The sequence below is a fragment of the Notolepis coatsorum genome, assembly GCF_963971535.1.
Source record: "Notolepis coatsorum genome assembly, chromosome: 2".
In the NCBI taxonomy this organism is placed as follows: domain Eukaryota; kingdom Metazoa; phylum Chordata; class Actinopteri; order Aulopiformes; family Paralepididae; genus Notolepis; species Notolepis coatsorum.
The window spans coordinates 73,969,286-74,088,871 of NC_140166.1; the positions used below are offsets into that span (position 1 = coordinate 73,969,286).

Consider the following 119,586-nt stretch of genomic DNA (forward strand, 5'->3'; position numbering starts at 1 on the left):
TAAGGCACTGTAAGGCTACTGTCCTGCCTCACTTCCAGTGATGAAGCTAAGCTATGCTAACGGAGCATCTATTCCCAAAGCTAAAATGCACGCACAGAGACAAAAAAGGTATGTATCTTCTTGTCTAACTCCAGGGAAGATGTTAAATAAGCTAATTTCCCAAAATAGTGGAGTTATCCTTTAAGAATCAGACATTTCTAATAGTTCCCAAGTTCTACTGTCGTTAATTCTCCAGCTGCAGTAAGCAGTCCATGGCCTTGGTTGTAGAGCCTGATGGCCACTGACACAAAGGACTGGCCAAGGCGTTTAGAGGAGTGTCAGGGTGGTATGAGTCTGTGGCTGAACGTGCTCCTCATCTTGACTAGCTCCTCATAGAAAGGGTAGGAGGGGTTCTCCAGGTTAGCGACCAGCTTCTTTATCATCCTTCTTTCTGCCACCACCTTTAGTTTGACCAGCTCAACTCCCACTACAGAGCTAGCCTTCCTCACCAACTTGTTCACTTTGTGTCCCTTGAGTTGATGTTACCCTCCCAGCATACAACGGCAAAAAAGAGGATGCTGGCTACTATATTGGTAAAACTACTGCAGCAGTCTATTGCACACATTGAAGGACCTGAGTCTCCTCAGTTTAAGGTATGCTTAAGGTCCCCCGAGTACAGTCTGAATTTGTAAAGTCAGCCTTTTATTTTAATGCCCGAACTGCTTGGAATGATTTCCAACACACTTTAAAAACCCATACTCTAAACTATCTACAATTTAAAATCATGATCACAAACCTCCCTGCTCCAATATGTAAGCTTTATTTATATTTCATGTGTTTTGTCTTTTATTCTATATGTAACTGTTTTAACAGATTTCTTTCTTTATTTTTTATCTGTGGTTTGACCTATTTATTTTTACTTGCCTGTAACTTGACATAATTGAAAATTATGGCAACTTCAATGATTTTTTTCGAGTGGAAATAAAGGTTTGAAATCAAATTAAAGTAAATAATGGCACTTAAATATCACAATGGTTATTGAATAAACTTTTTTAGATTATAAATCAAATTCCCCATTCTGACTCTCTTGGGCAAAATAATATTTTCTCTTTTCAGTGTATCCGCACTAAGAATCTTGTTTCTCAGATGTCAGTTTGAAGCAAAAATCAAAAGCCTTCTGTTACATAGAAACTTAAAAAACGTGATCTTCCTCATCTTCTTCTCAATGGAGGAGTTCCATAAAGCTGCCATGAGGTCAGGAGGGTCATGTGAGGAGTCCATGATGCAGTGCAGTCGACTGTAATGTGGATGCCTTCTAGCCATTACCTTCCTGTCTTGGTAACACTTGCCCTAGTGTCTCAATAGTTTGAGCATGGACCACACATATTGAGCATTTCGAGGGGGAAACAGAACAGAGGCAGATAAAATGCTGATGTAAGGACTGCCACATCGCCAGGATGTTGCTAGCTAACAAGTTATGGTTAGTTGGTTACCGGTGCTGTACTTACGGTAATGTTGCCAAAGACAGGGCGGTAATGGCTAGAAGGCATCCACAGTACAGCCGACTGTGTTGCATTTTGAACTCCTCACATGACCCACATGACGTCACGGCAGCTTCATGGAACTTGACCATTGCTTCCGTCAAGTTTGGTGGCTGGAAATACTCCCATTATTTTCTGAACGTTATCATTCATCACGTTCAGTCATTCCGTTTATTCACCAACTTCCTTACACTTTTGCCCTTTTGACCACGTCACCCAACTCCAAACCAGAGCTGCCACTCCTGATGTGTTTCAAGGAATCCATCCTGTCATGCCTTAATCTCTCCATCAGAACATTGGCCATGATCCATTCATTTTTGCGGTACAGTTGTTTAATACCGGCAATAAATCATTGTAGACAGCAATTGACGACAAACATGCCTGTTTTGTAATGCTGCTCTTCTGCTTTGGAACATTGGCCAGGAGCCATTAATTGTTGAGGTATAGTTGTTTATCACATGCAATTACCCACAAACATGCCTGTTTTGTAATGCTGCTCTTCTGCTTTGGAACATTGGCCAGGAGCCATTAATTGTTGCGGTATAGTTGTTTATCACATGCAATTACCCACAAACATTCCTGTTTTGTAATGCGGCTCTTCTGCTTTGGCATTTCAAAATTAACATAGGTATTAGTTTATCTATGAAGCCATTGTCAGAAAGCTACTACCTTATATCACAACGATGATGAGGGTCTGATACCCCATCTGTCATAATATATATGTAAAAATAAATACAGGCAATAAAACATTTAATCTGAATATAAACTATAAATAATATTCAACGGTATACACAAAGGTGAAGATGAGGGTCTGTATTCCCTACTGGCCATAATATACATTATAGTCTGTGTAGGGTTTAGTGGTTAAGAATCAGACATTTCTAATAGTTCCCAAGTTCTACTGTCGTTAATTCTCCAGCTGCAGTAAGCAGTCCATGGCCTTGGTTGTAGAGCCTGATGGCCACTGACACAAAGGACTGGCCAAGGCGTTTAGAGGAGTGTCAGGGTGGTATGAGTCTGTGGCTGAACGTGCTCCTCATCTTGACTAGCTCCTCATAGAAAGGGTAGGAGGGGTTCTCCAGGTTAGCGACCAGCTTCTTTATCATCCTTCTTTCTGCCACCACCTTTAGTTTGACCAGCTCAACTCCCACTACAGAGCTAGCCTTCCTCACCAACTTGTTCACTTTGTGTCCCTTGAGTTGATGTTACCCTCCCAGCATACAACGGCAAAAAAGAGGATGCTGGCTACTATATTGGTAAAACTACTGCAGCAGTCTATTGCACACATTGAAGGACCTGAGTCTCCTCAGTTTAAGGTATGCTTAAGGTCCCCCGAGTACAGTCTGAATTTGTAAAGTCAGCCTTTTATTTTAATGCCCGAACTGCTTGGAATGATTTCCAACACACTTTAAAAACCCATACTCTAAACTATCTACAATTTAAAATCATGATCACAAACCTCCCTGCTCCAATATGTAAGCTTTATTTATATTTCATGTGTTTTGTCTTTTATTCTATATGTAACTGTTTTAACAGATTTCTTTCTTTATTTTTTATCTGTGGTTTGACCTATTTATTTTTACTTGCCTGTAACTTGACATAATTGAAAATTATGGCAACTTCAATGATTTTTTTCGAGTGGAAATAAAGGTTTGAAATCAAATTAAAGTAAATAATGGCACTTAAATATCACAATGGTTATTGAATAAACTCTTTTAGATTATAAATCAAATTCCCCATTCTGACTCTCTTGGGCAAAATAATATTTTCTCTTTTCAGTGTATCCGCACTAAGAATCTTGTTTCTCAGATGTCAGTTTGAAGCAAAAATCAAAAGCCTTCTGTTACATAGAAACTTAAAAAACGTGATCTTCCTCATCTTCTTCTCAATGGAGGAGTTCCATAACGCTGCCATGAGGTCAGGAGGGTCATGTGAGGAGTCCATGATGCAGTGCAGTCGACTGTAATGTGGAATTGGGGTTGTGAATGTCTGAGTCCTGGACCAACCGAACCGGGCGGAGGGTTGCCGGCTGGTCCCACAGGACCGGGGGAAGTGTTACAGTACCCCGCCCTCGAAGGTCGACTCCCAGGCGGCCTAGCAGGCCCCCCGGGAACGGGAAGGGTGGGAGGGACGGAAGCCGCATCGGCGAAGAGGTGCGGGGGGAGGAAGGGGGGGTCGAGGGACGGGGCTCGCGGGAACTGGGTCAGGAGGAGGGGGCTGACGAGGAGGACTGGAGCAGGGAAGGATGGAGGGTAGAGGCGACGGCTCCGGAGTGGGACCTGGGGCTGGGGTCTCCTCGGCGGCGAGACCCACCGCCAAACCCCGAACCGGAGGCTCCCTGGCGGCAGGACGCGGTGCAGGACCCCCGACCGGGGTCCCTCTGGCAGCGGAATTCGGCGTCGTCCTCCAGGTCTGCCATGGTGGTGGCTCGTCCTCCGGAACCTCCCAGGGCTGAGGAGACCTTGACCAGGCCAGCGAGGAAGACCTGCGATCCTGGGAACCCCGTCTCCCCCTGGGGCTGTGGCGTCGAGATCCGCGCCCCTTCCCCGACACTCCCCTGCGGACCAGACGACTCCCCACCCAGGGATCCAGCACAGGAGTGGCCGCGGCGCAAGCACCCGTTGTCATCGGCGCCGCTGGCCCGGCCACTGCGTCCCATGGTGCCAGACCCCGAGCGGTCGCCTGGTCGGCACACAGGACCGAAGCACCCAGGATCCCGAGCGCAAAGCTCGCTCCGTCTCTCCTCTCTGCAGGGTTCAGGTTCGGCTGGTTCATTCTGTTACGAGTGCGCTTACTCGGCATGGTGAACCCAGGTAGCAGAGTGAATACGAAGAGACGACGTGGTGACGATAACTGTGTTTACTCACAGAACAGGATACACGACTGACAAACACAGGTAACATTTAGACAATGAACCAGTAAGTCTCTGCTGGTCCAGACACTTGATATACAAACACTAATTAGAGACAAAAGGTCATTACAAACAGGACACAGGTGTGGTAGACAAAACGAACAGAACATAGAGCACAAGGGGAAAACAATAACAAAAGAACAAACTGAGACCTACAGACTAAAACACCTTTACAAAACACAGACAGGGAAACACAAATCTAACACAATGGAAACAACAATGACAACATAGACAATTAACATAACAAACATAAATGGCAGATGATAATGTTAATTAGGTGTGTGAGCTGATGCCAGATCTGCCACATCTGGCTCAGCCCACCGGTTGCCAATGTTGTGTTGTGAAGGGTATTGATGGGGGGTTGTGAATGTCTGAGTCCTGGACCAACCGAACCGGGCGGAGGGTTGCCGGCTGGTCCCACAGGACTGGGGGAAGTGTTACAGCTTTGCTGATCTTCGAACGGACAGTGTGCCTCGTAATGACGTTAGTGCTTGGTCGCAAACCATTTATCAGGTTTTTGAATGATGGCAACTCATCAACACTAAGGTTGGAGTCCTTGAACTATGTATTTTTTATGTAGATAGGGCCATGGATGCTCGTCTTGTCCATCCAGTACTTTGTACTTTGTAGGTCTGCATTTTAAATGTAAGGAGTAAAAAATATGTTTTTTTCTCTGAAATGTAATGGAGTTAAAGTACAAAGTATACAAACCTAATAATACTAGAGTAAAGTACAAATCCCCCAAAACAGTACTTAAGTATTGTAACGAAGTACAATTACTCAAGTACTTTACACCCCTGCTCACAGTGATAGCGTTTAACGGTCGGAAATCTATGCAAGGGCGGAGTCCTCCGTCCTTCTTCTTCACGAAGAAAAAACCTGCTGCCACAGGGGAGGAAGAAGGACGGATAAGCCCCGACGCCACAGACTCACGGATATACTCCCGCATTGACTCCTTCTCAGGAATAGAAAGGTTATACCCCCCCTGTTAAGATATTCTGGGAAGAAGTAACCACACAATTATCAGAATTTTTATTTCTGACCATACCTGTACTGCCTTCCGTATTGTTGTTGAATGATGTTTCTCAATTAGCAGCCACTATACAGCTAAAGAGACTAATTTTGTCCGGTCTTACGGCTGCTAAAAAGCTGATAGCATCACGCTGGATTCAACCGGATAAAATGTGCCTGAAGGTATGGGTTCTTACTTATCTCGATGTGATTTATCTAGAGATATCTACAGCACGAATTTTAGGTGTCAATGAAGCCAGCATTGCAATCGGGTTAGAAGTGGTGGAGAAAATAAAGGTTAGCATATGAATTGTAATCCTTGGTTAAAAACGAAATAATGAATGGATTATCCAAGGGGGGTCCTGAGGGGGGGGGGAAGAAGAGCGAGCAAGAGCATATGTATGTATTGTATTGTATTGCAAGTATGTATATATCTCGTAAACTACATCTATATTGATTCAAATATTGGAATGTATAATCCTGTGATTTATTGTTGATATTTACTGTTAATACTTGTATGTTTGGTTGTATGCCATGTCAAAAAAATTATAAAAAAATGTGTTCACAAAAAAAGAAAGGTTATACAACCAATGAGAAGGAAGGGGGGCTCCGGGGAGGAGCTCAATGGCTATGTCATAAGGACGGTGAGGAGGCAGAGACAAGGCGCGCTCCTTGCTGAATACCGCGGCAAGGTCACAATACTCCAGGCAGGGGAACACCCTGGAGATCCGGAGACGCGGGGTTGGATTTTGGACCATGGGGAGGAGTCGAGGCTGAGCGTAAACAGTTGGCATGGCAGGCCACACTCCAACCGAGAATTCTCCCAGTGGACCAACAAATATGAGGGTTGTGAAGTTCCAGCCAGGGGCGACTGAAAGGGTTGAAAATCAGGAGCTAAGGGGGGGACAAATATTTAATAAAGATAATGTTGATAGCGGCCAGAAAAGCAATAACGAGACTGTGGTACAAGGAAGACCCACCGACAATAGCACAATGAGTAGGAATAGTGGAAGAGATACAGGATATGGAGAGGATAACACACATGCTGAGGTTACAGGAAGAGAAATTTGGAGAAAGATGGGGTAAGTGGGAGGATTACAAGGGGAACGAAAACGACATCACAGAGGAAGAACCAAATACACCACAAGAGGGCGAAGGGTAAAGGAGGAAAGAGGTTCAAAGAGGGTCTCTGAACCCATGTCACACATTTAATGTTTTGTAATTTCATTTTGGTTTAAGGTATGACAACTGTTTTATGTTTTTTATTTGCTTAAGTCAGTATTTTTTATTTTTCGTCTTTTGGGTATAATTTTTTTTTATTTATTATTCATGTCTGATTAAGTGTTGTTGATGTTATTGTATATGTCGTGTTGTTTGTCTATAAATGTTTAATAAAAAATGTAAGTTTAAAAAAAAAAAAAAAAATATCAGGAGCTGGGTTCTTTAATGGCAGAGACTCGGATCAAAGAAAGTGGACACGAAGACAGAAGTTGCTTTGTTAGCAAGAAGATTTGGTCGTTTACTGGGTTCTGAAGGTTGCATGAAAAAATACAAACAGATCGATCTGGACTCAATAATGACAGTAGCAAGCTCTTCGCCGAGAAGCAGGATATCAGAATGAGTGCCCAAGTCTTGTGTCCTTCTGGTATTTATCAGCAGTTTGTCCTACCAGATAGAGGTTTGGTAACAAATGGTATGACAGGTCTGATCATTAAAGGCATGGTTCACGCTTGTGATATTTGAGGACATGCCGGTGTTCTGCGGAATCCTACTCCCTCCTCGAAAACTGCTGCCGTAGCGCGACTCGCTAGACGCGTCTGCAAAATTCCACTACTCTGCTGACAACTCCTGCCGGTGACGTCAGTGCTGCGAAATTCCACTACTCCCTCCTCGAAAACTGCTGCCGTAGCGCGACTAGGGTGACCAGATGCAAAAAGTCCAAAAGTGGGACAACAGTAAGATTTTGGTGGGACAAAGTGGGACAACAGTAAGATTTTGGTGGGACAAAGTGGGACAGATAGATAATGTAAATTTTTGTATTAGAATAACTGCCATGGTCTTCACTGAATAGATTTAAATCAAAGGTTAAAGGTTAAATCAAAATAAATACAAATTAAATACCACCTAACATCTGTTTTAAATATTCAAACGTCATCACTTGACAGGAATGTCTTGTGTTTGATATTCCCTGTTAACACAGAACTAGGGAAAACAGTGTAGTATAATACAAAAATAATAATACAAATAAATTGTGTTTCTATATTAGAATAACTGCCATGGTCTTCACCGAATAGATTTAAATCAAAGGTTAAAGGTTACCACAGTCGGCTGACCTGTATGAATGGGAGTGTTGTACTGTGTGATAGACACTTGTTATCTCAGCTGCAGTGACCTTGTCCGTCTGGCTATCATTGTTTGGTTTAAAAAGAAACGTATGTTTCTTTTTGGTGAGCCACTTTCAAGTGAGACTCACGTCCACTGTGGCGCTTCAAGTCGTATTCTCCTCCATGCGCAATTGAAAATGAACTATGACACAAAACACAGAAAGCCTGCTGCGGATTGCCTGCCATCTGCCTCACCCAGTCATGTGTCGTTTGCCAGTCTTGGTTGTAACTGCAGGTCCGTTTATTTTTACTGCTTTCCATCTTGAACTAGTTTGCTTGTAATGTTGTTGTGTTTTTTTTGACCAATCAGATTTGCGATATGAGGTAGCGTCACGACTCAGTCTCAGTCACGTCACAAGCAGGCAAGCAGCGCGCTAAAGTACTATAACCAATCAGAGCAATGTGTGTGGACAAGAGGCGGGTTGCTACGTTTACTGTCTGTAGGGAGGGGCTTTTAGACACATGTTTTTTTTGGCTTCGAAAAGAGGGACATCCTCTCAATATGAGGGACGCGGGACATTTGGTCAAATGGTGGGACAGTACAACCAAAAGGGGGACACCTGGTCACCCTAAGCGCGACTCGCTAGACGCGTCTGCAAAATTCCACTACTCTGCTGAGAACTACTGCCGTAGCGCGAATCGCCTATATCTTTGGACAGCTGGGTGACGTCACCCTATAGTTCACTCCGAATTCCAACAGGTGTACCGACATTTTATCATCTACAAATACATTCGGATGATATTGTTTAAGATATATCAACAAGACTCAACAAGACGTTCGTCAGCAAGGTGGCAGAATATTGTAGAGTGAACGATTGTGGGTCATGCGCATGCGTGCGCAAGCACAGGAGCGCTGTCAGCAGAATTCAGCAGAGTAGTTGTTTTTAATCTAATTGTTAATACATATATATCGCTATCAAAGAATGCTCCCACTACAGAATCATTTTATATGACCTCACTACTCACTCCATGTATACTGTATGCATATGGTGAGCATATTTTTATACTCTATCATAACATTTTTATGTAAGATTTCTGGGGTAAGGTATTTCAATACACCAATATATCGCTATCAAATAAACTCAGAATTCAGGGAACAAAACTGTTGCTTTTAACCATGGATTTATTTATATACACTCCATGTATACTGTATGCATATGTTGAACAAAAAAAACATTGAACAACATGTTATCAGTTATCAACATTCAAACTTATTTACAGTATTTATTTACAGTTTTGATTGTACAGTTGTACAGTTCCCCCCCCCCCCCCCCCCACCCAACCTCCTCCAATGTACAGTTTCTACGTCAAATGTATATATACTCTCTTTTCTGGACTCTTTTGGTATCACAAACAGTACTCAAATTTGAACATCTGGTATGTCATAAATGTCTAGATGTAGCAGTACTGTCTATCTGTATGTTGTGTATGTCATATATGTCCTGATTAATTGAAAATGGGGGACCCTGATGTAAACTCTCTGGTCTGCATCCCCTTATTATTGTGTGTATTGAGCCGTACTGTACTGTAGTCTGTACCCATTCTGCAATATACTGTATCTTAGTCTGGGACAAGCCTAGTGTATAATATACACTAGGCTTGTCCCAGACTAAGATACAGTATATTGCAGAATACAGTATACACTACTGATGAAGAGTAAGATACAGTATATATACACTAGAGCTGTCCCTGACTAAGATACAGTATATATACACTAGAGCTGTCCCTGACTAAGATACAGTATATATTGATGGAATTGATGAGTCTCTGTGCTATTTTATTCTAGATTTTCTCTCAGACAGAGAACAAGTGGTTAAAGTAGGTAATTTGTTCTCTAGTTCCAGGACCTTGAACACCGGGGCCCCCCAGGGCTGTGTTCTCTCTCCTCTGCTCTACTGTCTATACACCAATGACTGTGCCTCCCACTCTGATTCTGTTCGATTTTTTAAATATGCGGATGACACAACAGTAGTGGGACTAATTAAGAACGGGGATGAATCGGCCTATAGAGCTGAAGTCGATAGCTTTGCTGTATGGTGCAAGGAGAACGACCTGCTTTTGAACATCTCCAAGACAAAGGAAATTATAGTTGACTTCCGGCGCGGGGAGGCAGTCCACCCTCCTCTGTACATAAACGGCCAGCAGGTGGAGAGGGTGGACAGCTTCAAATTCCTCGGCATCACCATATGTGATAATTTAAAATGGGAAGTTAACACCAGCCTCATAATTAGCAAAGCCCACCAGAGGCTCCACTCCCTGCGCCAGCTTAAAAAGTTTGGCGTGTCCAGGGAGGCGATGCTCAGTTTTTATAGAGCCACTGTAGAGAGTGTCCTTACCTTCTCATTGACTGTGTGGTACGGAAACACCACCGTCCATGATAGGGGACATTTAGAACGTACTGTACGCACAGCGTCAAAAATCATTGGCTGTGAGCTCCCCTCTGTGGCCTCCATTTATGCCACAAAAATCCGGCGGAAAGGGGAAAAGATGATCAGGGACCCTTCTCACCCTGCTTACGACCTATTTAACCCCCTTCCCTCTGGCAGAAGACTCCAAAGTCTCAGGTGCAGGACATCCCGAGGACATCCCGAGGCTGTCCGTCACCTGAACTCGAGTACAAATGTACAGGCACTTTGCACAACAAGGGCTAGCACCAGCCAACATACACTTTAAGGCAATATGCACTTTAAAACTGGTACACTGAGCAATTTATTTTAGGTATTGTAGCATTTTTTCTTTTTAATTGTTTGTGTAAAACTCTTTATTGTGGGGATTGTACTCTTGTGTTTTTATATTGTATTCTTGTGTTTTTATATTGTACTCTTGTGTTTTTATATTGTATTCTTGTGTTTTTATATTGTATGTTTTTAACATTGTCTGTACTGTACGTGGCACCAAGACAAATCCCAATCAACAGTGTTGAAATGGCAATAAAGTTTCTATCTATATCTAAACAGATACTCTTAAGGTTCCAGTTTGATATCCAGGACCACCAACTCAACAGTATGGAGAGAGTGTCGACTTTGGTCTGCATCCCCTTAACAATTGGATGTATTGAGCCGTACTGTAGAAAGACATTTACTGCACAAATAGTTGGAGCCACTTGTGTCGTCAAATTGGGCACATTCAAAATGTGCCCACCTACTGCACGAATCACACTGCACCTACCGGAAAAAAATCAATTAAAAGAGCATTACTGTAGGTAAATAAAACTCTACAATGAGATTAATGATATGGTAATATGCACACACATTTGTGAGTCAATTAATAATCCAAAACATTTTGATGTTATACTTTACTTACCATTCCAACCATGCTCTCATCAGCATCACATTGCTCGAAGGAGCACACCACGCAGTAAGCCTCTACATTCCCTAGAAACAAAGTTTTTCACAAGGTTTTAACTGTAGCAACTCTTAATTTAATTTGTGAGTAAGAGAACAAATGCATTTCACCAAGTATTCACAAATCAAAAACCTCTCAAGTACATGACCCACACAGACTGATCACCTTTGTGTCTGAGGTGATGGAATTTGCATGGATTTTGACTAAGAAAATATTTTGATGTCACTGCTTTCATGCAGTGTTTGATGCACTGACCTGCACACTGAAGCAGTGCACAAGCGAGTTCAAAGCGTGCCTTCTGAACAGCTTGTGCAGATGTCTGGACAGCAGTGATGTCTCCCTCCCTCTCCAGATACTCTTCTGCAAACTGCAAAATGGCATTTTAGCTGGCAACAGTAATTTCAGTTACTTATAAATGCCTATAACATAAGTACAAAAATGTTTACCATCAACACTAAAACCCCACAGCTGCTGCAATCTTGCTGCCTGTTGTGGTGCATTGTTTGCACTGTCCACTGTGCTCCCTGCTCTCCACGGCCTGTCGTCCTAAAGAAATTCCTAATTATTGTTAAAAAAAAAGAATGAAAAGTAGACAGGAAATCAGGGATATTCTCATTACAAAAGCAAAAGCTTCCATTTTGCAAAGGTCATCTTAAAATCTGACCAATCTGTCTTGTAAATTGAAACTTCAACACAAGCACTGTTCATGGGAAAACGGGAGGGTTGACAGGTATGGCACTTACCTCCAGTTGCGTAGTAATCTACGTGCATAGGCATCTTCATCTCCCATCGGATCTATCAGCACAAGTGCCTTAACTGACATGTTGACCATCTAAAAAAGTTTAGTACATTCATGTTATTCTCTCATCACATTACAGCATTTATATTTATTTAGCAGATCCTTTTATCCAAAGTGATTGGATTCTACTGCATCAGAGGTCAATTGAAAGCAATACATGCAAAAATAGGCCTCATGGAAAAAATATTGCACTGTAAAATAAGCAAAGAAAGGTAAACCACTAAAATCCAGTGACTCCCAAAGTTGACAGGGCACATCCACATTTCTTCCCCCGGAAACTTCATCTGAGGAATGGGTTTTTAAGACAAAGTTATTGGTATTGATAATCAATGCTTCTAAATAACTGACAAATAAATTACCTTTCCGAGACACTTGAATCTTCCAGAAAACAGTGACGTTGCAACACCAGCACACAGATGGTGAACAGGTTTCTGTTAAAAACAATTAAAATGTATGCCAAATTAATCAGAATCAGATTGATTTAGCCAGGTAGGTTTTCACACATTTGTACGGAGGGTAGGGGGGGTTCCCAGCTTCACATGCTGCTTCCTGTCAGTCAGACAGGAAGTCAATGATCCACCTGCAGGTGGAGTCAGGCATGTGCACCTGGGAGAGCTCGGCCTTCAGCCGGGTCAGTAGTGTCCCGTTGTCTTTCAAATCATTATATTATAGTGCAGGAAACATCTAACAATATAATTTCTACTTGCCTGCTGTTTTCCAACCAGGGTGAGCATGTATGCATCAATGACCTGCATTGCAGAAAAATATTATTAATAGTAACAATAATAAATAAACAATTTAAAATTGTCTTACATTTTCAACAGTGCAGTTTAGTCTCTTACTTCATCAGACAGCCACTCTGTTCCATGCAGCGTATGGAAAGATGAATCAAACAGTTTATATGGTCCAATGACTGCTTCCACCTGGCCGTGAACTCCTGCAGCCCACAGCATTCTAACTGAAAACACAACATAACCACAGATATACTTTTATTTATATTATTAATCTTTTTTTATTATCGCCGTACTATTACTGTTACATGGGCAAAAGTATATGGACACCTGAATGCCAGGGATGCACCGATCCAACTTTTCCAGTCCCGATACTGACACTAGTACCTGGGCTTTGGGTATCAGTCGAGTAATAAGTAATACACTGTATCCCTCACTGTGTGGAAGAGACTGGAATCATTATTTTATGTGTAAGGCAACATCATGTTCGACTTAAACATTGCTTTCCTAACTTTTTAAAACAAAAAAATCTAATAAATACATACTGTAGATACAAATGTACTGAATTGTTATTTATTAAAATTATAATAATAATAATAATAAATACCAGATCGGCCCATTGTCACCGATACCTGAACCAGCTATTTTGAGTCAGTATGGGACCCGATATCCAATATCAGTATTAGGGATGTCAACGGTTAATCAACAATATCCATCAACATCCGAATAATAGTGAGCTATAGGGGATAGGATGCTTGCTCTTGTCTGATCCCCATGAAGATCGGCCATGTCAGAGCTCGAGAGTAGTTAGGCTCGCTGACCCAAGTGGGATACCATCACATGTTGTTAGGCTCTCTGACCCAAGTGGGATACCATCACATGTTGTTAGGCTCTCTGACCCAAGTGGGATACCATCACATGTTATTAGGCTCTCTGACCCAAGTGGGATACCATCACATGTTGTTAGGCTCTCTGACCCAAGTGGGATACCATCACATGTTGTTAGGCTCTCTGACCCAAGTGGGATACCATCACATGTTGTTAGGCTCTCTGACCCAAGTGGGATACCATCACATGTTGTTAGGCTCTCTGACCCAAGTGGGATACCATCACATGTTGTTAGGCTCTCTGACCCAAGTGGAATACCATCGCAGCTTTACAGATTCTAGCCCAATGGGGTTGCAATACACTAGGCAAAATGGAGAGAGAAAATAAAAAGGGACAATTTTGGTTGATTAATTGATAGTTAACGTTGTCGATGATCAAGTAAGGAAAGTCTAACCGTTAACATCCCCAATCAGTATCGGCCAACAGGCCAACATGAACAGTTTGAACAGGCCAAATACCCTTCATGCAAAACGTGGGTAGGCCAAACAAATGACCAACAGGTCAGAACTCAGTAACTACAGTTTAAGTTTAAGTTTATTTGGTTCCCCATTAGCCACAGCAGTGCTGGGGCTATTCTTCCTGGGGTCCATAACACGTAAAATACAGTTACAGACCTTTTTCTTGTATGCTCTCCTCTTTGAATGAGGAATCTTGTGGATTCTATGTTATTAATCACATACACAGTTATACAACATGAATGTGAAATGTAAACTTTACATAAACTGCATAAAGGAGGAATACATTAAATAAACATTGAACAAGGGCATTATATTCAAGGCAGATGCAGGCTTTTCATGTAGTGATTTTGCTTTACCTCTATTGCGACGTCATCTTTTCGGGGGGCAACATGAATAACTGAAGGCCTCTGTGGCATCTGTGGCATGGACATTCCTTCAGTTTCAAAATCCTCTCCCATGGTACAAGAGGAAAATGCATTGCTCTTCTCTTGGACTGGCGTGTGCGATTCCTCACTGGGGACTGGCGTGTGCGATTCCTCACTGGGGACTTCCTCACTGGGGACTGGCGTGTGCGATTCCTCACTGGGGACTTCCTCACTGGGGACTGGCGTGTGCGATTCCTCACTGGGGACTTCCTCACTGGGGACTGGCGTGTGCGATTCCTCACTGGGGACTTCCTCACTGGGGACTGGCGTGTGCGATTCCTCACTGGGGACTGGCCTGTCATCATCCTGGCTCCTTCGGTACGGCTTGATGTGGTCTACACTGTATTTTGTTTTTAAAATAGCCCCCTCCGAATTGGCCAGTGTAACTTTCTTGCCACATATTTCTTGAATGAGATAAGGTCCAGAAAAATCAGGCTCCATTCTTCCTCCCTTCCTTCCCCGCTTCCTCACATTAAAGAGAAGCACCTCATCTCCAGCCTGAAACACAGTATTTTTGTACTTTTTTTGTACCCGTTTCGCATAGGCCGCAATCTGCTTTTCCTGAGCCTTGGAGATGTTTTCTGTTACTGTTTTCTTTACAGTCTCCATGGACTTCCTTTTTTCTTCCAAATATTTTCCATAAGTCCTCTCCTCGGGAAGAATTATGGTGGAAAGCTGAAATGTAAAACAAGTATTACTGGTAATTATCCAGCTGAATATGATTAAAACATAGCCAAGCCATTATGATTATTTAAGCCATATATATTAAGCCATTATGATTATTTTTAAAGGACTCCAGAAACAAACTGACCGGCATGTCAACAGGAACCTCAGAGGGGAACACTGCCTCCCTCCCATACATCAGGAGAAAAGGGGAGTGTTTCGTGGTGGTCTGGATCTTTGACCTTAAAGAAAATAAGGTAGCATCCAAGAACACATCCCAGTTGTCCTGCTTCTCATTTACCAATTTGGTGAGAGCTCTAAGATGTATAATAAGAGATAAACAAACTAAATTAAGCCTGTCTCAGAAATGGTTCAAAATGTCTTGCTCCCAACCATGCACTGCATACCATTGATATACCAACTGATATTATTAACATATTCCTTCCCTCCATGGAAGGAACCGCTCCCTACGTAGATATAAAGGGATCATTCTAAGGTAACAATTTATTTTTATTTTCATGGGATTATACACTAATTAATAACTTGCCGCTTTGTTGTGGTTAGTCTTCTCATCCAGGCCATTGGTTTGGGGATGATAGGCAGCTGTGACGCTTCTTGCTATAGCCAGGAGACTGCAGAGGCTGCTGTTGAGCTGAAACATGAAACTGTTTACAGTAAAAAGAAAAAAAGCACAAAGGAATCATTCCTGAATTGTATTTACTACAATAGTATTTAAAAAGTGCACATACTTCATTTACAAATTCTCTTCCCTGGTCAGAGAGGATCCTTTGTGGACAACCGTGTCTATAAACCATAGAGCAGATGTGCCGTGCCACTTCAGCTGCTGTTTTGCTCTTCAGTGGGAAAGCCTCGACCCATTTAGAGAAGTAGTCTGTGGCTGTGAGTATATACTGGTACCCATCCACAGTCTTTGGAAGAGGCCCAGTGAGGTCAATGCCTATAAGCTCCCAGACAGCAGACACCTATCAAGGTAAAACAAATATTTACTTTAACATTTTCAATACTTCTTTATTAATAGCTGTTGTATAATATCAATACCACTATACACAATTACCTTTATACACTGTAACGGCTGTGTAGCTGTCAAAGATTTCCCACTTTTCTGGCAGCTATCACATTCCGAGACCTTTAAGAAACTATCTGTTAATAGTCATGCACTCCTCAGGTGCAAGCCTAGTTGGCTGAATGCAAATCAGAATCTGAATCTAACACAAAACACCTCAAACACATACCCAGTTGTCAATATCAATGGTCATGCCAAGCCAGTAAAATCTCGAGCACATTGCAGTGCGGGTTTTCAGCTGTCCTGTATGCCCACCCATTGGAGAGGAGTGGTACTCTTTGAAGAGTCTTCGTCCATCCTCTTTGGATTTGACTGCTCTTCTCTTTTCAAAGAAGAGCTCTCCTTCTGCAGTGAACAACTATAATCATTAAAGAGTTATCTTACCAAGACACTTGTTACATTTGATATGCATTGTAGATACTCACCTTTTACTGTGAATTTGGAGGAATACCTTCTTAGGTTCAGTTTCTGGGATTTATCAAACCCGTCAGGGTATATTCCAAATGAAATAAAATTGACCACCTCGGTCCACCGATTCTCCATTGCTATACAGACCAGGGTCGGGATAAGTATTATTAACACACAAGTGATTTTTGATGCATAAAAAGTGATATTATTAACACACAAGTGATTTTTGATGCATACAAAAGTGATTTTAAAACAAGATAACGCTAAACTCAGGCCTATATCTTTTTACAGCTGCGTGTTACAGCTGGATGTCGTCAGCTGGATATCGTCATCGTCACATTTTGGTGTACGACATTTTATCATCTACTTTATACATGCTTTATACATTCTGCTGCAAAGCCAATTACATGCAAATATTTACATGTTTATACAGTAATAAGTTATGTATGTACAAATATGTTTTAAGATATTGCTCACCATCAACAAGTCAAACAAGACGTTCGGCTGCAGAATATTGTAGCTGAAAACGAGTGGAAAGGGATTGTGGGTCATCATGCGCACTACAGCTGGGTATTACAGCTGGATGTCGTCATCGTCACATTTTGGTGTACGACATTTTATCATCTACTTTATACATGCTTTATACATTCTGCTGCAAAGCCAATTGCATGCAAATATTTACATGCTTATACAGTAATAAGTTATGTATGTACAAATATGCGGTCCACCTGTTCTCCATTGCTATACAGACCAGGGTCGGGATAAGTATTAATAACACACAAGTGATTTTTGATGCATAAAAAGTGATAATATTAACACACAAGTGATTTTTGATGCATACAAAAGTGATTTTAAAACAAGATAACGCTAAACTCAGGCCTATATCTTTTTACAGCTGCGTGTTACAGCTGGATGTCGTCAGCTGGGAGTCACATCGTCACATTTTGGTGTACGACATTTTATCATCTACTTTATACATGCTTTATACATTCTGCTGCAAAGCCAATTACATGCAAATATTTACATGCTTATACAGTAATAAGTTATGTATGTACAAATATGTTTTAAGATATTGCTCACCATCAACAAGTCAAACAAGACGTTCGGCAGCAGAATTTTGTAGCTGAAAACGAGTGGAAAGGTGTTGTGGGTCATGCGCATGCGTGCGCAAGCGCAGGAGCGCTCGGCAGTAGAATTCTGCAGGGAGTAGGATTTTGCAGAACACCGGCTCATCTAGCACTTTAGTGGCTTTCTGCTGAGTCAGAGATTAAATATAATGGCAGAAAAAGGGATGATTTTGTACTAGAGGGTTCTTGTAATAAAGGTTATTGTAATATAGAGTAGCAGAGTTTGAGATTGATTCTATCTATCAAGTCTAAGTGTTAATTTTATAGGGATCGGATCATCTATTTAAATAATAACATAGGGTGGGATTTAGATGACAGCATGTGTCCTGGCTCTCTGCTTAATGCCAAGTCAGCAAGTGTGATCATCCTGCAGGCCAGTTTGTCTATTCTTAAACTGCCTGATCTGGTCAAGTCAAGCTTCTCTAGTTCTATGTAATATATTAATTAACCATGATATATTATGGAGTAATCTATTGGGCAAATCTATGTGACAAATCTAAACTGTATGTTCCTATGTATATTTTTAGGGACTGGAAGGGTCTACAAATTCTCAGTGGTCCCAGGACCCATATTAGGGACCAGAGTGATTTTAGATAGTAGAGCTAGTTTTAGATAGAAGATTCTAGAAAATACTGGATATAAATCTATCAGAATCTCCACCATGCCGTTAAAGGCTCCCGTCCATGTGCGCGCTATCGATGGACGCAACCTAGCTCCGTTGACCCATGGCACCCCCTCCATTTCGCTCACGGTGTCAGGTAATCACTCGGAGAGTATTCGTTTAATTTTTTTGTTCCGCACCGCCACTCCCCTTATTGTGGGTCGTGTTAGTATAAAACTGAGTTCTTTGGATTGCCAGGAGACGAAGGTGAAGTAAATCGATGGTATTTATTGACACAGGAACACAGAGAACGAGGAACAGTCCTGGAGACCACAGCCCTCCATGGGGACTCCGTGGCTCTAGAATGATGACACAACCATGCTTTTATACTATGTGGGTTCCAAATTTAGCGAGCCACTGGTTAAAATGGATGATCAGGCTTGGTCGTATATGGTAGTCTGATGAATCTGGTTTCACTGGCCTGTGGCCGGAGGACGATAGAGCCATGCATGCACATTAGGTCACACAGGTCATCAGGTCAATGTATTTCTATTCCTAAGTGCCTGGTTGGCGTCGTCACTCGACCCTACAGTCCAGAGTGGGGGAGATTATGCTCTCACCAGAGGAGCTAGATAGAAGAGCTTAGAAGATATTAGATATTAATGATTATATTAATGAAATATCTATCAACTCCCAGCTGTCTAACCAGCGCTGCATCAATGACACACACATCCGCCCCGGAGTCAATCATAGCGCCTATTGATAACGACTCCTGTGCCCACGCCAGCATGACTGGAAACAGTCTATTAAGAGGGGTTCTCCGCAAATTGGATACCACTTGACTCACTAGCACCCCTCGAGTTAGTGAGCCGGATCTTTTGGCAGCGATGGGCAAGCATGGACCCGGTGCCCCGTCCTCCCACAATAAAGACACAAACCGCCCTTTAAGCGAAACTCACGCTCCTCTGAGGTAAGGCTTGAGCGACCCAATTGCATGGGTTCCTCCTCTCTACGTGAAGAGGAAACAGGAGCGTTACAGGAGGCGGCCCTGGATAGCTGGGCCGACGGTGGCCTGGTGGTGACACCCAATTATATTTACCTATTAAGCCAAATGATTCCTCCCAATTACAAAACCTTGAGGCCTGCTTGCTTGCCGTCAAAAAGTGGATGTTGCAAACCGTTCTACTCCTTAATGCAGATAAAACTGAGATGTTATTTGTTGGCCCCCCAAACCACAGAGGCCTGTTCAGGACATCTCCCTCAACTTTGATACTTGTCATGTATCCCAGAGCTCCACCATAAAAAACCTCAGAGTAATTTTTTATTCCTCCCTCTCATTTAATGCACATATAAAAAAAAAAATCACCAAAATTGCCTTCTTCCATCTTCGTAATATCGCAAAGATTCGCACCATTTTAACTCTGGCTGATGCTGACACCCTGATTCATGCTTTTGTCTCATCACGTCTGGACTACTGTAATGCACTTTTTTCAGGCCTACCTAATTCAAGCATCAAAAATCTTCAACTCGTGCAAAATGCGGCTGCACGGATACTAACTAGAACTAGAACATTTGATCACATCACACCAGTTTTGTCCACCCTACACTGGCTTCCTATTCAAGCCCGATCTGACTTTAAAGTGCACCGCTCTATCTATCCGATCTCATCTCCCGATACTCGCCCGCTCGTGCTCTGCGCTCACAAAATGCGGGGCTTCTATCGATTCCTAGGGTTAAAAAGAAATCCGCCGGCTTAAGACCCATCTTTTCTCCCTCTCCTTCAACCTACCCTGATCTCACCTGGTCGGGGACTGACCTTTAGATTAATCTGTCTAGTTTAGTTAGGATGTCTATTTTCTCCCATCTCTGCTTTTCCGCAGCACTACAAACATGGGAACTCTCTAACCCCCCCCTTGCCCCCCCCCCCCCCCCCATCTCCCTGAGTGCCTGTCTCGTAGTGCTGACCAAGGTGATGGATGTCTCGGGGTCTTGGCCAAGATTGCAGAGACTGCTCTACATGCACCACCGAGGCCACGGATCAGCTCCTTACCGTCTTCTGTCCGTGGTCTGTCAACATGGTTTGTGGTCTGTCAACGTGGTTTCATTGCTGGGTTAAGTACTTCTATTCTATTCACATATATGCTTACTTCATATATCTACTCTATTCACATATACCACTTGTATCTATTGCTATGTCCGCCCACTACAATCACGCGAGCTGTCTAACGCCTGTCCCGTCTCCCTGTGAGTTGCTGTCCAGGAGTGTTGACCGGAGTGTCGGACGTCCCGTAATGAAGGCCGGGAGGATGCGACCCTCTCTGCGTGCCCTCCTGTCTCCCTGTCTCCGGCGGTCTCGTAGTGGTGACTGGAGTGCTGGACGTCCCGCGATGATGTCGGGGAGGTTGCGACCCTCTCTGCGCCGCCCCCTATCTCCCTGTCTCCGGCTGTCTCGGAGCGATGACCGGAGTGTTGAACGTCCCGTGATTAAGACGGGGAGGACGCGGCCCTCTTTGCGCCGCCCCTGTGCCTCAAATAGATTCGCTATCAGCTCTATCTTTAATCTTTCAAAATGTTCAGTTGCTATCGCTATCAGCTCTCTTTAATTTTTCAAAATGTTCAGTTGCTATTGCATGCACTCATCTGTGTTTCACTACACACATGAGTGCATGCTTACCAACTGTTAGTCTGCAACACTACTTTCACCGACATCTAAGAAGGGAGATCCCCCCTTGAATGGCCCTTCTAAGGTATCTCTCCTCCACACGCATTTTTCCCTATTGTTAGGTTTTAGTGAGTTTTTCCTTACCTTCGCGTGGGGTATGTCTGGGAGTGCTTGCATTCATTCATTTATTTGCATTTATTTTAAATTTGTTGGACCTTATGGTGTTCTTGTTTTGTTCTTGACTTATTGTTATGTTTCTTCTTGACTTGTTTAAAGAAGACGTGTCCGGCTCATGGGGACATTAACGTGTGTTGTCGGGCCTTACAAATAAATTTGATTTGATTTGGTGTATGCAGGTCGGGGCCTGAGTTAATGAAGTGTGTGTTAACCCCGAAAAATGTGTGTGGTAGCAGATTATGTGTGTGTATTTAATATGTGAATAAAGTCTTACTGTGTTGAAAAATATGTAGTGGAATAGGTTGCTTCAGCCACGCCGGGGAGAAACAATAACGGATCCCGAGGGGATAACGCGAGTGACTTGGCGAGGCGGGGGGAGAAAATAACACAGGAATATAACGGGCGGATGAACGCGACAAGTGTCCGAGACAGCGTCCTCCAAAACTAGACGGAAGAGAAAAAAAGACACGATATTAGTTGACCAGTAAACATCTACCAACGCTGGAGGGGAGAGAAGAAACGAGGTTATGATAAACAAACATAGGCATTGAACACGCGCATCAAACAATGAGGGTTAGGTAACAGAATATTGAATGAACAATACAACGAGAATTAAGGCGCAACAAACCTACTGTTCCTACAGAACGAACTCGCATCGACTGCTGGGCTGGTCAGGCGTTTATAGTCCGGGAAGAGGCAGCATTCTGATTAATCATCAGAAACAGCTGTGAGACGGGAACGTCTAGACTAGAGAGACGTGCACCTCGAGGTTGAGTAACCACGCCACACATTCTCAGGGGGGAGCCAACAGGCTGCGGTCCCTGCTCAGATACGGTCCTCACAACACAAGTTCCATGAAGCTGCCGTGATGTGTGCAAATCCATAGAAGACCCGGTCATAGCGATCTCGCTAGACGCGGAGAAGGCGTTCGACCGCGTAGAGTGGCACTTTCTCTTCGCAGTTCTACAAAAAATGTGCTTTGGCCAAAATATGCTATGGATGATCCATATGCTGTACCTTAACCCTACAGCCAAGATACACACCAACTCCGAGGTTTCACCTCCTTTCCCTCTAATGCGTGGTACTCGCCATGGTTGTCCCCTTTCCCCTATACTTTTTGCGCTGGTAATCGAACCCCTGGCTATTGCAATAAGTTCACATAACTCTATCAGTGGGATCAAAGTGGGTCTCGAGAGCCATATCATCTCTTTATACGTGGATGAAATAGTCCTGTTTCTTACCAATCTTTACTCATCCATGCCTCCCCTTACGGAGCTACTGTCAAAGTATAATGTAATCTCAGGCTACAAGGTTAATGTACAAAAAAGTGTGGCCATGCCCCTTAACTCACTAGCAGAAAAACTAGGTCCAATTTCCCCTTCCAGTGGAACTCACAATTTGTAACATATTTGAGTCTAAAGATCCCTAACCACAGATAAAATTGTCTTACTAAATCATGACCGACTACTTAAAAAAGTGGAGAAGGACCTAGATAGATGGATGCAGCTACCTCTCTCGCTAATCGGACGTGTGAACTGCATTAAGATGAACATCCTTCCTAAATGTCTCTACTTCTTTCAAACCCTCCCTATATCTATACATACAGTAAGAACTTCTTCAAGAAATTACAAAGGATAATATCTGCATTCATATGGAGGAGGAAGGTCCCTAGAATTAAAATTAAAACCCTATAAAATTCCTCCCAGTGTGGAGGACTGACACTTCAGGACTTCCAACGTTATTACTGGGCTACACAAGCAAGGGCTCTATGGGTTTGGTAGAATGAGTCAACTAATTCACCTGCTTGGAGGCAAATAGAACAATGCCATACGATGGACGTACTGCCATTCCTTTTATCCGGTCGTACCACACCCTGAAGAATAGCTCAGATAACCCATTTATTAAACACACAGCAAGAACATGGTTTGAGATTCAGACACATCTTGGTAGCTTTATTGCACTTCACAGGAATACTCCCTTCCATACCAACCCAGCTTTACCAGAATCACTTAGAGATGGCATTACCAAGAAGTGGCACACTCAGGGAATTCAAACTTTTGGGGACCTCTATGAAAATAGCATACTTATGTCCTTTGAACAGTTATGCAGCACCTTCCACCTTCCAACTACTAATTTCTTCAAATAGCTACAGGTCAGACACTTCATAGGTAGAGGTCAGGGAGGAAGCTCCACTCTCCCAAAGCCCCTCCTCATTGATGATATTCTAAAAGGAGTTATTCACCCCAGAAGCATCCTATCATTAACATATAATGACATATAATGATAAAATAATTTATTTTTAGAGCATTTAGAGCCTCGGAACCTCTGCTGCATTTACAGTAGATTCACTTTTAAAACGAATCTTAAATTGTTTATAAATGGTTTTTAACACTGTAAAGTAATTTTTTGTTTTTGTTTTACACTAATGTAATTTTAGCTATCTTAATTGTTACAGTAGTTTTATTATGCATTGAGTGTACTGACTTTTAATAATTTAGTTTTTGCAATAGTGATTGTTTTTGTATGTTTTTTGTGTGTGTGGACCCCAGGAAGACTAGCTGATTGCTATCGCACCAGCTAATGGGGATCCCTAATAAAATCAAATCAAATTAAATATAATAGAATTTTGGCCTTTACTGAAATAATACCCCTAAAAACAAATGGGAGCAGGACCTGGACTGTACCTTTGAAGAAGATGAATGGGAATCACTATGTGTGAGTCCCCATTATCCTTTTCATAGATAGATAGATAGATAGATAGATAGATAGATAGATAGATAGATAGATAGATAGATAGATAGATAGATAGATAGATAGATAGATAGATAGATAGATAGATAGATAGATAGATACTTTATTAATCCCCTTGGGGAAATGCAGGTATCCTGTACTGTTTTTTTTTCTTTTTGAATACTGTTTTGGAATCTACATTTTTGTATTTTTTTGTAAAGCTAATTTTGAAAACTACAAGGGTGAATAATACTGTTTTGCTTGCTTCTTTATTTTTTTTTAGAATACTGTTTTGGAGTCTACATTTTTTAATTTTTTTGGTAAGAATATAGGACAGGCACATATAAGCACTATGCTTCAGTCTGTACCTTTTCAGTCACTGTAAAAATCAAATATTGATAAATGATGGTGTATATTGTATTGTGTGAGATGATGACTGAAAAAATAAACTACTACTACTACTACTACTACTACTACTACTACTACTACTACTACTACTACTACTACTACTACTACTACCACCTCAGTCAGTTGACAGACAATATAAAGCTATAAAAAGGACAACCAATACAACAAACAAACAATGAAGGTCAGCGCTGATGTTTAAAAAAAGGTTCCAATGATGGAACATATATGCATATGTACTGGGAATGCCCTCCTGTTGAGGTCTTCTGGGAAAACGTTACCTCTCAGCTATCAGAGATTTTCGCTTTGACCATACCAACCTTGCCTTCTGTATTATTGTTAAATGATGTTTCTCAATTGCCGATGTCGGTACATGTAAAGAGACTCATTTTGGCCGGCCTTACGGCTGCCAAAAAGCTGATTGCTTCACGCTGGATACAACCAGATAAGTTATGTCCGAAGGTATGGATTCTCACCTATCTTGATGTGTTATATCTGGAGATATCCACTGTACGAGTTTTAGGGGTTAACGAAGCAAATATTGCTATCTGGTTGGCAGCGGTTACAAAGCTTAAAGAGCGCATATAACGTTCAATTGCTAGATAATCTATTGTATATAATGTATTTAACTCACGTTGAGGTCCGGGGGTGAGTGGGGGGGGGGGGGGGGGGGGGGAGCAGAGCGAGCGAGTGCCATTGTCCACTTGTGTTTTTTTTTCTTTTCTTTTTTTGTTATTATTATTGTTATTATTATTATAATTTTTTCTCTTCTCTTGTAATTTTAATGATGTATATTTTCGGGACCCCCCTCTGGCTGTGGGTCTGGTGGCCGTGGGCTCTGACTGGGGGGGGGGCGTGGTTGGGGGTCTCTGCGGGTTGAAGCATTAAAGTGGCGTGGTGCTTTGGCCCGTGGGGGCGCCGGACTCCGGGTCCTTCGGGGTTGGGGTTCGCAGCTGCCGGGCCTGGGGATGGAGGGGGCTCAGGAAGCCTTATACTTTGTGACAGCTTATTTGAACTGGATATGTATGCAAATGTATATTCTGTCTAATTTAATGTCTAATAATTTTGGTTAGTTTATGTTTTGGATGTCTTTTACGTATTATTGTTATTATTGTGTTGTGAGTTGTGATGTTTCATGTTTGAAAAATGAAAAAAAAAAAAAAATTGATCACAAAAAAAAAGTTCCAATGAATAAGTAAATAAATGGTGATCACTATTGCACAGATAATTCAAAGTAAAATCAATTGCTATATACAATTACACAAATTAAAAATGAATTGCACATTGTCCAATGGGGGGGGGGGGGGGGGCTATCATTGTAGTTTGCCTCATTTTCATTTTTAGTCGAGTTACAGGCAAGTTAAAATAAATAGGTGAAAACACAGAATAAAGAAAGAAATCTGTTAAAACAGTTACATAGCATAAATAGGACAAAACACAGATACAAAAATAAAGAAAGAAACCTGTTAAAACAGTTACATATAGAATAAAAGATAAAACACATGAAATATAAATAAAGCTTACATATTGGAGCAGGGAGGTTTGTGATCATGATTTTAAATTGTCCATAGTTTAGTAGAGTATGTATTTTTAAAGTGTGTTGAAGATCATTCCAAGCAGTTTGGGCATTAAAATAAAAGTGTGAGGATTGGTTCTTTCCCCGCCACACGCTTCTTGGGGTGCTGTGATGATTGGTCCGTTGCCTAACGCACACTTCTAGGTTAAGTATCAATTACCATCACGCACCTGATGTGTGTGCTAATCAGCGCCCCAGAGGGCTTTATATACCTGGACCTTCTTTCTATCGATGTCGGGTCGTTCTGGAATACAACTGCATTTGCCTGCTTTTTCCCCGTTGCTGTTCCTGGTCTACTTTCTCTCCAGGACCTTTCTGTGGAGGACCGCTGTTGAGAACCTTGTTCCCCGTTTGGAGCTGCGCCTCGTTTACCCGCTTTACGCGTTGCGCTTGGGTGAGTGGAACCAAACCCCTCTGGATTATTCTGATTGTGTGTTTTAGAAGAGACACTGAAGATTTCGTTACCCCTCTGGATTATTCTGATTGTGTGTTTTAGAAGAGACACTGAATATTTCGTTACCCCTCTGGATTATTCTGATTGTGTGTTTTAGAAGAGACACTGAAGATTTCGTTTTGTTTGCACTGACTCAGCTAAATTGTGTGTTGTGGGGAACACTGAAGACGGTCACTGTCAATTGGTTCTGGACACAGCTAAGGGAGGAGGGAACCACACTGCCTCCGTGTTTCGTTGGACTGTTTCTGATACCTCTCTCTCTCCGTTTTCCACCTTGAGTTAAAGCTGGGAGTATCTGCAGAGCCGCTACAACGTCACATGCCAATTTCCCACCGCTATCACCAGGAGGATTCTGCAGAGCCGCAGATGACTCTGCCGAGGGCAGTCTCCCTGTTTGTTTGATAATTGTACTTTACCCTTTTTTGACTCTGTAAATAAATACGCCCTAGTATTTGGCTAACTCTGAACTACCTGTCTGTGCCGTTGCGTTTGAGGTCGGTTACAAACCATAACAAAAAGGCTGACTTTACAAATTCAGACTGAACTCGGGGGACCTTAAGCATGACCTCCGTTTCCATCAGGGGAGTTGATGTGGACATGGTTGAGGTGTACAAATACCTCGGTGTGCACATCGACAACAAACTTAACGGGTCAAAACATGCAGAGGCACTGTACAAGAAGGGCCAGAGCTGACTCTACTTCCTCAGAAGGCTGAGATCCTTCAATGTCTGTACAAGGATGTTGAGGATGTTCTATGAGTCGGTGGTGGCGGGCGCCTTCTTGTACGCTGTGACCTGCTGGGGCAGCGGACTGAGAGCAAAGGACACAACCAGGCTGGATAAGCTGGTCAGGAAGGCCAGCAGCGTTGTTGGGGTGGAGCTGGACTCTCTAGCGAGGGTGGCGCAGAGGAGGAGCCTTGCTAAGCTCCAGGCCATCAGGGAAAACCCCACCCACCCACTATACACAGACTTGGCTGACAGGAGGAGCATGTTCAGTGCTCACACTACCCAAATGCAGCACTGAACGGCACAGGAAGTCCTTCATTCCAACAGCCATCAGACTATACAATGCATCACTGTGCCTCACTGCATCACTGAGCACAGAGTGGCAGCTCAATAGTGGCAGGAGACTAGCGGCCTCCAGGCTCCACGACAGGGGGCAGCGACGGCTGCCAGACATTGACCTAGGACTAATAGGAACCCAAGGAGGACAATAACACTACCTGATGCATACTGTGTGACACTGTGAATATATATTTCAGTTAGTTAGATAGTTAATTATATTGACCAATCTGTTTACACTGCTGTGTTGTGTTTTACTACCTGTACCCCCCCCCTTCCCCCATGCTCAGTATATTTTTACTGTATTTATTTACTGTATATTTTATTTCATTTTTATTCTATTTTACTCTACTCTTATCCTAGGCAACTTGATTTGATTTGTGTTATTATTCTAATTCGTGACCTGTCCTGTCTAAATGTTTAAATGTTGAGCGATTTGCAGTGTCAAATTTCACACGGGGTAATAAAAGTATTTCTATTCTATTCTATTCTATTCTATACCTTAAGCTGAGGAGACTCAGGTCCTTCAATGTGTGCAATAGACTGCTGCAGTTGTTTTACCAGTATATAGTAGCCAGCATCCTCTTTTTTGCCGTTGTATGCTGGGAGGGTAACATCAACTCAAGGGACACAAAGTGAACAAGTTGGTGAGGAAGGCTAGCTCTGTAGTGGGAGTTGAGCTGGTCAAACTAAAGGTGGTGGCAGAAAGAAGGATGATAAAGAAGCTGGTCGCTAACCTGGAGAACCCCTCCTACCCTTTCTATGAGGAGCTAGTCAAGATGAGGAGCACGTTCAGCCACAGACTCATACCACCCTGACACTCCTCTAAACGCCTTGGCCAGTCCTTTGTGTCAGTGGCCATCAGGCTCTACAACCAAGGCCAAGGACTGCTTACTGCAGCTGGAGAATTAACGACAGTAGAACTTGGGAACTATTAGAAATGTCTGATTCTTAACCACTAAACCCTACACAGACTATAATGTATATTATGGCCAGTAGGGAATACAGACCCTCATCTTCACCTTTGTGTATACCGTTGAATATTATTTATGGTTTATATTCAGATTAAATGTTTTATTGCCTGTATTTATTTTTACATATATATTATGACAGATGGGGTATCAGACCCTCATCATCGTTGTGATATAAGGTAGTAGCTTTCTGACAATGGCTTCATAGATAAACTAATACCTATGTTAATTTTGAAATGCCAAAGCAGAAGAGCCGCATTACAAAACAGGAATGTTTGTGGGTAATTGCATGTGATAAACAACTATACCGCAACAATTAATGGCTCCTGGCCAATGTTCCAAAGCAGAAGAGCAGCATTACAAAACAGGCATGTTTGTCGTCAATTGCTGTCTACAATGATTTATTGCAGGTATTAAACAACTATACCACATGAATGAATGGCTCATGCCCAATGTTTTGATGGAGAGATTAAGGCATGACAGGATGGATTCCTTGAAACACGTCAGAAGTGGCAGTTCTGGTTTGGTGACGTTGTCAAAAGGGCAAAGGCTGCGAGTGTAAGTTGGAAGTTGGTGAATAAACTGAATAACTGAAAGTGATGAATGATAACGTTCAGAAGATAATGGGGGTATTTCCAGCCACCAAACTTGACAGAAGCAATGGTCAAGTTCCATGAATCTGCCGTGACGTCATGTGGGTCATGTGAGGAGTTCAAAATGCAACACAGTCGGTTGATGCCTTCTAGCCATTACCGCCCTGTCTTTGGCAACATTACCGTAAGTATAGGACCGGTAACCAACTAACCATAACCTGTTAGCTAGCAACATCCTTGCGATGTGGCAGTCCTTACATCAGCATTTTTTTTTTTTTTTTTTACTTTGGCCATTCCGCTGGCTCTTTTTTGCGTTTATCGCATTTACTCTGGTCAAGGATGACCGACAGAAACAGGCTGAATGGGGTACAGATGGGGGGAAGACACTCTGGGAAAGGCACGGCTGCAGTCCGGGATTCGAACTCGCTAAACCCCAGATCCGTGACGAGCACGGTTGTCCCCGGCGCCGAAATAGCGCTCGAGGTACGCGGTGAGCTACTGGAGCTCCCCTTACATCAGCATTTTATCTGCCTCTTTTCTATGTTTCCTCCTCGAAATGCTCAAATATGTGTGGTCCATGCTCAAACTATTGAGACACTACACTGTAAACCCGCATGTTCAAAATAATCAATTAGTTTGAGTAGGGTATACTCAATATTCTATGAAAGTTCTACTAACTTGAAAGTTTTGAGTTCGTGTGACGTGTTCTTATGTTTTGAGTAAATAAAACTCATAGTTTTTGATTGACTTGGAACTATTCACTTATTAAGTAAGTATAATGTAAAAGCATAACTTAAGTACAACTTAAGATAATTAAGTAGATACAGACTCTAAACCGCATTATGTTTTGAGTAAATAAAACTCATCGTTTTTTATTGACTTGGAATTATTCACTTATTAAGTAAGTATAATGTAAAAGCATAACTTAAGTACAACTTAAGATAATTAAGTAGATACAGACTGTAAACCGCATTATGTTTCGAGTAAATAAAACTCATAGTTTTTGATTGACTTGGAACTATTCACTTATTAAGTAAGTATAATGTAAAAGCATAACTTAAGTACAACTTAAGATAATTAAGTAGATACAGAGTGTAAACCGCATTATGTTTTGAGTAAATAAAACTCATCTTTTTTGATTGACTTGGAACTATTCACTTATTAAGTAAGTATAATGTAAAAGCATAACTTAAGTACAACTTAAGATAATTAAGTAGATACAGACTGTAAACCGCATTATGTTTTGAGTAAATAAAACTCATAGTTTTTGATTGACTTGGAATTATTCACTTATTAAGTAAGTATAATGTAAAAGCATAACTTAAGTACAACTTAAGATAATTAAGTAGATACAGACTGTAAACCGCATTATGTTTTGAGTAAATAAAACTCATAGTTTTTGATTGACTTGGAACTATTCACTTATTAAGTAAGTATAATGTAAAAGCATAACTTAAGTACAACTTTATTAACAGATTGCAGAATGGGTATAGAGGTGTGATAGGTGTGATATGTGTGAGAGGTGTGATAGGTGTGATAGGTGGGATTGGTGTGAGAGGTGTGAGAGGTGTGATAGGTGTGATAGGTGTGAGAGGTGTGAGAGGTGTGAGAGGTGTGATAGGTGTGATAGGTGTGAGAGGTGTGAGAGGTGTGAGAGGTGTGAGAGGTGTGAGAGGTGTGAGAGGTGTGATAGGTGTGAGCGGTGTGAGCGGTGTGAGAGGTGTGATAGGTGTGAGAGGTGTGATTGGTGTGAGAGGTGTGAGAGGTGTGAGAGGTGTGAGAGGTGTGAGAGGTGTGATAGGTGTGATAGGTGTGATAGGTGTGATAGGTTGGTATCTATGACCTGTGCCTGTATGCTAGCATGACATGGTTGGTATCTATGACCTGTGCCTGTATAGCATGACACTGTTGGTATCTATGACCTGTGCCTGTATAGCATGACACTGTTGGTATCTATGACCTGTGCCTGTATAGCATGACACTGTTGGTATCTATGACCTGTGCCTGTATAGCATGACACTGTTGGTATCTATGACCTGTGCCTGTATAGCATGACACTGTTGGTATCTATGACCTGTGCCTGTATAGCATGACACTGTTGGTATCTATGACCTGTTCCTGTATAGCATGACACTGTTGGTATCTATGACCTGTGCATGTATGCTAGCATGACACTGTTGGTATCTATGACCTGTGCCTGTATGCTAGCATGACACTGTTGGTATCTATGACCTGTGCCTGTATGCTAGCATGACACTGTTGGTATCTATGACCTGTGTCTGTATGCTAGCATGACACTGTTGGTATCTATGACCTGTGCCTGTATGCTAGCATGACACTGTTGGTATCTATGACCTGTGCCTGTATAGCATGACACTGTTGGTATCTATGACCTGTGCCTGTATGCTAGCATGACACTGTTGGTATCTATGACCTGTGCCTGTATGCTAGCATGACACTGTTGGTATCTATGACCTGTGCCTGTATGCTAGCATGACACTGTTGGTATCTATGACCTGTGCCTGTATAGCATGACACTGTTGGTATCTATGACCTGTGCCTGTCTGCTAGCATGACACTGTTGGTATCTATGACCTGTGCCTGTATGCTAGCATGACACTGTTGGTATCTATGACCTGTGCCTGTATGCTAGCATGACACTGTTGGTATCTATGACCTGTGCCTGTATAGCATGACACTGTTGGTATCTATGACCTGTGCCTGTATGCTAGCATGACACTGTTGGTATCTATGACCTGTGCCTGTATGCTAGCATGACACTGTTGGATCTATGACCTGTGCCTGTATGCTAGCATGACACTGTTGGTATCGATGACCTGTGCCTGTATAGCATGACACTGTTGGTATCTATGACCTGTGCCTGTATGCTAGCATGACACTGTTGGTATCTATGACCTGTGCCTGTATGCTAGCATGACACTGTTGGTATCTATGACCTGTGCCTGTATGCTAGCATGACACTGTTGGTATCTATGACCTGTGCCTGTATAGCATGACACTGTTGATCTATGACCTGTGCCTGTATAGCATGACACTGTTGGTATCTATGACCTGTGCCTGTATGCTAGCATGACACGGTTGACCAGTATCTATGACCTGTGCCTGTATGCTAGCATGACACGGTTGACCAGTATCTATGACCTGTGCCTGTATGCTAGCATGACACGGTTGACCAGTATCTATGACCTGTGCCTGTATGCTAGCATGACACAGAGAGAGAGAGAGAGAGAGAGAGACAGAGACAGAGAGAAAGTGAGAGAGATGTTAATAAAGTTTTCAATCAATCAATCAATCAATCCGGGCCTGTGACGTCACTGTACCCATTCTGCAATCTGTTAATAAAGTTTTCAATCAATCAATCAATCAATCCGGGCCTGTCACAGTCACTGTACCCATGATTTCAATAAAGGAATATCTTATCTTATAAAAAATATATTTTCCACTAATTTCTATGTTTCAACATTAGTGTGATGATGTCTGCATGAAAACATGCAACCTGCATGTTTCCCAGATAGCAAAAGACATTCATTAAATGTTGGATTTTGGTCAGATTGGTTATTTTTGGTTGAGGTTGAAAAAGCTATGTTGATTCAATATTTAATTTTATACAACGGCATGCAAATTTCTCGATTCTGATTGGCCATTCACACGTCTTTATTGGCAACAATCCACGGTCCTGGGCTCAGGACCCGCCCACAACCAAATCACATAACCCTCCCCGGCTCACTCCGGGAGAAAACAGGATCGCGGACAACAAATGGTTATGTTGAAAGCACCATAACGACTAAATATGAAGCGATTCTGTCAAGGGGAATGTGTTAGTCCTTTAAACAATGTTGGATGATGTAATTGATGGGTCTTGACTCAATCTAGAACAAAAGAAAAATCGCGGATTGATTGATAGATTAATTGATTGATTTAAATTTCTTCCTTCCTACTTTACTGACTGCAGCGTTCTCTCTCACTGTCCGACGCTGGCGTACCCACAAACACACACACACACATACACACACACACACACACACACACACATACACACACACACGCACACACACACACACACACTCCTGTCTGCAACAGCGGGGGAGTCAGACTGAGAGAGAAGCAGCGCTGTTTTAAGTGAGCATGGTCTATTGAATTGATTGATTGGTTGATTGCTAATTTTATTACTGTACCCCTGGTTTCCAACTGGTTAAGTTTAGGCTAAAAGAAATAAATAAAAAAATAGGGCGAAGAAAACGTTTTTTTCCTATAGGGCAAAGAAAACGTTTTAATAAATTTTCAATCAATCATTCCAATAATACACAGTTGGATGTGTTAGTTGGTTGGATGCACTTCAAGCTGCTTCCACATGAGGCAACTTCTCTCAATCATTCCAATAATACACAGTTGGATGTGTTAGTTTGGTTGGATGCACTTCAAGCTGCTTCCACATGGAGTTGTGGGAACTACTTTTTCTGGCGGATGGTTTTTTCAATAAATCTTCGATTAATGTGTGTTTATTGTATAGAAATAAGGTTGGATGAATCTGGCAGTTGTATAAAAGCTTTACACCACGTGCAGTCGTGATTTGTGACCAATAAACCATGCCTAGGGGGGTCTAACGACCCTCGGCTGCGCCTCGGGCCTAACAACCACCCCTAGGCATGGTTTATTGGTCACAAACCACTCCTGCGTGTGATGTAATGCTTAAACAGATACCATTTCAACATTTGAAAAACTGTTGTTGAATCAATTTAGTATAGATTCCCCCTCCCCTCCTCCCCTCCTCCCCCTCCCCTCCCCTTCGAGAGGGTAGTCCTAAGCAACTCGCGAGACCTAGAAGATCTCACAGGACTTGAGGTATTCAAACGTAACTTGGCGTTGGCGCGATGGTGTCTTCACTACTGGCTTGACAAATAGTCTGAGCCAAACTCCTTGGTAAGTCATTGACAATATAATGTATTATGCCATTCACATACCATAATCTTGCTGTCATCGTTTGACTACATGCTACTTTGTGAATTATTACCGTGGTGGCAACTAGTAGCCAGTGCAGAACGAAGCTTGTTAGCATTGTTAGCATTATTAGCTAGCATGCTAGATAGTATACTAGTTAACTGGTAAGTGAGTTCTTATGGGAATAGTATGATCCCGTTCAGATACCATCACCGGGCTGTTATCGTTTGACTAAATGTTATCTCTGTGCCGTGGCAAATAGTTTGGAGCTTGTTTTAGCAAATAGTATTGCATATTATTACAGTAGCTAGCATGCTACTAACGTTAGCTAGCTAGCATGCTAGCTAACGTTAGTCTGCCATTTTGTTTCGTGATTAAAATGTACGTTTTTAATAGTTACATAAGCATTGTTGTAACTAGTGACCTGTTCCACCCCAGGTGAAAATCTGCATAAAATGTATACCTAGGTAAATGGAATATTGCTCCACTTCTACAAGGGCTATTTGCATATTCTTGGTATCTAGGAACATCTATGGACCTCAATGAATGTATTCTCAGTGTCAGAAATATTGTGTCTATTACTAGGCTTGCTTAAATTGTGATGAAACAAAGGAAAATATGAATTATGATTTTTCTTTTCATCTTTGACAGTGAATAAAACCATGATAATAATGACCAAACTTAAAAAACTGCCACTGAGCTCATTCAGTACCCTCTTGAGATCATGTGTACAAAAGATCTAAGGAAATTGATAAAGGGAAGATGATCAAACTGAAGGTTCTGTATATACAGTACTGAATTCTCCCATCCGGACCAATGCAATTTGAAATATTATTATAGAATATAGAATATATGCTTATACATTACCTTATTATAGCCAATTAGCACATTTATATATATATATACATATAGTATATTTCAAATGGCCGAGTTCAATTTGGATATAGTATCACCAGGCGTGCATAATAACAGATACTGATATTTACTGTAATCGACTGTACTATTTTATTTCCCCCACAGTGTAACCATTTTGAAACTAATTTCAGATCTAATTATTCCTACATGGTAACAATAGTGTGGAGAAACTGACTGCGTTTCAATATTTGTCAAAAACGTTACCTTTTGTAGCTTATTATCGCGAATCATAACAATTATTGATATGATTCATTCAGAACGCTGAACTTTGAACCACCATAGTATGTGACAGGAAGTGTAGATCAGAGAAATTTCAACGCAGGCCGATAGCTAGCGATCTCCTCTACAAAATGGCCACAAGTAAACTACAATTCCGATGGTTCAACATTTCCATTTCCGGTTCCGGGTCAGAATAGACGATCGCAAATAGAAAACTTAAAATGATATAAGTACACTTTTAACCTATTGCTAAACTATTGCCAACCTAACGTTTTACATTCTACATGTATTTGTGACATAGTAGTGATGTTTATACTTGAAAACGGTTGATTTTAAAATCACTAATTATTTTCATCTTCATAAAAATATGCCTATATGATAATAAGGTCAAAAGGGGTCGGTACCGACCCCGTCGAGTGGAACAGGTCAAATACTTTATTATAGTTCAATTGTGTTAAACTTGGGACACAGCCATGGCTCTATATTTTATTTCGTTTTGTATGTGAGGCATTTTAGCTTGAAGTTGTTGTGTTGCATTGTGGGTCTTCAGCACAAAGGAATCCCTTGCTGAGGGTAAGATGGTTTTCTGTCTGCTCAGACTCAGAATACTTAATTAACATGATCTGTGCTTCATAAAAAACAGATATTGTTTATCTGGTTTTGGTTATTTTGCACAGTAAATACTTATTCAGGCCTACCTGCAATTCAGAATTTAATCCAGCAGGGCGGCAGTGAATAGTTATTTTATTAATCGATTATTGTGTCTTTATTCACTCGTTGTGTAATTGACCAGTTTATATTCTGTATTTCATATTCTGTATATGTTAATAATGACGCTTTCTGTGTTGTGTTTATGACTACTCCTTAGGTCCTTGAGCTGCTGTCTGTCGACCGGACCACATCTGTCCACTGTCCATCTACCTGCAGTCTGGTCACAACGATACAGTCCTACTCTCAGCATACAAGATCGATGGTCTGCTGCTGCTGACTCCCAAGCGATTCATTCAAGTTTCCATAGCACAATGGCAGCTGCCTCCCCACAACCCATGATTCTTCGTGTTGTTGAGACAGACCGGGCTAGAAAATTAAAACTCAGTTCACGACCCGCCTCTGTTGATGCACTGATCAAGATTATAAAAGAACAGTTGGAAATAGACCTTGACTTCAGTTTGCTGTATGAAGATCCAGACTTTGATGGGAAACTTACTTCCCTTGATGACATTACGGAATTGCCACAAAAAGCTGTTGTGCACATTTCACTTTCGCTCGACTCCAGCTCTCTCGCATCTACTGATATACTTTCAGATATGTCATCTCCAGAACGTTGATATACTTTCAGATAGGTCATCTCCAGAACGTCTAAGCAGATGGCCTCCAGGTCCTTTTCCAGTTCCTACATTTGCATTCGATGTTGAGCTGAAACTTAGAGACGGAAACAACGAATTTGAGAAGAACAAGAGACACCTTAAGTTGACAAGAGACCTAAAGCACGACATCTTAGAAAAGCTTGCATCTACAATGTATGCTTTCAAGGCTTATCCAAGTGATAAAGAGATAGCAGTGGCTTCTGCGGCTCTTGTCGCCAAACATCCCTGCTTGAAGGAAGCAGGATCTGAGACCGGCTGCAATGGATGGAAGAACAGCATCAAATTCAAGATGGGCAATTTCAGGAACAAGCTGAGACGGGCAGGATGTGAGGAGGTCACTGTAAATGCTGGAAAAAGAGGTAGAAGCAATCCTGATGGCGAACCTTCACATTCCAACATTAAAAGACCCAAGCGAGCAGAAGTAAACTTCCTACCCAACTATCCCCAAGGAGAGGATTCTTTGAGGCTTGAGCAGCTGAAGAAGTCAAGAAGACTGAGAAGAACCTGCCCCTCATTAGAAAGCTGATGCAGACCACATTTGCCCTGCGCCGACAGACCATAGTGAAGTCCAGCCCACCAGTGAAAGAGCTCATGGACCTCTGGCCTGCTCTCAAAATGGAGTCTGAGGTAATATAGATCAGCTCTCTTTCCTGTGTTAACATTTGGCACATTCTGTGTGTTTTAAAGTGAAACTTGTGATTCTTAAGCCTGGTTTATATACTCTAGCGGCGCATCTGCGTGTGTGTTCTGTGCGCCCCCGTGAGCTAGTCATCAGCGACCGATTCCGCAAAGCATGTAATGACATGGTTGACCAGAAATCCCACCGTCATGCTCTGAAGCCCAAACAAAGTAAGAGATCCACCAAGTTGAAGTGACTAATTGATGTTGATATACTATATTGTCCTGCTGTTTTTAAATATAGGTGTATGCAGAGTTCCAGCTGATTGCCAACCAGAACCTGCCCAACACATTCTACGCTGAGCTTGACCGCCATCTTCCTCGACTGATGACGTTATTCAGACAGAAGGCGTCCAAAACTGGGAACACGGCAGATGCTTTGTCTCACATTTAAAAAAATCCACGATGAACAGGTGAATAGATTATTATACATGTCATAGGTCGAACCTCTGTAACATTGAACAGGTTCAATGATTCAAATGAGCTTTTGAATTTTACAATTAGTCCACCATTGTGTTTGCCATTTTTCTGGTTGCATTAAAGATGTGAACATGTTATTTGTGGACATATCTGATTGGACTGTTTAAAATCGGCTTTGTTCAGTAAACATTTCCATATAATACAATTCTTTTTTTCTTCTTAATCTTACATCTTAATAGGAAATCCATGATGTTCACACCAGGCGTACCACTGTTCTCCATGCCCTGCCTGTGTATCTGCATGAGGAAGTCTCTGGATTTTTCAAAACCTGCACAGTGAGTCCGAGTGAAAATAATTTACAGTACAACTGTATATTAAGTGAACAGTTAATCAAAATGCTAAGTATCAGTCTTCCTTCCTTCCAGGTCTCCCTTGTGAAAGAGATATTTGATCTCGACGGGACTAACCTGGTTAAATAAAAATAACCTTCACCAAAAAAATAGTTCTAACTAAAATATAAACAACTTACAAACACAACTCCATATACTTAGCTTTGTGCTGCACTTTGTAGAAACCATGGATTTATTTGTGATTATTATGTCTCTTTCATTCCTTCAGGACACGCCTGATGAGCCACAGCTTCAGGGTGTTGCAGTGGCCCTCCTTACTGTCATCAGTGACCATGACACAAGTCCAGTTCACTACCAGCCTGTGACAATCTCTGATTGGTGATTCCTTCCTGGTAATGTTTGGACTAATCTATGCACTACACCTCAGCTACCCCAAGGGACTTACCAACACTTTTGAATTAATTCAGAAGATTTTACTAGGTCTAGAAGCTGGTAAACTGTTGCCCAGGTTGCAGACTCTCAAGAATGACTTGATAATGCAATCATTTTTTTTTCTTCTGATTTTTCAATGGATTTTCTCCCCGTCCCAATTAGTCGTTGTGCCAATATGAACTGGTCAATTACACAACTAGAGTGAATAAAGACACAATAATTGATTAATAAAATAACTATTCACCATTAGCTGGACTCAGTTCCGTTTCACTTGAATGAATCGCTTGGGAGTCAGCAGCAGACCATCGATCTTGTATGCCGAGAGTGGGACTGTATCCTTGAGACCTTGTAGGCAGTAGTATACTGCCCTGTCAAGGGCTAACCGCAGTAACTTGAAAAAAGTAAAAATTTAGTTATGAGTGAAATTGACCTCGTCAATAAATGTTTTATCTTGTGACCAAATTTCAGATGTTAATGTCGCTCAGTTTTGGAGATATGGGGTTTTAAAAACTGCAGTAACTACAAAATCACTCAAAACCCAGGCAGACCGCAGTAACTTCCAAACAGTGAAAAATGGCTTTAAAGTGTTTTGACTTGCCATCCAAAATGTGTTATAGGTAAATAGATGATAGTACCCAGATTTAACATGTATTAATGAAGTAATCTTTAGGCATACAAAAATATGACATAATTATTTTAATTAACCCCAAAAAAGCAGATATTGCATTCTGCTGCACGATTTCCTTAAATAATTATACAGGTAATGTACAGGCAAAGTGCAGTAACTTCAAATACAATGTTGTTTTCCCTCCAGCTTTCATAACTTAACCTAGCCATTTTTAAAATGAAATTTAATACCTGAATATATTGGAATGATGATGATCCAAATAAAATGGCTAGGTGAAGTTATGAAAGCTGGAGGGAAAACAACATTGCATTTGAAGTTACTGCACTTTGCCTGTACATTACCTGTATAATTATTTAAGGAAATCGTGCAGCAGAGTGCAGTGTCTGCTTTTTTGGGGTTAATTAAAATAACTACGTCATATTTTTGTATGCCTAAAGATTACTTCATTAATACATGTTAAATCTGGGTACTATCATCTATCTACCTATAACACATTTTGGATGGCAAGTCAAACAGTTTCACTGTTTGGAAGTTACTGCGGTCTGCCTTGACAGGGCAGTATAGTTAGTGTACTGTATAGTGTTCTTAGTACAGAGTACTGTATTGTTCTAGTTATCATTCTGCAAACATAGCCTGCTCTAAATGACGGATGGTGCCTCTGACATTCTGACTAACTCTTTCAATGAAAACACCATCTTGTTCCATGATACATCATGGAGCAAATACAGCTGCATTTCCATATGTAGGTATGTGCACTATTAACAGTATTGCCAGCTGTATAGCATGTAATGTGGATTGGTATTTTGGTTCCACATTGGCAGGACCCAATATACAGCACAACGTTTGTGAATTTTACATGTGCCAAGCGGATTGACAATTTTCAGATAATCTATAAATTTTATTCTGTACTGTACATAGATACACTGTGTTATCCCAACGGTCACAATAGTTGCCGTCAACATGTTTGCTCATTCTATGACCACACTATACAAATTTGAGTAATTCAGCCAGGATGTAAACGGCTCTGGTCATGTGCACTGCACATATTGAGACCCTTTATTATTTCAATATTTGCTGGAAATACATTGATACATCATTCAGTAACATTTTCAGAGCCTTATAACAAACATTATTACACTATTGTGACCAGTGGGATTAAATGTGTAATATACATTACATTGTATGTACATGTTATAACATGCATGTATTTATTTTCTATATATATTTTCTATATATATATTTTCAATTTTAACATTGCCATACTGTTGGGGAGGGCAACACAATGTTTTTGTAAGATAAATAGATGTATACTCTTTGAATAGAAATAAATATAAAGAGTTTGAAGTTGTAACAATGTTTTTGTAAGATAAATAGTTTCGATGAAGAACAAAACCTCCTAAATGCATACAAAAAAAGGGGAAAACTTCATATCTGCACTTTGCGAGGCACTAATACCTGGTCGGTATTGTTAACATACGTGTAATATAGTCCAAAACAGTGTATACTGTGTTTACAGTGTTATTGTACATTGCTAACATACAGATTATATATGTATACTCTTTGAATAGAAAAAAATTAAAGAGTTGTTTGAAGTTGATATAATGTGCTTGTGTAGTTATTTTTCTGTTAACTTATTCACATGGATTTTAAAACTGAACCTTAAGTTATAGTAACTGCAAATATTTGAGTTGATTAACTTAAAAATTTGAGTTGATTAACTTAAAAGAAATGAGGCATTAGATTGCCTCAATGTCTTTGAGTTATGTTAACTTAATCACATGGATTTAAGGTTGAACCTTAAGTCACAGTAACTGAACATATTTGAGTTGCCTCCACTTGAGAACCTTAAGTCACAGTAACTGAACATATTTGAACTGCCTTAACTGAGAACTGTAAGTCACAGTAACTGAACATATTTGAGTTGACACCACTTGAGAACCTTAAGTCACAGTAACTGAATATATTTGAATTGCCTTAACTGAGAACTGTAAGTCACAGTAACTGAACATATTTGAGGTGACTCCACTAGAGAACCTTAAGTCACAGTAACTGAACAGATTTGAACTGCCTTAACTGAGAACTGTAAGTCACAGTAACTGAACATATTTGAGTTGACACCACTTGAGAACTGTAAGTCACAGTAACTGAACATATTTGAGGTGACTCCACTAGAGAACCTTAAGTCACAGTAACTGAACATATTTGAATTGCCTTAGCTGAAAACTGTAAGTCACAGTAACTGAACATATTTGAGTTGCCTCCACTTGAGAACCTTAAGTCACAGTAACTGAACATATTTGAACTGCCTTAACTGAGAACTGTAAGTCACAGTAACTAAACATATTTGAGTTGACTCCACTTGAGAACTGTAAGTCAGAGTAACTGACCATATTTGATTTGACTTAACTGAGAACCTTAAGTCACAGTAACAGACCATATTTGAGTTGCCTTAACTGAGAATTGTAAGTCTTAGCCAACTGAAAACATTTGAGTTTATCAACTTAAAAAAATTGAGGCATGGGATTGCCTCAATTTTTTGAAGTTCTGGAAACTTATTCGGGTTTACAGTGTAGGGCAAGTGTTACCAAGACAGGAAGGTAATGGCTAGAAGGCATCCACATCAGGCACGTGCACACATAGAGGCCAAGGGGTGCCTGAGCACCTGCCTTTGAGCCTCATCAAAAAAGTGCCCTTTTTTTTTTTTACTGTTACGCATATAGACTGCCCTTCCAACTGAAAAATGTCAGGATAGAATCAAAATATTAGGTAAAGAGAGAGAGATGCCCCATATTCCATTGCAGTTTGCACGGCCTCCTCAGCATGCCTCTCCGCGGACCTATATATTTTATGCATAGCGTGGGTGGTGATGATGATCATGATAGAAACCGCTGTTGAATGCTGGTATTACACTCATTGAGGGACACAAAGAAGTCAAGTCCGATGGGATTTGGGAATCTCAAATACAAATCGGGATTGGAATAAAAAATGCATTTATATTAAACAATACAGAATATACAGCACTTCTTGGGGTCTGTAGGGTAAGCACTTATTCCCTCCCCCCTGAACATTTATGGAGATGTATGGGCCTTTTAAGTCAGTGATAAAAGTGTCTTTCAAGGATAAGTGAGCTCCTGCACTGATTATTATAGTTCAATATTCAATATTTGATCACCAAAACCCCCCAAAAAGCATAAAAAGCCCCCCCCCCCCCCCCCCCCCCCCGCCCGAAAAGGGCCCTTAAAAAAATCGGCTTGCACGCTATGCGTGCTCGGTTAAAACACACAGGTAGGGCCTATAGTGCCCTTTTCTTTTTTTAAAACTTATATTTTTTAGCGTTTATCGCTTTTCTGGTCAAGCATGACCGACAGAAACAGGTTGAAAATGGGATGTAGAGCAGGGGAAGACATTCTGAGAAAATGACGGCGGGTCCGAGAATCAAACTCGTGTCCCCCAGATCCGTGACGAGCACGGTTTTCCCCGACGCAGAAATAGCGCTGAGATATGCGGTGAGCTATGGGAGCTCCCCCTATAGTGCCCTTTTAAGCCTTGGAGCACCTGCCCCTCTAAAGTCCTGTGCACGTCCCTGCCTGGGTTCACCATGCCGAGTAAGCGCACTCGTAACACAAAGCTGCTCAACCATGAAAGAGAACGTCACTCACTGCTGCTATGAGTGAAGTTGAATGGATCGCGACAACAACAGATTGCTGGACAGCCCGACGAAGAAGTTTCATTGGGGTAACCACTCACTGGATCAACACTGAAAGCTTTGAAAGGCATTCTGCTGCAGAAGACTGAAGGGCTCCCATACTTTCAATGTTTTGGCCAGTGCCTTAAACGACATTCACTTAAGAGTACAAAATCCGCATTATGCTGTGGTTAATATTGTGATATTATTCAGGGTATACTCCAGTATTCTGTCTTTAATATTGTGATATTATTCAGAGTATACTCCAGTATTCTGTGGTTAATATTGTGATATTATTTAGGGTACCCCAGTATTCTGTCTTTAATATTGTGATATTATTCAGGGTACTCCAGTATTCTGTCTTTAATATTGTGATATTATTCAGGGTACTCTAGTATTCTGCCTTTAATATTGTGATATTATTCAGGATAATCCAGTATGCTGTGGTTAATAGTGATATTATTCAGGATACACCATTCTGTTTTTAATATTGTCATATTATTCAGGATACTACAGTATTCGGTCTTTAATATTGTGATATTATTCATGCTGTGATGTGAATGCCGTCCATGTTAGTTTACCTTCAATGGAGAAGTGCATTAAATAATTTTAATGCAAAAAAAAGTGTCCTCTGTTCTTTCATTTCAGCATGGTCTATCACAGAACACATTCCATTGTGGGCAGAGTGTATGCTTGGTTTCATTCCAGCCTTGTCTAAACACCAGCTGATGATTTCACTAATTGGCTCACCTCTTCAACTAACTCACCTGGTGCAATGTATAGTTAAAATGAAAACTTGGCCGATGATGGAATGAGTTTGAGACCCATGGTCTATCCCTTTAAAAGAACATTTTACTTTTACTTTTTAGTACTTAAGTACATTTAAAAGTAGGACTTTTTTACTTTTACTCAAGTGTGTTTTTAGCCAGATACTTTGACTTTTACTTGAGTCAGATTTTGAGACAGTAGCCATACTTTCACTTAAGTATAATTTCTGGGTACTTTTTACACCCCTGTTTGTTACGATACGATACGATACGTGGTGGTAGAACCCAAGGCAGCAGGAAGAATAAGCAGGGAGAAGAGGCAGGAGTCGATGATCACAATTCAGAGTGTTTACTCAAAAGTATATACGAGTACAACAATAGGCACAGCCGTGCTGACACTTACTATAAACCAAACCTAACCAGAAAACGGACATAACACACGAAAACAAAGATGAGAAAAGAGAAACTAATATACACTTACTTTTGGACAGAGCAACACTAATAGGACGAATGTTTGATACATACAGCACAGGAACAACGACAGGACCAGGTAACATGAAGGAATGTCTCCACACCCAGGTGAGGGCAAGCCACACATAAATAGCAACCCTAATTACTAATTGCCCCCAGCTGGGGGGAGACACAGCACAGAGCAAAACAACACACTACCAATAATAATCAATACGTCAAACAACACTACACAGGGAAACCAATTTACACCAGAGTGGGGGAGTTCAACAACAACAACATACACTGTGACATCCCATTAATCATTCCATTAATTACAGTCAGCAAGTGAGTGATGACATGTATTAACAGTGTCTGAACCAACTGGCTCGTCTGGCCACAAGAGGAAGGTAGAGGAGGTAGTAGACCAATGTTAGGAGGTAGGGGACCAGGTAGGCGACCATTGTCAGGAGGGATGAAATGTTCACCGTTATTCATATAGCCGGCCCTGGGAACGTTACACCTGTTATAGCTCTACAAACAAGGTTACGGATCCCTATCTAGTGGTGGCGTCGCTACAGACTAATGGCTGGCACTGAAAATGTTAAAGTCTTCAGGGTATTCTTGCATACCAGAAAGGTGATCCGGTACAAGAATCTTGTTTGTTGGTTGACTTTTTTTTATTACATTGGTTGCCATTTTATCACAGGAAAGATTTGCCTCTAGGATGGAGCCCACGTATGTAATTTCATCTTTCCTTGCGACAATATTGCCACCCACTGTAACAGAGAAGCCATTGGCCTTGCAGAGTTTGTTATTTGAACCAAAGAGAATGGACTCTGTTTACCCAGGTGTAGTGATAGTTTGTTATCTGCGACTGCTCCTCTGTCCTGGCACGGCCAGGGTGAATGAATGAATGAATGAATGAATGAATGAATGAATGAATGAATGAATGAATGAATGAAAACTTTATTTAACAGATTGCAGAATGGGTACAATACAGTACGGCTCAATACATACAATTGTTAAGGGGATGCAGACCTGAGAAAGACGTTTGTCTTGTTTCCATCAGGGTCCCCCATTTTCAATTCATATAGACATTTATGACATACACAACATACATGACATTTATGGCATAGGGACATATAGGTATTTAGTACTGATACATTTGTGACATAAACGGTATTCAAATATACAGTACTGTTACCCCTAGATCCTGACAGAGTATATACATATGATGGGGAGGGGACTGTACATTTGGAGGGGGTGGGTGGGTGGGTGGGAGAGAAATATACATACGGCGGGGAGGGGATATATACATGCGGTGGGGAGGAGACTGTCTATTAGGAGGTGGTGGGGGTTTTGGGCATTTACGGTGGCCAGTTTCGAATTGCAGCCTCCCGTAGGTGCTCTTTAATCTCTCTCTCTTTTGAATGTGGGCAGGGATTCACATTCCTTTACAGCTTTGGGTAGGGCGTTCCACATTGTTGTGGCATAATTGCGAAACGTGTGGTGGAGAGGGTGGCTGTCATTGTTCATGGTGGCTTGCAGCTTCCGCATCTCCACCTCAACCCCCAGTGAGTTAACACTCCTGCCAAGGACTCCTGCCAAAGCATTCTTTACCAGCCTATACAACCACCCGGTGTCCATGGCTGACATGTTACATCCCCAGCAGACTGCAGCATAAAAGACAATGCTTGCCACCACTGATTGGTAGAACATGTACAGCATGTCACTGCACACATCAAATGACCTGAGCCTTCTCAGAAAAAACAACCAGCTCTGTGCCTTCCTGTAGACTAGAGGAATGTTACTAGCTATGTATTGTTAGTTGGTTACCGGTGCGGTACTGATGTTAGAGTTGCCAAAGATGGGACGGTAATGGCTAGAAGGCATCCTCATTACAGCCGACTGCGTTGCATTTTGGACTCCTCACGTGACATCACGGCAGCTTCATGGAACTTTACTTGACCATTGCTTCCAACAAGTTAAGAGGGTGAGCGTTTTTACAATTTGACATTTGTTTGGGTAAGTCATCGGAATTAGCATTTTAAATTACATTGACCATGTGTTTTGACCTTAAAATGTACTTCAATTAATTATTCCCCATGCCCTAGATAATTCTGTCGATGTGGCTTAGTTCCAGAGTTATGGCTGCTTTTTGCTAAATTACCTTGATATTACATTTTACCTTGACAATGACCTTGAAACAGAAAAAGTATCCCTCACACCTCAAAACATAGAAGTTGTATTATACAATGATATAGTACTAACAGGAGCAGAGATATGACATTCTCTTTTTCTGATGGCAGTTACCCCCAACTTGTATGCAGTGATTTGAAAACCGTACGCTCAACCCAACACCACTAAATTGCACTAGAGGATAGATAGAGGCGCTTGTCCCTGGTTTTATAATAAAATGGCAAAAAGATAAAGAGGTTGTGGCGTTAGGAAAACGCCATTTGGCTACAGTTGTGTGGAAATAGCCTGTTGCTATTTTATGTTACTGTTTAATGGTGTAGACTGTTGTCACTGAGGCTCAGTGCTTTTTCCTTTTTTTCTTTCTTTCTTGAGCACGTGCAGTAGGCTACCTTATCTGCTCAGGGTGGATATAAAAATTTGACGATGATGAATGATGATGAAGACTTTATTTCAGACTCAAGGTCCATATTACACATATACAAAACAACAACAAGAATACAATAACAAAAGAAACAAGGCCAACAACATAGATTAAAATACGTCATAAAGGCATCAATTCCAATGTTTCCACAAATCAGAGGAGTACCTTGTATTTTACATCACTAATGGCACCTACAGTATTATCTTGTTTTCTTACTCTAATAATCGACACATACATTTAAACATCAAGTTCCTCAGCAGAGCATGGAAGGTGGGGACATTTCACAAACAAATAGCTTGCACTAGTCCGTCTTGGGAGCTTAAGGAGGATCCTAAATGCATCATTATATGCTACCTGCAGTTTTTTCATTTTTGCTGTGCTATAATTACACCAGATGTGTGCAGTATAAAATGGAGTAGGCTACAATAGGCTCTGAACAGGTTTATTTTCACATTGTCTGTACACATATAACATCTTCGTGCCAGCATATTGGCCTGTGTGTACAGTTTGCAGCCCTGTTACTGCACATCAACATCATCACACATGTCATCAGTGATATTGTGACCCAGATATTGCACACTCTTCACCACATCTAGAACGCAGTCAGACAGCAAGAAGGAGGGGAACTTTAGATTCTGGTCCTCCTTATTTTTCACTATCATAACAACACTCTTGTTGGGGTTGAATTTGATATCATGTTGTATACCATACACAGAGCCGATTTTAAGCAATTGCTGTAAACCAGCACTATAGGGGGACAGTATGACTAAATTATCAGCATAGATAAGATGGTTGATAAGGCTCTCCCCCACCATACATCCAGTCTTATATTCCCTTAGTTTAGTGGAGAGATCATCCATACTGTATATACATTGAACAGGAAGGGAGACAAAATCCCACCCTGTCTTACTCCATTACCCACATTAAAATTAGCTGAGAGTTACCCCATTTAACTTGTATAAGCTGATGGGCATACCAAAATGGTAAAATCCTAAATATGACTTTAGGAACCCCTCTTTGGGACAGTTTATGGAACAGTATGTTATGATTTATTCTATCGAATGCCGTAGAGGCATCCATAAAGCATATTAAGAACATTGTAGAGTTCTGTCTTCTATACTTGGCTACCATTTCTTTTAAAGCATATATGCACATGTCTGTTCCATGTTTTTGTTTAAAGCCCAACTGATTATCACTGGTGAGAATGTACATTTCTGTTCTATACAATAAGATGCTCTCCAGCACCTTAGATAGTATGCTGGCTAATGCAATTGGCCGATAGTTGTCTTTGCTGTTAATTTTACCTGTCTGCTTCTGCACTGAGGCAGTTCTGCTTAAGGCCAACATTGTTAGTTCAAACTGTTCACACTGGTTAACCTTTATGATGGCTATAGTTGTGTGGAAATAGCCTGTTGCTATTTTATGTTATTGTTTGATACTGTTTAACACTTTGATTACCACTGGTGAACATGGTAAAACGCAGGGGTGTAAAGTACTTGAATAATTGTACTTCGTTACAATACTTAAGTACTGTTTTGGGGGATTTGTACTTTACTCGAGTATTATTAGGCTTGTATACTTTGTATTTTATTTTTTTATTATTTTTTAAACAAACATATAAACAAACATGACAACACACGATAAGATATACAAGCATTAATTGTCAGGGCACATCCAATGAGATCACATTTTAGTTAGTTGTCTTATATAAGATATACCCCTAATACCTGTTATCTAAAAAACCTACACACATATGCTCCAGCTCGAACCCCCCCCTCCCGGACCCCACCTTGAGAAGTACCTCCACTATCCCTCGCACCTAACCAGACACTACCATTATAAGCTAGCTTTTATTCTCTCCACCACTTCTAACCACATTGACATTTTGGATTCATTGAGACCCAGAATTCTTGCTGTAGATATTTCATGGTAAATTACATCGAGATATGTAAGAAACCAAACTTTACGGCACATTTTTTCCGGTTGAAACCAGCGTGATGCGATCAGCTTTTTGGCTACTGTGATACCCGATAAAACCAATCTCTTTAGCTGTGGATTCACTGCAAACTCAAAAACATCATTCAATAGTAATACCGAGGGGTGTACAGGTATATTCCAAGATACGAGTTTTGATATTTGTTGGGTCACATCTTTCCAGAATGCCTTAACTGGTGAGCAGTCCCAATACATGTGCATAAATGTCCCTTCGTCCCCATTTGTACATTGGGTGCATTTGGAATCTTGTTTAAGCCCCATTCGGCACAGTCTTATAGGAGTCAAGTATGTCCTGTGAATATAGTTAAGATTGATTTGTTGATGATCCGGGTTCCTTGATGTAAGTCGGACATTTGCCCAGGCTCCTTGCCAATCAAAGTCATTTTCCAGGTCTGGTATATCCCTCCTCCAGACAGAGTCTAGTTGGAGGGTTTCATACGAGGACGTTAGTAATTGATGATAAAATTCTGAAACAAAACCTCTCGATGTCTCTCTTTCGTAGAAGAATTTGTGGTATCTGTGGTGTTCAATTGGTCTGTCTAATGGAACACCATGAGACTTCAAACATAGCTCTAACTGTTTGTAAAAAAGCCATGTGGACTTGGTGAGATTAAATTTTTTGCGTATTTCTTTATCACTACAAAAACCCTGTTTGTTAAAAACATCCCCTAATGAGTGTATGCCTTGCTCTTCCCATATAGGGAATATTATAGGTCGTTTTCCAATTAAGAGTGCATTGTTATTGAATAAGGGAGTATGATTGTGCCATTTTTGTGGGTTAGGATTTTTTTTTTGTGATTCACGCCATATCCGGATCGCATGAGTAATTATGGGGCCAAATTTTCGTTCACAGTGCTTGATTGGTAGTTTAGTGTATGCTATGTCCTTCAGTCTATGTGGGGCTACTATGTTTTCTTCTAATTTTCTCCAGGATACTAATGCTTGGGAGTCAAACCATGTTGTCAATGGACTTAATGTGTACGCCTTAAAATATAGGAAAAAATCTGGAAATGCCATGCCACCATCTGCTTTATTTCTCTGTGCGGTGGATCTTTTTATACGTGGTGGTTTGTTATTCCAAATAAATTTGTATGTGGAGGAGTGTAATCTTTTCCAGTAACCCTCTGGAGGGGGTAACGGTAGCATTGAACTGAAGAAGTTGATTTTAGGTAGTACATCCATCTTAACTATTGATATCCTTGCTTGTACTGTGTTTTTAAGTTTTGCCCATCTATCAAGGTCGTCTTTGATTTTGTTTTGGATTTTTGTGTAGTTGTGCTTCACCGTTTGTCTTATGGTGGGGAATATTTCCACTCCCAAGCATCTGAAATGTTTTACCATCGGTATCTCTCCTGGGAGGGTTGTATCTTTTTTTGCAGGGGTGTTAAGTGGAAGGAAAGCCGACTTCGGCCAATTTATCTTAAATCCCGATAAATCACCAAAGTCCTCAATCAACTTGAGCAGATGAGGCAATGTGGTGTTGGGGTTTTGCATGAACAATATTACATCGTCCGCATATAAACTAATTTTTTGTTGTGTGCCCTTGATTACGATTGGTTCTATGGATTGGGATTGTCTTATATATTGTGCTAAAGGCTAGTATACTTTGTACTTTTACTCCATTACATTTCAGAGAAAAAAAACATACTTTTTACTCCTTACATTTAAAATGCAGACCTACAAAGTACAAAGTACAAATCTCACAGGTCCAACCATTTTAATTAGTATATTTTAATTGTTTATCTGGCCGAACTAACGTTAACGACCGCAGGTAAACAGCCAATAAAATCCCCATCAATGGAAAATGAACTTGCCCATACCCATGCTGATTGGCCCTTGTGCAACACTAGAAAGCGGGGATCTTTGATTAAACACCTGCTATCAGAAGAATAGACAGTCTTTAATATTGTGATATTATTCAGGGTACTCCAGTATTCTGTTTTTAATATTGTGATATTATTCAGGATAATCCAGTATGCTGCCTTTAATATTGTGATATTATTCAGGATAATCCAGTATGCTGTGGTTAATATTGTGATATTATTCATGCTGTGATGTGAATGTCGTGCATGTTAGTTTACCTTCAATGGAGAAGTGCATTAAATAATTTGTATGCAAAAAAAAGTGTCCTCTGTTCTCTCATTTCAGCATTGTCTATCGCAGAACACATTCCATTGTGGGCAGAGTGTATGCTTGGTTTCATTCCAGCCTTGCCTAAACACCAGCTGATGATTTCACTAATTGGCTCACCTCTTCAACTAACTCACCTGGTGCAATGTATAGTTAAAATGTAAACTTGGCTCACAATGGAATGAGTTAGACCCCTGGTCTATCCCTTTAAAAAAATAAATAAAAAAATTACTTTTACTTTTTAGTACTTAAGTACATTTAAAAGTAGGACTTTTTGACTTTTACTCAAGTGTGTTTTTAGCCAGATACTTTGACTTTTACTTGAGTCCGATTTTGAGACGGTACCCATACTTTCACTTAAGTATAATTTCTGGGTACTTTTTACACCCCTGGTAAAACGTGGTTAAATGCCACCACCCACTTCAATGATAGCGTTGTGAACGCATAATCTCTGTCTTAAATTATGGCTATGTGTCTAATCTGCCCGTCGTTTATCAATGACTTGTTTGCAGTCAACATTGTCGAAATGGATTGTTTTTTAATCGGTTCATTTACGTTTTATAGCATTTTGAAAAGCCCTCGTTTTTCAGGAAAATATATAGATTCCGTGATAAACGGCATTTACTGGAATATTCTGGCATACACAAAAACGTTGTAATTTTTCGGCCTATTTATGAATAGTTTTCAAATAAACGCTAGATTATCGATAGTATATGTGTACTTATGCACGCTATAGAAGCGATCTGAAATATCGATTCTCTCATTTCCTGATCAGCGCGCACACACAGACACACACACACACACACATATGGGACACGTTGATATATCTGTGGAAAAAAGCTCTGATTACCCCAAGACTGGTAAAATAGATTCCTTACCTCAGATCAGATGTTATCCAAAAAGATTATTCCAATTCCTGATCGCCGTTCCAAATATCGATCGCGTTTATTGATTCAGCGTTGGGTACTCTAAATATATATTCCACACGTTTTCCGGGCCGGCAATCAACTTGGGTCTCCTTAGTTGGCTTGACGGAGACTTTATACTTGATGACATCACAAATTTGAATATTGATTCTCTGGTTTATCGCTTTAGGATAGAGTGGCTCATGTTATATTGATTGACATTTCCTAAGCCATGGCAATAAGTATGATGAATTGAAAATGGGGGACCCTGGTGTAAACAAGACGAAAGTCTTTCTCTGGTCTGCATCCCCTTAACAATTGTATGTATTGAGATGTACTGTACTGTACCCATTCTGCAATCTGTTAATAAACTTTTCAATCAATCAATCAATCAATAACATATTGGAATTGTTAATTTGGGTGGTATAGTGAAAGGGTTAACCCAGCTCTGTCTCCCATTGACCTGTAATGGTGGTATCGGAATGAAAAGGTCTAATACTTTTGATTTGAATGACTGTGACCCCCACCCCCACGCCTATCATAGAAACTAAGGTGCTGTCAGCCTGTCAAAATGCATCTGGTTCTGTCTGGCGCTGGTCACTAACCTGCAGTAATACATGTGTTTTACATTCATTCAATGATGATGAATGTGATGAATGTGATGATGAAATGATGAATATAGTAGACAGTTATACCATGAAAGGTTTATAGGATAGTTTATTGCACAATGTGATCAAACACTGAACAAAATGAATAGAAAAATCTAAATGTACAAAAAAAATCTTCTTCAAAGATGCATGTAAAGTGAATGACTGTAGCTCCTTCATATATTAATAATTTTAACTAGTATCATCATTCTTCATTAGCAACTGCATTTCACTGTAAATGTTTAACATGCTTGAAGACTTCACTTCAAATTACAATACATTAGAACTAAATCATTGTTTATTTGCAATGTACCACTTCATTGTACAGTACAATTTACATTCAAATATATATTGTATTACATAAAAGAGCAGCACAGTGTACATAAAAGAGCTTACCCTTCACTTCATATTCCCTGAAACTAATACCACACTTGCTGGGTGTAATGCAAAGATGTGAGAAAATGTTCATGCAATGTTTCACTTTTTACTTAATTATTTCTTAAGTGATATTCTTCATAATATGTTGCCCTGAGTGAGGAAATGAGGAGAGGTTGTCAGTGTTCTATACATCTGAGGAGCAGAAACAGTAGGGTTTGGATGGCGGAGGAAAGTAAATGGTAAATGGTGCATTTATATAGCGCTTTTATCCAAAGCGCTTTACAATTTGTGCCTCACATTTTACCCATTCACTCACACATTCACACACAGATGGCAGAGGCAACCATGCAAGGTGCCAACCTGCTCATCGGGAGCAGTTAGGGGTTACGTGTCTTGCGTAAGGACACAAGACTGTCTCCAAGGACACTCCGACATGCTACCCAGGAGGAGCGGGAATCGAACCGGGAACCTCCGGATTACCAGACGACTGCTCTACCTCCCGAGCCACTGTCGCCTCACAGCATGCTGTTCTTCACTCGGTCGAAGATCTGTCGCACTTTGGCCGAGGGGACACATCCTTCCCTCACGACGGTTATGGTCCCTGTGGAAGTAGGTCATATGAGTGAGACGGTGGGAAGAAATCGGGGTTTGTTCGTTGCACCTTTTCTTTATTTCTGGAATTTGTCATTTGATTTGTTAGGAATGTCACCGTAGGAGAGATTCTACATTTACACATAGATTTACATTTTGTCATTTAGCTGAACGCTTTTATCCAAAGCAACTTACAAGTTCTGTACAACAGGTCAGCAGGAAGGGTACAACTTTTACAGCTGAGTAACAATGTTCATCAAACAATGCTGAAACTTGGGTGCTGCAGTGTTGAGTGCATAGTAGTAGAGAGTAGAGACATATTAGTATAGTAGGTAGTAATATAGACAAGGAAGATTAATTAGTAGAAGAGTGCATGATAGTAGAAGACAGTAAGGTTAGTATATATTTTTTCTTCTTTCATTTCAGATATTGAGTGAAGAAGTGTGTTTTTAGTCGACGGCGAAAAAATTGCTGTGTTATAGGCTGTCCTAAATGTGGTGGAAAGTCCGTTCCATCATTGTGGAGCAAGGATCGAGAATAGGCGGCTTCTCTTTGATTCTATCGCACCTTCATCGATCTTCACACAGTTGATGACGGTGGAGGCCACCACCTCGTTGGATTCCCCGTCACACAGGACGCCCTGGATCTTGTGTCCCAGCCGGCTGCAGCAAACACAGACGATCACAGATATTATACACCATGCTGATACACACTACTACACCCTTGACACTTTGATAATGTACACAAGACACTGGAATTACACGTAATGCCAGTGCATAAAAAACATTTGTCACAGTTCAGATGAATCTCCTTCAGTGCAACTCCCGTGAGAGTATCTCAATTGACTTATCTCAAGCCCTGCCCTCTTTTCTTGATCCTCCAATCACAACTGTTGCTCTGTCTGTCTGTTTACATGGGCAATAACTATCAAAATAATGCAATAACACTTTCTTGTTTACAAACTTAGTCTCTGTGTGTTCATAATTGATCAAGGTCGAACATAGATAGAAAACATATTTTTGATCTACGTTCCATCAGTATTTTTGTCCCTTCCCTCTGTGATTTTTACAGTTTTTTTTCATTGTCTTAAGTATGTAATATGTAACATAATGTTTTTGTTTTTGAAAACAGTTTGCTGAACTGAATAACAGCGGACGGGAGCAGCTCACCTGAGGACCATGTCGTGGTGTGTGCTGTCTGGCTCTCCACTGGGATTGGCTGAGGTGATGGCTAGGGGTCCAGTGATGTCACACAGGTGCGCGGTCACAGTGTGGTTAGGGACGCGGATCATAATGCTGTCCACGGTCCCAACTCGGTCATAAGCTGCCCCTACACCTATATAAATATATATATATACAAGACCAATTAATACTATATATACAAGACCAATTAATACTATATATGAATATATACAAGACCAATTGTATATATAGTATACAGTTAGGTTACAGACCAAGTAAAGGACACACATTATGGGAACACGCCAACATTATGGGAAATGCGCTTACTGTCTTCTCCAGAGACTGATAACAAGTTCCTCTCTGTGTGTTCAGTAGAAAGCTATCCGGCTGCAAGCTAGCCAAGCTTAGCACAAATGAATGGAAGCGGTTATGGACCACTAGCCTAGCTGGTCCGTCTCCACTTCCATTAATTTGTGCTAAGCTAGACTAGCTTGCAGTCGGATAGCTTTCTACTAAACGCACAGAGAGGAAATTGGTATCTGCCTTCTTGTCTGACTCTGGAGAAGATGGTAAGCGCATTTCCCATACTGTTGCTGTGTCCCCTTTAAGCATGGGCAGTCCACTCTAGCCATTGTGGCCTGTGGTGTTTACCCAGTCTATAGAGCCAGTCTGTGGTGTTTACCCAGTCTCTAGAGCCAGTCTGTGGTATTTAGCCAGTCTATAGAGCCCGTCTGTGGTGTTTAGACAGTCTATAGAGCCAGTCTGTGGTGTTTAGGTAGTCTCTAGAGCCAGTCTGTGGTATTTAGCCAGTCTATAGAGCCAGTCTGTGGTGTTTAGACAGTCTCTAGAGCCAGTCTGTGGTGTTTAGCCAGTCTCTAGATCCAGTCTGTGGTGTTTAGCCAGTCTGTAGAGCCAGTCTGTGGTGTTTAGCCAGTCTCTAGAGCCAGTCTGTGGTGTTTAGACAGTCTCTAGAGCCAGTCTGTGGTGTTTAGACAGTCTGTAGAGCCAGTCTGTGGTGTTTAGACAGTCTGTAGAGCCAGTCTGTGGTGTTTACCAGTCTCTAGAGCCAGTCTGTGGTGTTTAGCCAGTCTGTAGAGCCAGTCTGTGGTGTTTAGCCAGTCTCTAGAGCCAGTCTGTGGTGTTTAGCCAGTCTATAGAGCCAGTCTGTGGTGTTTAGCCAGTCTGTAGAGCCAGTCTGTGGTGTTTAGCCAGTCTATAGAGCCAGTCTGTGGTGTTTAGCCAGTCTCTAGATCCAGTCTGTGGTGTTTAGCCAGTCTCTAGAGCCAGTCTGTGGTGTTTAGCCAGTCTATAGAGCCAGTCTGTGGTGTTTAGACAGTCTATAGAGCCAGTCTGTGGTGTTTAGCCAGTCTCTAGAGCCAGTCTGTGGTGTTTAGCCAGTCTCTAGAGCCAGTCTGTGGTGTTTAGCCAGTCTGTAGAGCCAGTCTGTGGTGTTTAGCCAGTCTCTAGAGCCAGTCTGTGGAGTTTACCCAGTCTCTAGAGCCAGTCTGTGGTGTTTAGCCAGTCTCTAGAGCCAGTCTGTGGTGTTTAGCCAGTCTCTATAGCCAGTCTGTGGTGTTTAGCCAGTCTGTAGAGCCAGTCTGTGGTGTTTAGCCAGTCTCTAGAGCCAGTCTGTGGTGTTTAGCCAGTCTCTAGAGCCAGTCTGTGGAGTTTACCCAGTCTATAGAGCCAGTCTGTGGTGTTTAGACAGTCTCTAGAGCCAGTCTGTGGTGTTTAGCCAGTCTCTAGACCCAGTCTGTGGTGTTTAGCCAGTCTCTAGAGCCAGTCTGTGGTGTTTAGCCAGTCTCTAGAGCCAGTCTGTGGTTTTAGCCAGTCTATAGAGCCAGTCTGTGGTGTTTAGCCAGTCTCTAGATCCAGTCTGTGGTGTTTAGCCAGTCTGTAGAGCCAGTCTGTGGTGTTTAGCCAGTCTCTAGAGCCAGTCTGTGGTGTTTAGCCAGTCTGTAGAGCCAGTCTGTGGTGTTTAGCCAGTCTCTAGAGCCAGTCTGTGGTGTTTAGACAGTATCTAGAGCCAGTCTGTGGTGTTTAGACAGTCTGTAGAGCCAGTCTGTGGTGTTTAGACAGTCTATAGAGCCAGTCTGTGGTGTTTAGCCAGTCTCTAGAGCCAGTCTGTGGTGTTTAGCCAGTCTCTAGAGCCAGTCTGTGGTGTTTAGCCAGTCTCTAGAGCCAGTCTGTGGTGTTTAGCCAGTCTCTAGAGCCAGTCTGTGGTGTTTAGCCAGTCTATAGAGCCAGTCTGTGGTGTTTAGACAGTCTATAGAGCCAGTCTGTGGTGTTTAGCCAGTCTGTAGAGCCAGTCTGTGGTGTTTAGACAGTCTGTAGAGCCAGTCTGTGGTGTTTAGCCAGTCTGTAGAGCCAGTCTGTGGTGTTTACCCAGTCTGTAGAGCCAGTCTGTGGTGTTTACCCAATCTCTAGAGCCAGTCTGTGGTGTTTAGACAGTCTATAGAGCCAGTCTGTGGTGTTTACCCAGTCTCTAGAGCCAGTCTGTGGTGTTTAGACAGTCTATAGAGCCAGTCTGTGGTGTTTAGCCAGTCTCTAGACCCAGTCTGTGGTGTTTAGCCAGTCTCTAGACCCAGTCTGTGGTGTTTAGCCAGTCTCTAGAGCCAGTCTGTGGTGTTTAGCCAGTCTCTAGAGCCAGTCTGTGGTGTTTAGCCAGTCTCTAGAGCCAGTCTGTGGTGTTTAGACAGTCTATAGAGCCAGTATGTGGTGTTTAGCCAGTCTGTAGAGCCAGTCTGTGGTGTTTAGACAGTCTCTAGAGCCAGTCTGTGGTGTTTAGCCAGTCTCTAGACCCAGTCTGTGGTGTTTAGCCAGTCTCTAGACCCAGTCTGTGGTGTTTAGCCAGTCTCTAGAGCCAGTCTGTGGTGTTTAGCCAGTCTCTAGAGCCAGTCTGTGGTGTTTAGCCAGTCTGTAGAGCCAGTCTGTGGTGTTTAGCCAGTCTCTAGAGCCAGTCTGTGGTGTTTAGACAGTCTCTAGAGCCAGTCTGTGGTGTTTAGACAGTCTGTAGAGCCAGTCTGTGGTGTTTAGACAGTCTGTAGAGCCAGTCTGTGGTGTTTACCCGTCTCTAGAGCCAGTCTGTGGTGTTTAGCCAGTCTGTAGAGCCAGTCTGTGGTGTTTAGCCAGTCTCTAGAGCCAGTCTGTGGTGTTTAGCCAGTCTATAGAGCCAGTCTGTGGTGTTTAGCCAGTCTGTAGAGCCAGTCTGTGGTGTTTAGCCAGTCTATAGAGCCAGTCTGTGGTGTTTAGCCAGTCTCAAGATCCAGTCTGTGGTGTTTAGCCAGTCTCTAGAGCCAGTCTGTGGTGTTTAGCCAGTCTCTAGAGCCAGTCTGTGGTGTTTAGCCAGTCTCTAGAGCCAGTCTGTGGTGTTTAGACAGTCTATAGAGCCAGTCTGTGGTGTTTAGACAGTCTGTAGAGCCAGTCTGTGGTGTTCAGCCAGTCTGTAGAGCCAGTCTGTGGTGTTTACCCAGTCTGTAGAGCCAGTCTGTGGTGTTTACCCAGTCTCTAGAGCCAGTCTGTGGTGTTTAGACAGTCTATAGAGCCAGTCTGTGGTGTTTACCCAGTCTCTAGAGCCAGTCTGTGGTGTTTAGACAGTCTATAGAGCCAGTCTGTGGTGTTTAGCCAGTCTCTAGACCCAGTCTGTGGTGTTTAGCCAGTCTCTAGAGCCAGTCTGTGGTGTTTAGCCAGTCTCTAGACCCAGTCTGTGGTGTTTAGCCAGTCTATAGACCCAGTCTGTGGTGTTTAGCCAGTCTCTAGACCCAGTCTGTGGTGTTTAGCCAGTCTCTAGAGCCAGTCTGTGGTGTTTAGCCAGTCTCTAGAGCCAGTCTGTGGTGTTTAGCCAGTCTCTAGAGCCAGTCTGTGGTTTTAGCCAGTCTCTAGAGCCAGTCTGTGGTGTTTACCCAGTCTGTAGAGCCAGTCTGTGGTGTTTACCAGTCTATTGAGCGAGTCTGTGGTGTTTAGACAGTCTGTAGAGCCAGTCTGTGGTGTTTAGCCAGTCTGTAGAGCCAGTCTGTGGTGTTTAGCCAGTCTCTAGAGCCAGTCTGTGGAGTTTACCCAGTCTCTAGAGCCAGTCTGTGGTGTTTAGCCAGTCTCTAGAGCCAGTCTGTGGTGTTTAGCCAGTCTCTATAGCCAGTCTGTGGTGTTTAGCCAGTCTGTAGAGCCAGTCTGTGGTGTTTAGCCAGTCTCTAGAGCCAGTCTGTGGTGTTTAGCCAGTCTCTAGAGCCAGTCTGTGGAGTTTACCCAGTCTATAGAGCCAGTCTGTGGTGTTTAGACAGTCTCTAGAGCCAGTCTGTGGTGTTTAGCCAGTCTCTAGACCCAGTCTGTGGTGTTTAGCCAGTCTCTAGAGCCAGTCTGTGGTGTTTAGCCAGTCTGTAGAGCCAGTCTGTGGTGTTTAGCCAGTCTCTAGAGCCAGTCTGTGGTTTTAGCCAGTCTATAGAGCCAGTCTGTGGTGTTTAGCCAGTCTCTAGATCCAGTCTGTGGTGTTTAGCCAGTCTGTAGAGCCAGTCTGTGGTGTTTAGCCAGTCTCTAGAGCCAGTCTGTGGTGTTTAGCCAGTCTGTAGAGCCAGTCTGTGGTGTTTAGCCAGTCTCTAGAGCCAGTCTGTGGTGTTTAGACAGTATCTAGAGCCAGTCTGTGGTGTTTAGACAGTCTGTAGAGCCAGTCTGTTTTGTTTAGACAGTCTATAGAGCCAGTCTGTGGTGTTTAGCCAGTCTCTAGAGCCAGTCTGTGGTGTTTAGCCAGTCTCTAGAGCCAGTCTGTGGTGTTTAGCCAGTCTCTAGAGCCAGTCTGTGGTGTTTAGCCAGTCTCTAGAGCCAGTCTGTGGTGTTTAGCCAGTCTATAGAGCCAGTCTGTGGTGTTTAGACAGTCTATAGAGCCAGTCTGTGGTGTTTAGCCAGTCTGTAGAGCCAGTCTGTGGTGTTTAGACAGTCTGTAGAGCCAGTCTGTGGTGTTTAGCCAGTCTGTAGAGCCAGTCTGTGGTGTTTACCCAGTCTGTAGAGCCAGTCTGTGGTGTTTACCCAATCTCTAGAGCCAGTCTGTGGTGTTTAGACAGTCTATAGAGCCAGTCTGTGGTGTTTACCCAGTCTCTAGAGCCAGTCTGTGGTGTTTAGACAGTCTATAGAGCCAGTATGTGGTGTTTAGCCAGTCTCTAGACCCAGTCTGTGGTGTTTAGCCAGTCTCTAGACCCAGTCTGTGGTGTTTAGCCAGTCTCTAGAGCCAGTCTGTGGTGTTTAGCCAGTCTCTAGAGCCAGTCTGTGGTGTTTAGCCAGTCTCTAGAGCCAGTCTGTGGTGTTTAGACAGTCTATAGAGCCAGTATGTGGTGTTTAGCCAGTCTCTAGACCCAGTCTGTGGTGTTTAGCCAGTCTCTAGACCCAGTCTGTGGTGTTTAGCCAGTCTCTAGAGCCAGTCTGTGGTGTTTAGCCAGTCTCTAGAGCCAGTCTGTGGTGTTTAGCCAGTCTCTAGAGCCAGTCTGTGGTTTTAGCCAGTCTCTAGAGCCAGTCTGTGGTGTTTAGCCAGTCTCTAGATCCAGTCTGTGGTGTTTAGCCAGTCTCTAGAGCCAGTCTGTGGTGTTTAGCCAGTCTGTAGAGCCAGTCTGTGGTGTTTAGCCAGTCTCTAGAGCCAGTCTGTGGTGTTTAGCCAGTCTGTAGAGCCAGTCTGTGGTGTTTAGCCAGTCTCTAGAGCCAGTCTGTGATGTTTAGACAGTCTCTAGAGCCAGTCTGTGGTGTTTAGCCAGTCTGTAGAGCCAGTCTGTGGTGTTTAGCCAGTCTCTAGAGCCAGTCTGTGGTGTTTAGCCAGTCTATAGAGCCAGTCTGTGGTGTTTAGCCAGTCTGTAGAGCCAGTCTGTGGTGTTTAGCCAGTCTATAGAGCCAGTCTGTGGTGTTTAGCCAGTCTCTAGATCCAGTCTGTGGTGTTTAGCCAGTCTCTAGAGCCAGTCTGTGGTGTTTAGCCAGTCTCTAGAGCCAGTCTGTGGTGTTTAGCCAGTCTCTAGAGCCAGTCTGTGGTGTTTAGACAGTCTATAGAGCCAGTCTGTGGTGTTTAGACAGTCTGTAGAGCCAGTCTGTGGTGTTCAGCCAGTCTGTAGAGCCAGTCTGTGGTGTTTACCCAGTCTGTAGAGCTAGTCTGTGGTGTTTACCCAGTCTCTAGAGCCAGTCTGTGGTGTTTAGACAGTCTATAGAGCCAGTCTGTGGTGTTTACCCAGTCTCTAGAGCCAGTCTGTGGTGTTTAGACAGTCTATAGAGCCAGTCTGTGGTGTTTAGCCAGTCTCTAGACCCAGTCTGTGGTGTTTAGCCAGTCTCTAGAGCCAGTCTGTGGTGTTTAGCCAGTCTCTAGACCCAGTCTGTGGTGTTTAGCCAGTCTCTAGAGCCAGTCTGTGGTGTTTAGACAGTCTATAGAGCCAGTCTGTGGTGTTTAGCCAGTCTGTAGAGCCAGTCTGTGGTGTTTAGCCAGTCTCTAGAGCCAGTCTGTGGTGTTTAGCCAGTCTGTAGAGCCAGTCTGTGGTGTTTAGACAGTCTATAGACCCAGTCTGTGGTGTTTAGCCAGTCTCTAGACCCAGTCTGTGGTGTTTAGCCAGTCTCTAGAGCCAGTCTGTGGTGTTTAGCCAGTCTCTAGAGCCAGTCTGTGGTGTTTAGCCAGTCTCTAGAGCCAGTCTGTGGTTTTAGCCAGTCTCTAGAGCCAGTCTGTGGTGTTTACCCAGTCTGTAGAGCCAGTCTGTGGTGTTTACCAGTCTATTGAGCGAGTCTGTGGTGTTTAGACAGTCTGTAGAGCCAGTCTGTGGTGTTTAGCCAGTCTGTAGAGCCAGTCTGTGGTGTTTACCCAGTCTCTAGAGCCAGTCTGTGGTGTTTAGCCAGTCTCTAGAGCCAGTCTGTGGTGTTTTGCCAGTCTGTAGAGCCAGTCTGTGGTGTTTACCCAGTCTGTAGAGCCAGTCTGTGGTGTTTACCCAGTCTCTAGAGCCAGTCTGTGGTTTTAGCCAGTCTCTAGAGCCAGTCTGTGGTGTTTACCCAGTCTGTAGAGCCAGTCTGTGGTGTTTACCAGTCTATAGAGCGAGTCTGTGGTGTTTAGACAGTCTGTAGAGCCAGTCTGTGGTGTTTAGCCAGTCTGTAGAGCCAGTCTGTGGTGTTTAGCCAGTCTCTAGAGCCAGTCTGTGGTGTTTAGCCAGTCTGTAGAGCCAGTCTGTGGTGTTTACCCAGTCTATAGAGCCAGTCTGTGGTGTTTAGCCAGTCTGTAGAGCCAGTCTGTGGTGTTTAGCCAGTCTCTAGAGCCAGTCTGTGGTGTTTAGCCAGTCTCTAGAGCCAGTCTGTGGTGTTTAGCCAGTCTGTAGAGCCAGTCTGTGGTGTTTAGCCAGTCTCTAGAGCCAGTCTGTGGTGTTTAGCCAGTCTCTAGAGCCAGTCTGTGGTGTTTAGCCAGTCTCTAGAGCCAGTCTGTGGTGTTTAGCCAGTCTCTAGAGCCAGTCTGTGGTGTTTAGCCAGTCTCTAGAGCCAGTCTGTGGTGTTTAGCCGGGCTATAGAGCCAGTCTGTGGTGTTTACCAGTCTCTAGAGCCAGTCTGTGGTGTTTAGCCAGTCTGTAGAGCCAGTCTGTGGTGTTGTTTTTACCCAGTCTGAAGAGCCGTCTGTGGTGTTTAGCCAGTCTCTATAGCCAGTCTGTGGTGTTTAGCCAGTCTCTATAGCCAGTCTGTGGTGTTTAGCCAGTCTGTAGAGCCAGTCTGTGGTGTTTAGCCAGTCTCTAGAGCCAGTCTGTGGTGTTTAGCCAGTCTCTAGATCCAGTCTGTGGTGTTTAGACAGTCTCTAGATCCAGTCTGTGGTGTTTAGCCAGTCTGTAGAGCCAGTCTGTGGTGTTTAGCCAGTCTGTAGAGCCAGTCTGTGGTGTTTAGCCAGTCTCTAGAGCCAGTCTGTGGTGTTTAGCCAGTCTGTAGAGCCAGTCTGTGGTGTTTACCCAGTCTATAGAGCCAGTCTGTGGTGTTTAGCCAGTCTGTAGAGCCAGTCTGTGGTGTTTAGCCAGTCTCTAGAGCCAGTCTGTGGTGTTTAGCCAGTCTCTAGAGCCAGTCTGTGGTGTTTAGCCAGTCTGTAGAGCCAGTCTGTGGTGTTTAGCCAGTCTCTAGAGCCAGTCTGTGGTGTTTAGCCAGTCTCTAGAGCCAGTCTGTGGTGTTTAGCCAGTCTCTAGAGCCAGTCTGTGGTGTTTAGCCAGTCTCTGGAGCCAGTCTGTGGTGTTTAGCCAGTCTCTAGAGCCAGTCTGTGGTGTTTAGCCGGGCTATAGAGCCAGTCTGTGGTGTTTACCAGTCTCTAGAGCCAGTCTGTGGTGTTTAGCCAGTCTGTAGAGCCAGTCTGTGGTGTTGTTTTTACCCAGTCTGAAGAGCCGTCTGTGGTGTTTAGCCAGTCTCTATAGCCAGTCTGTGGTGTTTAGCCAGTCTCTATAGCCAGTCTGTGGTGTTTAGCCAGTCTGTAGAGCCAGTCTGTGGTGTTTAGCCAGTCTCTAGAGCCAGTCTGTGGTGTTTAGCCAGTCTCTAGATCCAGTCTGTGGTGTTTAGACAGTCTCTAGAGCCAGTCTGTGGTGTTTAGCCAGTCTCTAGATCCAGTCTGTGGTGTTTAGCCAGTCTCTAGAGCCAGTCTGTGGTGTTTAGCCAGTCTCTAGAGCCAGTCTATGGTGTTTAGCCAGTCTCTAGAGCCAGTCTGTGGTGTTTAGCCAGTCTCTAGAGCCAGTCTGTGGTGTTGTTTTTACCCAGTCTGAAGAGCCAGTCTCCCTTGGTGACAATACAGCTGATGCCTCCGGGGTAGACGTTCCTCATGAACTCCCAGAGCAGGGGGCTGAAGGGAGGCTTGGCTACCACCAGCTGCTCCACGCTGGAGATGCAAATACAGATGGGCTTCTCCGCCGGTCGGTCCTGGGAGTGGTCACAGACAGCAGGTTCAGGGGTTAGAGGTCAAACACGACAAGGGCCTGAACTTAGGAATGAATCACAGATGCTAATGGTAGACTTAAAAGTACACACCAACATTTTGGGAAATTAGCTTACCGTTTTCTCCAGAGAGACAAGAAGATAGACACGAGTTTCCTCTCTGTGCGTTCAGTAGAAAGCTATCTGGCTGCATGTTAGCCTAGCTTAGCACAATGAATGGAAGCGGACATGGCCGGTTAGCCTAGGCATTGTCCAACTAACACCTCTCCCGAAGGCTAACCGGCCATGTCCGCTTCCATTCATTGTGCTAAGCTAGGCTAATAGTGGGATTGATAGACGAATCTACGCATTTCTGCCACTTCATTACGACACCACTTGGCAGCTAATCATGCTCACTTTGATGCTGTAGATCTGCTCTATGGCCTGGGGGTTCTTGCAGGAGGCGGCCAGGGCGTACACTGTATCGGTGGGGATGCCGCAGACGCCGCCTTCCTCCAGCAGGCTGGCGATCTTCAGAAGACCACTCGTCAGTCGGGAGTCAGCCACAGGACAGGGTGGCTCGACAGCTATCTCCTGTCTCTTCTCACCCTGAGACAGACCCCAGATGGAGGGAGGATTTAATTAAGTTAATAGAATAGAATAGAATAGAATAGAACATGGATCGTTTAAGTGGTCACCTTTAACAAGGGTGGGCCCATAGGCAGCAGTCTCAGCGAGAAGATGCAGTTCGTCAACGAAGCCAGGGTTCCATATATGCAGATTATTGAGAACACAGCCAGCATGGCAACTGTACGGAAAATGTTGAAACAACGTCGTTAAACACGAAGGCCAGTTTCACAGGCATAGGCTGATCCTAAAGGCCAAGATTCAAGACTGAAAAGTTCCTTTCAATGGAGATCTTTATTCAGGGTGTATATTTTAGGTATTTTTTGTTTGTTTTCTGAATTATATTTTAGTCTTACTCTATGGCTTTCAGCAATCAGTAGCCATTGTGACATAATTTTATTACAACTCCAATCTCACATGAGAGATTGTACACCTGGAAAGGTAAAGCATAACTTCACCTAAATGTTGCCCCGAACTTGTGCATTGACCAGTGGTTACCATCAACATTGGGGTATTTTTTGTATTTCTTTTTTTTTATATTATAATTTGTTTTATATACTGTATATATAATATTAAATTATATTAAATATACATGTCTTGTGAGGTCCCGGGGCTTAAGCCTATGCACTAAGGCACCCCTGGTGACCATGATGACGTGTGGTATTGCTGGTAAAATAAGAGTCTGGCTCCTTACTCTCTAGTTGGTATGGTAGACGCTGCAGTGTGGAGAGCAGAAAGCAGACCAGTACCACCTCCATGACTGTCGTCAGAAACAGCAAAACCAGGTTCCTGTATGCAGCTGTCACAAACCATGGAGAGCACCGTTAATTCAGAATCACGTCGATCTATTTTGTTCTTCTATGAAATAAACTCTAGAGACCAGTTGAGGCTTACCAATCAGCATGAGGAAAGCATTAATGACCAGGAAAGCAATGGCTCCAACTGTAAAGGCATGGGCTGCCCCTGTAGAAAGCTGGAGCAGGTTACCTGGAATGAATAGAGTGCTTTGTTACAGTATAATATTACTACACAGTAAATCACAATCTAATCAATAATTGAACCCTTGCACCGAAGAACTGGATACTGTAACTCTGTTTTGAAATGTGTTGGAGTGATATAGATAGCCAAAGAGCAAAACCTCCTATCTGAAAATGTAATTTTTTTTAGAAAGTGTTGTTTTCTTGCAGAATGCACATTTTTAAGGATACCCAATACAATACACTGTTTTTAGACTATATTACTATTATGTTAACAATACCAACCAGGTATTAGTGCCTCGCTAAAGTGCTGGTAGGAGGTTCCCGCCCAATTTTTTATGCAGACAGGAGGTTTTGTTCTTCGGCCATCGATATATCACAAGAAGGTATTCAACCTCTACTGTCATTAATGAATGCAACACTTTGAAAAAAGAAAATCGTTCCTATGAAAACATAAAACTGAGTTATACTGTATGGTTCTTTGTACTCAATTATAAAGGCAAATACATTTTAACTGACATACCTGCAAACCTAAACCAGGCCCAGGTTGCCCACACTGCTACGTAGAAGGACGGGATGACGGACCCAAATCGCCTGCCTCCTCTGACTTGCAGGCGGCTCACGTAGGCCTGGATGACGGCTCCGGAGATGAGAACCCACGGGACGGTTAAATGGAGGAAAGGTGCGTTCCCACTGGACACGCTGGCGTGGAGGGCTGAGAGAGCCGCCACGCCATTGCAGAGATAGAACAGGGCGTCTGGCGTCTGATCGTTATGGGACGGTGTCCTCCGGTCCCTCAATCTGCAGCAGCCCAGTGCCTTCTTCAGTCGGTCCGTAGAGACGGGCTGCGGGCCAGTGGGGATCAGGGACTTCTCCGCAATGCTATTGATGAGACGGGAGAAGGTCCCGTAGAGGGACGCCGCCGTGAACAGGGAAGACGCCACGCCGAAGAAGATGTAGTAGCCCCGCAGAGGGATCTGAGGGACGGTCGAGACGGTGAGCAGGAGGAACAGCGCATTGTGGATCACCTCCATCACGTCCGTGTTCAGGCTGACCACGCAGAGCACCAAGGCTGCCGCGATAAAGAACCAGTCGCCGACCATCGCTTCCCTGCCAGAGGCCCTTTCGCTGTCCACCACAATCAGAGCAGATGCTACAAACTCGTCCCAAGCTTTGATCAGCCAATATGTAACATGAAGCCCAAACTTAGTGGTGTGGTAGCAATCGTTGCGCAGGCAGGCATAGTAGCTTGAGAGGAGCTGAGCAACTGAGATGATGGAGACCCATGCGACACTCAGGCCGAAGGACTTGAAGTACCCAAAGCTGTAGAAAGCGAAGATGAAAGACGAGACAGTGTCACAGAAGAAACCCAGGGCCATTGGCTCAGCGTATTTTGTGTCCTTTTTCTTCTCTTGTCCAATACACTGGGCGCTTCCTGAGTTGGCGGTTCCCAGCAGGAGGACATTGAAGAGGGGGGTCCCAAAGCCCTTGAGGACTAGACGTTGAGCCAGGCCTTTGACAAGCAGTGCAGCCGAGCCATAGATGGCGAACATCAGGATGAGGAGCTCCAGGACCCCAGAGACCACGAGAGCCCACGAGTCGGCCACCAAACCCACAGCTTCGAATATCAGGGTAGCCGTGATGGCCCCAAACACAAAGGGCATAATGTAGTTGACAGTCGCTGAGCAGAAGGCAAGGAGAAACGAGAGGAGGATATAGGGTACTAAGCCAGAGACGGCTGACTCGTTTAGAGACAGGTGTGAAAGCCAAGCGGGGACCCCTGAAGTGAGATTCGTGGAAGAGAGGTTGGCCATCAGGGACATATTGTTCCCCATTTCGTAGGACGAGAGCGTTTCGTTCGTGGGACTTTCACTTACGGCGCCGTAGTAGATCCGGGTGGCACCGTAACTGCCCCAGAGAGCAGCATAGCCAATGAAGGCAGTGCCACTCAGGTGGTCATATTTTCGAAAGGAGAGCAGGCCAGCCACCAGTTGGCATACTCCACCAATTAGGATGAGGTGAACACCTGTTGAAGAGAGAGAGAGAGAGAGAGAGAGAGAGAGAGAGAGAGAGAGAGAGAGAGAGAGAGAGAGAGAGAGAGAGAGAGAGAGAATATATAAGTTATTATCGTGCTAAATTGGACTTTTGTAAAAAATTGTCATAGTAATATACTGTAGCTTATAGCTGTTTGATGAACATTATTACTCAGCTGAAAGAGTTGTACTCTTCCTGCTAACTTGTCAAACAGAACTTGTAAGTCGCTTTGGATAAAAGCATCAGCTAAGGGGTTCCCAAACTTTTCAGGCCAGGGCCCAGAAAATAAGGCGTCAGAGAGCCGCGGCCCAATGGACATCGTCAGGCCTTTTTTTTTTTTTTTTTTGCCAGGTGACCGATTTTTTAAGCCAAATATCACTTCAATCCTATTAAGTTAGTTCAAGTTAGTTATTCATTTATATGTGCTATTTATGAGAGGGCTAACTTGTTGCAAAATAATAATGATAATAATAATAGCCTCATTAAAATACTATTGTTGCTTCGGTTGTTTTCAGCGTTTTATGTGCATAATCTGTTATTTAGTTTGAAATGTTCGTTGAAATAAGTAGATTTTTCGTTTTTGTTTATTTATTAAGTTAATATAAAACCATATAGTCACATTTTAGAATACAACTAGAAACACTGTCCTGGCCTGCTTCTAAGTTCAGTGGCCTGACAAAAAAAAATAAAAAAAATAAAAATAAAAAAAAAATAAAATAAAAAAAATATTTTTTTTTATTTTTTTTTTATTTTTTTTTAATCATCTCGCGGCCCACCCGTGGCTGCTCGCGGCCCACCTTTGGGTCGCGACCCCGACTTTGGGAACCACTGCTAAGTGACTCAATGTAAAATGTAAATAGCTAATATAGGTGAAGTCATACCTGCAAGAATGTTCTCCACCCCTACTGGCAAGATGCCAGTGCGTGCTATGTTGAAGTTCTGTAGAAGAACGAGGAACGCACTGATCCCATTAGCCAACATGCCCAGCACTCCTGGTTCACCATAGAAACTGGCTGGAAAACCATCTGATGTTGCCATTATGTCTTTAAGTTTTACTTTTGATGCAGCTGCAAAATAGATGCAATAAGATAATGTAAGAGATGGGGGGGTTAAGAAAGAATGAAATGTTTACATAGTCTGTCTTTTTAATGACTCCATGACCAAATGCAAAACACATGACCTAAGCGCCCTGTATACACAAATAAATTAAAAACAATCTATACAGGGAACAAGGTCAGAGTGAATGGAGAATTAACACTGATAGTATCTTAACAGAACATGTAATAATAATAATAAACTTTATTTGTATACCACCTTTCATACAGAAACTGCAGCTCAAAGTGCTTCAAAACAGAATGTATGCAAATCAGGGGCGGAGCTAGGGGGTGGCTACCTGGGCTCAAGCCCCGGATGTATTCTGAAAAGCCCCGAATCTATTTAAAAAAAAAAAAAAAAAATTTTTTTTTTTTTTTTTTTTTTTTACAATTCATCATTGTTACATGAAAATATGTTTGCACCAGATTTAGCAGAAGCTAATTTCCATCTGTGGTCTATCCAGCTGCTAACTGTATTTGAGTGAGTTAAGTCTTGGTGTTATGGTAGACTCAGACCTAAGCTTTAAATCACAATCAACAAGTTGACAAAAACTTAATTCTTCCACCTTAGAAACATAGCTAAAGTACGGCCATTTATAAATCAAAAGGACGCTGAAAACCAGATCCATGCCTTTATCTCAAGCCAACTCGACTACTGTAATGCACTCCTTACCGGCCTCCCGAAAAAATACGATGATAACTATTTTATTGCAATGCACTATTGCATTATTTTATTCTATTTGACTAACTATTTTATTGCACTGCACTATTTTACTTTGTATCAGTGAATCATAGACGCCTGGCCATAAGAGCATTCGGAGCATCTCTGCTCTCCCACTATTGAACTTGGGGGAGCAAAGGTATGATCTTGCTCCACCACTTTTTGATTATATGAAAAATATGATATATCCCCCCCCAATATATAAATCTAACCATAACTACGTTATGGTTAACTGAGTTTTATAGTGAAAAACGCAGCTTTATTGGTCAAGATTGAAGGCTCTATATTGCAGGAAATTGCACGTACAGGTTCATTAAATTCAAAAAAAATCTGTCGTGGAGGGGGTTGTGCCGGACCCCCTCCAAACCATCCCTTGCCTGCCCAAAAACTAAAAAAAAAAAAAAAAAAAAAGTAAAAAAAAAAAAAAGTAAAAAAAAAAAAAAAAAAAAGGGGGGGGCCATCTGGGCTAAGCCCCGGATCTCCTACAATCCTAAATCCGCCCCTGATGCAAATATGTAAATAAAACAACAATGACCTTTTATTTTTTTCTTCTTTTTTTTATGATCAGGAACCCCACCCCCCCTTCCCCCACACACACACTTTTATTTACACCATAATTACAGATAATAATTTCTGTTCATCTGGAAATAAAAAGGATAAATTATTATTCTCTCTCCTTCTTTTTCTCTCTCTTTCCTTTACACCCTGAACACTCCAGTCCAGCTCCTACACCTGCCCGGGCCACAGGCCTCTTGGTTGAGGCCCCCGTGGAGTGAACAGGAGGCAGGGACGAGGTGTTACATTTCACTGCTCTAACGGACGGGGAAGTAGTGTCGACTCCTGTTCAAGCCTCCCCGCCAGGGACAAGTAATTCACCCGGACTAACGAGAAGAAAGCTGAACGAGAAGCACGGTGTGGACTGAGGTAATGTCTATGGATCCGTCTCTAACTCAAACTTAATGGATGAATGCATTAGGAGGTTGTAGGTCAGGACTCAGGAGCTCATTGTTTCTGACTGCCGTTTCTGCTCAACGGAGCTCTGAATCAGACTCTAGATCAGTGAGTAGAATCTGTGCTGTGTACAGTGTGTGTACACACTCTGCTGGTCATAACACTACTACACTACTATCACCAACATCTAAGAAGGGAGATCCCCCCTTGAATGGCCCTTCTAAGGTTTCTCTCCTCCACACTGCCTGTGGAGCTTTTTTCCCCTATTGTTAGGTTTTAGTGAGTTTTTCCTTACCTTCGCGTGGGGTATGTCTGGGAGTGCTTGCATTCTTTCATTTATTTGCATCCATCTAAAAATGTTTGCACCTTATGGTGTTCTTGTTCTGTTCTTGACTTATTGTTATGTTTTCTTCTTGACTTGTTTAAAGAAGATCTGTACGGCCCATGGGGACATTAACGTGTGTTGTTGGGCCCTATAAATAAATTTGATTTGATTTGATTTGATAACAAACTTAGTGCTGACTGAAGGATAGTTAGCTACTGTATATATGTTTTGTTTGCTTTTTTTCTTTTAGAATACTGTTTTGGAATCTACATTTTTGTATTTCTTTGTAAAGCTAATTTTGAAAACTACAAGGGTGAATAATACTGTTTTGCTTGCTTTTCTTTCTTTAGAATACTGTTTTGGAGTCTAAATTTTTTTTGGGAAGAATATAGGACAGGCACATATAAGCACTATGCTTCAGTCTGTACCTTTTCAGTCACTGTAAAAATCAAATATTGATAAATGATTGTGTATATTGTATTGTGTGAGATGATGACTGAAAAAATAAACTACAACTACTACTACTATATCTGCTTGCTCTCCTCACAGTTAGCTGCTGTCATAGGTATAGAATATTCTATTTCTACGGGTTATGGATAGAGCTGTCATCAAATGCCAAGAGTGCCTTGGGTTTCATCTGTTTCATAGCAACCGTTGTCATTTACACCAGTGGTTCTCAACTGGTCTAGCCTCGGGACCCAACATTTTCCTTAGTCATTAAGTCGCGACCCAAATTTTTTAACTACTATGATTTATTTAAATTTTCTTTTTTGCAGTAATACGCAATCTTTCATGCACTGTTAAAAACATGAAATAAACACAAAAACTATGGCTAAAAACCCAATGAAATAAAATAATAATAAATAATATATGCTTCTTAGCAGATTTCTTAGCTTAACATAACAGACCTAAATTTGGGGGAACTTATGGGATAACTGGGGTTGCAACAAAAGTGCAACTAGGGCTAAAAACCCAATGAAATAAAATAATAATAATAATAATAATAATAATAATAATAATAATAATAATAATAATAATAATAATAATAATAATAATAATAATAATAATAATAATAATAATAATAATAATAATAATAATAATAATAATAATAATAATAATAATAATAATAATAATAATAATAATAATAATAAAAATAAATAATAATAATAATAATAATAATAATAATAATAATAATAATAATAATAATAATAATAATAATAATAATAATAATAATAATAATAATAATAATAATAAATAATTATGCTTCTTAGCAGACTTCTTAGCTTAACATAACAGACCTAAGTTTGGGGGAACTAATGGGATAACTGGGGTTGCAACAAAAGTGCAACTAGGGCTAAAAACCCAATGAAATACAATTATAATAAATAATATGCTTCTTAGGGATTTCTTAGCTTAACATAACAGACCTAAGTTTGGGGGAACTAATGGGATAACTGGGGTTGCAACAAAAGTGCAACTAGGGCTAAAAACACAATGAAATAAAATAATAATAATAATAATAAATAATATATGCTTCTTAGCAGACTTCTTAGCTTAACATCCCAGGGAACTAATGGGATAACTGCAGATGTTGTTTGCTCCTGACAAGAGTCTCAAAGTCTGGGGTGATGGTAGACAAAGCAACTCTGAGGTCATGCTCAATGTCCAATCTGTTCCTCTGCTTTGTCTTCAGCTGGACCAGAGCTGAGAAGCCACTTTCACAAAGATAGGTAGGGCAAAAAAAAGATTATAAAATAAATATATATATATATATCTTTATTTATTTTTTTACACACACATCCGCGACCCACTCAAAATGGCCCCGCGACCCACTTTTGGGTCGCGACCCACCAGTTGAGAAACACTGATTTACACCATCTTTGATAGCTTTTTTTATTAGATAAACAGCTAAATAAAACTGAACATATCTTTCCTGGATGCTTGCTGATGCAGGGCAAACCAACAATGTAAACCCAAAAAAAACAATTTCCCAGGATACTTGGATTGACACTATTTTGTATGTCATGTAGTGTCAATTTAAGTATCTGGTGTGCACTGGAATATTAGTATATATATATTAGTGCTGTCAATGGATTAAAAAAAAATAACTAATTAATCTCACAATTTTCTGTAATTAATCTAGATTAATCTAGATAAAAAATCGCATTGTTCTACGTAAAACCGAAGCTTGTAACAGATATTTACTTGAGTAAAATCATGGAATTAATGTAAAATCAACACAAAGAAAGTATATTTAGATTCAAAGACTATTTTAATAGCTTTCTTTGAATACAGTTTCTCTCCTGTGAAATACAAATGTTCAACAAAACCATCAACATTGACTCAGCTAGACCGCTTTCTTATATTATATTTAGTGCTGTCAGGCGATTAAAAAAATGTATCTAATTAATTACAGGAGTTGTAATTAATTAATCTAATTAATCACATTTTAATCGCATAACCATTTTATGCCTGACATTCTATATTCTATAATCATATTTCAAATTGCATGTGTCCGGATGGCAGAATTCAGTACTGTATCTATACAAAACCTTCTGTTTAATCATCTTCCATCTATTAATTTGCTTAGATTTTTCAGGTCTGGTCAATTTGAGCATAGTGTTATTCACAGTCAAAGATACAAAATGTTTTATTGATATTCTCATTTGGTTCATTACAATTTACTCAAGCCTAGTAACAGACACAGTATTTCTGACACTGGGAATACATTCCCTGAGATCCATAGATGTCCCTAGAATCAGATACCAAGAACATGCAAATGGCCATATAAAAAAATTTCTGTAAATGTGTATTCTACGTTCTTATGGAATGAATGAGATAAAAAAAAAAATTATTAAAAAATTAAAAAATTTAATGAATTTTGAGTTAATTTTCATAATGCGATAATTTGCTGTGTAATTAATTAATAATTTGCTGTGTAATTAATTAATCTAATTAACGTGATAAACGGACAGCCCTAATTATATTGACATTTTTACGCTTTAAAGAATTAAAATTAATCTCCAGAGTTAAAGCATTAATTTTGACAGCCCTAATATATATATATATATATATATATATATATATATATATATAATATTTATATACATTAAACATTGTGACAACAAGAATCACTGCCATGCTCTCCAAACTACAGGTAAGCGTCATGACTAGGGGTGTAACGATGCGACCTCAACGATACATTTTCTATTGCGATTATTCAGGCAACGATTCAATGCATCATGAAATCTCTTCATTTGACCACGATTCGATTCGATTAGATTCGATACATTTTCTATCAGATAATTCCCCAAAACATTTTGAATACACAAATGTGTCTGGGGGAACTGATTCACTCAGCATGAATGTACAATAGGTCAATAAAAACAATACACACCAAAAAAAAAAATTTATTCGAGTCTTTTCGATTATAATCGATTCTAACATATTCAAATTCATATTCAACACATTACAATCGATGCATTTCGATTAATCGATGCATCGTTACACCCCTAGTCATGACTGAAAATAGTAAAGCAACAAGGGATTTACCTGGTGAAGATCTCTGACGCTCGGAGAGATGAAGATTTGAGTTGCTCTGAAGTGATAGGTTTATCATAAATGCCTTTCCTGAGTGTAGGAGGAGTTCCAAAAATTCCGAGAGACCAACCCAATGGGCCCGCCTGGAGAAATGACATAACCACCTCTCACCTCTTGGACAATCCACTTCCTCCTCCTCCTCCTCCTCCTCCTCCTCCTCCTCCTCCTCCTCCTCCTCCTCCTCCTCCTCCTCCTCCTCCTCCTCTGATGATGATGATGATAGTGATGATGATGATGATGATGGTAATGGTAATGGTGATGATGATGATGATGATGATGATGATGATGATGATGATGATCAATTGGAATAGTCCTTCCCTGTTCCTCTTTGAGCAGCACTATAAGTGGCCTTTGTTAGTCTCAGACTATATAAGGCAGACAGGATCTCACCTGAGGAGGAAAGCAGCAGCCTTCCTCACCTCTACCTGACCGCAAATTACTACACCAAAGAGAGAAGACGCAGAGAGGAAGAGAAACATAGCCCGAAACCAAAAGTAGACATTAAACGACGTGACAATCAAGAATCGCCAAGAAATCACCATGCTCTCCAAACTACAGGTAAGCGTTTCCATTTGAGGACCTGCTGTGTCTCTACACTATACGCTTTAGACCAGTGCAGTTAGGACAGATCATCATGTTACTCAGACTATTTGGGAAGGCTATAACTGTTTTACTCACACCCCCCTGGCACTCGTTTTAGTGATTTTCCTGTTCCCTTGGTAACCATTGGCCGGTGGTGGTGGCATACCTGGTGACTCCTGCCTCCGCCGGCGGCTCTCGAACATGGCATTCCCCATCACTCCTGTAAAAGATTCAAAACGAGAACATAAAACCTCAAACTGTGACTGGCTGGTCCTTAAGAGTTTAACAAGGTTTTACATGTTTTAATTGATTTGTTATCCTTACTTTTGCCTCGCCTTGTCGTCTTATTGTTACGATTTTATATGCTGTGTGATTGTATATGCCTTTTTTTTGCTTAACTTTGTATGTAGACTTGACATGACTGTAAATGAGGGAAACCTCAGTTGCCTTTTGAGTTTAAATAATGGTTTGAAATGAAATGACAGCAACAGGCACATTTTGACCTTTTTTTCTAATGAGATGTTGCTTTTCTTTTTTATTTATTTTGTCATGCTGGTTGTGACCGTATATGCTTTGTTTCTCTTGTCTGTCTTGTCTTTTGTTATGTCTTGAATTTAACTGGGGATTTTATTGGGGGGCAGCTATTTAGCTATTTCTTCACTATTTGTAGCACCCCTTGAAATATTGAAATTTTGAAATTTAAAAAGGTTGAACTATATTTTCTTTTCTTTTTGTCTTTATAATTTATGAATTGTTATTTCTGTATTATTATTGTTTTTGTTATTTTCCTGTGAAGTTCTGTGTATTGTGATTGTGGTTATAATGTGTTGTCTTGTTTCATGTGAATAATAATAAAAAATAAATTGTTGGTCTAAATGTTGCTCACTTTGTAAATACCACACCTGCTAGCACCGCATGGCTTATAAGACAGCTCTCTGTTACAAGGTACACAGGCAGACCGATACTCATTACAGTGGCAAGGTTTAAGGCGAGACAGCCTATAGGTGAATAGGCAAAACAAATATTTGAATAGATATCACTATGAAACTTTCCCAGTTTGTTATGTACATAACAACTTAGAAAAAGTGTATTGCAAGTTTTCTGAGATTTTATGTTTATATATGCAAAATGGGCATTACCTAATTAAAAATGCGTACATTTGCATATATCGCCAGGAACAAAATCACCAACATTGGATGATGCCAGATTCAACATTTTTGTTTCATTATGTTGACACATAACACAATGAACTTTTTACAGAAGGGATTGTGACTATGTCTTTTTATCATCCCATAAATCAGGAAATACTGTCGACTCGACAGTCATAAACAATAAATCTTTGCCAGGTTTTTTGGTATACATGTACTATAAATCAGACTATGAATGATATATCAACAAACCCCTCTGTAAAAAGAAGCAGGGTATAGATATGAAGACATGTGGAAAGTATGGTGTGTGTAGGTGGGAAATGGATATTTCATCTCTTAGGTGTAAGAAAAACGCATAAAAACTCAAGTTCTGTATTGTAATTGTGATTTATGGACACAATCAGACAAAATTAAGTAAAATAAACCACTCATTGTGTGTTTTCGATATTTTATTGCCACTAGTTTGAAATAAGTCATGTTAAGGAAGCAAAATATAAAATAATCTCAAAATCAACCAAAAAAAGAAAATTAAGATGTTTGTTTGATGTGAACTTCACATCAAACAAACACCTTAATTTACTTTTTTTTTGTTGATTTTGAGATTCTTTTATATTTTGCTTCCTTAACATCACATTGTGAAGAGTGACAGAAGGTCACAGGCTGCACTCATCCACCCGTGTTCATCTCATCTAATCACCTTGTTAAACATGTTATATCCCATGGGAGATTTAGAAATAATCGCTGATCCGCCTGCAACAGTTTGCAATTGTTTTTAGTAGGGATGCTCGATATTGGCTTTTTTACCAATACCGATATACCGATATTGTCCAACTCTTAATTTCCGATACCGATATCAACTGATATCAACCGATACCGATATATGCAGGGTCCCCCCCCCCCCCCCCCCCCCCCCCAAAAAAGAAACTGAATAATTTCAGGTAATTAACATTACATATATCTCTTGTTGTGAAATTAACACAACATTATGCATACTTTTGACAATAAATAAAATCAGAATTTGTTCTTACTTGCTTGCCTGGGTAAATAAAGGTTATAGAAATGTAAAAAAAAAAAAAAAAAAAAAAAAAAAAACGATACAGATATTTTCCGATATCACATTTTAATGCCGATATCGGCCGATAATATCGGTAGGCCGATAATATCGGACATCCCTAGTTTTTAGTATTTCTCCCCCATTATTCTGTCTTTGTGTTTTATTGTGTCTTATGTTCACCGCGTAAACTGATTATAAATATTTGATTATATCAATGTTTATTATTAATAATCTGCACGTCTCAAAGACATTGGAAATGTCAATTGTCCTTTTCGAGAATAGATAAAGGTTTGAGTTTGAATTATCTGCAGTTGTATTCATTCTGAATGTGAATGTGAAGGCGATACATAGCAAAGGTCCAAATTGAAATCAAATTGAAACTCAAAACAAAACGCAAACTATCTGCTAATCTGTCTCTCACAGAGAACTATCAGACCGGTGTGTGCGGTGAGAGGAATGCACAAGTCTGCAGTGGAGGGTGAGTCCAATGCTTTTGCTGCACTTCAATCCATTGTCACAACACGTTCTTTTTTTTTACGTGTACCTCCTGCTGCTCCCCTCTCATGTCTCTCCCCATAACCACCTCTCTCCACCCAACACATACTCATCATCTTCTACCTGCCATTCATCTCTGTTTATTGTGTGGGTTCTTATTGTATTTTGTATTGTGTTATGTTGTGCATTGTGGTTATATTGTCCCATATGGAAAGGATGAAGATGAATACAAATACAAATACAAATACAAATACAAATACAAATACTGAAAAATAAAACATATGGCAGTAAATCCACATATACTGCATGATTCTTACAAAGGATTTACAGAATCTGTCATACATATATTGCAACCAGTAATCTAAAATAATAATAATAATAATAATAATAATAATAATAATAATAATAATAATAATAATAATAATAATAATGAATTGAATTTATAGAGAAAAGCGGCTTTCTCAGACTCAAGGACACTTTACAAGAGGGAGAAGCTAGAGGGGTAACTAAAAATACAGAAAAAAATATATATAATATATATATAAATTAATATATGTCTGACCGGAACTGAACCCTTTCCCCCCTGCAGTTGCGGAGCACCCGGCCCATGAGGACACGGTCACGGCCAGCTTCGGGAGGTTCATCTGTGGGGTGCAGCCCCGGCACCTGTCCCCCACCGTGCTCCATCGCAGCAAGCGGATGGTGCTGGACAGCATCGGAGTGGGTCTCCTGGGCAGCACCACAGAGGTGTTTGACCTGGCTCTGCAGCACTGCCAGGTGAGGGGGGGGGGGGGGTGTTCGACCTGGCTCTAGTCTGCAGCACTGCCAGGTGAGGGGGGGGGGGGGGGGGGGGGGGGTTGTTTGACCTGGCTCTGCAGCACTGCCAGGTGAGGGGGGGGGGGGGGGGGGGGGGGGGGGGGGGTGTTCGACCTGGCTCTGCAGCACTGCCAGGTGAGGGGGGGGGGGGGGGGGGGGGTGTTCGACCTGGCTCTGCAGCACTGCCAGGTGAGGGGGGGGGGGGGGTAGAAAGTGAAAGAAAAATAAACAGAATGACTCACTTTCCTCTGTTCTCGGTTCACGGGTTATAGAATGAGGGCAAATACCTGATAGATCTATCATACTTGAAATAACTACAGTACGCTGTGAAAAGTAATTTCTAGGTAAAAAAAATGTGGTCAAAGAGATGGGTTAATAGATCTTTTTCCAGTTCAAATTAGCTTGTTTCAAGGATTTCCTGAAAACAGCCAAAATCATCTTGAGACCGGCCCTGTTTCTTGTACCTGGATAACTGAGTTAGCCGGATAACTTTAGCTGGATAACTGGGTTAGCCGGACTTTCCGGTTTCATGTACGTGGATTTTCCAAATCACCATGACAACATATCCAAAAGTTTGAGCCTGGTCGAAAGCAGAGTTCAAGTTCAAGTTAGCCGGATCACGCAGAGCCACGCCCCCGCAAAGAAAGTGACAGCTCGTTTCCTGAAACTATTCCCACAGTCTACGATCTGCATTATACCATTCTGAATTACGTTTTTGTGCTCCATTCTTCCAGAGGGGGCTTTTGAAATGTAAAATAGACCCAAAATGCTGATATTAAATTCACTTTGTCCTAAATAATGCACGTTATATATACCGTGGCGACGGTGGCGCTCGCTCGTGCGATGTACACATTATGTGGTTATTTTAATTGTAACTGGGATTAAGATGTCTGATGAGATGCGCTGTTTGACGGATTTGAGAAATTGAATGAGCCGTTGACGTCACATGAATGAATGAGGATAAAGAAATAAAACTTCATTCAAAATAAGGAATATTCTAAACACGGGTCTCTCGTTCATTAATGTATAAACAATGAATTTATCCCATCTGGCACAGTGGCCCAGCGGTAGTGCTCAAGCCTGCCAACCTTGCGACCTGGGTTCAAATCCCGGTGTTTCCAATATGATTTTTTTGAATATAATATTAATGATTATACGCCAAAGTAGCCTGGTTTTAAGTTAAAATATTATAAATCTACATGCATTGAGGATGTCATTCTTTATATAGCTCTCAACGTGCACCAAATTGAATTATTCCTATATTGCAAAAAAAAGGAGACGACTAGGGTCTTGAACCCCGGTCGTCCGTGTGAAAGTCAAAAGAACAACCCGTTAGACCACATTGGAGATAAGTTAAAGATTGACTATACATCAATCAATGGGCAAGAGGGCCCTATCGTAATTCTGTATAACAGTTAACTAATTATTTTCGCTAGCAAGATCTCATTTGATTATTCAATCCAGCAGGCAAGTTTAAAGAAATATAATCTGATTGATTGAGGTAATGAGGGACTTAGAATTAGCCTATAGATAACGCATTTAACTTGTCGGCGAGGCGATTGAGCCGTATTGCAATCTGTCAAACCATATTATGCGTTTCATCAATAAAAAAATTGCCAAATTTTTTTTCGCTTGCGCGCTTACGCGCGCTCGCATTCACTGGGGGCCTACAAATACATTCTTTCATGGGGCCCAGAATCTGGAGCTACACCCCTGCTGGTGCATGTGCATGTGCGCGTGCACGTGTGTGTGTGCGTGCGTGTGCGTGTGTGTGTGTGTGTGTGTGCAGGGGCGTAGGTTTGATTTGAGCTTTGATAGGAAAATCAAAGAACACTTTCTTTGCACTATTTTGAGTGTAAATACTGTTTTTTTTTGTTACAAAGCGCATCAGATTATCCTGATTTTCTTGCTGATATAGGTTCTTCATGCAGCTGTGTCAACCTACACATTCGCAATCACAAAACAGATCAAAAGGCTCTGTGGAGGAGAAGTTAGAAGCCTAGAGGCTTATCGAGAACTTCCCCTATTTTGTCAAATCAAAACATACAAAAATATACATATTATTTAAAAAAGACCAGTAATACATTCAAACGATATGTGTTAACACAAACATACATACACAGTACATACATGCATATACTGTATACTGCGTACATAATAATACATAACCACCCACCCACCTGCCTACAAACCTACCCACCCACATAACCAAATGCATACCTACATGTATGACCTATTTATCTATCTACTACTTTTGGATATGAGAATTTTTTTGTAGTTTACTTTAAAAATAAAAGGAAGGCCAAGCAGTTAGCAAGGTACTGCTCAGTATCAGCTATAGGAAGCCACTCAATTTGGAGGAGGCGTTGTTTCCTTTACCCATGATTCGTGTCCGATGTGTCTGACAAGTAGTTCAGCCATACTGTATGTAACAACGTTCTGCCGTCCATGCACTTTGTAACTGGCTGTTCTTTCATACTTTCTGACTGCACTGGCATTGTTTATGTCCTTTGTATGAGGCTTCCTCATACTTCTGTTCATGTGGACTTAAATAAACATTTCAAATGTGTGTGTGTGTGTGTGTGTGTGTGTGTGTGTGTGTGTGTGTGTGTGTGTGTGTGTGTGTGTGTGTGTGTGTGTGTGTGTGTGTGTGTGTGTGTGAGAGTGTGTGTGTGTGTGCATGTGTGTGTGTGTGTGTGTGTGTGTGTGTGTGTGTGTGTGTGTGTGTGTGTGTGTGTGTGTGTGTGTGTGTGTGTGTGTGCGTGTGTGTGCGTACGTGCGTGCGAGAGGGTGAGAGGGTGTCTGCCTGCATGATCCATTCTGGATTGGGACTTAAAGGAACACGCCAACATTTTGGGAAATTAGCGTACCGTCTTCTCCAGTGAGAGACAAGAAGATAGATACCAGTTTCCTCTCTGTGCGTTCAGTAGAAAGCTATCTGGCTGCACGTTAGCCTAGCTTAGCACAATGAATGGAAGCGGACATGACCGGTTAGCCTAGACATTGTCCAACTAACACCTCTCCCGAAGGCTAACCGGTCATGTCCGCTTCCATTCATTGTGCTAAGCTAGGCTAACATGCAGCCAGATAGCTTTCTACTGAACGCACAGAGAGGGAACTGGTATCTATCTTCTTGTCTTTTTCTGGAGAAGACGATAAGCTAATTTCCCCAAAATGTTGGCGTGTTCCTTTAACTGATCAGATGTGAAGTAACGTGGTTATGATCGTCCTCTCCCTCCTCTGCCCTCAGTACGCTCCTGATCATCCTCTCCCTCCTCCGCCCTCAGTACATGTACGCTCCTGATCATCCTCTCCCTCCTCCGCCCTCAGTACGCTCCTGATCGTCCTCTCCCTCCTCCGCCCTCAGTACGCTCCTGATCGTCCTCTCCCTCCTCTGCCCTCAGTACATGTACGCTCCTGATCGTCCTCTCCCTCCTCTGCCCTCAGTACGCTCCTGATCGTCCTCTCCCTCCTCCGCCCTCAGTACGCTCCTGATCGTCCTCTCCCTCCTCCGCCCTCAGTACGCTCCTGATCGTCCTCTCCCTCCTCCGCCCTCAGTACGCTCCTGATCATCCTCTCCCTCCTCCGCCCTCAGTACGCTCCTGATCATCCTCTCCCTCCTCCGCCCTCAGTACGCTCCTGATCATCCTCTCCCTCCTCCGCCCTCAGTACGCTCCTGATCATCCTCTCCCTCCTCTGCCCTCAGTACGCTCCTGATCATCCTCTCCCTCCTCCGCCCTCAGTACGCTCCTGATCATCCTCTCCCTCCTCCGCCCTCAGTACGCTCCTGATCGTCCTCTCCCTCCTCCGCCCTCAGTACGCTCCTGATCATCCTCTCCCTCCTCTGCCCTCAGTACGCTCCTGATCGTCCTCTCCCTCCTCCGCCCTCAGTACGCTCCTGATCGTCCTCTCCCTCCTCCGCCCTCAGTACGCTCCTGATCGTTCTCTCCCTCCTCCGCCCTCAGTACGCTCCTGATCGTCCTCTCCCTCCTCCGCCCTCAGTACGCTCCTGATCATTCTCTCCCTCCTCTGCCCTCAGTACGCTCCTGATCATCCTCTCCCTCCTCCGCCCTCAGTACGCTCCTGATCGTCCTCTCCCTCCTCCGCCCTCAGTACGCTCCTGATCGTCCTCTCCCTCCTCTGCCCTCAGTACATGTACGCTCCTGATCATCCTCTCCCTCCTCTGCCCTCAGTACGCTCCTGATCATCCTCTCCCTCCTCCGCCCTCAGTACGCTCCTGATCGTCCTCTCCCTCCTCTGCCCTCAGTATGCTCCTGATCATCCTCTCCCTCCTCTGCCCTCAGTACGCTCCTGATCGTCCTCTCCCTCCTCTGCCCTCAGTACATGTACGCTCCTGATCATCCTCTCCCTCCTCTGCCCTCAGTACATGTACGCTCCTGATCATCCTCTCCCTCCTCTGCCCTCAGTACATGTACGCTCCTGACCCCATCAGCTGTGTGTACGGACGCCGCGGCACCAGGCTGTCCCCCACGCTGGCAGCCTTCGTCAACGGAGTGGCGGTGAGTAGAAACAGGTGGAACAGATCTGTATTACCCCCCGCCCACGTTGCACACTAACCCATAGATATATATATAACTAGATGGCGCAAGGCGGAGTCTCCAGCATAGTTCACCGGCAGCCATCTTGTCACAGTCAATTATTCTGGTACGTTCTATGGTAGCTGTTGTGAGGTGAGTGATCTGCACAAACAAAAATACTCTTAACATCGTTGAAATCTTGATGGATTTACAAACGGTTTGATTTATTACAAACGTTGGCTATGATTCAGGATGCTTGGGGACATGTTGAAATTATTTTCATATGAAAGTCCATTATAAGTATGATTGAAATGTGCAGTATGATAACTACATCTCTGACGTTTATGACAAAGCAAACCGTTTGAAAATCGGTTGAGAATTTAGCATGCTATGGTTAATAGTACATGCACCATAGACATTCACGTTGTGATGAGTGGGCGTGCGGCCTGTGACAAGAACACAGCTCCTCCAGCCTTGTAAACTGTGATACAGCCTGGGCAGCCAGCCAATGTAGCCTACAACAAGCCACAAGGGAGTTGAGGAAATGACTCACATTCAAATAATTCGTAAATCAACACTGTATTGACACATATTATGGGTGTGGTGTGCAACGAGGGACTTGTGTGTGTGGGGGGCTAGTAGTTTAGATCTTCCTGTCAAAATCCATCGGTCACTGTGATATTGTTGTCAAATTCTCTTATTGTTATAATAGTTACTACTAACCTACTATTTTTAGTAAACATTGACCTGGCAAAATCGGAATTTGGGTTCTGAGAATAAGTCATTAATTGAGTAACTATATAACTCCATTTAAAGTTTTCAGAGGAACGTTTTCAAACTTCATTATCTAAATAGTAACTAGTGAAATGAAATACAAAAGAGTGATTCTTGAAAGGTACAGTAAAGAGGAGGGAGGTTCTAACTCTCATTTCAACAATGGATATGTTGATATGAATGACTTGTCTTTGTTTCTTTCTTTTTTATTCTGATCTAGTCAGCATATACCTTTTGCTTTCTAAAGATACTGGATGGACATAGGGCTGGGCGATAAAACGATAACGATAATTATCGCGATATATTTTTCATCGTCGATACGAAACGTGGTCGATAATACATATATTTTTTTACCTTTTTACATTTGTATTGTGACCTGCAACAGGGCAGCTTTAAAACCAGAGACAGTGGACAGACTTGTCTTTCTTGCCTGCAACTTAAAGTAATGACTTTGCTTGTCCAAATGACAATACTGACCAAATTGAGATTTGTGAACTCCCCCGGAGCCATAGCCACTTTTTTTTATACTTTCGTTTTCAAACCAACTGCAGCCTGAGAACTGGAGTGTGAGGGGCTGTAACACTAAATATGGCGGCAACGACAAAGAATTGCTGCAAAATTTACATACATTTGTTGTTTAACACACAGCCGACAAGGGGTCAAGTGACCCCTAGGCCTTTTCAATAAATGTATCCTCGTCACTCGGTCGAGCTCCAGCTCTGTCACTCAATGACTTTTCCTAAAAGTACCTGTTTTATCTGGCACGGTTTCTGAAATTTCTAAATGACTTCAGGAAAATGTAATTAGAACGTTATTCCACATATGGGCCTTTGGAACAGATGAAAGTCACAGCACTTTGCGAGCGTCTAGCGCAGGGGTGGCCAACCCGTGGCTCGCAAGCCGCATGTGGCTCTTTGCCCATCAATGTGTGGCTCTTCCATCCAAAAAAATTATTTAAAAAGATTATAATATTTTCTTTTAATTTAATTTTTTTATGTCACTTAAACCTACATTTCAGTGGTAAACCTCATATTTTTATATTCAGAGGTAATTATATAGTTTACACTGTTTATTTTTCTCATTATTTCTCATATAAGCGGTCGGGTCATCTGACCCGTTCCTGGCAGGAATTTGTGGCATTTTCTCCATGGCTGTGCTAGTGTTAAATAATAACAATAAAAAATGTAATACTAATAAGAATATCGATAATTATCGATATAGAACAATATGAATAAATTTTTTTGTATACCATTTTTGGCGTCCAGCCCGCTTCATTACTTAAGGCAACCATCTTGCGCCTAGCACGGCCCCGCGGCGACGCGGCAGAGCGCAGCGGCAGGCGGCAGCGGCAGAGCGGCAGCGGCGCGCAGGTTGCCACACGCAATCCCCCCTGTTTTAACATCGACGGTTAGCTCAACTCGTTCACCAGCTTGCTGTGGAGCCTGCGGTCCAGTTGGTAACAAGTTTGAATCACTTCAATTTTTTTTTTTACGTTTAATTAATTTATCGCCTCTCTATATAAACGTCTTTCTTTCGCCGGTTAAGTTTAGGCATTCTTTCGGAGTTGGTTAAGGTTAGGGTTAAGTTTAGGCATTCTTTCGGAGTTGGTTAAGGTTAGAGTTTGTCTTAGAGCATGGCAATATTTCTTTCGCCGGTTAAGTTTAGGCATTCTTTCGGAGTTGGTTAAGGTTAGGGTTAAGTTTAGGCATTCTTTCGGAGTTGGTTAAGGTTAGGGTTAAGTTTAGGCATTCTTTCGGGGTTGGTTAAGGTTAGAGTTTGTCGCAGAGCATGGCAATAGCAGCAGCCTATTTCCGCTCTGCCGCTCTCTCGCTCTGCCGCGGCCAATCAGAGAAACGCTGAACGCAAGTTGGTTGCCTGAAGTGTTGACGCGTCCAGCCCTATGGACAGTAGCATATTGCTTGTACAATATCTTATTATTCATTAACAGTAATGATTGTATATTAACTGTGTCTGAAGGTGTACATTAGTCTCAGGACTAATGATGAAGTGGTTGATATATTGAAGGACGAAAGACTAAAAAAAAAAGTTTGTTAAGGGTTTATTGTAATAAGGGGCAGGACCTGATAAGCATCTTGCTTCGTCCTATTCCTTTTCAGACACTGAGACTGTTTTGTTTATTATTTTATCTATTTTCTTTCACAGCTAATTATCTTTGTATTTTTTCCTTGTTATTATTTGATTATTTTATATTACTATAATCGAAATAAACAATTAATTCAACTATTCATTCATATAGTAACTAGTGTTGTGTTAATTCATATGTAATGACAGTAGAGGTCGAGTACTTTCTGGTGATCACATTCACATTCACACTCAAAGTCTTGAATTGACAAATGCCTGTCCAAATAAATTATGTTTTTTTCAGTGCAAGGGTTCAATTAGTATCGTTAATATCAGTAATCTCGCTATTGTTAATAAGGAAGTCGTCTGTTTTCTCCAGGCTCACTCAATGGACTTTGACGACACCTGGCACCCTGCCACTCATCCCTCAGGGGCGGTACTTCCTGCTCTGTTGGCCATGAGTGACATGCTGCCCACCAGTAGCAAACCTAGTGGGCGGGACCTCCTGTTGGCCTTCAACATCGGCATCGAGATCCAGGGCCGACTGATGAGGTTCTCCAATGACGCGCAGAACATCCCCAAGAGGTGAGCGCCCCCAGAGCGTGGTGGGAATCGTGAGACAGCTCATCTGTTCAGAGACCAATTTTACAAAATATATAATCAAGTTTAGCTGTATTACAGTAGGCTTTCCGTTAGCAGGTGTTTTTAAGTCCGGTTGCCTGGTGACGTGTAGTGGGTTTGAAAATGTAATCAATGTCTCAAATGGAGATAAAAAAAGAAAAGCTATAATATAAAAGCTATGTGGTAGACTAATACATCTCTGTATTTAGACTACACTCAATACACTTATACCTTTAAGGCTAATTTGAGATCCATATTTGACTGTGCTGATCGCTACGGTGTGTTTCAGAGAGGCCTGGGCAGTGCAAAATGGTCTCTCTAAGTGTTGTAAATGAGGTGTAAAAGGCCTGCGAGTGTTCTCTCGGTCTCGCAGGGCTAGCCGAGGCTCCAAGGGTATAGGGTTATCACAATTAGCTGAGTGGAGAAAATGTTGACTTAATAAAGCACCTTCTTTTGACAGGTGTTTACACACAGTCGGATCATCATCATTAGGTGGCTTCTTCGTTCCGAAGGTTGCCTATCACTCTCCAACCCATTCTGTCCCCACTTCTTCTCTCCAACTCCGTGACTCCGCCTCTCACTCCACTCCAATCACAGACGTCGTCTACCCAGCCTCTTCTTGGTCTTCCACTTCCTCTCTTTCCATCCACCTTCCCCATCACCACCTTCTTGAACATCTCCCCGCTGGATCCTCTCAGAACATGCCAGCACAACTCCATCTTTCTCTTTTTCAACCTCTCCAGCAGCTGTCCTCCTTGCATATCCGCTCTTCTCAGTACCTCCTCATTCTTGATCTTATCCTTCCATGTTATCTTCAGCATCTTCCTCAGTGTCCACATTTCAAAAGAGTCTATCATCCTCTTTGCCTCTTCATTCAGCGTCCATGCTTCTGCTCCGTATGAAAAGACTGACATAACATATGTTTCCAAAATCCTGGGCCCTCATTCATCAACGTGTTCTACGCACAGATCTGTGCTTACCCTGTGCATACGATCATTTCTAAGCAAAGAGTGGGATTCATCAATTTCGATTTGAATTTGACTCCGTGCTTACATCTACGCACAGGTCAGACCAGGCGTACCTGGCGCCCAGTGGTAGAATATATTATTACAACAAGGAAATGAGCTTCTGTGCATAATAACACTGGCATGTTCTGTACGAACCGTAGTTCATTATAGTTCATTGTAAAATAGCAACAGTAGTGTAATTATGGTCAAAACCCTATAAATAGCATTTGGAATAATAGATCTTTCTCTCAGAATGAATGCAGCATGGTTTATATAGCGTTATCGGAATATACGGGGTGTAGGCTACTGACTGACTGCGCTCCGCGTAGCTTGATTGATTGATTGATTGATTGAAAAGTTTATTAACAGATTGCAGAATGGGTACAGTACAGTACAGCTTAGTACCTACAATTGTTAATTGGGGATGCAGACCAGATAAAGACTTTCGTATTGTTTACATCAGGGTCCCCCATTTTCAATTCATCATAAATCATAAAGCTCAACTCGTTATTATTTTGCGCAGACCGCAGAAACACGGGAACGTTTTGATTATATTTAAAAGGCTTTACGTTAAACGAAACAAGTGGAATTTCGAAGCTGTAAGCAGAATACAAGTCATATGAATATAGTGTTCTTCCCCCTTTTTACTGTATAAGAAAGAATAGAAAACGCATTGCAATGACACCAGATAGTGGACAGACTATGTATATGATGGGATTCAAGCTCGCGTTTTTGTTGATCATAGGCATGCTGTCAGAGTATGATATCAGAACATTTGTCGTCACAGATCATGTCCTAATAGAACATAGGCTATGGCATGGATCGTGATATTGTGTGGACTGTTATTATTACTGTCTGTACCGGTACCACCCATTGTGACAACAGCCTTGTGAGTCACGCACACAAACATGATGGAATTCAAGTTCATGTATTGAAAGGCAGGCTACATCATACATGCAGTGAGATTCATTGCTACCCAATACTGACATCAAAATAGATTGTAGTATGCCTCTAGAAATCATATGCAGCAGGTAGAAAATTTACGGGAGATCCATCGCGATTTGGAATAAAATTGAGGAGAACTTTAATCCCTGGGTATTAATCAAACAACACGGGAAAAGGCAGTCATATTCCAGCGCGGTATTTATTAGTGTTTGCGCTGCCCAGGCAGCAATGGTTAATAGATATCATATCCGACATCACCGTAAGTGTACACGTCTGTCAGCCTGTCTCATGACACGCTTCCCTCGGCTTAGTCCATTTTTCCACATTTCATGGGTGTATTCCATTACCGTATATGGTTAATCGGGGCGTTTCTGGTATGCAAATACGTGAAAGCGTGCACGAGCCGCGGCGCAGAGCCAAGGTGGGATTCATCATGACAGGTGTGCGTAGAGCCTGCGTACGCACGTGTGATGAATCCCGACTTCCCTGTGCGTACACTAGTTCTACATTCCGTGCTTACGTGTGGAAATAGAACATGTTCTACGCACACATTGATGAATGAGGGCCCAGGTCTTCGTTTTCCAACATATGTTTCTTCTCAATAATTCTTTATGGTTCCAGAATGCGCCCTTTGCAATTCCGGTTCTTCTCTTAATGTCCATGTTAGCTCTTCCACCTTCACTGATCCAGCTTCCAAGGTACATGTACTCCTTCACTTGTTCAAGTTTTTCTCCATCCACCTGTATTTTACAAACAGTTCCTGGTGTTTTTTCAATGATCATTACTTTAGTTTTCTTTGTGTTTAGCGACATTCCATAGTTTTTGCATTCGATGCCCGTAACATTCGTAACAACCCACTGCACTTTATTTGCTTAGTGAGGAACATACAGAAATATTATTTCCTCCAACGGGCCTGAAATAGACTAGTTTCTGCGCACAACAGCGTGCACACAGTGCCGTCTCAGAATAGAAGCTAGACGCCTGTGCTCACGGCTGGGACACCGCAATGACAGAGTTGATGACCCTTAGTCATCTGGCTAAATGGTACCAAAACATCATCACTCATCACTCCACAATCCTCCACCCGTACCCTCAGATCTGCAGGTAGCCTGCTTCTTCGGGTCCCCAGTACTCGGCTCTGCACCATGGGGGACCGAGCCTTATGCACGGCTGCACCACGCCTGTGGAACAGCCTCCCCATCCAGCTGAGGGCACCACAGAGCCTGGACTTTTTTTTTTTTTTTTTTTTTTTTTTTATCCACTTTTTCTCCCATTTTTCTATATTTTTCTCCCATCCCAATTTCGTATCATCCAATTCAACCCTCCCCTGTCACGAACGCTGTTTCTTGCCTCCCACAAGCCGGCTGCAATGTGGACTAAGTCATACATAGCACAAGTCCCCTCCGGTACTTGAGGTAACAGCAGTCGCATCTTTTCACCTGCGCAGCTCGATCTCTCAGTGGCGAGGAGTAACGCGTGGGAGGCTCACGCTGCCCCCGACACTTCCTGATTCTACTACGCAGGCGCACCAACCGACCTGTAGGAGTCGCTGTCCACAACGCCCGATCCCCACCCATCAGTTTCCCACCCCCTAATACGGCCAATGTGTATTAGTATGAACGACCAGCTAAACTGAAAGCAATGTGGAGCGCTGGGCTCGAACAGGCAAGCCCAGCGTCTCCGTCATTCGTGGCGAGCGCCTTGCCCACTACGCCACGTAGCCGCCCAGAGCCTGGACTCTTTTAAAGCAGGCCTGAAAACCTATCTATTTCAAAAGGCCTTTGATTGCTAGCTATTTCTTGTGATAAAATTGTTTCTTGTGCCGTTATTTTTTATTTTCGGTTTATGTCTTTAACTATGTTTTATTTTTATTTCATTTTTATTCTGTATTTTATTATTATTATTATTATTATTATTATTATTATTATTATTATTATTATTATTATTATTATTATTATTATTATTATTATTATTATTATTATTATTATTATTATTATTATTATTATTATTATTATTATTATTATTATTATTATTATTATTATTATTATTATTATTATTATTATTATTATTATTATTATTATTATTATTATTATTATTATTATTATTATTATTATTATTATTATTATTATTATTATTATTAATAATTTTATTATTTATTTTTTTAACTATGTTTTAACCCTGTAGCACTTTGGGATCCTAGTGAACGAAAAGTGCACCACAAATCCAATTTATTATTATTATTATTATTATTATTATCTGACCAAGGTCTCTGTGTCCCTCTCTTTTCACCAGGTTTCACCCTCCCAGCGTGGTAGGTACCATGGGGAGTGCAGCAGCTTGTGCCCGTCTCCTGTCTCTGGATCGCTCCCGGTGTGGCCACGCCTTGGCCATTGCCGCCTCCCTCGCTGGAGCCCCGATGGCGAACGCCGCCACCCAGTCCAAACCTCTCCACATTGGCAACGCCACGCGCCTGGGGCTGGAGGCCGCTCTGCTGGCCTCTCGAGGCTTGGAGGCCAGTCCTTTGATCCTGGACGCCGTCCCAGGCGTGGCTGGCTTCAGCGCCTTCTACGAGGACTACGCCCCGCGGTCCCTGAGCTTTCCGGAGGACGAGGACCACACCTTCCTGCTGGAGGAGCAGGACATGGGCTTCAAGCGCTTCCCCGCTCATCTGGGGATGCACTGGGTGGCGGACGCGGCGGCCTCCATCCATAAGCTACTGGTCAGGGTAGAGTCTGGCACCGTCTCCCCCGCCCAGGTCAGGGACATCCTGCTCCGAGTGCCCCCCTCCAAGTACATCAACAGGCCCTTCCCCGAGTCTGAGCACCAGGCGCGCCACTCCTTCCAGTTCAACGCCTGCAGCGCCCTTTTGGACGGGGAGGTCACAGTGCAGTCCTTCTCCCCCGCAGCCTTGAGGCGCCCCGACCTGCTGACCCTGTTGAGCCGCGTTCGCGTGGAGCACCCCCGCGACAACCCGGCCAACTTCGACCGCATGTACGCCGAGGTGCAGGTGACCCTGAGCGGAGGAGATGTCCTGAAGGGGCGCTGTGATACCTTCTACGGTCATTGGCGCAACCCTCTGACCAATGACAGTCTGAGGAAGAAGTTCCGGTACAACGCAGGGGCGGTGCTTCCTCCGGAGAACATTGAGAGGCTGATGGAGGCTGTGGAGGGCCTGGACAGTCTGGAAGACTGCATGCCCCTTCTCTCACAGCTGCAGTGAATCAACATGGACACATACAGCAACAATACAGTTGTCAATGTAAAGTTACATAACAGGAGAATCTGAAAGAAATTGCCTTGTATATATCAGGAATTTAGTTTGTTGGAAGAGACCGATTTTACATACAGATAGTAATTTAGTATTTAGTATAAAATATTACATATTTTACATTTTTATATTTTATTTTACATTACAATATCCCTGAATTTCCCCAAGGGGATCAATAAAGGAATATCTTATCTTATCTTATCTTATCTTATCTTATCTTATCTTATCTTACATCCACATCACTTGCCATATATCTGATGCCTGATATATCCAGATTTGTAAAGTATACTTTACAGTATGAAGAAATGTTGCTTGAGGTACAGCCAGAGACCACAAACAAAATGAATTGAGAAGTTGCACAGAATTTCTTCTTGATCCTCCAATCACCACAACTTTGTTTGTCCAAGGAACAGTTGTGATTGGAGGATCAAGAAGAGAGGGTGGGTTATGAGATAGGTCAGCCTAGACACGTTTTGATCACATACCATGGCTTTTATGGTAGACGTCACTGTCAACAATACACAGAGTGCAGCCATTCTGCAAAAATCAGATATTCTCAATGAGCCAATGTACTATTACATGAACATATTTGTACATATTTGTCCTGCTGCTAAGGTAAGACTATTACTCCGGGGTATTGCTGGTCTATAAACAATAAAATCATATTTAAATAAAAGGTATTGCATGTATTTGTACATAGTGCTAGGGTATAGTGGAAGACCAAGAAGAGGCTGGGTAGACGACGTCTGTGATTGGAGCGGAGTGAGAGGCGGAGTTACGGAGTTGGAGAGAAGAAGTGGGGACAGAATGGGTTGGAGAGTGATAGGCACCTGATGATGATGATGTATTGCTGGTCCATGAATTATAAATAGTATCTAAAACTGAACAGACCCTAAGTACTGTATAGTGTATACTGAGAAGATCAGGTGGGCCTAGCCCATCCAATCAAGCCCATCTAATCTTTCTGTTCCTAGTACCTGGAAAATGGCTCATGGATCTCCATTACATAAAGGTGGAGATAGAAGTGAGTGACCTAAATAATTATCAACCAATCTCCAAACTGTCCTGTCTAGCAGAAATCCTGAAATAATTTGTACATAACCAACTCAAAGCATTTATCTCAAATCACTCTGTATTAAGCCCAAACCAATCTGGTTTTAGAGCAAAACATAGGACGAGCTCAGCCACTACTTTACTTGTGAATGATAGAGTATCCGCCCTAGATAAAAGAAAACATTGTGTTGCCCTATTTGCAGATCTGTCAAAAGCATTCGATACAATTGACCATTCTCTACTTTTTGTCAGGACTAGTGCTAGAACGCAAGCGCAGGCTGGAGAAGGGGTCCAGAGTGGAAGGCAAGAGTCAGGCTGGAGAGGACAGGGGAGCTGGACAGGATGGGAGTTGAGCTGGGTCCAGGGTGAGAAGAGGTAGAGCAGGCAGGGGCAGGGCTCCAGAATGGAAAGCAGGAGACAGCCTGGAGATTGTACAAACAGAGACTACGGTCCAGCAATGAGTGGATGGAAAACCAGAGTTGATACAGTATACTCTTGGGTTGATGAACTGATGGCAAGCAGGTGTGAATACTGAGCAGGTGAATGGGATGAACAATGATGAGGAGAGGAACAGGAAGATGCCCATATAGGTCACTGCTGAAACTAGAGAGAAAAGAATAGAGCAAGAGCAGAGAGAGAGAGAGCTAGAGAGAGAACAATCGAGGGAGGGGAACTGAGAGCTTGGCTAGATAAGACTGCATTTATATAGATAGGAGGGAGAAAATGATGATGAGGGCTAGACAGGAGTGGGGATTGTGACACTTTTAAATACACAGCGTTGGTTTTAATGCAGTTGGAGCTATTTGTCTGAGAGACTTCAGTGTGTGAAAACTGGGAAAGCCCAGTCAGAGTTCTTACCCATTACAAATGGTGTCCCACAGGGATCAATCCTGGGTCCTGTCTTATTTACTTTTAATATGAATGGTATTGTCTCATTTGAGTGGATGTCAAGTTCATCTTTATACAGGTGACACTATTGTCTATTCATGTATTGCTGACTATGTACAACTAGCCACTGAATATATCAACTGTGAATATGTCTGATATCGAAAGAGTTACAGAATACAAATATCTTGGCATCTGACTTGATGAGAAATGTGTACATTCAACTACAACAGAATAATTGTCCCAATGATTAGCAGAAAGAGTTGAAGTAGTTTTTCTATTTGTCTTGGTAAAGCTTTTCTATCTGTCTTTTTAAGCTCGGCATCATTGTAAATGAGGGACACCCTCAATGATTTCCCGATATTTAAAAAAAGGTTTGAATTAATTAATGAATATGTTCTTAAATGCATACTGTACATTAGCCAAAACAGGCCCTTATAACTATATTTGCCTGAATGCACCAGAATGTAATCATACAAGCCGTACAGCATCAGGGGTAACGTTAAAGGCACCATGATGAAAACTAGGTGGACACAACAGCATTGCATAACCACACACACACACACTTTGATTATTATTTATGTGTTGCATGTATTTATCTCTTACTTGTGCTAAACTAGGCTAGCTTGCAGCTTTCTACTGCACACACAGCAAGGGAATTGGTATCTATCTGACTCTGGAGAAGACGGTAAGCACATTTCCCATAATGTTGCTGTGTTCCTTCAACCCTCTCCAGTTTACAATGAAATGTAATTCACTAAAGAACCGAAAGTTCTAATGATGATGTCAAAATGGCTACTGGTCATTGAAACTTTACGCATCTGTAGAATTCAGAGAAAACGTTCAACAAATAAAATGTACATCTGAAAGGGTTAATTTGTATATGTAATCTGTATTTACTATTTACTAAATGTGTTTAGTCTACATGGGCAGACGGCAGGTCATCTCATTATGTAGCAGGACCAGTAACTAGAACACAAATTTCAAACCAGCTCACTTTTCTTATGTCCCCCTATTCACAATGTCAATATACCCAAACACTGATACATTCCTGTACATGTGAGTGTGTCCTATCTTCCCTTTACCCCTCATTATAACATGGCACAGGGAGTGTCTCCAGGCAGCAGCAGTACATATTCGCTTTCATGAAGCACGACAGCAGGAACGACAAACTCTACCAATGTGGTACTGATTGATTTGAATCTCTTTCTTTCTTTTTCACACACATAAGCACGCACTCACACATGCCCATCCATGGCTGATGTGTGAAGCATCACGTTCTTCGTGACTCTCCGCCCCAAGCTGTCCGTCACGCTCCCTGCGGCTGAGACACACAGCTGGAACGTTGGAACTATTCAGACAATTACCACACTTAACAAAGATAAAGACTCAACTATTGGAAAAGCAAATGGCTCAGCAGCCATAGGGCAGGAAATCAGATTCCAGGCCTAGAGTAGACAGGGAGTACTGAAACTCTAGTTCTTCCTAGTAGGCTATGTGCTGTGTTTTTATGGTTTTATGTTTTTATGTGTTTTATGTCTTCCATCGAGGACCACCTTGGAAATAAGTGTTTTAATTCATGCTTTTAGGTGATATCCTCAGGAATACAAATTGGTCATGATAATATTGTTTTTATGACGTGTTTGTAATTTCCAAATAAAGATCAAATCAAATCAAAAGCATGTTTTCAGGCGACCTTGGTGAGAACGATCCTGAGCCCTTTCTCAAAATCTTTTATCCACTCGAGATGTGGACACACAAGTTACGTTAAAAGTGAGTAAAAAATCTATTAAAATGTGTTGAAGTGATATCATAGTCGGGAAACAAAGAGGTTGATGCAAAGAGCTTTTAATTTGGTAAAACACGGGAAAGAACGTTGTGGATATTCTGTGTGTGTGTGTGTGTGTGTGTGTGTGTGTGTGTGTGTGTGTGTGTGTGTGTGTGTGTGTGTGTGTGTGTGTGTGTGTGTGTGTGTGTGTGTGTGTGTGTGTGTGTGTGTGTGTGTGTGTGTGTGTGTGTGTGTGTGTGTGTGTGTGAATAAATTCATTAATTCAGTTCTGCATTGTACTCTGGCATGTCACAGTTTGAAGACATGCAATATTAAATATGGTAGTTGATGGTTTTAGTATTATTTATTTCCCTCAATGCCATATATTTGTAGTTAGGTAGTTGCTAGCAGGTTGTAAATAGTACCAGACCAGTTGATTCCTGATCCTTGTAAATGTAGGATTAGCCACCAGAATCAAGATCCTAGACCTATGGTCTAGAACCTGAGTTACTGGTAAAATAACAGCAGGTGGTGGCCATTTTAGAAAATGGTTACCAGGAGACAAATCTGCAATGGCCCTATTACCAAAAATCTTTCTTATGGCATGTTCTAACAGTGCCAAATGTCATGCAATTCACATACCTGCTGGACTAACTTGCTGATGACCTTTTAGGATGCTACTCTCATAGTTTCACTAGAATAATCTGTGTGAGTACCTCGGCTTGAGTAATATATCTCAGTACTCTTTCCATCTGGTGGTATCTGTATAGCCCAACATACCAGCGACAGCATATACATGTACAGCCCAACATATCAGTGTATATACATTATTGGTACTGGTACCTCTTGACGGCCCTCCTGTCTGGTTGAGAGAACAGCTCAGTAGCAGAGTTTCATAACATGACTGCCACCAGTAGAGGGCCCTCTTTGCCTGTTAGCGTCACAGATCCACCATAGCTTTACAGATTGATTGGTTGATTGATTGATTGATTGATTGATTGATTGATTGATTGATTGATTGATTGATTGATTGATTGATTGTGTTACAAAGGATCAGATTAAACCGAACATATATATTTATTTATTGATATATATTGCATAGTATTTGTATATCGTTTGATATCCCCTGTATATTCCTTGTACATATACACGGAATATCCCTTTAGCCCAGACCATAATAGTTCATTCTCCTATTGGACAGCGGTCCACCGGCGCCATGGACCGGCCTCCGGAGCCAGGTTCAAAGTCACCGTCAAGATGTGTCTGGACATGCCCGCCTTGCCCAGGGATACGCGACAGGAGTGAGAGTGGAACTAGTTTTGTTCACCGTGCGTATAAATACGGCGCAGGTGAATGTAGAAGCCCCTTACCTTCCTTAGCATGTTACCGATAAGTTGAAGCCTCACCCACGATACAACGTGCAGTGAAGTATGGCCTGTTTGGCCTCAGAATAGAGCATCGAGACCGCGTGCGAATTAATAACTGAATTGTCAGAGTTTGGCGCTATACCGTCGAGTGCGACATATTTCTATTAAGTCTTTAATAGTCTATTTGTGTATAGTGTATCGTGCGGTTAGAATTCTATAGTGACCAGCATCTCCAACGCTTTCTCGTATTAGCTAGAGTTCTTATCCAGGCTGGGCCGACCGCATGGCGCTTTCACCCGAGGAGACCTAGGCGAGAACCGTATGGACATGTACACTGGATTAATCTACCCGACGACTACATAGCCCTTTGCGGCTGGAATATATTTGCTTTGGTACTGTGATTTATGGAGCGGATAATCGCCGACGCCTGCACGTGTTGGATTTACCCCGAGAGGAGTCAAGTCGAGTCGGCGCTCAGAGAGCCTGAGGCCGCCTAGCTTTCTTCCCTGTGGAGCTACAGTCTACAAGAGAACCAAGCTGTATTCGTCTGTGGATCAAGAGGCTACTGCACCGGCTTCTGTACCTGAAGTCTCCCTAGTCATCGTTGACCAGACGTCCTACTACCGACAGATCTTCTACCCCCCTTGCTGGCTTACAACCAGTGGGAACCCCTTCCAGTATCTCCCGCTATATCACTAGTGCACCATAGATATAATTCCCTAAGATTCAGGTTGTATAATTACCTCCTGCGTAACCAGAGAATGGACATTCGTTATTGATTTGCCTACGCATACTCCTTTGCCTTACAAGTGCATTCAAAGAATAATGTAAAGTATCCTATGTACCTTTTGCTCCATTAAATACTTGATTAATACCTTTGACTGGAACCGATTTCATTGTGGGAAGTGTTCATCATATTCATATATCGTGTACTGTATGGCCAGTAATTAAAGTACATAAAGCGGTAGTGGTTTAATGATACCATACTTATCAATACAGTCAGGGAATTGTACCCCTCAGTTACAGATTGATTGATTGATTGAATGAATGAATGAATGAATGAATGAAAACTTTATTAACAGATTGCAGAATGGGTACAGTACAGTACAGCTCAATACATACAATTGTTAAGGGGATGCAGACCAGAGAAAGACTTTCGTCTTGTTTACATCAGGGTCCCCCATTTTCAATTCATCGTAACATATATGACATACATGACATACAGATAGACAGTACTGCTACATCTATACATTTATGACATACCAGATTTGCAATTACAGTACTGTTTGTGATACAAAAAGAGTCCAGAAAGAAAAGAGTATATACATTAGGCGTAGAAACTGTACATTGGATTGGGTAGGTGGGGGTGGGGGGGGACTGTACATTGGAGGTGGTTGGGTGGGTGGGGGTTGGGTAGGAGTGGGGGGGGGGGGGTTGGGTAGGAGGGGTGGGTGGGGGACACTGTACAACTGTACAAACAACACTGTACATTGGATTATTGACAAGACCATACTTGGTAATTTACTGTACATTGGAGGGGGTTGTGTTCGGACATTTACAGGGGCCAGTTTCGAGTTGCAGTCTCCCTTAGGTGTTTTTTGAGAGTGTTTTTGAAAGTGGGTAGTGATTCACATTCCTTTACAGCTTTGGGTAGGGCGTTCCACATTGATGTGGCATAATTGCGAAACGTGTTTAGTCCCTTGTTTGAGCCGAATCTGGGTTTAACATGATTTGTGGAGCTCCCTCTGGTGTTGTGATTGTGGTATTCACTGACCTTTGGGAAGTATTTTGTCATGTACATGGGTACCTTGGTCGTGTAGTGTATCTTGTAGACCAGGCCCATTGCAAGTTGCTGTACTCTGTCGTCTACTCTAAGCCATCCTAGGTTGTCAAAGTGGGCAGGGGTGAGGTGGGTTCTAGGAGTAAGGTCAAGCAGTAGTCTGACCAGTTTGTTTTGAGATGTTTGTAATTTTGTTTTTAGCGCCTTTGAGGTGCTTTGGTACCATGAGGTGCAAGCATAGTCGTAGTACCCTTGAATGAGTGCTCCTGCTAGAGTCTTCAGGGTATTCTTGATTGATTGATTGATTGAAAACGTTATTAACAGATTGCAGAATGGGTACAGTACAGCTCAATACATACAATTGTTAAGGGGATGCAGACCAGAGAAAGACTTTCGTCTTGTTTACATCAGGGTCCCCCATTTTCAATTCATCATAACATATATGACATACAGATAGACAGTACTTCTACATCTATACATTTATGACATACCAGATTTGCAAATACAGTACTGTTTGTGATACGAAAAGAGTCCCAGTACATGTGTAGCTTAGTCCTACACAGAATTGTGGTCTTGTTTTGATTGTTCATGTTTTGTTTCCTTCAATGAATTATAGAAAAAAGTTAATCATATTCTGTAATGTGAACACACTCACCAGCCACACATAGTAGCTCATGTTATGTTCTACACTCTGGAATTTAATACACATTTAGTCATTTAACTGACACCTCTCCATACATATAAACGTACCCTTCCTGCTGACTTGTTGTACAGAACTTGTGAGTCGCTTTGGATAAAGGTGTCAGCTAAATGACTAAATGTGTATTAAATTCCCGAGCGTAGAACACAACATGAGTTACTACTATGTGTGAGTTACATGAGTTGTACATGAGGTGGAGCAGTCGTCTGGTAATCCGGAGGTTCCCGGTTCGATTCCCACTCCTCCCGGCCCGGGCAGTGTGTCGAAGTGTCCTTGAGCAAGACACTTGATTGAATACAGTACAGCTCAACACACACAATTGTTAAGGGGATGCAGACCAGAGAAAGACGTTGGTCTTGTTTACATCAGGGTCCCCCATTTTACATTTAGATTTAGTCATTTAGCTGACGCTTTTATCCAAAGCGACAAGTTCTGTACGACAAGTCATCAGGAAGGGCACAAATCTATCAGCTGAGTAACAATGTTCATCAAAGTGTTGAGTGCTACAGTGTAGGTTAGTATATTAGGACAAGTGCATGACAATAAGGTTAGTTAGGGTTAGATAAAAAAAAAATTCTTCCATTTTTTCAATTCATCATAACATTTATGACATACACGACATACAGATGTGCAGGTTGGCACCTTGCATGGTTGCCTCTGCCATCGGTGTGTGAGTGAATGGGTCAAATGTAACAAATTGTAAAGCACTTTGGATAAAAGCGCTATATAAATCCAGCCATTTGCCAAATATATATAACACAACGCAAGTTACAAGATACAAGAGTTTTATTTGTCACGGCATACAGGTATACAGTGAAATGCGGGGGGTCTTGCCCGCAACGATGTGCATAATACAATAGTACTAATATATAATAAGAATCCAACCAAGAGCGACATTGTGCAATAAACAAGTAAACAAAGTAGGGCATATCGGTATCTGTACATGAGTTATTTACAGAGCATGGTAGGACATGCTAGGTCCTGTGGTAGTGCAGTGTTAGCTACGGATGAGGCATTGGGTCTTTATGTACAGTATGTGTGAGTAACATATACATGTATATAATGGTAAATGGCTGCTTTTTTATATAGCAATTTTATCCAAAGCGCTTTACAATTGTTACTCACATTTTACCCATTCACACACCGACGGCAGAGGCAACCATGCAAGGTGCCAACCTGCTCATCGGGAGCAATTAGGGGTTAAGTGTCTTGCTCAAGGACACATCGACACGCTGCCCGGGAGGAGCGGGAAACAAACCGGGAACCTCCGGATTGCCAGACGACTGCTCTACCTCCCGAGCCACTGTCGCCCCGTATATATAGGCCTTCATCCAGGGAATCTTAGCTGATTACCTTTTAGTAAGTTTTCTCAGTGTACTTACTATTCTTTGTATGCCAGATGAGGGATGAACAGACACTGGGATTGAACATCTGGCATCAATACAGGTTGAAATGGGTTATCAAGAGATTCCTCAAAACTAAAAGCCAACACCAACATTTAGCCAGGCCCTAGACCGATAGAATTCCCTCTCATCCAGCTAAGTTTCTTTCCTCCCTTTTTAGCCCTGCTTAACCATACAGGTACACACATTCACACATTCACACTTAGAAGCCACCCAGTAATCCTTCAACAGTGGCTAAAGGGCAATGACACCCATGAATTCATATATCCTGCGCCCCAGGAAAGTTCAGTCGGAATGTATGAACACGCACCACTCTCCTAAAGCTAAAACTCTAATATGTGATATTACCTGGTTGTAAAATCTGGGGCTGCTTAAATGACAATAAATGGGGCATGACTGTGGAGTCATGAAATATCCAGTTGAATTCTCAATTCCCAAATGATGTTTATATTTTAGTATTGCAGACTGTTTGACCCAGATGTTGTTGATGTCCAGGTAACATCACACATGTGAGGGTTCTCTCTTTGGTTTCTATAGGAAAGGGTACAGCAGTTCAGCCTATTGAGTGAACTATCCATGTAGACGAGTAGTAGTAGTAGTTTTATTCAGTCATCACACAATACTAAAATTATGTTGTTTGGAAACTGTAGATTGGATACTCAGGTACAAGTTAAAATAAATGATGTGATTATTGAAAGAGTTTATGAAAATAAATTCCTAGGTGTAATAATAGACCATAAAATCTGTTGGAAACCTCACATAAAACATGTCCAATCTAAACTCTCACGAAGCATTTCAGTCATGAGTAAAGTAAAGCACATCCTGGATAGAAAATCACTCTACATTCTCTACTGTTCACTAGTTTTACCATATTTAAATTACTGTGCTGAAGTCTGGGGAAACAATTATAAGTCTACACTACAACCACTTTTTATACTCCAAAAAAGGGCCATAAGGATAGTTCACATTGCAGGTTATCGTGATCACACTAACATATTGTTTCTGGAGTCAAAGACATTGAAGTTAAATGATCTTGTGGAATTTAAAACGGCACAATTAATGTATAAAGCAAAAAGTCATGCACTTCCAAGAAACATTCAAGAATTGTTCTTTGATAGGGAGGGGGGTTATAATCTGAGGGGAGAACACAATTTAAAGGTGCTAAACGTACGCACTACCATGAGAAAACACTGCATCTCAATATGTGGAGTGAAACTGTGGAACAGTCTTAATGTGGTGTTAAAGCAATGTCCAAACATGAGACAATTCAAACTGATGTATAAGGAAATTATGTTCACAAGGTACAGGGATGAAGAAGGGACTTGATATTCACAGGTGTTTACATTTTTATTTTGTTTCTATTTTATTTTATTTTATACATATATAGTTTTTTTTTTTTTTTTTTTGCATACATATGTATATATATATTTTTTTTTTTTCTTTTCTTTTCTTTTCTTTTTTATGTTTAAAATAGTACACTCATTTGAGTAGTGGAAAAGGGGTAGGATTAAATAAGTGTATACTTCTTCCTACTCCTTTTCGAACATGCAGATTGAGTTGTTTTTCTTTTTTGTTATTGTTTGTTGTATTCATTGCATGTTCGAAATAAAGACTTCAAATCAAAAAATCAAATCAAATACAATATGCACAATCATTCAACAAAATTTGATTTGGCAGTGACTGAAAAGGTACAGGCTGAAGCATAATGCTTATACATGCCTGTCCTATATTCTTAACACAATTAAGACTCCAAAACAGTATTCTAAAAGAAAATACCAAAAAAAGAATTATTCACATTTGTAATCTTCAAAAATAGCTATACAAATTTTTTTTAACCAAAAGCTAATTACTCATTCTTAAATGTATATCAGCATTGTTCCACAAGTTAACCCCAACAATACAAATACATCTCCTTTTAATCCCTTTCTTAGATTTTTTAACAGTACATTTACAAATGTGTTGAAAAACACACAGTCCAGGAGTAACTATGCTTTAGCTCTGTACATTATTTGCATAATTTATAATAATATATAATAAACCAAATCATTAAATTTCATAACATGAGACTTTATAAACAGTGGATTTGTGTGGTCATAGTAACATGTGTGTTATGGTTTGTAACCGACCCCAATCGCACAACACAAGACAGGTATGAGAGTAAGCCAAAACAGGGCAAATATTTATTATAGGACAAAAAGCGGCACAGTCCCTTTAAGGGAAAACACAAAAACACTAGAGTCAAGGAAATCTGGAAAATGCAGCACTGTGCCTTTAAGAAGTGAACAGGCTAAGGGACTAAGGCTAAGGGCCAGGGCTAAGGACCAGGGCTAAGTGTCAGGGCCAGGAACAGGGGCACTGGAGAGGGGGACAGGGACAGAGGCCCGGAGAGGCGGGCTGGAGACAGGGACAGAGAACAGGGTTAAGGCCTTGGACAGGGCGAGGGCCAGAGCTGCTTACAGGGATGAGGACAGGGTTCCGACGGCGGAGGCCTGGCACGGGGACAGGGGCCCGACGGCGGAGGCCTGGCACGGGAACAGGGGCCCGACGGCGGAGGCCTGGCACGGGGACAGGGGCCCGACGGCGGGGGCCTGGCACGGGAACAGGGGCCCGACAGCGGGGCCTGGCACGGAGATCCTCCTCCTCCTCTTCGGATGCTGCAGACGGGCAGCGCAGAACAAAGGGGGTCCCAGGGGACCGGGATGGGAACACGCCGTCCTCCCGTGGAATACTAGGGAGCGACGACGAGCCTGGGTCCAAGGGGAACGGGATGGGCACACGCCGTCCTCCCGTGGAATACTAGGGAGCGACGACGAGCCTGGGTCCAAGGGGAACGGGATGGGCACAAGCCATCCTCCCGTGGAATACTAGGGAGCGACGACGAGCCTGGGTCCAAGGGGAACGGGATGGGCACACGCCGTCCTCCCGTGGAATACTAGGGAGCGACGACGAGCCTCACCCCAGGAACGAGGATCACGAAGAGACGCCTTCCTCCCGTGGAATCGGGAGCGATGACGAGCCGGCTTGACGTCTGGAGTGGGAACACTGGAAAACCTCCCGTAGAGAATTAGAGAGCGAAGACGGTGTCCCACTCCAGGCAAACGGCGACAGGTGGTGATGGCTGGCACGTCGTCTCACGCCGGAGACGCGGCAGGTGATGGTAACGTACAGGATGGTAACGTACAGAACTCCATGAACACAGACACAGATACAGAGTCCAGAACACAGAACGACCCGACAAGGACTGGAGGGGAGTCTGCAACCTATGTACTCTCCCGAGGTGATTGCAAACTCCCAACAGGTGCGTGAAGGTAGAGGATCAAGGATGTCCAAGGGTGGGGGCTGGTGAAGAGTAGAGGAGAGTAAATCATCGCAAGGGTGGGGGCTGTTGAGGAGAGTAGACAGGGAAAACACAGGAAAAAGGTCCAGGGACAGGCGAATCCTCACAATGTGAATTCCTTGGTCTTTGGCACCTCACCAGTAGTGCTCCTCACTAGATGTCACAGCTGCACTGGGGATTTGAATAATAAGCAAACAACGGTGACCTTGTACAGTTGTTATTATTATTATTATAATTATAATTTTTTACATGCAATGAGCATTTGTGGGGAATCGGGTTGCAAGCTGCTGGCACACATCTTTGAAGTCTCCTCTCATTAAATTTCAATTACCTTGTGGACATTGGCAATCTCCTAAAATGATACATGATTGATTGATTGATTGATTGATTGATTGATTGATTGATTGATTGATTGATTGATTGATTGATTGATTGATTGAAAACGTTATTAACAGATTGCAGAATGGGTACAATACAGTACGGCGCAATACAAACAATTGTTAAGGGGATGCAGACCAGAAAAATACTTTTGTCTTGTTTACATCAGACATTTTCAATTCATCATAACATATGACACACACACGACATACAGATAGACAGTACTGTCTGCTACCTTAAACAAATGAACACTGCATTTTATTTTATTCTGGTTTTGTTTATAGTCCCCTTTTGCAGAGGGCTTTTATTTTGAAACGAGAACGTATATACGGGAAGTCGGAAGGGAAAACCCTCTACAATCCGCGGACATCATCGGGGGATTTTTACTCTCTAGCTCATCATCCATCAATCCCACAGCCGCCTCTCTTTTCCTCCCATCTCCCTCTATCCTGGACCTGGGCCGAGACAAGGAAGAGGGCTCTGCTGTCATCATAACGCCACCCTGGCCATGTCGGAGACATATGGTAGGGCCGGGGAGACCAATTTGACAGACCATCGTCTCATCAGTTACCGAGTGGATAGGGTGGTTGTTATGTTGCAGGTGTATTGAATGCTATGCCTTTCCCATTGTAAACAAACAGCTGACAGGCTAAGCTATAGTCCCGACTGTGGTGCAACTAGCCCGGGGGCGGGGGGCAGTTAAGAAAAATGCGATGTCAACAGAACATTATCCAGCTAATGCAACATAATTAGCCTTATGCGAATCTCCTAGTATTATACTGCTTGTTTTGCTGGCATGGAAAATATACAGAGGCGAAGTTAACAATCTAGCTAGACTGGATATAGGGAGTGTGTCCTGGGAATTGTCTTGATGTGGAGGAGGAAGAAGATCTTATGTGGATGCTGGAGATGAGGAGAGGATGCTCATCTCTATGAATTGAAAATGGGGGACCCTGATGTAAACAAGACAAACGTCTTTCTCTGGTCTGCATCCCCTTAACAATTGTGTGTATTGAGCCGTACTGTATTGTACCCATTCTGCAATCTGTTAAATACAGTTTTCATTAATTCATTAATTCATTCATGCTGGGTGGTAGATAACGACGATGATGAGTATTATGGTTTGGCTGACAGGGTGTATGTGTGTGTGATGGTTCTTGTCAAAGTGGAGATTGAAGGATTCCAATAGGGTGCCCCAGGAGATTAATAATTTTACTTTACAGTAGGAGTTAACCAAGTCTGCACTGAATCCTGTTTTTTAAAAACTTCAGCCTAAAAGTGAGGATGAGGATGAGGATGGCTAATGTTTATGTTTGTTGTACTAAGTGCATTGTATGCATAACATTCAGTATATTTTAGTTGTTGCTATTGTGTAAGTATTGTGCATTATGTTTGGTTCTATAAAGTTATATACTATAGTCTAAGGGAGCTCTTAGGTATTCTGTTCTGTAGTTGTAAAATTAATTCATTTATTTATTTAAATTTATTTGGACTTCATGGTGTTTTTGTTTTGTTCTTGATTTATTGTGATGTTTCTTCTTGACTTGTTTAAAGAAGACGTGTCCGGCCCCATGGAGACATTAACGTGTGTTGTCGGGCCTTACAAATAAATTTGATTTTATTAATTGATTTATAAAGTAGTTAATATGTAGTCTAAGGGAGCTCCTAGGTGAATGTCCTCCATTATGTTCTATTATGTAGTTATAAAGGTAGGCTACGGGAGCTCTTAGGTGAATGTCCTCCATTATGTTCTATTATGTAGTTATAAAGGTATGTAGCCTACCGGAGCTCTTAGGTGAATGTCCTCCATTATGTGCTGTTATGTAGTTATAAAGGTAGCCTATGCGAGCTCTTAGGTGAATGCCCTCCATTATGTTCTGTTATGTATTTATAAAGGTAGCCTACGGGAGCTGAATGCCCTCTTCAAGACTTGTGTGTTTTGTCCCCAGATTTCCTGTTCAAGTTCCTGGTGATAGGAAATGCTGGGACAGGCAAGTCATGTCTGCTGCACCAGTTCATAGAGAAGAGATGTAAGTCTGGACTATCAACAGTGTGTTGTATTGCTACACGTATATCACATTGCCATAGTTTATCTATTGGTAGTGAATTTAGTACGAGCCAAGAACATGCCCACTGGAAGTTGCACTATGCTGTTTTGTTTACAGAGGCTGCAATTATTTCACAAAACATATTTGCACAAACGTCTTAGAATGATTCTATTTATGTCATTATAAATCGAAACAAAATAATTTTCAGGCACTGAAACAAACATAAGCCTAGAAGAGAGGCCTACTTCTTAGTAGTAGTAAATAGTAAATGGCTGCATTTATATAGCGCTTTTATCCAAAGCGCTTTACAATTTGTTCCTCACATTTTACCCATTCACTCACACATTCACACACCGACGGCGGAGGCAACCATGCAAGGTGCTGACCTGCACATCAGGATCAATTAGGGGTTAAGTGTCATGCTCAAGGACATTTTGACACGTTGCCCGGGAGGAGCGGGAATCGAACTGGGAACCTCCTGATTACCAGACGACTGTCGCCCCCATAATAGTACAGTAAATAACATGTTAATAAACAATATTGTGGGCCCTGCCATTGTAATTAACAGCAACAACAAAACATTATCTTTCCAGGTATCTTTCTAGCTTTAAACATTGTTCCAAGGACCCAATTTTCCTCTGAGGATAGTTTGTCTATTCAGTTATGAAGATGGACAACGCTTTTATTTGTATTTGACTCATCTGAGTTATTATTTATCTCCCTACATGGTGAACCTTTTAAAGAGGATACTAATGAAGGTGAAATCCCCTAACCCCTCCATGTATTGCAGAAGGGATACCAGTTCATGTTCTCAAACAGAAGGTTCAGGTTCCCCTCTTTCAGACTACACGGCTCAGAAACAACGCTCAGTCTCGTAATCCTTTAATCCAAATGATTAGCTGCAGTTAGGCCCTGGGCTATGTGCAGTGGGCAACTGTACACGTATTGTGTGTGTCTGTGTCTACATCTGACATTGTGCAATACTGTGGCAACTTTCAGGGGTGTAAAAATGGGAGGAATGGTGCAACTGACTATGCAGGGCCCCAAGCTTGGTGAGGGCCCTCAGAGGGTCTGAACACATTTTTCTTTTTTAAAGTGGATTTTCCTGTGCAAGCTATAGGGAGGTGTAGTGGTTACATCATTGTTTTTCTGGCCGGTCCACCTCGCTTGAAATTGCAATGTATTTCCAATGGACACATTTCTAAATTGTCTCGTTTAAAACTAATAAAGCATGAACATTGGCATGGTGTACCTTTCTGTGTGTATTCATCCACAATCTATTGCTCAACATGAAACAAATCGCAATTCATCGTAAAATAATTACGTATAATTTAATTTCAACCAAAAATGCTTAAACAATAATGTTAGGGATAGAAGGGAACTCAGTTTGTGCAAAAATGGAAAGCTTGCCAATGTTCATGAGTCAGAATAGCCGATAATACATTTTCCCAATGATAAATCCCTATACGGGTGGACTGCGAGGGAAACGAAAGTGACGTCAGACTACACCTCCCTATTAAGGCTTAAATGTTTAATTGAAAACATTTGGCAATTTTCAAGGTGTGGTAATAACAGCAAAGACACACCATATGCACAGGGCCCATAATTTCTTGCTACACCCCTGGCAACTTTAGTGCATCTCATGGTACTCTGGTGAAGGAAACATTTTTCTTTGCATTCTCACAATCTGTCTAGCATATAAGTATAAGTCTTTATTTGTCATCAGATTAACACACACACACACATGCAGGCGACCCACAGGAACACACACATGCACTGAGTCGCTGACGAAATGTTCTCTGCACCTCCAATCCCGTCGTCCTTCCCCCCAAGGGCAGCCAGGAGCAGACAAGGGCTGCGGCGAGTGGCGAGCCCGGGTACCAATCCAAGTGCTCCTGTCCGTCTTCGTCAGGGACGCGACAGCGTTAGCGATCTGTTGTGCATGTTTTTCCATTGGGTGTATCTTATTGGGAGGGGAAACCCTTGCGAGCACGGGGAGAACATGCAAACTCCACACAGAAAGGCCCGGGAAAGATACCCCACCTGGGTAACTGGCAACACGGCAGCCTGGTCCCCAAGTGGGAATCGAAGCCATGACCTTCTAGCTGTGAGGCGACAGTGTTACCACTACACCACCGTGCCGCCTAATTTCCAAATGATGTCCATGATGACAGTTACTTTACTCTATTGGACAGAAAAACATTATTGTTATGGTCATTGAAAGGTCCTTGGTCAAAATGTGTACCATCATAAACTTTGTGCATGTGAATGTGCTCTGGCGTTTTTGTATTTTGCACTTTAAAAAACAAAATGTAACACTTACCTAGGGTATATGCTCTGCCCTATATGTACAGTAAGTACAGTACACATATTAAGGCTGCCAGAGTCGGGCAGCGGACTGGTGGACTGTACTACTATAGGCAGCGCAGTATCTGTGATTTCCTAATAAAACAAGTCATTAGAATAATATAAGCCTACTGCATTCATTCATTACGCACGTAGACTATACAGTACTGCGAGCGTGTGTGTGTCTGTGTGTGTGTGTGCGCGCGCGCACGCTACGGCAGGTAGTAAGTAGCCTGTATATATGATGACAATACATTAATCTAATCTCATTTTGATCGGTCGCAAAGCGCTTCCGCCACCATTTTTACACGGCTGCATCGCATCAATTGCATTTAATGAGCTGGACAGGTGTGTCTAACCTCTCGACTTTTTGCGATTTCATTTGCAAACGTCACAGAGCCTGGCTTATAAGGAGTTCTCGGGGGCGTGTCTTGTATGCAAATGGCCTAGACGGGAATGCGCGTTCATAGTGACATTCCTCATCGCCGGCATCCCAGCTGTGATCGTTTGAGCCACTAAAGACATCTTCCCCACGCGTTGGGGAATCGGAGTGAACTTGTCGTCGATTCTGTCTCAGTCGGTTCCAAGATGGTTGCCCTAAGAGAAGCCCTTTGAAAATGTTGGAGAATGAGACCCAATGTTAGTGAGTGTTAATGAGTGTTTCATAGTGTTGGGTTAAGGTCAAGGTTAGGACTACTGCTTGTTGAATGTTGTGTGTTGTGTTTTGTTTTCCAGTTAAGGACGAGTCCAACCACACCATTGGGGTGGAGTTTGGCTCTAAAATCATCAGCGTGGTCAACAAGATGGTGAAGCTACAGATCTGGGACACTGCAGGACAGGAGAGGTTCAGGTACACACTATAGTACCTGCTAGGAATGAGAGGTTCAGGTACACACTATAGTACCTGCTAGGAATAGAATAGAATATAAATACTTCATTTATCCCGAGGGATATTCAGCACTACAGATACAGATAGTTTACATACAGTAAACATTTAGGTAGCCAAAAACAAAAGTCACAAATAAGAATAAGAATAAAGAATAAAATACGCTCCGGGATATACATTCTGATATGTATATTGTATATACATTCTAAAATAGAAGAAGCCCCAACATACAGACCACATGCTACTTCATCCTCTGAAGAAGCCCCAACATACAGACCACATGCTACGTCTTCCTCTGAAGAAGCCCCAACATACAGACCACATGCTACTTCATTCTCTGAAGAAGCCCCAACATACAGACCACATGCTACGTCTTCCTCTGAAGAAGCCCCAACATACAGACCACATGCTACTTCATTCTCTGAAGAAGCCCCAACATACAGACCACATGCTACTTCATCCTCTGAAGAAGCCCCAACATACAGACCACATGCTACGTCTTCCTCTGAAGAAGCCCCAACATACAGACCACATGCTACGTCTTCCTCTGAAGAAGCCCCAACATACAGACCACATGCTACTTCATCCTCTGAAGAAGCCCCAACATACAGACCACATGCTACTTCTTCCTCTGAAGAAGCCCCAACATACAGACCACATGCTACTTCTTCCTCTGAAGAAGCCCCAACATACAGACCACATGCTACTTCTTCCTCTGAAGAAGCCCCACTGCAGAAATGGAAGAAGGGTATGAAGTGGAAGAAAATTATCAACATGATGATGGATCGAATGGTATGTTGATTCTTGCTGGCGTGTACCGATCCAGTAAAGAAGCTACAGCAAATTTATGGTGTGCAAAGTCTGGTAGGGCAATTTTCCGTGCTACTGTGACACTCGTGAAAGTGATGTTTCATAAAATCTCAAGAGTGATTCGATTGGATGATAAAGACACAAGAGAAGATCGCTGTGCACGGGACACACTTGCTCCCATTCGAGACGTCAAGTGGGCGTCTCTCCCGCCGTTGATCCAGGCACTGATGTGACTGTGGATGAGCACCTGGTCCCCTTCAGAGGTCGCTGTCCATTCAAACAGTACATCCTGAGTAAACCCATCCTAGAAAATAGGGGATAAAAAGGGTTACATTTGTTCTTACAAAGTTCTTAAGAAGATATTTATGAAGACACTTAAGAAAATGTTTGTGAATGAGGTCCAATGTTATTAGTTAAAGCTGTGTTTATCTAGCTATGACATGTCAAAATGTGTGCTGTGAAAAAGGTTTATTAGGATGAACATAAAAAAAAAGAAATAAAGGATAATGAGAGTTATCCATACATTGTAATTATCCTCAAGGTGAGATGTGTCTGTAATGGGGGATTGTATTCACCTTATTCACCTCGCCGCCATCTTTGTTTTCGTAGATCACTATGAACACATTTCAATGAGCTGATGACTAATTCACTTCCATGTATTTCAAAACACGAAAACTACAGCTGTGAAAAACAATCAGAGTCCGGTAAACATGAGTTTATAATAGTAATGCCTGTTGTTTTGACTACTTTGGTTCTTGAAGTGTTTTTTTTATAGCTTTAAGTTTTAACATTGAAGTGAATGGTCACTTCCTCATCCGTACCTCACATTGCATCAAACTTGACCAATATGGCGGCAAAGTGAATACGGTGAATTTGGTACGGCTTCCCCTATTGACGATGTCACTCAGTCCTCCTAATCTACCAAATGGTGCAAAGCGTCGTATCCTCTTTTGCTGTTATTATTGCTAACGTTAGCTGCCAAAATGTTAATCAAGTTTTGGAATGCATACACACCATGAAATTATGTAGATGAAAAATCGCAATACCTTGTCTTATAGGGACTGATACTTCATGCAGAACTCAAATTCTTAAAATTTGAACATCCAATGTCAGTGGAATAATTAGAATAATTAAAAACAATTATATATATAAAAAAAAAAAATGCTCCACAAACCTTTCCTCGTCTGTTTCACGCTTGAGTACTTCAATCCAAGTCTGCATTTATACCACTTTATACCTTCCCTGCCTCGCTACCACACACCCAGGAGTAAAGTACATTAGTTAGGCAGTTAGCTTGTTTAGGCTGGTTAATCTTTAGACTTCAAACCCTAGCCAGCGCCTAAATAACATTTCAGACTGCCAAATCCATACAAAGACTAGGCAAAATACATTTTCTTTTTTTTGTATCTACTTTTTCTCCCATCCCAATTTCGTATCGTCCAATTCTACCCTCCCCTGTCTCGAACGCTGTTAGGCCATGCCTCCCACAGGCCGGCTGCAATGTGGACCATGCCTTGCATCACGTGTCCCCTCCGGTACTCGAGGAGGCAGCTGTCGCATCTTTTCACCTGCACAGCGCGATCTCTCAGCGGCGAGAGTCTGCGTGGGAGGGACACGCCGCCCCCGTCGCTTACTGATTCTGCTGTGCAGGCGCACCAACCGACCTGTAGGAGTCGCTGTCCACAACGTCCGATCCCCACCCACCAGCTTCCCACCCCTAACACTGCCAATTGTGTTAGTATGAACGACCAGCCAAGCTGGTAGCAATGCAGAGAGCTGGGCTCGAACCCAGCATCTCCTGCATTAGTGGCGAGCGCCTTGCCCACTGCGCCACTTAGCCGCCCGGCAAAATACATTTTCCATAATACAGGTGCAGCTCAATAAATTTGAATATCGTGGGAAAAGTCTATATATTTAGCTGTATTGATGCAGTCATTTGTGTAAAAGGAGCCCCAACCAAGTACTGAGTGAACATACTTTTCAGAAGGCCGACATTTCTATATACAAAAGAAAAATACATCTATTTTTTATTTTTTATTGGTGATACAGAATTTTGGGCTTTCATGAGCTGTAAGACATAATCATCAAAATTAAAACAAATAAAGGCTTGAAATATTTCACTTTGTGTGTAATGAATCTATAATCTACGAGAGTTTCGCTTTTTGAATTGAATTACTGAAATAAAATAACTTTTCCACGATATTCTAATTTATCGAGCTGCACCTGTATGTCCCCTTTAAATCGATATTTTAAGATAAGATAAGATGATCCTTTATTAATCCCCTTGGGGAAATTCGGGTGTCAAAGCAACATGGGGGGGGGGGGGGGGATACAGGGTGGGGGATGCATAGCTTCACAGTCCTATACAGTCCAAATCCAATATAATATAAAAAAATAAGTACAAACACAAGATAGTCCAGTGATGAGAGTCCAGTGATATGAGTCTCTAGTGCAAAATACAAGATAGTCAGTACGGTGATGTGAGTCTCTAGTTCTCAAGTCCCGAGTTCTGATAGTTCTGGCAGCAGATCCAGCCGTCCAAGCCCTTTGTTGTAGAGCCTGATGGCTGCCGGTATAAGGTTCAATCATGTTAGTCTTGCGTAGCCATACCTCATACCGGAGAGAGGTTTGGCTGATTATCATTATCATTACGTTATAGGGGAAGAAACGCTCTGGCTTGTTTTGTATTTCTTTAAACCAATCACAATCATCCTGGGCGGCACTAAGGCCAGGATGCAGTAACGGTGTCCTTGCAAAATAGTGTCGTATATTAGCGGAAGGAGAGGACAATTCCGACTGAAATAGTCAGCCAATGGCAGCTGATACCCACAGTCTCAGTCCTGTGTTAATAACGTTTAAAAGTTAAAACATTACTATTGATTATCGTTTTGTACAGATCTGTGCTGTTAGATATCCACATACATATAGCAATGCATTGTATATGTTACACCTTCAGTGGATGACAATTGATACATACTGTAGATCAAATATGTCTTCTTGCTCTTTGTCTTCCTGCGTGTTTGTTAGGTCTGTGACGAGGAGCTACTACAGGGGAGCAGCAGGTGCCTTGCTGGTGTATGACATCACCAGGTAAGTCACACAACTCAAGGACCAAAAATCGCACCAATTGGACCAGGAAAAAGCAACTTGTGATTATCTGAGCACTGGAATTGGCTGCAGCTATCCCCCGCTGCATTTGAGTCAATGCCTAGAACAACACAACTCTGTTTGACAAGATTCCGGTTGGAATCAATTGGTATAATGCCAGATAATAGAATAAAATGGGGTCTCTGGATTTATTATCCTCAGTTTTTTAAATGACTTGGCTAATGCTTGACATTTTTCCATTAGTATTGCATGCTGAGTCAAGTAGCCTTTGTTCTTTACCCATTCAAACAAGTGTAATACAAGGCAGCAAGTCCTGGTGCTTCTGAACCTCGTTCACGATGACTTTTCTTCTTTCCTACCTCTCCTCCCTTCGCTATCCCCTGTCCTCTCTCTCTCTCTCTCTCTCTCTCTCTCTCTCTCTCTCTCTCTCTCTCTCTCTCTCTCTCCTCTCTCTCTCACCCTCCCAGTCGTGAGACGTACAATGCATTGACCACGTGGCTGAGTGACGCGCGGATGTTGGCTAGTCAGAACATCGTCATCATCCTGTGCGGAAACAAGAAGGACCTGGACGCAGACCGAGAAGTCACGTTTCTGGAGGCTTCGCGCTTTGCACAGGAGAACGGTACGCTGAGGGGGCTGTGTTCCAAACGTCAGGGCACAGGAGAACGGTACACTGAGGGGGCTGTGTTCCAAACGTCAGGGCACAGGAGAACGGTACGCTGAGGGGGCTGTGTTCCAGACGTCAGGGCACAGGAGAACGGTACGCTGAGGGGGCTGTGTTCCAGGCAGGGCACAGGAGAACGGTACGCTGAGGGGGCTGTGTTCCAGACAGGGCACAGGAGAACGGTACGCTGAGGGGGCTGTGTTCCAGACGTCAGGGCACAGGAGAACGGTACACTGAGGAGGCTGTGTTCCAGACAGGGCACAGGAGAACGGTACGCTGAGGGGGCTGTGTTCCAGTCAGGGCACAGGAGAACGGTACGCTGAGGGGGCTGTGTTCCAGACAGGGCACAGGAGAACGGTACGCTGAGGGGGCTGTGTTCCAAACGTCAGGGCACATGAGAACGGTACGCTGAGGGGGCTGTGTTCCAGTCAGGGCACAGGAGAACGGTACGCTGAGGGGGCTGTGTTCCAGACGTCAGGGCACAGGAGAACGGTACGCTGAGGGGGCTGTGTTCCAGACAGGGCACAGGAGAACGGTACGCTGAGGGGGCTGTGTTCCAGGCAGGGCACAGGAGAACGGTACGCTGAGGGGGCTGTGTTCCAAACGTCAGGGCACAGGAGAACGGTACGCTGAGGGGGCTGTGTTCCAGTCAGGGCACAGGAGAACGGTACGCTGAGGGGGCTGTGTTCCAGTCAGGGCACAGGAGAACGGTACGCTGAGGGGGCTGTGTTCCAGACAGGGCACAGGAGAACGGTACGGTGAGGGGGCTGTGTTCCAGACAGGGCACAGGAGAACGGTACGCTGAGGGGGCTATGTTCCAGAAGTCAGGGCACAGGAGAACGGTACGCTGAGGGGGCTGTGTTCCAGACAGGGCACAGGAGAACGGTACGCTGAGGGGGCTGTGTTCCAGTCAGGGCACAGGAGAACGGTACGCTGAGGGGGCTGTGTTCCAGTCAGGGCACAGGAGAACGGTACGCTGAGGGGGCTGTGTTCCAGACAGGGTACAGGAGAACGGTACGGTGAGGGGGCTGTGTTCCAGACAGGGCACAGGAGAACGGTACGCTGAGGGGGCTGTGTTCCAGAAGTCAGGGCACAGGAGAACGGTACGCTGAGGGGGCTGTGTTCCAGACAGGGCTGTCCTCCACTAATGAAATTCTTAGTGTAGTGATCTTTCCGTGATCATTTTGTGGATGAATCAAATAGTCCATTTAATCGACACATCTCACATTTAATTACAAATATTAACTCAGCTACATACTCCCCTCTGAATTTCTCAAAACTTAAGTAAGGTAAGTAAGTCATCACTTAGAGTCATCACTTCACCATAAAATGTCATTCATCTTATGGGCGGCTACGTGGCGTAGTGGGCAAGGCGCTCACCACGAAATGCTGGAGACGCTGGGCTCGTCAGTTCGAGCCCAGCGCTCCACATTTGCTTTCAGTTTAGCTGGTCGTCCGTACTAATACACATTGGCCGTATTAGGGGGTGGGAAACTGATGGGTGGGGATCGGGCATTGTGGACAGCGACTCCTACAGGTCGGTTGGTGCGCCTGCGCAGTAGAATCAGGAAGTGTCGGGGGCAGCGTGAGCCTCCCACGCGTTACTCCTCGCCACTGAGAGATCGAGCTGCGCAGGTGAAAAGATGCGACTGCTGTTACCTCAAGTACCGCATTATTGCATTATTATTATTATTATTATTATTATTATTATTATTATTATTATTATTATTATTATTATTATTATTATTATTATTATTATTATTAAGTACCGGAGGGGACTTGTGCTATGTATGACTTAGTCCACATTGCAGCCGGCTTGTGGGAGGCAAGAAACAGCGTCCGTGACAGGGGAGGGTTGAATTGGATGATACGAAATTGGGATGGGAGAAAATATAGAAAAAATGGGAGAAAAAGTGAATAAAAAAAAAAAAAAAAAATGTCATTCATCTCAAGATGCAACATCTTACTATGCAACATATATGTTTCCCAACCCACAGGGAAAGTAACACAAGAAAGTTGGTCAACCCCTCTAATGCTGAGAAATCTTGTTATTTAATCGTTATTGCTTTTTATTAGCGATATCCATTCATTTTTCATCATTCTAGCCTCACGTTATCATTGGGACTGTCTCTGAGCTCGAACAGGGAAAATACCGCCCCCTATCGTCTCCCAGATGGTAATGCACCCATTGGATTGGACTGAATGAAAATGCATGAGAAAAGAAAAATCCGGAATCCACAATTTAGTTCTCAGGCATGTAACCCGAGCCGATCGGATTCATTGTGGACCCTCAGAACAGCGTGGAATATGTGTTTCGAGTACCCAGCGTTGGATCAATAAACACGATCGATATTTGGAATGGCGATCAGGAATTGGAATAATCTTTTTGCAGAACATCTGATGTGAGGTAAGGAATCTATGTTACCAGTCTTGGGATAATCAGAGTTTTTTTCACAGCGGATCACAACGTGTCCCCTATGTGTGTGTGTGCGCTGACCAGGAAATAGATAATCGATTTTTCAGCCCACTTCTCTAGCGTGCATAAGTACACATATACTATCGATAATCTAGCGTTTATTTGAAAACTATTCATAAATAGGCCGAAAAATGACAACGTGTTTTGTGTATTCCACTAAAGGGCGATTATCACAGAATCTTAATTTTTTTCTGGAAATTTCCAAAAACGTCAGTTTTTCAAAACGGTATAAAACGGAAATGTACAGATGAAAAAACAATCCGTTTCATACATGTTGACTGCAAGCAAGTCATTAATAAGCGACGTGCGTATTAGACACATAGCCATAATATAGAATATAGAAATAGCTCCACGAAAATCATGAAATATCGGAAAATCAGCCCAAAAAGGCTGGCATTCAAGCCCTAATTCTGGCGCCCCCTGCTGGCACTCAATGTGTTAAGGGGTGCCCTAAACACCACCTACTACTGAAACTTGAATGACGGCTACTCTCACATTAACTTTCATGTATATTCTGCTAATGCAACTATCATGTATACTTCTTACTAAATGAAAGATCTGACAAAACCACTGACTGGTCTGTTTATGGATACACGTGTCATATTTTGAATCAACTTGTTCACTGGTGTCACTATTCTACTCATTCTTGTGCTGAACTGGGGGGGGGGGGGTTTAGGGCTCACCCACAGAATCGCTCTCTCACATCTGAATCTCTCAACCTGCAAACTTCCAGCGTCATAGCTTTCATGGTAAATGGTAAATGGCTGCTTTTTTATATAGCGCTTTTATCCAAAGCGCTTTACAATTTGTTCCTCACGTTTGACCCATTCACTCACACATTCACACACCGACGGCGGAGGCAACCATGCAAGGTGCCAACCTGCTCATCGGGAGCAATTAGGGGTTAAGTGTCTTGCTCAAGGACACATCGACACGCTGCCGAGCGGGAATCGAACCGGGAACCTCCGGATTGCCAGACGACTGCTCTACCTCCCGAGCCACTGTCGCCCCCATATCCATAGCAAGCACAGCACAAGAGTCTGTGCTCTCCACTTTAGTGCTTAGTGTGTCTGCTCCAGAACACATTCAACAACCCTGTGCTCGGTGTGTTTGCTCTAGCGCCAACATGTTCATCTTGCGTCCTGCCATTCTGAACCCACTTGTGATCTCTTTCAGGGGTAAGAGAAGAGGGCAGCCCTAATTTGTATGCATGTTGGCGCCTGACCAATGCAGAATCATTGGGCCAATGATGTAGTAGACAGATAGATGGATACATCATAAGCTTTACACTGAGAATGCCTATATGTTTATATACACAGATGATACATACAAAAGATCAACATGTTTATAATACCAGACATGCAGCTATGGAAAGATTCACGCTTCCACTACCCAAAACAAATTAATTCAAGAAAACTGTAATGGTTGTTAGAGCTATGTCAAACTGGAACAAACTGCCATTACATCTAACACATATTACCAGTAAGACAAGTTTCAAAAAGAAATTGAGAACAGCGATTTTACAAAAATAAATCATTTTATGATATACTTTATTTATCTTTTTTTTTATCCAAATTAGGGCATTTGTGTTGTGGTGGTAGGGGAGATTTGGGACCTCTGTGACCTCTCCACTTCTGTCGAGCTTCATTCATTTAGACCAGGGGTGGGCAATTATTTTTCCCGGGGGGCCGAATGAGCAACTGAAAATATGTTCCAAACTCAATTATGCATAATATAAATTTAATTTCTATATAAAAAGCAGTAAATGGCATTGTTTTGACCCCTGGTAAGAGTATATGTTATTATTTGGCAATTAAAAGGTGAGGTTAGCTTTCAAAAATATAATTTATTCAAATAGAATTTATTTCCAAAATGATAAACAAAATGTGAAACATTAATAACAAAGGGCATGTATGAAAAAGTGCTATACAAATAAAGTTATTATTTTGAGTTTCATATACTATTGAAACAAGGATTTTCTTAGCTTTCTAAAGACATCACATCATCTTATAGCCAAAATAAACAAGACATGTCACTGAACTGTGTAAAGAAAAGTGTCCCAGTAGCCTTTTTAACTTTTCTGAACATGTCTCCTCATGTTTGGAAAGTTCTCCTCCTTGAGAGCAGAGTAGAACTCTAGCAGTGATGCTGACTTAAAGTGCTCTTTCAAGTGAATCAGACTGCAGGTCAATGAGTTCAAGCTGAACATCAGTGGGTGCACTATCAACACTGCAGGTAAAGGGAGAGGAAACCAGCTGCATTTCATCCTCAACCTTTTTGAAATCTTGAAAACGCCTTGAAAATTCATCATGCAGTGCTCCCAACATGGATGAGTACCTGTGCCGGTGATCAGCTGATGGTTTGACTTCTTTCAGGGTTTTCATGTATTTAAGATTGTTGCTGCCTAGTTGCCTTGAAATTAATTGCAACTTTGTCATGAAGGCTTTCACATGGCTATGCATTTCATGAGCAAAAAATAATGCCCTTGCCCTGCAGTTGTGTGTTCAGTAGGGATGGGTACCGTTCACATTTGAACCGATACGGTACCGGTACCTGTGAATTGATACCGGTACCCAACGGTACCTTTTTTCTGTACTTTAGTCTCTAAAATTTTTATCTACCTACCTCAGTTGTGAAAAAAGAAATCCAAACTTCAAATAACCACACTTTCCACCGTTTTCGGCTTGCCCCGACTGCTTTGTTGTTGTTGAATCAAGTCAAATCCTAGGTAAGCGTATATATAAGTATAAGCGTGTGAACGTTGACATGAAAAGCGTGTGAACGTTACGTTGACATGAAAAGAAAAAAGTAAAAAAAAAAAAAAAAAAAAAAAAAAAAATATTATCATGTAATCTTTCGCGGGCCGGTCAGAATCATCCCGCGGGCCGTACAATGCCCAGGTCTGATTTAGACAGACAAATTACTATCTTTACTGTCATTATTATTCTTTGTTTTGGTGTTGTTGCTTGTACAATGGGCATGGAAGTATTGTTTTATTCTGATTGTACAATGATTTTGTTTGAATGTGTTATGTTATTTTGAGAGCACCCCAGGAAGAGTAGTTGTTACTGTGGTAACAACTAATGGGGATCCTAAATACACTAAAACAAATAAGCTAATCTATTTTACCATGTAAATGTGGGGTGTATTCATCCTTGATAAATTTGATTTGTAGATGGAAAATAATAATAATAATAATAATAATAATAATAATAATAATAATAATAATAATAATAATAATAATAATAATAATAATAATAATAATAATAATAATAATAATAATAATAATAATAATGCTCATACTCCAGTGTCTACAAACATGACTGAACCCTTGAGACGAAGAACTATATAAGTCTGGACAGCCCATGTATTTGCAGTTGTAAAGTCAATCCAAATCACAGTGTGAATGTGTTACATCACCTGAAAGTACTGAATGTGTACTAGATGATCAGCTTTGGAAACAATGTTCATCTTAAAACAGATTTATTTGGTAGTTCATTTTAAGGATTAAATTATTATTATTATCATGTGCAAGATGATGGTGATGATTATGATGAGGATGGTTATAATTGTGTATGTGTGTGTGTGTTATAGAGCTGATGTTCCTGGAGACCAGTGCTCTAACAGGAGAGAACGTTGAAGAAGCCTTTGTCCAGTGCGCCAGAAAGATCCTCAATAAGATCGAGTCAGGTAGGAGCCCTAACCATAATCCCTACGTAGCATAAGTAGCAGGTAGGACCCCTAACCAT

The 119,586-nt window shown here is 42.1% G+C and overlaps 2 protein-coding genes across 2 annotated transcripts in view; both read left to right on the top strand.

Moving 5' to 3' along the window:
- The first annotated feature begins 45,832 nt into the window (after nucleotides 1-45,832).
- On the top strand, nucleotides 45,833-90,892 carry LOC311248938 (cis-aconitate decarboxylase-like). Its single transcript, XM_084338182.1, has 7 exons — nucleotides 45,833-45,847; nucleotides 69,341-69,546; nucleotides 76,706-76,760; nucleotides 77,367-77,554; nucleotides 82,021-82,113; nucleotides 85,367-85,572; nucleotides 89,853-90,892. Exons 3-7 carry the CDS (start codon nucleotides 76,739-76,741, stop codon nucleotides 90,778-90,780), a joined length of 1,437 nt encoding a protein of 478 aa, XP_084194308.1. The 5' UTR covers nucleotides 45,833-45,847; nucleotides 69,341-69,546; nucleotides 76,706-76,738; the 3' UTR covers nucleotides 90,781-90,892.
- Nucleotides 90,893-104,007: 13,115 nt separating this feature from the next.
- rab4a (RAB4a, member RAS oncogene family) overlaps nucleotides 104,008-119,586 on the top strand; it is a gene marked incomplete at both ends in the record, with an annotated part of 18,235 nt that continues 2,656 nt past the window's right edge. Inside the window, 6 exons of the mRNA XM_084307645.1 lie at nucleotides 104,008-104,023; nucleotides 105,449-105,529; nucleotides 108,629-108,743; nucleotides 112,617-112,679; nucleotides 113,165-113,319; nucleotides 119,432-119,527. Coding sequence (XP_084163771.1) covers nucleotides 104,008-104,023; nucleotides 105,449-105,529; nucleotides 108,629-108,743; nucleotides 112,617-112,679; nucleotides 113,165-113,319; nucleotides 119,432-119,527 — 526 coding nt within the window. The remainder of the gene's footprint in view (nucleotides 104,024-105,448; nucleotides 105,530-108,628; nucleotides 108,744-112,616; nucleotides 112,680-113,164; nucleotides 113,320-119,431; nucleotides 119,528-119,586) is intronic.

Excerpts from the sequence above, each read along its gene's own strand:
- LOC311248938 (XM_084338182.1), top strand. The coding sequence starts at position 76,739 with ATGCACAAGTCTGCAGTGGAGG. Across the intron at positions 76,761-77,366 it reads GCACAAGTCTGCAGTGGAGG|TTGCGGAGCACCCGGCCCAT; the intron begins GTGAGTCCAATG and ends TCCCCCCTGCAG. Across the intron at positions 82,114-85,366 it reads CCTTCGTCAACGGAGTGGCG|GCTCACTCAATGGACTTTGA; the intron begins GTGAGTAGAAAC and ends TGTTTTCTCCAG.